We start from the raw sequence: 104612 nt of genomic DNA, 5'->3' as shown, positions 1-104612 counted from the left end.
GTTGAGCGCAGATAACAATAATTCTCACATACCTCGACAGTGCGCCGCTATATTCTACGTATACACCCTTCTACTCTCGTTTTAATTAGAATTTCAAGAACCCTAAACATTCATTTTAAAGTTTATTTACAAACAAACTGGTATGGGCCAACGCCTTTACAATATACTCTACAATATTTTTTTAAAACTGGTTCACAATCTGTCGTCGACTCCATTTAAATACCAACTCTTTTTTCTCGTGATTTTTAATCCGTTTATTGTTAAAGGTTTTCTAACACTGACAAAACTCGTTGCTACATAATCTCCACTGCTGTCTGTACACCATGGCTTTAAACCATAGCAGCCGGAACCTGTGACTTAATACATATAAATATCCACGTAATCTTTCCGGTCAAAATAAACTAAGTTATGTCATAATCTGATTATGTTGTAAACTCTGGTCCTCACGGTAAACCTGCAAGTGTGTAATGATCTATTCCGCTGCACTTTCTTTGCTTTTATTACGCTGGCAAACACCGAGGTCCAGTCTGCCTACAAAAACACCTGCCGAATAGCACACACATAAACGGCAGACGACTCAGCGCGATTAAAACAAGAGCTGTCGCTCTCCGTTACCGACATACGAAGCGAACTACAAGCCTCTGAGAGAAGAAGGCGGCTAACTTAAGAAAAGAGAGAAATTAGCGACAGTTGGGCAATGGGTTGCGTATATCCAATACAAACCTAGCATATTTATTTAAAACAAACAGAAAAATTGGAAAAAAGGCGCGCTGGTTCTGCTATACGCGACAGAAGGTTTTACGAGTTATCGCATTTTAACGGCAATTAGTTAATACGACATCAGGGCACGCGACTGCTCAGCACCCGTTCTTTATTACCTAACCTTCAGTCTAACATCAAACTTTTGGCAAAATTTGTCGCGCCACAGACGCTAAGTACTACACAATGCATGCACGCAATGTCACTGTCTTTCAAGGTATCAGACTTTAAGGTTAAACTGTCTGAGACGACCTAGTCTTGTTATGCATCTAATTTTACAAGAGCTTAAGTCTCTTGTTAAGTTACTGGATTAGAGTTTTATTTTCGTTGTTTCGATGTCGCTATAATGGATTAGGCGATATACAAATTAAAGGATTAATAAATGTTTACACAAACAAACTGTAATAACAACAACACATGGCTAACAATGTTTAGTTTATTTTAGAAAAAAATTAGTTACTTATTAAATAAATTCGATATTACTATAACAAACACCTATATTTAAAAATTGTATTTAATAACAAATATTTTTTGGTATTTAATTTTCAGCTGTCTCTGTTGACGATAAAATCAACGTCAAAACACCACTTGCTACTTGAAAACTAATAAACTATAAACACACTGCTCTAGCAGTGCACTGCTGCTATAAAATCATAATTGGTACTCGTTAAATTAACTGATTACTACAATTAGACCAAATAAAACGATCCCCAGAATATTCTGATTTGAAACGGGCTCGTAAACTCAAATCGTAAAAACTCGTTCGATTTAAGTCGTAGTCTCTGTTTTTCAACATCGGGAAGTGACCTTTATAATTGGCACGCTTATACAGCAAAGATTGTCCTTTAATTAAACCGAATCTAATGCCGGGTGCTATATTTGTGTTGACAGATTTTTCCTATACAAGAAAAATTGGCGGATATATTTTAAACTATGTTTTTTTTTTCCAAAACTAAATGGTTGTATTTATTAAGTATTTGGTGGACTGCCGCGATTACTAAAAATAAATTTATTTTTTTATAATTATACGTGTTTAAAAGTTGAATTTTTTAAGATTTTTTTTGGGCCTAGGTCTCTTAATTATTAAATTTAATTTATTAACATCACAGCTTCAAAAATTAAATTGATCAAATATATGTGATATATTTGCATACACTGCAATGTCAGATCAATGTCATAGATGATTATTAAGGCATTAGTAGTTAACTTGAACATGGAAAATATAATATTACTGGCTAATAAGCGTAAATCTATATCGTTACACGATCAATTTATAGAACAAGCGCTCCATAACTGTCCTTTACAATTGCAATACTATAAGTAATTTATCATTTTCTCCGTGAATTTCTCAGGTTTTTATTTATTTGCGGTATTTTTAATATTTGTACCCGACTTATTTGAATAACATTGGTATGTTAAATAATACATATTCTGATATTTGCTTAAGAATGTAATATAAAATATTTGAACACCCATTCATGTAAACACTTCGACAAATATAAAGAGTTCATATCTTCAACATATCTTGAAAATTTAATGAATGCGCGTGTCTTTTAGTATTTAAGATATAAATTATTTATTACAAATATCTCCTTTCTTATGAAATAGCTTGTTCTATAATTTATAAGCATTTATCTTTCTGGCATTTATATTACAGCCTCGCGCACTTTAATTTATTGTTAGTATAATACTTGTGTTTAATAATTCATATCTCTCCGGGTTAATTTACTTTTATATTGAGCGTAATTTATCATTTAAATTAAATTCGTTCTTCTGCAAAATATCAGCGCGGCAATTCTTATATTGTATGCAAATCGGTTATATAAATCTAACACTCTTTAGCCTATGTTTTATCCCAGCTCTAAGTTGGGCCTAGCGTTAACAGATAGCTTAAACAAATCACATTAGCACACCCCTTACTATAAAATAAAATATAAAAACTCTCAGTATCTTAAGGTAATATAAGAAAATCCATCGTCCTGCCTAAATAGATGTTCACTTTATTCTAATATTTCTCTAACCAATACCAAGCTTTTAACACATTTATACGTTTATTACACACAACAATCCATATATTAATACAACCAGCTTAATAATAATCGGGTATATAAAATAAGCTGTTATAATCTTTGTTGTACAGCGGTTTACTTTAAAAAGAAGTTTAATAAAAATAAATAATTGCATAGTTGGTTTGATGTTGAATAAAAAATGATTAAAATTTTCACTACAAAAAGTTGCGAAATTCTAAAATTTATTTCGGTTTAAATTGTTTTCTTAAGTCAGGGTGCAAATTCTTGAATACTGCGCATAAGTGGTTGACTGATGACGTCAGATTTCTTCGCACAAAAAGTCCCTGCTGCCTTGTTTGTGACGTCATTGATAAATTGTTGTAACAAATGTTCTTCTATTTCTTCTTCAAAGTCGAACTAAAATGTATTTTTTATGTGGTTAAAAAAGTGAGAATTTAAGAATAAAATGTGAGAATAAATATTAAAAATGTCGGTCTCAGGAAATGTGAAAATTAAACGTCATTCTTAAGCGTGGGAACCTATTTGCGCCCGGAAATACAATCATATCCATTATTAGGCGTCGTAAGATCTAAAAACCCGCACTTGAAAACAATATCGAAACTCTGGTGTCTTACTGGTAAGCGAAAGTGTTAGATCCCACTATTTCAAGTGGATATACAAACGTATAAGGGTGCTCGAAGTTGTTAAACAAACTTTTAGTGGCGCCAACATCGAGGATAAATCATATTTTAATCCGTAAAGGGCGTGGGGAATAAGAAATTTATAATGACGAGAGATTTTTTACCAGTTGATTTTAAATATAAATACTTTTATAGTGTTTAAAGCATATGTGTGTTTTATTTGGCAATATTTAACAATTGTTTAAATGTTGATTGGCACTATTGTCTTACCTTTAAAAAGGCTTCATATAATGCTTTAAATGTTGGGTTGACGTCGCCAAAAAATGCGGAAGTTATTCCGTGAACGGCACCGGCTCCGCCATATTTTTCCGCATCCGTGCAAACGTTTTCCTCGTCCTGGCAAAAATTGTTTTTAAAATTCCAAGAACACGAAAGTTTTTGAAGCATTCCTGAAAAAAAATTAAAAAAATATTTTAGGTGATTTTAAAATAACATTTTCATTGGTTTTTCGACTAAGCTATTTTAAATTTTACGTTGCTATACCTTCTCTAAGTTTAGTAAATAAATATGTTGTTGTTTCGGTATAACAATAACATTTTAAATTCGGAAATTCAATTTTTAATAATCTTTAAATTCCCATTCATCGAAATTCGCGCGTTTTTGTCAATCCGAAATCGATCGAAAAGGGAAGAATTTGCGGGAATTAAACCCCCATAACCCCGCGAATCGCCACGTGGTAGGACCGAGATGAATTATAAATGAGAAAGGCGTATTAATCGCTGGCAAATGTCGACAAATGGACGATATCGCTATCTGTTAAGACAAAAGACACAACAGGGAATAGGTCGTTGCGGGAGGGCCGGCTTCCATATGTTGAGTAACACGTGCTCAATTTCCGTGGCACACTTTCAATATGGTGGCATAAATAATCATATCAAACATTTCACTGATAACAATACGAGATATAAATTAATTTGGGCAGGTTATAATATCAGGTTTCGGTAACAAATAAAAAAAAAACTAAATGTAAAAAACAATTTTAGTATTCTTTCATTTAAAATTTTTTATAGTAATAATATTTTATATAAGATTAATTTGGACATATTAAGATATTAAGTTTAAAAGCAAAAAAAAATCCCTTTTTTCGCGCCCAAAAAAACAGTTTTTATTAATTTTAAATTAATTTTTGCTAACTTGTTATAATATTAAATTTCATTTATACTTGTCTGGTCCTATTACTTTGTTTGTTTTTGTAGAGTACGAGCACTTAACTGTTATAATTTTCCCACTTTAGTTTCAATTAATAAAATAAATATTATACTCAAGGGGGGTAGATTTGAATTGTAATTTATATGATAATTTAACAGCATTTATTTACATCGGACTTCTCAACACAGACAGTTATGATATTTATAAACAGCGCGCGTTTTTAATATCGTTTTTAATAACGCATTATAACATTATTTGTATTATTAAGTTTATAAGTGTATACGCTTATGTTTTAGAGTTTTTGTATTCTTAATTGTGTTAGGTTTTAAGCACCTTGACTTTAATAAAATAATATTTACCTGGGTTAAAGTGGAATATTATGTTCAGAAGTTTTTGATCATGTTCAGCCACATCTTTGTACTTCTCATAATAAGCCAACAACAGATCGACTCCATATTTCAGATGATCGAGATTACTTTTATCAGCTGATGTTTCGTCATACGACAACAACCAATCAGAATTTAGCATACGTGTAAAGTTCATTAAGATCACCTTAAAGTGTGAATTTAAGTTTTAATTAACAGTTTTTATCATTTTTTTAGTATAAGCTTAATAGTTTTTTGTACTGTTATTAAAAAAAGTGTGCAGTTAGGACGTGTTTTAAGCTATCTGTAATCGCCGTACTCATGCGCATAAGCAGTGGCATTGGTGCGGCTTGAACACGAAACCATTCGGCCCGTAGTACATTGTCATGGCCGGTATACCATACGGCAGGCTAACTGTTTATTAATACTGTATTAGGTATTGCGAGATTTATATCAAATTATAAGTTATTCATATTCTTACCCCGCTATTTATTTGAAATAAACCGGTCGAATGCGAAATGAAGTTTACGTTGAGCTCGCTACCACCTAGTGGATGACCTGCCGTGGGAGATATGGCCGCTACATGGCGGGCTTCCATAGCATGCATTTCCTTCCATAATTGGTCAATCGGTTTAACAAATATGACGTCACTGTCACTGTATATTGCAGCAGTCGTGACATCTTTTAATATCATCTGAATCGATCAAAAGTAGTTAGAAGTTATTTTTCAATATTAAGGTTCAATATGAAACCTTGGAATTTACGGATTAGAGCTGTAGTTGTTACAATAGTTTCCTCAGATTTGGTCGTAATAAATGACATTTAAGTCGGGTCTAACTTTCTAGTTTTGAAAAGCTTTTTGAAGTCTAGTTGAACTTACCGGTACCAACAGCCGAAACGACCCACATGGCTTATACCATTTCTTCCACACCTCAATCAAGTTTCTTGGTAAATACAGCTCATAGTTGGCTTCGTACAAAGAATACGTCATTCGTTTGCGGATCCACGAAGGCCAAGATTGAAACTAAAACGTAAATAATTTTAACATATATGTCTTTAGTAATGCTCTTGCGTTTATTCAATTTAAACTTAGTTTGTACACCTATAGAGGTACTTAGAGTTTATGTTCAATTTGCTTTCTTTTAGCATTTTGATGTTTTAAGTACAGCCCTTTTGTAAGCTGTATTAAGATTGTTATATTAATTACTAAAGTCAAAACTCTTTACCTCAGCATTAAACATAGGAAACATATCTTCTTCAGTGAAGATGTGAACATAGAGAGGTGAACGAGCGAATAAGGCTGCAGATTTGATCATTGTTATGGTTAGGTCCAGTGGTTTACTTATATCCTACAACAAAAAGAATGGTTGGCGTAACATTAATTATAAAAATATGGACGAGTTGTAGAGTAGTTTCGATTAATTAAGTTACCCTGAATCCTTGATAGTTTGGTCTTCCACACGACACAGCAACAAGATGAATAGTTTCTGGCTCTTTAGGTTTTTTATTGAACCTTGCAGCCAACCTATAAAAATAGATATTTTAGTTACAACTATATATACAAGTTAAAGATAAGTCCTGTTAATAAGATATGATATAAGTATTTGTAGTCAAATTTTTACTTACTTTAGGTCTTCTAAGTAATAAATAACTCCACATAACAGAATAATAATCAGAATAAGAACAGTTAGATTCCGTTTTAAAGACCGAGACCGGGGAAACATAATTATATAACTTAGACGCTAAAAGAAATGTAATTTTAATTTTCTAATAACATAACGTTAGTTAGATGCTATATATAAGTCTTAAGTTTGGCTTTACTAATTTGTACGTAAACTTAATCAAGGTACTTTTTGTTTCAACTTTTGTACTGTCTTGCTATACGCTCGTAGGCTATCTGTACAAATACATTAATAAATACCGAAAGTTAGAGTCTAATTTCTATTACCTGTACTTAAAATACAAATAGTAATCGCGTGGTTGCACATAGAACATATCATAATGACGTTTTTACTAAATTGCCACCTATATAAGACCCTAGGGCTATTTCCCTTTTTAAGTGTTTGTTTCGATATTAATTTAATTATAAACGTAATTTTAAATAAAAAATATTGTCCAGTAAATTACATTTAATTAATGATATTACATTAAGCAAGAATACTCTAAGTAAAATAAAAATTGGGGGATATATGAGGATAAACAATTTTGCACCGTATGTAGAAAGTAAATCTTAAGAAAGTATCTACCGCTATGCAGTAAAAGTTTCTACTTTCTTGTGTTGTCATCTTAAAACAAAGGTTCTCGTAAACTTGACAGTAAACTTCAATGTTTAACTTAGTTTATCAGTTTAAATAACTTTAATTACGCGAAATTTACAGGATTCTAATACCACATAAACCCTTAACTAATTAGCTTAATTTATGTCATTTGTAAACGTGAAAGTATCGATTTAAACCATCAATTTACAGATTTAAAGTTCCGTTTTCATTTTTTTAATTTTAGTTCTGTTCTGTTAATATATTTTGCTTTAGGTGTTGTATATTTTAAATAAATATGGCTTTGACAGGTGTAAGAGTGTTAGAAATGGCTGGGTTAGCCCCAACTTCTCTCACTGGACTTATTTTAGCTGATTTCGGAGCCAAAGTTATACGAGTGGACAGATGTAACGCTCCTAAAGTTGATACGATGAGCCGCGGTAAACGATCAATTGCTGTTAATTTAAAAAATCCAGATGGGGTTAATATAGTAAAGAGTTTATCCAAACGTTCTGATGTTATTATTGAGCCATTTCGCCCTGGGGTAATGGAAAAACTAGGGCTAGGACCAGATGTATTATTAAATGAAAATTCTGGGCTTGTTTATGTTCGTTTAAGTGGTTATGGCCAAACTGGGCCTTATAAAATGAAAGCTGGGCATGATAACAACTACATTTCCACCTCTGGTGTATTGTCAATGTCATCACAGAAAGGTAAAATACCATCACCGCCAATGAATATACTCGCTGACTTTGCTGGTGGTGGATTACTTGCTGCGTTTGGAATAATGACAGCTTTACATGAGCGCCAAACTTCTGGAAAAGGTCAAGTTCTTGATCTAAGCATGGTAGAAGGCTCAGCCTATGTAGGATCATTTTTGTACACAGCTCGTCAGTATGCTTTTCCACAAGGTCATATGTTGGATGGCAGTGCTCATTTCTATTCAATTTATGAAACCAAAGATGGGAAATATGTTTCTGTAGGTGCTATTGAGCCACAATTTTACAGCCGCCTGTTAGAAGGATTAAAATTAGATCTTGACTCCTTACCTCAAATGGACATGGATAATTGGCCTAGAATGAAAGAAGTGGTTGGAAATGAAATCATAAAGTATACCAGAGATGAAATCTGTGAGATTTTTAGTGGTGACAACTGCTGTGTTATGCCAGTTTTAACATATGCAGAAGCACCTTTAGACTCTCATAATGTAGCAAATGGATCATTTTTTAAGGATTCTGAGGCTAAAAATATTCCAATTCCAGCACCAAGAATGTCACGCACCCCTGGTGTACCTTGTACCAAGCCACAAACTGATATAGGGCAGCATACAAACGAAATTTTAACTGAGCTAGGGGTCGAAAATAATGAAATCTCTAATTTAATTCAGTCTGGTGCAGTTCAGGATAGCTTTATGAACAGCAAACTTTAGAAGTTTATTATAATTAACTTTCTTAATTTATTTTTAATTTAACTTTTTCCATCTATGCTAATTGTTATAGTGTTATTGTTGCTAATTTATTATATAAGATGTAGTTTGTGATTCTTGTTTATTGATTTTATAAACTGTTTAAGATAAATCAATACTTATACTTTGCCATAGAGCAAGGTATTCTTATAATACCAATAGTTCAAACGTTAAAAAATTAAAATAATGCACTAGAAAATAGGTGCTACATTTTAAAACTATATGCAATTAGTACAGATTATGGTTGCTAAAAATATAAGCTGTGATTTGTATACCTACCTACCTTTTATGGTTCAGTGATTAATTAATTTTTATTTAATTTGTCTTCAGGCTATTTTATAATATGAATTTAAAAACTAAGTTGTTAATATTATGGATTATTTTTGGAAGTTATATATCTATAGTGTTTTCAATTAATGGTAAGTTTATCAATATTTAAAATAATTAAAATTTTCTAATTTCACCAAAAAATATTTTTGTTGTTAAAGGTTGTTCTGAAACAGGGTATACCCCTAAAAATGGGTATCGAAAGCCCCCTGTTGGTGACTCAAGTATAATATATTATGAGGGTTCAAAGTTGAGATATTATTGCAATGATGGATATATTATTTCCACCACAACATCGATTCAAATCTGCACTTTAAATAATATTGATGATGAAAAAGTATCATGGGTTCCACATGAACAACCAAAATGTATTTTAAGTAAGTAATTTCTTATTTATATTCTATCTTGCTTTCATTATTATAGTATTGCAACTTAAGTAAACATTAGTTTTTATTGGTTTAATGATCAACTAGTTTGTAAATGTGCTATGCATTGCTTAGCAGTATTTGTTGGTGTATTGTCATAAAATCTGCAATCGATATTGTTTTCTGTAATAAAATGGGTTATTAAATTTTATTTTATTAAACAAAGTATTGTGCACGCTGTTTTAGAGAGTGTATTCTTGTCTTAAAAATTTGGATTTAAATTTCTATATTATACATCTTTTATAAGTTATTCTAATTTAAATATTGGAGTTTACTTGCTTCTTTTCAATCTGCTTTATCATAAGCCATTTTTTATTAAATTATTTATATTATTTTTGTTGTTATAGAAGCACAGTGTTCCAACATAGAGGTAGCAAATGGAAGTTCAATAAAAGGTCCATTTTGGACAGGGGATATTGTAACCATTGATGAAGTTAATTGTAATGAAGGTTTTGTGGTCAAGTCACCGGGTTATATTAAATGCACTGAGAATGGGACATGGTCTGGTGAATTTAAATGTTTAGGTAAACTAAAGTTATACTTAAGACCAATTAAAGTTTTTTCTATAGTATAACAACTGCATGTTCAACAGCTTAACTAAAGGTCTTTAAATTTATTAACTAAAGGTTTTAAATTTATTAACTAAAAGCTAACTAAAGGTCTTTAAATTTTAAATTTAATCTACACTGTTTTTACTTTAGTTAATCAATTTTAATTCGCTTTTTTTTGTTCCAATTAACAATCAAAGTATATAATTAAAAAATCTACTAAAAAAATAATTTGTTGTATATATATATATACTTAATTTAACATTTTAATATTTTTTTACCAGAAAAAAATTGTTCTGATCTTAGCCAACCAAAGCACGGAAAAGTTTTTATTAACGACCATTCACATTTCGACAAAGTACAAAAAAAAGAGAAAACCTGGCCTCCAGGTAGCACAGCCTATTATTTTTGTGATAATCCTTATATTTTAATCAACAATCGAAGGAGGGATTGTCAACTGGGTGAATGGAGTGGTACTGCTGCAGAATGTGGTGAGTAAAAGAGATTTTATCTTTTATTTTTTAGGTTTTATTTATCACATGTATGTGTGAAGAAAATTAAAAAAACTTTGGCTGTAGTTAGATTGTACAAATACTCTAAAAGTTCTCTTTTACTGTAGGTATTTGAATACAATTTATTCTGCTACTACTTTAGGAATTATAAACAATTCTATTTACTTTCAAAATGGGAACATTTTTTGTAGAATTCTTCTTAAATGGAGCTATTTAAAATGAGTTTTTTAACCATTATCTTTTTGTTAGTGTTTTTACAATTTATTGTAAATTACATTAAGGGTGTAATAATGTTAGTCTTTAAATTTATACTATTTACAATCTATAATGTTTTAGTTACAACTATACCCCTCTCATGTTTATCACCACCTTCTATTAAACATGGGAAATATTCACCAATACAACAAACTTACAAGATTGGAACAAATGTAACTTATACCTGTAACGATAACACACAACCGCACGGTGGTGATATCACCAAAACTTGTCTACCGAATCTAACCTGGTCTGGGGTCACACCACACTGCTCTAATGGTAAGTTTAATTTTGTTGTAAGGTTTGTAATTTCTAACCCAAAAAAGAGCTATTTGTATTAAGTGGTTTTGTTCAAAAAAAAGGGAAAATTTATATTTCTAAAAAATTTAAAAGGGAACTTAAATTCCCCTTGGCAAAAGTCTAGTCTGCTATTTGCTTTATAAATTTAACATAGTGTCATAAAATTATCTAAGACTTTCTCTTTACAAATATGGCAACCTATTAGTAAAATTGTCATTTGCGTTTAAATCTATATACACTGACTGAGTCACTGTTTAAGTGTTTTTTTATGACTAACTTGTGCGTTTATATCAATACCAACATTTGGGTTAGATTTATAATGGTGGTGTTTTGGGTAGGGCCATTAACTTGAGTTGTTGCTATTTTTAGATGGTAATAAATATTTTAGTGTTATCTAATTTCAAGGGTTTTTTGTTGGCAAAAGACATTATACAGACTGGTGAACTCGTGTCAATAGACCGTGAATTTTATTTGTTTAAAATGTTGTGAGGCTCTATGGAAAAACAATCAATAGTTTTAGATTTTAAAACCATAGTGACTTATATTTTTGTAAGGGAAATTTTACTATTGACTATACGGCTTAGTTAGTATTGTTTGTTATTAACTTATTTAGGAAATTTTTAGTTTATAAGTATATACAAATTTTGTAATGTTTATGTTTAGTGTATTAAGTATAGAAAAATTTCTAACTTTTATAATGGTGATAAAAGCTAAGAACCATCCTTTAAAATAGAATTAGACAAAGTTAAACCTAATAAAACCGGTCGTGTTAATACCCTTGAGCTAGGCTTAGAGTAGGTTAGGTTTTTTTATATCAAAATTTTAATATTGAAGTTTGTAAGAGTCCCTAAAAGTTAATATTAATATTTTGGCACTTAATCACCACTGCGATGTTTTATGATTTATTATTAGCATGATAAACGTCATGATGTCACAATTCGTGTGCTGTTATGTTTTGTCATTAATCACTGTTTTTGTTAATGTCTTAGTTGCATATTTTATAGTTTATATGTAAATGTCACAGCAGTTTAAATTTAGTTTGGTTGTACTTTTGTCATTTTTATCGGTTTAGCTCTTTTATTTATTCTCTTGTAATTGCCCTAATTAAATATTTATATGTTGTTATGACAGAAAAAACATAATGGTCTTATAGTAAGGTAGAAACTGTGTAAAAAACTAGACTAGAGTATAATTTTAATATAAGGCTGGTGCAATTTAAAAAAAATTATTAGACAGAGAAAAGGCAGTTAAGGTCATTATTAGTAGATAGATGTATATTTAATACTAATTAGTGAAAATAGCTTAATGTGCTTAATTGAATTCTAAAACTATTACTGTATTATACTTATAACAGTATATAATTTTAAAGGTACATTTATATTACTGTTAAAATAATGTAATATTTGTAATAAAGGTCCAACTACACCACCTTCTATAATGTATTGCCCACAACCTTCACCCTTTAACCATGGAGTTATTCTATGCTGTCCACAAGAAGCTAGTAAGTTTAGTTATTTCTGTTTTGCTTATTTTATAGTTTTGTTAATAAAATACTTTCTGTAGCATAAAAAACGGTGTAAAATTTGGTATAACCTAACTTTTAAATCAAATTCACAAGTCATTAATTTGTGGCTTTCCACAGCTAATATCACCTACCAAAATTTCAAGTTTAACTATCATTTTGCAATATAAATTACACATTTAAAAAGAAATTTTATTAATTTAAATAAAATACAATCAACTAAACATTTTTTCACCATGTTTTTACCAGATTTCCCACCATATACTTGCTGTTCAACATCAGGTAAGGTCCAGTTCGCATGTGAGCCTGGTTATAAGTTATATCATGATACTGAGTGGACTTGTAGTAGTCAGGGTGATTGGTTAAAGTTAGATGACACTCCTGTTTTAAATTCTTCATCTCCTTCTTGTGTGTTAGGTAAGTTGTCTAATTGTAGTTACATATAAAGCATATAAAAACAGTTAAAAAGAGCTATGTGAATAAGGTGAATAAATAGTGCTTTACTGTTTATATTTTAAAATGTCATACATAGTCTTCTTGTATATTTTAGTCTTAATTTTGAAAGAGGGTTAGTATTTGATAAATGGTTTAAATTTTAATGTGAATTTACTTTTACTAGCACAATCTTTAGTGCCTTATGATAAGATTTAAAAAGTTTAAATAATGCTAATTTAAATTGACAATTTTGTATAAAAAATAAGGCTAAAAAATACCTTTATTTTTAATTTTCCCATACAGAAACCACTACTAACCCGACCAAAGTAACAAACAAGAATCAACTCTCAAGTGAGATGATTAAGACGGTGTTAGGGGTTTCTATTGGGGTTTTGGGTCTTCTTACTATTGTGGTTATCCTTTCTTTCTGTCGACCCAAACTGCGGGAGATTAAGCAAAGATGGAGAGATTTTAGAGAAGATGAGGTAACAATTTTAACATATGACTTTGATCTTGTTGACAGGAAAATTTTCAGATAGTATTTAATGTTTAAAAGCGGATTTTTTTGAATATTTTTATGATTTTGTGCCAGAATTTATATAGTTTTTCTTTGTACAAAACTACATTAAGGAGTTTCCCTAGATATATTGTATTTAAAGTCAGTTTTTTAAGTTTTGTTTAGAGCCTAAATTCTTAAGCTAAATTACCTTTAGGCCTATAATGATTATATATCAAAGTGAAACAGATTCAATTTCTTTTGTTGTTATCATGCCCCAATGCTTTCTTATATGTAACTACCCTTTTGTACCTAACTAAAATGTATTTTGACCTTACCTAATTTAGTTGTTATTCAGTTAAAATTGAAATGTAAAAATCAGCATTTTAAGATAAAATATACTTGTTAAAACACTACCAATAAATGAAGAAGTGGTTAAGCAATTCCATATTAGCATTGTTTTATTTAAAAATATATTCTATTTAATATTTAATACATTTTTTGCTGTTTTAGAATGGGTTGTTAGTTAATGGCCAACGTGTGAATTTACCTTCCTATGATGAAGCCATTACTTCTAATGATATTTACCAACAAGTCTGCCAACCTCCTGTATTAAACAATTTCTCTAACATTAACACTTCACTACAGGATGAAACTATTACTAGACCACCTGAGAGTAATCTAACCTCAGTACAAATAGACCATGAACATCAAAATCATGAAATTATGAATCCAGACATTCCTTCAACTTCAAATTTTGATCGATTTTTTACTCACTTTACACCAACAAATGACAATGCTGGCCTTATTTCTAACCAAGTAGAAATTAACACAGACCGGTCAGATTCGCCTATTAGTGTTACTGAATTTTTATTAAGTACTGAAAATTTAGAATCAGAAATTAGTCCAGAAATTGAAGAAAGTCTGGATATTGAGAATTATGATGATGATGTATCATTAATAAGCTTGAGTATGCCAACTTCAAGTAGTAATAATGATAGTGCTGTAGCATATAAGGATGAAAGATATTTAAATCAAGATAACTTGGTGAACAACCAACAAGATGCAATATCTAACCAAGGTATGAGATTATAGTTTCTGTTTTTATTTTTAGACACACTTTATTGTCAATTAAATCTCTGTAAAGATTATTTTTTTCATTAATTGACATTTTTAAAATTTAGCAAGCTTAAAAAACAATCAGTAAATTAATTATCAGGCAATCATAATTAAAAATATTACAAACTACCGAAGTTAACTTGAGACTAGAGAATGGTAACAAATGTTACTCTATGTTTTGACTGTAAAGTCAGCCTTACCACATTAGGATAAATAAATAGCCTATGAGATATGAATAATAAATTGTGTTTTCTGATTGCTAAATTCATTTTTATTTAGAAAAGTTCCAAGTGACCAATAACATTAATGACTCGACATCAACATTGGTGGAAATAACTGAAGACATAAAACATACAGATTCAACCTCTTTATAGTTTATTTATTTCATAAGTTTTGCAAACTTATTTTTATTATTGTGTTGTATTAGTGTATTTTCTAATAAGGTTATACTTCTGAGTTATTGAGTTTAACTGTTTTGAAATATGATTATCTTAAAGGTTAAATTATTCAATTTTTTTTAACTTTTATTTAAGATAGAATATGCAAAACATACTGTCTGTAAATTTTAGGAAAAACAATTTAAATTTTACAAGTCTTTTTCCTATAATATCCTCTTAATATTCACAATTTATAGATTTTATATTGCAATCGTTTAAGTTATTCTAGCCCTAAAATACAAAATTTTAAATGAAAAATATTTATGAATTAAATTCGAATCAGGTGAACTATTCAGCGCTGAGTTATCAAAAAATTATAAATTGCATTCTCATTATGTTACTTTTCTGATATTTTACCATAAACTAATAGGTCTTATTTATTATTTTAAATCTAAAAATTGCCACTGTGTAGAAAAAAAGTTATCATAAAAGTATTCGTTCAATATTTTATCACAATATATTTCTGTAGCAGTCATTTTGTTTTTTAATTATTTGTTGATCAAAATATTCTACTAAAAATGTTTTCTGTTTTTCGTGTTATCATATGTTTATTAAAATTTATACATTTACTATTTTGCTATTAGAAAAAGTCAGGTCTAAAATCCTTAAAAAAGGTCTTATGAAAAAATGTTTTCTTTTGAATTCTTGTTAGTCTATTTACAATTTTAGTTGTTGCTGGGTTTCTAAGTTCAAGGCGCTATATTAAGTTGTGATGTTACTTGTTTTTCAATAACAGAAATAACCAAAGTGACTAAAATACTTTAATTACAGATAGACTCGAGACAGGATAGGAAATTGCATTGCGTTTCTCAAGGGAATTCGTACGAATATTCTTTACTCTTCTCTGTCAAAATTGGAAATGATTTCACAATACAGCATATATAATAGTAAGATCGTTATTTATACTATGATAAATAGATATAAAAGTAACTATAATAGTAAGATTGTTATTTATACTATGATAAATTGGCATAGAAGTAACTAAGAAAAGTAGTATGTGTAATATATTGAGAACAGCGCGTTAAATTGGTTAGCCCATTGTGGAAACTATTATACAAAATAAAAGTACTTGTCATAAGGTAAAATTGATGGACAAGGCGTTATAACTTTGACTGAATACTCTTTGTTTCTTTAGTTGTACTGTTGTATAGTAAACATATCTGTGATAGTGTTAAATATTAAAAGTTATCAAAATAATGTCAAGTTCGAAAGATGTTAATAATTGGAGGTCGCGCAACCCAAACTACGGCGATTTAGACTATGATGATAACTCTAGGTTAAACGAAATGACAACATCCCGAAGAGTTGCCACTCAAAATGTAGTCACCAAAACGACTAAAAGGTCGCTTAGTAACGCTTCAAGTACAAGTACAAGTAACGAAACTGACCGAACAGAGCAAGTTTTTGACACGTTTCCAAGGCGAAGTAGGCTCCGAAATAACGACACATTTTTCGAGGAATTTGAAGAAAAAATGGACGAAATGGTGACCGGGATGCGGTCCGGAATATCATTAAGAGACGATGACGATTTTTTTACAAGACCAAGGTTAATGGCGCGAAAAAGCAGAGAGGATTTTTTTAGTCGACCCAGACTAATGGACGACGACTTTTTCAGCCCAGCTTTTGATATGTTTGATCGCGAACCCAGGCATGTAAGGCCAATAAAACACGACACTGAATATGCAGATAGCGGGGTATTCAGTGTAGGCAGAGACTCGGGAAGCAGAAGGAATACAACTGGATCTGTTAACACTATTCAAGATGAAGTCGTTATTCCCGAAAAATTTGAAGTTGACGTCGACGTGAAGGGCTTTAAGTAAGACGTCTAAAACAACTACATTCAATTTGCATCTAACTTAATTCTAAAGTTAGATAAAATTGTCATATATATATTTCCTTTTAGACCTGAAGAGCTACTGGTTAAAACTAAAGGGAGAACACTTGTAATCTCTGCTGCTAAAGAAGATCCCGACGATTTAAACCCGGGCTATAGGTGATAAACCATAACGTTAACTTAGTAACACCTAATAAACTTTCACTTTAAAGTATTTGTGTTTGTTTTAGTGAATTTATCAGAGAAGTGGAAATACCTGAGTGGGTAAACCCATACGACGTTGTATCTAATCTGATGCCAAACGGAGTGTTAAGAGTGGAGGCCCCAACCAGGACGAACTTGTGTTCTGATCTTCCTCCAAGCTAATACACAATTCAATCTGACAATTTACTTTGTTTTTATACGCTATATATTTGTGAAAATTTATTCATATTCAGACAACAGTTTGTGAACTAAAAGTTGTACAAAGATATTTTAATAACAGAGCACGTATTTTTAGGCGGTGTTTTGTAAAACATTTTTTAAAACTTCTTTTTGTTGATTTTAGTATGTTTTCTAATATTACAACTTATTTTGTGCAACGTATTGTATATTACTTTGCACATTTTAGATATTGTTTTAAGGATTATAGGTATCAATGTTAAAAGATCAAAGTCTCAAATACCTTTGCTTGATCACTCTTAGCTTATTGGTTATTTGCGCGTCGCTATTTCTAGATTGGCACAGACAGCTGATATAGTTAACCTAAGAGACTATTCTTATTATGTCACAAAGCGACTGTTGTCTACGTCACAAGGCTGTTACTTGTCAACTTATCGATTCAGCACCTATCACTTTTCGAGACCGTTGTTTTTAGGTTCTGTAATTTATTGGATTAGATTCGTAGTTAACTAATTCAAATGCATTGGACTAACGCCTAACCGAGATAACAATATTGGTTTAGCAATTGATTGGCGATTTTAAAATCTAAAATTCGTTACCAGAAGTAGACGTTTAATGCTATAAAAGTGACATTTATTTGCTAGGACCTTTAAATAGATATTTAGTTTAATATAGGTTTAGTTTTGAGTACAAAAATTTACCTAAAAAAGTAAGATTTTGTGAGTTATATTTGATACTTGAAGGTATATTGAAGTTTGTTGTGACTAGATGGCAGAATCAAACGATACGGAAGAAGATGTTCATTTCTTAAGAACGGTAATTTGCAAGTATACAGTTTAATATAATTAAAAACCAATTTAATAGAACCTATGTTTTACTTTACCTTTATATAATTGCAGCTACTTTGGTGCAATTTTTAAAGCGTTAGTTAAGTAAATGCAGTACGTATTACATTACTAAAAGCATTGAGAAACCGGCCTAAGTAAAAATAAGGTTTATATAAATAAATTACCATTTTTGTTTGTCTAAAAACATTACAACACAATGCAAAATATTTAAAAAAAATAATATTTATTTACAATAAAAAATAGCACAATAGAAATATCCTAAAACAATCGTCATTGTCTTTTTCGGACGACAATTTCGGTGCAAAGACGTTCTGCGCAACTCCTTTTCCGAAGTTTTAGCATAGGTTTCGGTAGTTAGAAGAAATGTAAGTTAGGCTACTTTTAAATTACTTTATTTGTAGGATGACCATATATTTTTTCAATGCACAACTGCGAAAGATTTGGAGAAGGTTTGCTTAGCTGCAGAGGGGTTCGGCAATCGACTTTGTTACGTAGAAAATACCTCGGAAAATCGGGTAAGAATTTTGTTATTTTTAAACATTTCAAATAAACAAAAGTAAACTGTAAAACTGTCGTAAATATGTGAGTTATTGTTTTTGTAATAATCTAGTTAATAATAGACTATTGTACTTGTATTTATTCACGATAAAAACGCGTTTTTAAATGTGTGTTTGAAGCTTTTTTATTGCGAAATCAAGTTTCTTCGACTTTGTTTCTAACCTAGTTTCGTAGTTTTTAGCCTTTAACCAAGATAACTAGGGCTAGCGTGTTTTTCGTTTTAAACGCACATTTTTTCTAGGCACTTGTGTTCTTTTTCTTTTGTTTCAGTTGTTTTTTATTTATTTCAACCAAGCTAACTTAGGCTAGCGCGTTTTTTCGTAAGCACATGAGGGTATTGTAACGAATCTGGCATTAATTTCTAGTCACGTGCTTACACCTATTGCCGGTTTAGTTATTTAATTGTCTTTGTTTAAAGGACGTTTTAACTGATACTCCCCGCTGCGTTTTTGTTCTGTCGCAAGCTTTATCGGTTCGTGCTTTGCAAGAATTATTAACTACAGAAGAGGTAAGAAAATTGATTTAATATTTTCAAGTTTATAAATTCTTATGTAACGTAATTGGAAGATTTTTGAAACTTTTGAATTTAAAGTATACTTACTTGATTTTATATTTTTTACGCGTTTGTATGCGTTTTAGCGTTAATTAAATTCAGAGTTTAAACTAAAAATTTAATCATGTTGGATTAAAGGCTTAGTAGGCAAGCTTGTTTTCAATTATCACTGTTGCATTGATTGACATTTTATATTAATTATAAGATACAAAAATGTTTATTTAAAAATTAATAAACTTTATTGTCAATACACTTAATATATATTGTTATGCATCTATTTTTTAGTTTTAATATATATATTATATATAACTATTTTGTATATGTATTTATTTTTTTAAATTTAAATCTTTTACCCACTATGCATGTACATTACCACTAATCATATGCACTTCACTTTATTACTATGACATCATAATAGGAGGTGGAAGATAGCTTAGATGACCTTGAAGCTAAAAATGTTAACCTTGCCAATGAAGAACAGGCAAGATAAATTATACCCAATAGAAATTTGTAAAACATTTTTTTCTTAAAAATTTCTATTATTTACCATCACATGAATGCTTTCAAATTATAACTGCTTGCTTATCACTTTATAATTTAATTTTTATTGCAATATATATATATACTTGTTTTTAAGTGGTAATTAAGATATGTTAATATATTTAGGTTGATTCTGGCTCAGTTCATAGCAGAACTCTACTTTATGGAAATGCAATCCAACTCAAACATGAGCTAAGTGGAATGGTAAAATATTAATAGTACTGTTATATCTTAACAAAATATTATAAATTATTGTATTATATTCATTGCATAGCATAAAAAGTGCTATACCATTTAAACTGAAGGTTAAAGTTATTGTTTAAATATAGAAGTTAAGTTATATATATATTATTTTTAGCACCTTACTTGCCTTAAAACCTCAAGTTCATTATCTGACAAGTTAGCCTTTGATGTCGGCCTTTGTAATGATAGTAATGGTAAGTACTTAATACATCAAAATATAAATTTAAATTTTGATTAAATTACATGCATAAACATTTATTTTTTTTGCAGGTGAGTCAACTTGGTGGACAGTCCATCCAACCTCTAAACAGAGGTCAGAGGGTGAAAAGGTCAGAGTTGGAGATGACCTTATTCTTATCAGCATCGCTTCAGAAAGATATTTGGTAATTAACTTTGAGATTTGAAAATTATATACAAATTAATAATTTGGAAAATGGTACTTCGATTTAAAGTGTTTAAAATAAAAAACTAGATATATATATTGTAATAAATATATAAATGCACATTTACTTTTAGATTTTAATACTCTGTTAAATTTTTGTCTTCATTGTGTAGCATTTATCTGTTGGGAAAAATGATGAGCTCAGTGTGCAGGCTTCATTTCAGCAAACAATGTGGACGGTTGGGCCTGTAGCCTGTGGTGTAGGCAGAGAACAAGGTTATTTAAATGGAGGAGATGTACTTAGGATGTTTCATGGCCATATGGATGACTGTCTTTCAATCTATGCTCAAGATGATAAGCAAGCTCAAATGAGGTATTTAATTTTTCATTAAACTATGTGTTTAATATTTTATAAAATTATGTACCAGTATTTTTCTTTATAAATCTTACCTTACATTTATGTACTAACCTGCTGTTTACATACAGAAGTGTAATCTATGAGTCAGGTCCTGCAGCATTTCATGCCAGGTCTTTATGGAGATTAGAGCTGCTGCATGTTAAATGGTATGGTGCCTTTGTAGCATGGGGTTACCCATTTAGACTTCAGCATATCACAACAGGTAATGTCATGTAGTGAAAATTGTTTTTAAATTAAACTTATCAAGGCGATATTTTGCTATAACTGTTTTTTGTTAGGTAAAACAACTCAATGCTTGAGTTAAGTGCCTATATTTTGATATATTATAATATCATGTATAAAAAGTTTTATAATTACATATATATATATATATATATATATAATATGCATATGCATTTTTTAATTAAATGTATTTCAGGCTTATACTTGTGCTTGGGTTCTGATAGAAGTTTAACTCTTATGGGCGCTGATTCCGCTACGTATAACAATGCTGCTTTCTGCTGGCAACCTTCGAAGGTATGTAAAACGAAAACTATATGTAAAAACAATTTATTGGTTCTATTTTTGTAGTTAGAAATAATGTTTTAATTCTTACTAACTCATTTTTGGTGTAAAATGTAAGGGGTTTCAATGTAAGAATGTAAATTTTTAATGACAGTGAAGTTTTAATTTAAACCTTTTTCTATTATTGTTTATTTTTGAAAATTATTTTATATTCCAGGACAAGGTGGAGAGTAATGTGGAACAAGATGTTGATGGAATGGGGAATCCTGAGATCAAATACGGAGATTCAACTTCATATCTTCAGCATGCTCATACTGGGTTGTGGATTACTTACCAGGTAAGAATAGATATAAGTTAACATTTAACAGTTTGTAGGATCTAGCGGGAGTATTTAAAAAAAGGCACTTAATCTTTATTTAATCAGCTCTTAACAGGTAATTTTAAAGTGTTTTATTAAAATGTTTATTTAATTATTTTAGACAACAGAAAATTTACCTGGACGAATAGGGCCCAAGGAGAAAAAGGTAATTAAAACTTTAATAATAAACTTTGCTTAAAGCTTCTAAATTAAAAAAGATGCAAATGTTTTAGATTTAAGGTAAATATATAAACATTTATAGTCTTTATATGTCAAGCCTCAGAAAATTAAACAGTTACTATTGTTATTTTTTTTAGGCTATAGCCCACCATGAAGGTCACATGGATGATGGGTTAACTCTGTCCCGATCACAAACAAGTGAATCTAGAACGGCGACCATTATAAGAAGAACAAGCTATATCTTCATCACTTTTATATCGTAAGTTACAATTTTTAGAGCAAATCTTATTTAATTAATATTGCTATCACATATTTAGTCTACTAAAAGTAGTATGAATTTAGGTCTATGAATTTAAAGTCTATGAATTTAACCTACAATCAGTTAAAACACTTAAACGTTTCTCTTAATCTAAAAGGCTATAAAAAATTAACTTATATGGTAATAAGTTTTGGAAAGTTTTTGATGCTCAAAACTAAACACAAAATTATTCAAACAGGGCTTTAGAATCTCACCAAAGTAAGAAAGTGCAACGACGACCAACTGAGCCCAACATAGATGAAATAGAACAAACCATCGAAGATTTAATCGAATATTTTCACAATGATTCAACCGATCATTTAGCAGATGAAGATGAAGATGTGGAGATTAATCATGAAGAGCGACAAAAAGAAGTCCAAGATCTCAAGAACAGGTTTGTTAAAGTGTTATTGGAAATATGTTAGAAATTTAAGTAAACTCACATTTGTCAAGCTTATAAAAACATTCGGCAAGTTAAAAATTTGGAAAATGTTTTTATGTTATTAATCTTTTAAACTGACCACAGGCTACTTATGACTAAGTCAGAGGCACAAATGTTAATTTTTGTTTAAGCTGTGACGTTGATTTTTGTTTACAGGTTAAATTTCATGAATAATTTCTGTTAAAAAACAGGATTTAATATCTTAAAATAAATCGATTTTTTTATATTTATTTCATTGTATGACATAGTTAAAAATATTGTTATATCTTTTAAGGCAAGATCTATTCCAAGAAGAGGGAGCTATAGCACTCGTGCTACAATGTATTGACAAACTAAGTGCTTATGGAGATATCAGTAGTTTTACTGTGGTGTATGGGGCAGAGATAGGCTCTCGCTGGGAACCTCTCCTTAATTCACTTTATGTGTTGCTGGCTGCAACAGTGAAAGGAAATAGAGCTAACTGTGCAAGGTTTGCAAAACATTTAGACTGGCTTGTGAGTCAATTAGATGGACAGCATGCTTCAATGGGTAATATACTTTACTATTTAAGATATTTTAACAAATGATTACTGGGCCTAAATATGGTTTTAGATTCAGAATTAGGACATTAGGTATAGTCTGTAGGCGATAAGGTTTAATTTTAATACTGGTTAATAAATACAATTCTAAAATTTGCAGCATAAATTATACTTTAACCCCTGGCCTTCATAACTTGTGTAATTTCACTAAAAAATTTTACCTACAAAATTTTAGTAACCAACATTACTAGCTTTGTTTTTTTTCAGGTATCCTTGAAGTATTAGGAGCAGTATTGGTTGATAGTCCTGAAGCTTTAAATATGATGAAGGAAGAACATATTAGATCAATTATTTCACTACTTGAAAAACATGGCAGAAATTCAAAAGTAAATACAAGTTACATTGATTTAAATAAAAATAATTATTTTATATGGAATAAGTGGTTATTTTTTCTGATACCATTTTAAATAAATATTTTTCAGGTTTTAGAAGTGTTGTGTTCGTTATGTGTATGTAATGGAGTGGCAGTTCGTAACAATCAAAATCTGATTTGTGATACCTTGTTACCTGGTAGAGATATTCTACTTCAAACTGCTGTGGTGTCTCATGTTTCTAAGTAAGTAATCTAATTTTAATTAAAATTTGTTTTAATTTAGTTGAAAAAGTCAGAATTTTGCGATTTAAAAATGAACAATAGTTGATATTTTAAATCTAGTTCTTGTTTAAAATATTTAAAGAGTACTTTGTTTGTGTTGACTAAAAAAATATTATTTAAAATAAATACTGTGTATATATGTTAGATATATTATGCCTATTATACTAATGAAGCTTTAAAGTATTAAGAGCATTTTTACTAATTTAAAAATCAATTTTTTAAACAGTATCCAGCCTAACATTTACATTGGTGTGAGTGAGGCTTGTGCTCAATATAGGAGATGGTATTACGAGCTACTTCTCGAGAAAGTGGAGGTTGACCAAAACTGTCACAAACCCTATTTAAGGGTGGGTTGGGCTAACACAGCAGGGTTTTCCCCTTACCCAAGTGGGGGTAATTACTTTGGGGAGAGTGGGGTAGGGGATGATATGTACTCATTTGGGTATGATGGTCTTAACTTGTGGACAAGTGAGTATTACCTTGTATAAATATAAATTTAAAAACTTCAATATTTAAAAAAAAGATTGGTTTGTATGAAGTGTGATATTTTTAAGAAAAAGATAATTTTTGGGGTTTAATAGAATATAACATAGTGTTTGTGTTTCGTGACAGCGTGCTTGTATAAGTACTTCTGACATAATCAACAAAAAGCAAACCTGACGATTGTAACGAAATCATTTTTGCTGTGTAACAATTTAAAGCTAAATGAATTTTGTATAAACACTCATTTAAGATGCTACAGTTTTATTGCACTATTTTTTATTACTTAATAGGAATATTAGTATGTCTGTTATTAAACAGTATATGTATTTAAATATACCTAACTTATATTTTTTTTACAGGCCATAGATCATGTCCAGTAGGTTCCCACAGTAGACATGCACTGAAAAGTGGAGATATTGTAAGTTGTTGCATGGACCTGAGTGCACCAAGTATCTCATTCAGAATTAATGGGCAACCCGTGCAAGGAATGTTTGAAAACTTTAACCTGAATGGATTGTTTTTCCCAATTGTCAGCTTTTCTGAAGGAGTGAGGTAGAAAGTCTTTTTATTATTTTAACATTACATAACCCTTACCTTTCTGGGTTCGACTCCCACTGCTTCCATGTTATATTTTCTTATTCAGATGTGTTACATAGTCCTTATCATTCTGGGTTCGATCTGCACTGCTTTTATAACATACTCTTGAAATGTATTTTTAAAACATATATTTTTAATTATTTTAGAGTTCGCTTTCTTTTTGGAGGTCCTCATGGTCAATTTCGGTTTCTACCACCTGTCGGTTATGCCCCAACATATGAGGCATTATTACCAGGTCGTGAGTTGTATTTGTCTCCATGTAAATCTTATGGAAGGCTAGAATCAGGCAAACTTTTGGGTCCAGGGTCGTCATGGGAACAAACTATATTTGTGCCAAGTGCGGTGAACACACAGAATGTAAGAGAATGATATATTTTAAATGTTGTTATATTAAATAATAATAAAGCTTTAAAAGGCTTTAAAACACTGCGAAAATTTAACTTTTTATTTACAATATTTCTGTACTAACTTTTTAATTTTCTACAGGTTATATTGTCACATTACCTGCAAACAGTGGTTCCCAAGTTAGCTGAGAGCATTCATGAACTTTGGTCAATGACTAGAATACAAGGTGGATGGAGTTATGGCATTGTAAGTACATGTAATTATTTAGCTATATAATTGCATACTTATTAATAAAAAACATTGATCAGTTAATTAATTAGAAAAATAGCTAGGTTGTCGTTAGACTTAGCCATGGTCATCAAGTTGTTAAGATGCCAGTGCCAATTATGTATAAATAAACTTACAACATTTCTCTATTTAAATGACATGTTATATTCTGGGTGGGATTTAATATTGTCAGTATTACACATATAACAACCAATATAAAATATGCACAAGTGTTAATAATCCCTCTAATTTTAAGGTAAGAGATGATAATAAGAAGCAGAATCCTTGCTTAGTTGAATTTGCTCGCTTGCCTGACCAAGAAAGAAGTTTTAACCTAACAATGTCATATGAAACATTAAGAACCATTATTGCACTTGGTTACCATGTTGGAATATCTGATGAGGATGCAGAATATAAATTAAAGAAACTTAAACTGCCAAGAAGGTAACATTTATTTCATCATATATTCTTATCCAACAAAAATATGTTTTCAAGTTGCCTTTTTTAGTTAATTTTTACTTGTAAATTTAAAATGAATTGATATCATTGGTAATTAATTTTTTTTGCTACCTAAATTTAGAATGAATTCGTATTAATTTCTATGTAAAATTAATTCCATTTTGTTGTATATTTTGCACCTTAAATTTAAATTTTTTTAGTTATATGATGGCAAATGGCTACAAGCCTTCACCCTTGGATTTATCACATGTAAAACTCACCCAACAGATGGGAGATTTGGTTGAGAAGTTAGCTGATAACGCTCACAATGTTTGGGCAAGAGAAAGGGTAAAGCAAGGATGGACTTATGGAGTTAACCTGGTAAGTTTAAAACTGTTCATCTGTATATGTATGTCCAATTTATAGGTGTACAAAATAAATAAAACTGCTGTTAAGGTGCTTTAGTAAATTATCGCAGGCAAGAATTAGTTGCAAGTTGCAAACATATTATGCCAATTAAAATACTGACTGTAAAGTGGTTTATCAACTAGTTGTAAATAATGTAGCTTGCTATTCACTGGGCTATTTTAATTTAAAAACAAAAAGATATATATTAATGTATGGTTTGAGTTCTACTGTTTATATGAAATCGTTAAACTTAGTTTTAGTTGAATTGAATATTTAGTAAATTCTTGTTTATTTAAGGATATGTCGAAGAAACGAAATCCAAGATTAGTTCCTTTTCAATTGCTTGATGAGATGGCAAAACTTAGCAACAGGTAACCCCTATATTAAGACAATTAAATCAACTAATTTAAATAATGCTATGGTACATATTGTAAGAGTAAAAAGCTTTATTTTTTAACTTTTTTCATAGGAATTCAATCCGCGAGCTTATTCGCACACTGATTGGACACGGTTATATCATTGAACCTCCAGATGACAGACTACATGAGGATAAAAGTAAATTAATTTTAATATAACATGTTATTTTAAGCATCCAATATAAGTAACTAAGTCTTAAACATAAAACAAAATAAAGTAATTTAAAAGACAAGAAACAAGACTAGTTTTATGGTAATTTATAGCATGATCATCTACTCAGTTTATACTTTAATATTTTGCTTTATATTTTTGTAGCCATAAAACATCAGATCCAGTTCAACAGAATGAGAGTTTACAGAATTGAGAAAACTCATGCAGTCAAATCTGACAAGTGGTATTTTGAATTAACGGTAAGAATTAAGTCTGTAATTTAAATTGTATATTCACAATATTGTCAAAAATGGTTACAGGTAATCTATAACAATTTTACACATATTCTTACATCTATATTTATTTTAAGGTTGAAACTAGTGAGAATATAAGAGTGGGTTGGGTTCAACCAGATTGTTCAGCTTGCGTGGACTTGGGTGTGGACAACAAAGCTTATGTGTTTGATGGAGTTAACGTAAGTTGAACAATAATATAACTAGTTTTATATATATTGGACGAAATATATGTATGTCAAATTTATAAGCCAGGAAAGTAAATAAAAAAAGTTTGTGATACTTCGGTAAATTATCGCAGACAATATTAGTTAAGAACTGAGCCCATAACATGACAATTATGGTATCAATTGTGAGGCTAGCTATTGACTTAAATATATGAATATTATTTAAACCGATTTAATAACAATGTATACATAGATATTTTGTTAAATAGGTAAGACTTTTATTATTTTGTTAAATAGGTAACATAAGACTGTAGATTTCTTTTTTATCTTAAGGCCATGAAATGGAATAATGGATCTGAAAGTTTTGGACAACGATGGAATGTTGGAGATGTAGTAGGATGTCTTCTTGATTTTCATGAAAGAACTATTTGTAAGTTCTATAATATTTAACTCTTACTTAGGATTATTTGTATGTTGTAAAAATCTTGTATGAGATACCATTAATATAACTCTTGAAATATTTTTTACCTTGTTAATATTGTTAGTATTTTAAAAGAAATGTTATATTGTTTCAGCTTTTACCTTAAATGGGGAGTTGTTATTGGATAGATCTGGACAAGAAACAGCTTTCAACAATTTTCCTGCTGATATTTCCCTGGTTCCTGCAGTTAGTTTGACTGTGGACCAACGCTCATCTCTTAACCTTGGAAGGGTAACTACAACCTCTAACCACTTTTTAAAGACATTTTTAATTAAATAATAAACAATATAATGGTGCAATGTGTAAATTGACCAATCAAGTTTAATATTTCAATAAAGTTATTTAGGTCAGTACATTTGGTAAAATTCCTAATTTTTCTTTTAGGACCCATCTACTTATAAGTTTTATTCAACTTATGGTTTGCAAGAAGGTTACCAACCATTTTCAATGTAAGTTTTTACTCTTTTATACTACTTTGATTTAAGAACAATCATCCTAAATTCAACTTCATATTTAACCTACTTATAAGTGGATAGGCATAACTTAACAAACAGTCAATGTATTGGCAATATTAATGTTTGAACATATTAAGTTAAGTTAATGTTCTTTCTGTTATATTAAACAGTGGAATGAGGGAGCCAGCTGCTATGTGGTTTACCAAAAACCTTCCAAGTTTTGTGAATATCAACTTAGAAGATGAAGATGTAGAAATACATAGAATTCCTGCAAGGTTTTTATATTTATTTTATTTTTGTTTGAACTTCTATCTGCTAGCTAATTACCAAACCTATTTGCTGCTTTTTAAATAATTTGGCCCGAATGATTTGATAGTCTAAAACATTGCAAGAACTCTTTAGGTTTGACTAACTTTATAATCAAAGGTAAAAATCTATATACAATAAGGCTGAGTTATATGTATGTATGTATGTATGTCCAATTTATAGCCCGTTTTGACTAGTGTCAATAAAATTTTTTATTTTTTATTTTCAGTAACCACAAACCACCTCGACTTCGTGTCAACCACAAATGGATTGGAACCACTCGCGCACGAGATCATGTGACCGATGGGATTTACACTCGACTTAATATGCCTGTCAAGACTAATGAAATATTCACTAAAAGGTAACTTTTAAGTTAATTAAGCTTTAATAATATTTAAGCCGTCAGCATGATATAGTGGTCAGAACACTTGGCTTCACTACACAAGGTCTTTAAAATTCTTTTTTTAACATTGTTTCACTACAAATTTTTTTTTTCAATTACTTTTTATTCAATTACTTCAACATAATACATTTAAACTTCAAATTTAAATTTATTTTTTTCAGTGTTGGCAGCCATGTTATTAACTTATTTCCAGAAAGTGAATCAGTTATGGAGCAAGGTAAAAGTCTTGATAATTCACTTTTTGTTGCTATTGAGAATAAAAAAAGTTTTAAGCTTATTTAAAATTTGCTTTCACATTATAGACATTGACAGTGATTTTGAAGTTTTAAAGAAAACTGCTCATGGAGGTCGAAGTTCAACTCTTGAGCGACATCATGTGCCAACCAATCTTCCTATTCCAGGTAAGCTATCTGTCTAATTTTAATATTTTAAGTTTAAATCTATATATAACGGAGCTTACTGGTTGATATAGTCCAACTTCTAAACCTACACAATATATAAAACTTTCAATTGTGGTACGTAGGTAAATCATTGCAGGTAAATATTAATTAAGAGTTGCGACCATTTTAGGACACTTTTTGCTTGTAAAATAGGGTATTGACTAGTTATTAACATGTAGTTTATTTGTGGTATTTTTTAATTTTTAGGAATTAAAGTTTCCAAATTTCATTTCAACAAATCAAAATCGACCGCAAACCAAGTGTTGGCAAATAAATCACGAAGAACAGAAGAAGTGTTGCCAGATCAGTATTCTGATGTTCTTTACAAAAATGACATTGACCAGGTATTTTAATGTTAACTGTAACAAAAACAGTTCAGGAAATGTCATATTCTTATGCTTTTTTATGCAGTTATTTTTCCAACAATAAATTGTTTTTTTTAATTATCAAGTGACTTACGCTTTTACAACACTAAAAAGTGTTTTGACAGGCATGTTAAGTTGAGTGTAAATCCATGTAATTTGCAAATAATAAATTAAAATTTTTTTAATAACAAAGTTAATTACTTAGAATATAATGTTAAAAAATTGTATTTAAAATTTAACTTTTATATTTAGCTTCTGCAGTCAACACAATATTCATTTTCTGTAAGAGTTTTCCCAGAGCAAGAACCAGGTTGGCCCTTTTACTAAGACCACATTATACACTTGTGATTTTCTGTTATTTAATAATGTTTTGTATTTCATTGACAGGTGGTTGTTATGTGGGTTGGGTGAAAGAGGATTTTTATTGGGCGAAAGATAAATTTAAATCAGAATTCATTCCCACGGTTACCATCACCTTGGGTGACGAAAAAGGAAAAGTTAGTGACAGGTAAACAATGTTTAAACATCTTTAAAGCATTAAGTTTTGTCACTTGCAAGTTAACCATAAACATAAATTAGGGAAGAGTTGAAAGTTGGTTTTGCTCTGTATTCATAGGGTAATTTTTCACTATTTTGGCTTAGTTTTAAATTGTCATCTTTAATTTAGTATTTTGTTAATTTTTTTACATTCCCTTAAAGACATTCTTAAAAAGCAGTAGTAAGAATGAAACCCAGGTTAAGCCACCGCTAAGCTCATCTTTTACAATTTCAAATTAATTTTTTAGTGTAAAGAGGTCAAATTGTTTTGTTCTATGGTGTGGTGACCTTCACCAACAAATAGGGGTTCCCCCTTCACCCCCAGGTCAAAGTTCACCTGGAATATTGGTGACTTGTGTGGTTGACATAGCAACTGGTTTGCTAACATTCAGTGCCAATGGAAAAGATCTTCACACATTTTATCAAGTTAGTAAACATTATTTTTTGCTTTTACGTAGTAATTATTTTACCATAACTATAATATTATGTCTATTGATATAGCTATTAGGTTAAAAAGGTGGTTTTATGTTAATATGACTGGCAGCAAGGTGTAGTGGTAAAAACATTTGGCTTCCTTACATAAAGTCCTGAGTTCGATCTCAAGTGCTTTCATGGTGTAGCATCCTTAAGTAAGGAGGTATAAGCTGTATGAACTTTTGCTCAGCCAATACTTACTCAGCAGCTAAATTATTGATCATTTATATAATTAAGTTGTAAACAGTTTGATCTTTTTTTGCACAGTTTTGTTTTTAGTTTTATCTGATATGTTATTGTATATGCATATAATTAAATTTGTTGATTTTTTTGAAAGGTTGAGCCAGGCGTAATGTTGTACCCAGCTGTTTTTTGTCTCCCATCAACCCAAGCTATGTTTCAATATGAACTTGGAAGATCCAAGGTAATATTTAATTTTTTTTCATATTTATTTAATGTATAGGGGAGCACTCTAATTTAAAATCTATATTTAAATAAAATTGCTTTAAAAATTGAAAAAAATGCATAATTTAACAAGATTAATTTATAACTATATTACTTAATGTTTTTCAAATAAGATACTTTAACATATATGTGAGTCAATTTTAACTAAAACTGTACATTTAGAATTGTATGCCACTTTCTGCTGCTGTATTTGAATGTGAAAGAAAGAATGTGATCCCACAATGTCCACCCAGATTAGTTGTTCAGTTGTTAACTCGAGTTACATGGGCTAGGATGCCAAGTTGTTTGCAAGAACCTGAACTGAGAAGGGAAATGGATAAAAATATGGGGTGGAGTGCAGGGCTGCTGAAACAGGACAAGTCAAGATTAAGTAAGTTTTACATAAGACTGTTTATATGTTTGCTGTTATTTTAACCAGAACTAATAATTCCATAAAAGGTGTAGCTTTTCATGCAGTATTACTAATAATAGCAATATTACTTTTGGCAGAAGTCGACAGGTTTACTGTTATTGTAACCAGACATAATGTTGTTATTTATATATATATATATAATATATTTACTGTAAGTTTTGTGACTAAAATCGTTACCAATATAGACTTACTTGTTTTAATACTAAGCTTTATAATATTATAAGTTTAAAGTACTGGCTGGTCATAGCAATATCTATTTATAAAAGTTTAAAATAAATACTTGTGTTCATTTTAATATTGTGGTGTTGTAGGTAAATTAGCTGTTCTTCACATACCGGAGGAGAATCGTTGTATTGATTTACTTGAACTAAGTGAGAACCAGGAATTACTTGAATTCCATGAAAAAACTATCAGACTTTATTGCTCTATGTGTGCTTTGGGTAATTTTAGAGTTGCCCATCTGTTATGCAGGTAAACAAAAAATTAATTAAAATATTATTTATACATTATTCTAGAAAATAAATTTTTGATATATGTTTAAAATCTTAAATTATTGGTAACAAATTAATTAAAATAAGCCTTTAACCATGATGTTATTTTAATTCAGAGTATACTTGATTTTGGTTTACCTTATTATTTATAATTTCTTTCTATAACTCTTTATCACGTTATAGTTATGTGGACCAAACCCAAATGATGTATGTTGTAAGGAATACAGGATTGGCTGGATCTTTAAGAGCAGCTTTTCATGACCTTTTAATTGAGGTTCATCTTGCACCCCATACCCATGCCAGGTAAACTGCTTGTATGTAATGCTTTTTACGTTTGGTTAATATAAATATAGTTAGTTTTATTGTTAATAATTTTGTAAAATTTATTACAGGAAAAACACTGAGAATGAATACATCTTTCCATTAACCGATCAAACAAGAAAGATCGGGTTGTTTTCCAAACCTGTTGAGAAAATTCCAGGTCTTCCAGGTGTGGGAAGAACCTCATCATTAAGACCTTGTATGAGGTGGTCCAAGGTTGGATTTGTTTCCTCGTAAGTTTACTTTTTTTTAGATATAATGTTTGTTATTTTTTTGATAAACTTGCTTTGTCAGATCATTCTTTTCTAGGTTTTAAAAGTTTAGCTACTTATTTTTGGTCATTTAAAGTATATTTACGAAAAACTTTATATTAAAAAAATTTAAAGTTTATTAGACTATACATTAAAGAATCTATAATATATATTATGTAAATTTTGTAATACTCAGACCGTGTGTGTTTTGCAATTTACATAGCCCTTATTTAGGGCAAAAAATCATTTTTCAAACTTGTTTTTTTTTAGTCCAAATTTGATCATGAATTTTGACTTGGAAGTGCCAGAATTTCCACTAGAGGTGCTATGTGGTCATGTGATCTCACAATTGGAAGATGCTATCAAGTGTTGTAACCTAAATTATAAACATGTAATCGGAAAACAGCAACAATATATATTCGTGTAAGTAAAAAATGGTTAAGGATACTTATGTACTACATGAAGTTAAAAAACTATTTAAAGTTAACTCTTTAAATTGTGTGCATCTTAACCCCTTTTCAAAACTTTTTTTTTATTTGAGCTTATTTACAATGCTTTATTAACATAGAAAACTAGTTAAATTTTTAAACTTTTTTTTGTATTAAAGTCCATTACTTCGCTTGACTGTCACACTACTTACTATGGGAGTATTATTAGACAATGATGTTAAGAAAATATTGGTTATGTTGGACCCTGTGTACTTTGGTTCTTTAGTAGAAAATTTGGATGAATTGGAAGGTAAGTTTAATAATGTTAATCAAGCAGTTACAGCCTTGCAAGGTGCCAGACTTAAACATTTTGTAAAATTAGGTGCTAGACTTAACTAAGATTAGGTACTTTGTTGTTTTGATGCCGTTAGGCTTAAATGTTATAATATTACTTTAAATTTCATTGTATGAAGACTGACAGCATAAACCTGGAGCAAATATTGTCACCCTAATATAGTTTTAAATTATTTTTTGTTATCAAGGGCAGGCTGAAAAAATATGTTACTCTAATGGTTAAGCATGCCTTAATTCTTTATTATCTTATTATGTAGATTTACAAAGAGATGTAGGCCCAGGTTTCCTGAGAATGAAATTAGTTGAACCAGTCAAACTTGAAACTTGTCGCTTGCTTCAACATTTTGTCAACCTGGAATGCCGACATCGTGTGGAAGCTTTAGTCTCTTTTTCAACTTTATTAGTGGAGAAAATGCAACTGGTTGGTTTTAATAGTATTTAAATTGCGTAATTCTATTTAGAAAGAAGACAAAATGCACAAATTTAACTTTAAATGTATATTGAAATAAATTATTTGTTAGCCATGCTTTTTTATATATAACACACACTTTTTTATGCAAAAATCTATTTTTAGGACCAAAATTTTTAATAAAACTTACTTTACAGGACCAGAAAAATCGCTACAAAGCAGTGATGGAGGCCTTAAATATGAGTGCTGCCATGACAGCAAAGATGACCAAAGAATTTAGATCACCACCTAGAGATCAAATGGCTTTGTTACTATCGTAAGTTTACACTTGTATAAATACTTGCATTTTAATTTGTTGTAATCTTTAAGTGATTAGGTATAAATTTGTAAATTGGTGTTAAGATGACTTTTAATATATTTTGTGCAATATTTTTTATTTGTGTTTTGGTTAATTTTGATATTTATAAAAAACACACAAAGGAATATTGAAGTCAAATTTTATGACCTGTACACAAAGGAATATTGAAGTCAAATTTTATGACCTGTGCCTAATCAAAGCATGTTCAAACCATGATCAAAGCATCTCCTCTTTTACTAGTTTCAAATCAGAAGAAAAAGAGCAAGATTGTCCGCTACCAGAAGACATTCGCAACCTCCTGTGGAACTTCCACATGGATATGTTGAGACATTGTAACGAAAGTGTGGATGAGGAGGAAGGAAATGGAGCAGAGGAAGATACAGAAGTAAAATTAATGAATTGTTTAATTGGTTAAAACATTTTAAAAGTTAATCTAGGCACTAGGCAAACACAAAACTGGGTAAAAATGTTGATAAAATGGTTGTATTAAGATTTAATATATTATCTTTTTTCTATTTTAACCCACCAGGATTAAGTATAAAACTTCAAGTTTTCATCATGTTTTGTAGTAAGTTTAAAAAGGTTTTTAAAATATATATATCTATTTTTTACATCGGGACTTTTATATTACAGGACTCTATGCTTAAAAAGTTATCTAGTCTTGTTACCCGAGTAATAAAAATGGGTTCATGCAATAATAATGAAGACTTAAACTCAAATGGAAATGAAATCACTTCATTTAAGAATGTAATACAAAGCACAATGGTAATGTGGGCTAAGGAAAATGTATGCAGGGACCCAAACCTAGTTAAAGAAATATTTAGTTTACTGTACAGGCAATATAATGGAGTTGGGGAGGTAATGTAATTTAATTTTTTGGTAAAATTAACAGTAAAGTAATATTGATACTACTTTTAATATAAATTCTTTTTTTATATGTTAAAATACCTAAATTTACATAAATTTAGATGTAAGTTTGTTATGTTAATTACTTGTTAATTATATAGCTTGGCTATGTTGATATTATTTTTAATTTTGTAAATCTTGTGCTAATATCTTTCAATTAACTCTTTTAAATCAATAACTTATTTATAATGTTTTAGCATTAGTTTTCTAATAACCTTTTTTAACTCAGTTTTATATATTATTAGTTACATGATGCACTGCAGAAAAGTTATTGTATAAGTGAAGTCTCAGAACAAGATACATCCAGATTACTTGATGCTATATCAAGACTACGGTCATTGTTGTTTGTTAAATTGGGCAACGAAGAAGAAGGAATGATTGTCACCTTACTAAAGTTAGTATAATATATAAATTTAATTCCTTTTTAATATCTTAAAGTCAGGCATACATTTTTTTTATATTTACTTATTTATTTTCGATGTGGAAAGGTCGACTTCACAATCTAAACATAAAGTAACATCAGTAACCCAGTCCCAGTCTTAAGTTGCCTTTGCCAGTTTGGGTCATTTAAGCTGCTTATAAAGTGTTGGCTCAGCAGAAGTTTATATCATTTATAGTGCCCTACCCAAGGGGGACAGCATAAGTGCAGTGGGAATCGAATCCAGGACCTCATGTGGTGATGCCAAGTGTTGTGACTACTATACTACACTGCCAGTTAATTTATACTATGGATAATTTAAATTAAAAATGCTAAAAAATCTTGAGTTAATTTTATTTTTTAAATTTTTAGTAAATTAATGAACAACAAGGTGTTTTACCAACATCCAAATTTAATGAGGATTTTATACATGCACGAAACTGTCATGGAAATTATGGTCAGTGTGTTAGGAGATGAAGATGAAGAAGGTAAACACTATTTATTAAAGAGTAAATACTTTTTTACAGATAGAAAGACATATTCTTGTCTCACTTTTTTATTGGTTGGATATTTAAGCCTATATCATATATGCCTTAAGTTTATACTATATATAATAGTTAAGCCTATACTATTAGTATATACATATACATTTACTTTTTACTGCTAAAAAGACAAATCTTTTTTTGACCTTTTTATGGAAAGATATTTATGACAAATATTATTTATGTAATACCGTAAAGTACCCTAATACTTTTAGCTAAACAGTTTGGGGTTTAGTATTTACAACTTTTGTTTGGAGGAGTTTTTGTTATAGTTCATTCCTATACATTTTTACACTTATAAATTTGTGATAATTTTTAAATATTTTAACCTTACAATAACAATCTCATTTTATATTAAGGTCAAGAAGTTCAGTTTCCAAGGATGGTGGCTGCTTGTTGCAGATTTCTTTGTTATTTTTGTCGAATCAGTCGATTGAATCAAGGAGCTATGTTTGAACATTTGGGATTTTTATTGGAGCATGCTTCAGTTGGACTTGGTAATATTTTTAATTATTTTTTATTTCTTGTAAATGTTACTTTAAATATTGCATTTATATGTTGTTTTATGTAAAGTACTACTTATAAGCTAAACTTGCCTTTGTTAAATTTAATATAATTATAATCAGTAATAGCAAATTGTTATATAAACTATGCAATAGCCACAGTCTGAATTTTAACTGTTGTAATATAGTCCCAACTTTCAACTAATATTTGCTGAGGATAAGTTATTTGAGCGCCACAAACAGCAGTTTTATTTATTTTGTAGACCTATAGATTGGACATACATGGTCCACTGCTCCATTATATTTAGATGTAATATTCATTAGTTAACTTGTAATAATTAGTTGTTTTTAGCTTCACCCTCAATGAGAGGATCCACCCCACTAGATGTTGCTGCAGCTTCAGTGATGGACAACAACGAGCTTGTACTTGCTTTAGAGGAATCTAACCTAGAAAAGGTTTACTTCATATATTTGTGTCTAAAATTCATGGAAATCAATTTAACAAATATTTAAAGATAGGATTAAAACTGTTTATATATCAGTTAAAGTTTTGAGATGCTTTTTAGAGTATTTTTGTAATATTGTTTTACTTAATTAAGGAAAATTATAACTAGCAATATAAAATTTATAACCTCTCAACCCAGAAGATATCATTTTTATTCATTCTACAATGTGACTTATATACATTTTTTTAATTTAGTTGGTTGAAAACCTAGGTACTTGTGGTCTACAAAGTTGTAATATTTTACTGAGGAAAGGTTATCCTGATATTGGTTGGAATCCAGTGGAAGGAGAAAGATATTTGGATTTTCTTAAACATACAGTTTTTGTCACTGGTAAGACTGCTTTGCAAACATTTGTTAAAAACTTAAGGCAAAATTTGCAGCTTATTAAAAAGCTAATTATTGAATAGTTAGGGCAAAAGTTACAAATTAACTTCAAATTACAGATTTCACTAAGTAAGAGGCTTTTTTATGTCCAAGTTACAAAATAAGCGTTAGTGAAAAAAAATAGTTTTGTTATTTACAATAGTGAATTTAATTAAAAATGTTTCTTCAGGTGAAAGTGTTGAAGAAAATGCCAATCTTGTTGTCCGACTTCTCATCAGAAGACCAGAGTGTTTGGGTCCAAGTTTAAGGGGTGAGGGAGGTCAGGGGTTGTTGTCAGCAGTTACGGAGGCTCTTCTTATTTGTCGTGACCCTGCGAGAGATGGACCAGACGTCAACGTTTTCAGAAGACAGTAAGATTATGATAACCAAAAAAAAATTTTACTCAAAATCCTATTATCATAAATATACAGCTTTGCTTGTATTGTGCTTAGATACTGTAGTAATGTAATAGTAGTTAAATGCCCTTAGTTTATGATACTTACATATATTTTTAACAAAAATTTTTATGATTTAAGTTCTAATATATAAGTTTTGCGATTTTTGATTTTTAAAAGTTTTTAATACATCTAAAAGTATGTATTGTAGTGAGGTTTCCTAACACAAGTAAAAAAATGACAATGACAAGGCTATATATAACATCAAGTTGACATTAAGTTTATGTTGAACAAATTTTTTAAATTAAATTTAGATATGGTTGTGATGACACAGACGGAGATGAAGTTCATATGGGATTTAGTATACTAGCTTTCTACTCTGCACTTATTGGGTTGTTGGGTAGATGTGCCCCAGAACAAAATCTCATACTACAGGTTAATAATATAACCGTAATATTAAGACCCTGTTAGATGTAAATATAAAGCTAAATATGATCTAATGTTCTACGAACATAAGGAAAAAAAGGCATTGGGCATATATAGCATAAATATCGAAAGCTTGCTGCAAATTTTATATTGGATTTAACATGTTAACTATTTCTTTTAAGATAAATTGCTTTATTACAACAGGGTAAGAGTGAAGCGGTTAGAATTCGAAGTATTCTGAAGAGCTTAGTGCCATTGGAAGACCTCATTGGAGTGATTAGTTTACCCTTTGAACTACCCAGACTGGAGAGAGGTAAAATTCATTATTTTTTGTATTTAAACCAATATTATATAGTTATGTACAACTTACTATAAGAATTTAAAACTTAGCAGTAAAATAATTTCTCCAACAATCATTTAACAAACAGGCAAGTTTTATTACTATTAATGAATTAAAAATTTTGGATGTTTTTATTTTTGTAAAAAACAATTTGTTTTAATATTTTAGAGGGTTCAAGTCATATTCGCGAGCCTGATCTTTCAGCCTCATTCACCCCAGATCATAAATCTTCAATGATTTTGTTTCTTGAGAGAGTTTATGGGATTGAAGAACCACAATTACTTGTTAGAATATTGGAATCAAGTATTCTAACAGATATGAAAGCTGCAGCGCAACTGGACACAGTAAATCTTTTTTTTAGAAGTTTTATAATTAAGAATTTACATATAAAGCCTAATAAGGGGTCAATTTTGCCCTGTATTTTTGCCTTACCTAAATAGACAATAGTTTATTAATTACCTAGTATACTGGACCCATGGTATTAAAAACCATTTAAAAAAGACAGTTCAAGTCTGGACTTAGGTTTTGTTTAGACTGCAAGGCCAATTTTTGACATCAAGAATAAAAAGGACAAAAAATACTTTATACTTATTTTGTTATTTTTTTTATTTTTCAGCCTGCTTTGAACTCTACTGATATGGCGCTAGCATTGAACAGATATATGTGCTACAGTGCTCTACCACTGATAGTTAAACATGTGGATTTATTGGAACATTGTCAGCATAGAGTTGTGCTACTTGATCAAATATTGCACACAATTTATAGGATGTCTCGTGCTAGAGCATTAACCAAAGCACAAAAAGAAATGATCAGTGACTGCTTAGATGCTGTGGCAGGGTAAGCTTAATCTTTTAATAACATATACATTAAGAGTTTATCATATGATAATTTAAAAAATGGTTATATAGGTAGGTTAAGTATATTTTTACATATATTAATTTGGTATCTATTTTTTAGTGTATTGAGGCCATCTTTGCTGCAAAGTTTGTTAAGAAAATTGACTTTTGATGTTCCAGCACTTACTGAAGAAACACTTGTACCAATAAGGGTAAATACTTTTAAAATAAAGACGATGTTTCTTAAACTGATTTTAGCTAAAAGTGTCTTTCCGTTATCATATTTCTTTTTTAAAACAATTGTTTAGTAAACAGTATCATCATGCCAACTATCTATCTAACTAAAAAAGTAATCTTAAGACTTGTAAATAGTAACTTTGGAACAAGGCCTGAGTTCTGGTTACTAAACTTTGCTAAATGTTATTTATTTTCATATTTTATTTTAGCTATTGACCAAACATTACACAAGATGTTGGAAATATTATTACCTACACGATGGTAGCTTTGAGTTTGGTATAGCTACTGATGAAGAGAAGCATCTAACAATGGTTTTATATTGGGGAATATTTGAGTCACTAGCCAAACAGGTTTAACGTTAACACTTAAAAAAACTTATTTTATCAATAAATTTGGGCAGGTTATATTAATATAGATTTTTTTTAGACCTACAGTCAAGACCTTTTTTCAAAAGTTTTACCATGTTTATGCTCCATTGCAAATGCATTACCTGCTGATTATGCTTTGTCCCCTGCATTAGATAAACTACATCAACAACCTTCATTGGACAGTGATGGTAATTTTGTGCCGAATCCTGTTAATACCAAAGGGTAAGTGTGTCTAAAATGTACTGATTTGTTTTTGAAAATGTTAACATGAAACTAAAGTAAACAAGTTATTGAAAGATGCTTTTTAAAGTTTTGGTGCAGAATGCTTAAAATACCTGGGCATCACCACATAAGGTTCTAGGTTAGTTCTCTATAGCAATTGTATTGTAAAGCCTAAAGTAAGGAGATAGATGACTTTACTAACACTTAGTTGGGTTGAGGACAGTTACTATATGTTAATGTTGTAAAGGCAGCCTTTTAATATTCTAAAAGTTGATAAAATAATTAAAAACAAATTGAAACATGCTTTTAAAATAATCTTTTTTAGGATAATAATTCCTGACAAGCTGGAGACATTTGTGAATAAATACTCGGAGCAATGGCATGATACTTGGGCCCTTGAAAGATTTAATTCTGGGTGGACTTTTGGTTCTCAATATGTTGATCAAACTAAACAACATCCTATGCTTAAACCTTACAGACTTCTAACTGATAGGGTCAGTAAAATAAAATTTGTTTTTCTTAGTGATTTTTTTGCTCTACAATTGATAGTCCATACTTTTGAAATTTTAATTGTCATAATATAGTCGCAACTCTTAACTTATAATAACCAATTTTACTTATTTACCACAAATACCATATTTTTTATTTTGTGGGTCAATAAATTAAACATGGTTTTACAAGACTGGAAATTGTAAATATGTTGACTTTGCTTAAACCTTTGGTTAAAAAATGTGATTAAAAAAAAAAAAGCATAAAACCCATATTCAAAAATTTGTAATGCCCATTTGGAGCCTTTAAACCAATACAGTTTTTTTTTTGCAACAGGAAAAAGATGTGTACAGACCTACAGTAAGGGAAGGGTTAAAAGCAATGTTTGCTTGGGGTTGGAATATAAAGAAGGCCAAGGAAACTACTGAGACATTCAACCAACAAACTACTAAAGTTAGGTGTAATTCACAAAATACCATGGTAAGTTAACCACATAAGCACACACATTAAAGATTGTGTGATCTATTGTAATAGGGTTTGTATTGCAATATATTTATTTTACATCTTACTTTAACTTGATACAACATTCTAAATTTTGCCTTTACAAATGTTTAAAAATGATAATAAATTTAAATTATTTCTTTTTTGTTGTAATTTAAAAATATTGGTTTTGTACTAAATAAGCAAAATACTGTAAAATTAATAATTTTTTTTTGTTCTAGAATGGAATTGCTTCTGAATCACCCCACGGTTACTCCCCCAGACCCTACGACCTTTCTGGAGTTTCCTTAAGCAGAGAGATGACCACAACAGCTGAAATGTTGGCGGAAAATTTCCACCTGGTTTGGGCACGTAAAAAAATTCTTGAGAATGAAACAAAAGTAGCTGCAGCCTTAGCTGCTGGTAATCCGGTACCCCAACCCAACGCTGCACAGAATGCAATGCTAGTTCCATATGATAGATTGACAGCTAAGGAAAAGGAGAAGGATAGAAATAAAGCTTATGACCTGCTAAAATTTTTCCAGGTACCATGAAATATTGATATATTTTTTAATTTTTAGTAGTACGAGTTGCCGTATGGTCAAGATTTTAATTGTCAATATAACTGATATTTGCCAGCAATAATTTATTCACTTAAAACAATGGACTGTTTGGGGGGCCCTATAAATTGGTTTAGACCTATAAATTGGTCATAAATATTGTCCACTAAACTTTATTTTAAATTAACATCATTTAATTTTAAATGATTTTTTAATATGAAAACTTTGTTAGTATAACACGAATAGTGTTTAAAAAAATCTAAATTTAGTTGAAAACTTAGTTCCAATACTGGTATTTATTTTAGTTTAACAATTATGTTCTGGAGAAAGAGGAAAAAGACGAATCAGAAATAAAATCCTCAGTCGAGAAAAGATTTTCCTCAATTTTAATAACAAGACTTCTTCATTATGTAGACAAGGTGAATTAAAAGTTACTTCAAAATAAAATAGAAATAATACGGACAAAAAATCACATTTTGTACTTTTTAAAATAAAAAAGTACAAATAACATTTTTAATATTTGCCTGGAAAACTTAACCTAGCACCACAAAGGGCAGATATTCTTCTTTTTATTTTATATATTGTATGTTATATACAGTACAGTTAAACTATTTTCTTTAACATTGCATTATATTCAAGGCAATGATATATGTAAACTCAATGTCCCAAGCTGTGGAAGGAATGAGAACACGAAGGCACGAACGAATGTTGTTAGGAGCTCATATGAGACAACATTCTAACAATAATTCAACATCAATGCCTTGTGATGACATGAAGTTCTTTGCAAAGGTAAATATTTGGGTTGACTTTTAAGACAACTGATTCAATTTAAACCAACAAGTTTAATAGTAAATCTACATTTAAATACTGCATATGCATTTTGACTTAACTTAATTAAATTCCAAGAATTTTTAAAAGGTAAGCTTAAAAAGTAAGTAATTACATGTTAAGCTATGTTAATATTAAAATTACTTTGCTATTTTTAGGTGGCAATGCCGTTTATAGAATCCTACTTTAAAACCCAGGAAATATATTATGTTCCAATGAGTGGGAATGTTAATGAAGGGATGGCAACTGCATCCAACAAGGAAAGAGAAGCTGTGGCAATGTGAGTTAATTTTATAATAATGCTCTGACATTTAAAAACTAAAATTAAAGCACTTTTGCTATTTTGTCTTTGAAAATAAAACTGTAGCAGTTGGTGTTATAGTCAAAGCGTCTTTGGGCTTTTGTCTAAATTTGATGACTTTGAATAAATACTTTGAATAGTATTAAATTAACATTATTTAAAATATTCATATTTTTATTTGTGTAGGTTGTTTTGCAAGATGGCACTGCTAGTAAGACAACGAATTTCATTATTTGGTAAGATCAATTTTACCTTATAAAATCTATATTTTCAAACTTGCAACAAACTAAAGTTATGTTTATATTAAAGGGGTCGATGCTAGATCAGCAATTTCCAGCCTTGAAGTTCTGGCAAGATGCTTAGATGCCTCGTAAGTTTAATCTATAATATAAAAGTTAACCAATGTTTAGGCTAAGAATTAAGAGTTTGTTAATGGGTAAACAAATTAAAATTATGCTGTGTTATGATATATTCAATTTATTTTCTTTAGAACTTTGATGAAATCAAGTCACAATGAGGATGTTAAGCAAGCTTTAATGACCTTTTTTAGTAATTCTGCTGAGGACTTAAATACAATGTTGGATCATATCCAAAGGTATTTATACATTTAAACTCTTTTTATATGTGGTGAACTGAGGTAAATGTGATTTTAAAACTTTTTATTATTTTCTATTCTGTTATACATTTGTTGATGGCCTGCCCTATGGTTTTAAATTGTTGTATTATGGTCGCAACTGTTAATCAATATTTGCCAACGCTAATTTTCTTGTGCACCGCCAATGGCAGTTTTATTTATTTTGTAGGCTTATAAATCGGACATATATAAATACATGTTGTTAATATTGCCATTAAATTTAACCAAAAATTTATTGTTTTTTTTTATTCAGTGGCAAAATCAAGCAGTTAAGTAAGATGATAATTGGATCAAATGAATCAAGTTACGTCACTAATTGTTTGTTACCAGTTCTTACAACTATTTTCTCACATTTGGGTTCTCATCATTTTGGAAAAGATTTATTAGGTTGGTTTTAAACTTCTTTCAATAACCTAGGTAACAGAAAGGTTAAATGTGAACCCTTTGACTATGGGCCTTTGGTATTTTAATTTTGCTGGTGTCCATATTGGTGTAGTCAAAAACATAGTATATATATTAATTAAAAACAATTACATGTGAATGCTATAAAACTAGATCTATAGTAAGATAAAATACCTTGGTTGTTAACTTGGCTTTATCAAGGATAATCTGATAACATTCTATTTTTTTAGTTGATGAAATTCAGGTTTCTTGTTACAAGATTTTAAATGGACTTTATAGACTTGGTACAGGGAAAGAAGATCTTATTATGAGGTATTTTAAACTAAACAACTAATTATTTAAACTCTGTAAATAGGTTAGTAATAAACCTTCATATTTTTGAATATATTTGTACATAATACATACACTTAATGTTCAATTCTCTAAATATTAAATTAGCTTAGTATAAAGCGTACTTTCTTAAATATATCAAAATATTGTTTTTTATTAATCTTATAAGCCTTGTGCCAGCTATAGAAGCATAGAAATATTTATAGTTATAGTGTTTAAATCAGCTCATCATGCTTTTGCATGATAGCTTATTGCATGTTGTTTATTAATCCATGAAATTAACAGTTTAAGAAAGGATGGAGTTGCTGATCTTTCTGTTCAAATTACTGCCAAAATATTTGATGAGTAAGTTGCATGTAGGCTTAACTAACTTAAACTAAGTAATTTTATAAGAACATAATTCTGTAAGAGTAAGTAGGCAAATGTATATACTCCTGATTTATATTGTATTCTTTATGTAGTAATAAACAAATTCTAATATGAGGTAAGTCAGGTTAATAACACTAAAAATTAATAAAGGTGACATGGTACTGTAATGACTTAACGAATGTTACTTTATGATAACCTTGTAAAATAGGGTGATTTTGTAATCGTTGAAAATTGGTTGCTCTTTTAAAAAACTGTAAAATGGTTTAAACATACCTTTACTTATTAACTTAACACATTGCATGGCCAACTATTAAAATTTTATTGACACTACTACTTAAAGATTTAATTAATAAACTGATAACTTTTTAAAATATTTAATTTTAGGCACAGATCAGTTGTAGGAGAATGCTTGGCTGCTTTTTCAAGCGCTTTTCCAGTTTCTTTTTTGGAACCAGAATTAAATAAATTCAACCAATATTCTATCTACAACATATTAAGCATTAAGGACAGAAAATGTAAGTTTGAAAATAATATTATTTGGTAACAAAAGGTTTTCTAAAAACCATACTAAAAAGTCTTTGCACAAATGTCTTTAATTCACTAAGGATAAATAGTGTTACAAGTAATGAAATATGTTTGTATTTATAAATTTAAGTTTTTGTTAAATTATACAAATTTTTTTCTTTTATAAATTTTTTAAATAACTTCTTATATTAATGTTTAAAGTACTTGGTTTGCCTTCCAACCTGGACAATCTGACTCCCTTGTTACCCACTTTAAATACTTTGTTGGAGGATATCGGCAACCTTGCTGACTCTGGAGCTAAATATGAAGATGCTCCTGAGATGATAGACATCATATTACCTATGATTTGCAGGTAAACAATGTAGTAAAAGAAGTCTAATTTGGGGTTAGTTTGTAATGCAATAAGCTTGCTAAAACTTGGATTTTTAGTTTACATTTACCAATTTAAATGTGATAAAAAGTCATTTTTGAATGCTATAATAACCTATAAAACATTCTGTTTAAAACTTGTATTGCTTATAATAGATGATTAGGCTGTTATGTTGATCTACACTTAAATAAGGTGTTTGCAACACATATATATTACTTAGTACTTTAATTTTTTGTTTTAATTCACAGTTACCTACCAAGCTGGCTTGAAGATGGACCTGATTATTTCAACAAAAACAAACAAATTTCCACCCAAAATTTATCCATTCTACCTGATCACGAACTAGCTACTGGATGTTGTACAATTGTTTCAAATGAAACTCTCACAAATGTTCTTTCTAATGTTTTGAGGCTAATTCATAATAATCTGGGAACAGATGAAGCTGATTGGATGAAAAGGGTTGCTGGTAATAATATGTTTTTACTATTTTTTTATATAAATTTACAATACTACTAGTTTATAGCCTGCCATACAGTCAGAATTTTAATTGCCATAATATAGCCACAATTCTTATCTTTTATTTGCCCAATTTACCAACACACCACAAATGGTAATTTTTTAAAAGCTTTAAATAGGTTACATTATACATGGATTAAAATCACTAAATTTGCTTTAAATAGTGTAAGTCAATAGGTAAATTACTATTTTTCTTATAAAATTAAAATTGTACAACTCTTATTTTTTTTAAATAAAGTATTTAAATGTTTAATCTAGTTTCAGTTCAACCCATTATGGTGAAAAGTGATTTAGGAATTCTAAGATCTCATTTTCTTCCAATTCTTCGTAAAACTTTAAAGAAAATAAATCAAACCAGGAACTTAGAAGAACAGGTAATAAACTAAATCTAATCTGCTTGCCTTTATCATATCTACATATAACATCACTTAGGTATTTCAAATTTAAATAATTGGTATGGGGCTGCAGTGCTGGTTAAGTAGTTAATGTGAAGTTCATTAGGCACAAATTTTTTTGATAAAAAACCACCAAAGAGCTATATTAATAAAATATTATGGTAATATTGGGAAGTTAGAAAGAGTATTGAAAATATAGGGTAACATTCTTACTAACAAGTTCTTTATTTCACCTTAATCTTTTCACTTTCTTGCATTTTGTTTCACTTTGTCATTAACCTTTCATTACAGCTTGCTGGTCACCTAGGCACTTACAATGATTTGCTTGAAATTGTAAGTCTCACTTTTTATCTCTTTTTTCACTTTATTATCATTTTAATTTCTTTCTACATCATATATTTATCATACTTTCTTGTATTAAAATTATTTTGTTGTCTTTAATGTGGTGGTATAATCTAATTGACTTAAGACCCTTGTATATTACTTTGTAAATGGACCAAAACAGTGGCCTTCTACAACAAGATAAATTTATAAAATTTACTAACTTTGATTAAATTATCACAGGTCAAATATGACAATAGAGTGACCGATGTATCAGATCTAGAGCTAATGATGTTGGAGGATTATGACATCATAACCAGGGACTTGTATGCTTATTATCCTCTACTTGTGCGATATATTGACCTCAGCAAGTAAGAATTAAACAAACATTGTCAATAAATGTTTTATATGTTAAATGGAAATAAATACAAATATAACTGTTTAAAGGTCTCATTGGATAAAGAATAATGATGAAGATGCTGTTGAATTATTTCAACTTGTGTCAAAAATTTTTATAACTTGGTCTAAATCAGTGGTAAGTATAACTTGTTAAAATTTAACTAAAGTATATTAAATTTAATTTATATATTTTAGCTTTAAGCACACTTTTCTATAAGAACATTAAAATTTTGGTAGAAATCTATTAAATACACTTTTTGTTATAATTTTGCCTTCATTAAAAATTGCTTTTTTTTTACTTGTAGTTATTTTAATTTAGAATTTTACTATTTTTAATCAAATGTATGCCTTTTTTACTGATTTCATATTAGAACTTCCGCCGTGAGGAGCAGAATTTTGTGGTCCAGAACCAAATTGACAACATGGGAATATTAACTGCTGATAAAAGTGCAACTCCAAATGCTGCAGCTTTGTTGGTTAGTTTTGTTAAACTTTTTTCAACCTGATAAATTTTAAAATTTGGAAAAGTATTTTTGGTTACATTTCAAGATTAACCCTTTTTTTGTGGGCAGAAAACTGTTCTCTATGAGTGTTTTAATGTCTATATTTTATAAAAATTAAAATTACCGATATTAATTTACTTTTTTAAACCTTCTACCATAAAATAAATGACAGTCAAAAGCTTCTAATTATTGTGTGTAATTTTAGTCAAATCAACGGTTAGTAAGGCGCAGAGGGGATCGTTATTCTCCGTCCACATCCTTGATAGTAGCTTGCTTGAAACGACTTCTACCAGTAGGTTTAAGTTATGGGAAGGAAGGTGATCACAAGTTGTTACAGGAGGCTAAGAATATGTTTTATAAGAGGGAGACTGAGGTGGATATAAAGGAATATATTGCATCAACAATGCAATCTGTGGTAAGATTTTGTAGTTACTTATAAAATAATTAACCATAACTATATCAATATTTATTTTTTAATTTGTGTTGAAAAATTTAAAAAAGGCTTTTTATGCATATAAGGTATGTTTATATGGTGTTACATATTACTAACGAATGGGTTTTATTTGTTGATGAATTCTGGTAATATACTTTGTTTAAAATCAGTATTTAAAAAGTTTGAGACAATGTGTAAATTGGTTTTATTTTTTGTAGAAGGAAAGTGATGTAGAAGAAGATATAACAAAAAAGGTGGACTGGTTTTTGGAAATATCCAGAGTTCAATATTATCTCTACTTGGTAAGTAAAATTACTTTTAAAATATAATACTCAAGTAGTTAAAAAAATAAACTCAAAAAGAATTTTATAGCTAATCCAAAGTCAGCAAAATTTTAAAATTAAATAATTTATTGTGACTACAAAACGTCGTCTTTTACAGGATATAACCAGATTATATATTCATTATTTAGGTTGATCATCCTATAGCATCTCGCAAAGCAATTTGGAAAAAATTGATGACTAAACAGAGAAAACAAGCAGTAGTCTCATGCTTTAGAATGGTCCCACTATACAACCTACCCATGTAAGTTTCATAATAATTATTTAATTTTATGAGGAATTATTTAATTTTATGAGGAATATTAGGTAACATCAGTAAATTTAATGTACATTTAATTTTTATTTAAAATACTTCGCTAAAATTGATTTTTAAGAATGCTTTGGACAATTACAGTTTAGTACTAAGCATATTTTCTTTGCCATTATTAAATTGGTTTGTTTTTTAATTTTCTATTCCCATAAACCAGGCATAGAGTAGCTAATTGTTTCTTATACAACTACATGATCAAATGGTTACAAACTGAGGATCAGGATAAATGTGCTCTTATTGAGATATTAGCGGTAACTTGGTGTACAGTGTTGTATAGGCATGATATTGGGTTTTGTTGTTGGTCTTAAGTGTTTGTAAATTGGATATGTTCATTTTTCCAAGTTGTCCAAATTTTTGTGTATATCTTAAGTTTGAGTTTTGAAGTTAAGATTTTCTTTGTTACCAGTTTTCTTATTGGTAAAAATATTGTGTTGATAGACCTTTTAGAAGTGTTATATAAGATTTGAACAGCAGGTCTTGAATAATTTAACAGTTTAAATCTGTTTAATTATTTTAATCATGTTTCATTTAAGGCACAAAGCACTTTCAATGTTTTATGAACTTTATGCTGATATTTGGGTGAAAAATGAGATAACAAGGTTTGCCCATTCCTTGTTAAACTCCCTCTATGTAAAGGTATATAATACATGCCACAAGGTCACCTACATTACATTATCACTTAGCTTTAGGGATGTGACAAATCGTAAAAAGCTCGGCTCGTACAAGCATCTTAATTTTAAAAAAGCTCGGCCGAGCAATACGAGCTTTTGAATAGCGAAAATAAATACCCAAGTGACCTTTCGGTACGTAACGTAAAATGTATGCCCGAAAAAATACATAAATTTTTTGTTGTGGACATGATTTTTTACAAGTTTTTTTTTAAATTATTTGAATTAAATGTTATATCGCTGCAAGCTTGCTATAGATAAATAATTTAAGATTATATTGCTTTATTTAAAGAAGCGATTTAAAATCGTTAAAACGTGCAGTGAAACGCCGAACAAATTTTACCGGTTTTAAGAAAATTGAACTAATAAAAAGTCTTTCAATAAAAACACTAGTTGGCGGCGTGACAATAATTGAATAACAACGTCATATCTCGCGTGATATAATAAAACCATAGAGATACTAATATGTGTATATATTAGTATATTTATCGGTGAACCGACGAATTTTTCGCAGTGAATTATAAAACTATTGCATTTAAAAAGTTATAACACTGGACGGCGTTCGATTTGCATTATAATGTAGCGAGAAGAAAAAAATTAATTTAGTTGATAATACTCGGATAATTTAACGTGAAAGCTCGGCAAAAACCGAGCCTTTAAAAATGCCTAGGCTCGTACACGAGTACGAGCCCGAGCACTCGGCTCGACACATCCCTACTATTAAGCTATGAATGTATATACCTCTTATAAACACGCTAGTAAATTACATCTCATCAATTTTTATATCACTTTAAAATCACAAATATGGCCTTTATGACTGTATTCATAGACACTAACTAGTATGCCTCATCCAAATATAACCACACTTTCATTTATGAAAAAATTAAATATCTTATTTTGTAATGATTCGGGCAAATTAAGAGCTTGCATTTTATACTCAAATTAAAGATATAGTTAAGCATGAAAAAGGTTTGCGAGCAGTTTTATAAAGCATGGTGTTATTGTATTGTATAAGCTGTATATTAATTAGTTATTGTAAAATTTATTTAAAAATATTATTTATTAACTTTAGCTATAAATTATTTATTAAATTGTTTTTATATATTCATAAGTGAGTTTTGTATTTGGACTTTTCCGTGTTTTAAATTTTGGTTTAAAACTAACATGATATACAATCTAATAAAATATTTCATTTCAGCCAAGCACTGAGGAAAGTGGGGAAGTTGTTCAGTTCGATCCTCTGCGACAAATTATTCAAGTTTTCTGCATGGATGCTGTTACCGCTGACAAGTAAATTTATTGTTTTGTTTATTAAAAAAAAGACTACCTTAAATTTAAAAGCTAGCTAAAACATCTTACATCAAAATAAAAGAATAGCGTAATTTTATATTTTATTTTTTTGTTGTATTTTTACGAAACTCTAACCTTGGATAATCTGTATTTTTAGCACCCAAGTTGTGAACCAATTATATTTGTCCTACTCGGACTTAATGGCACAAAGTTGCCACATGGGAGATGATGAAGATGACTCAGCAGAAGAAGGTGCTGACACAGCAGAATCTTTTGAGGTAAATTAAAATTAAAATGTTTTAAAGTATTAAGTTCAAAACTTGATAAAGCTTTAAAAAATTAAATTTTTTTTAATATTTTTAGGAAAAAGAGAAGGAAAAACAACGTCTTTTGTACGAGCAAAAAAGATTGGCCACCAGGGGAGCTGCAGAGATGGTGTTGTACACAATCAGTGCAAGTGGGGGAGAGGTCAACGATGGGGTCATGGCCTCACTGGAACTCGGGATTGCTTTGTTAACTGGAGGAAATCAACTTGTACAGAAAGTGAGTTTGAATTTTTAGTTGTTAAATAGTTGATATCTTGCCCTTTAGTCAAGATTTCAATTGTGTTAATATGGTCGCAACATTCACCTAATATTTGCCTGCAATAATTTACCTATGTACCACAAATGGCAGTTTTACCGAATTCTGTAGGCCTAAAAATTGGGCATGCACTTATAAATATGGCAATACTATTTATTATAATGGTTTACTCTTATTTGTTACCATGGTGGTGCTTAATACTTACTGCCACAAACTCGGGGTGTTTTTTAAAGCCAATAAATAACTTTTTTATCACACTTGTTTACAGACAATGCTTGAACATTTACAAAACAAGAAAGATGTTCGATTTTTCACTAGTGTTGCTGGGTTAATGAATCAGTGCAGGTAAATGTAATATAGCATAAAATTCTCTAAATCAAATGTGACAACAATTTTGTTCAAGATGTATTTATTTGGTATAGAAAGTTTTAATGATTTTTGCTCATTCTTTTTCTTATTTATACTTTGTTATATTATAGTGTGTTGGATTTAAATGCTTATGAACGTTGTATAAAAGCTGAGAGTCTTGGAAATGCTGCTGAAGGTTCTGCAGCTGGTAAGCGTATTATAACTTTATTAAATCTTTGCAATGATTCATTAAAATACTTATATTTTTGGTCTGTGTATTTGCTAATTTAAAAACTACTTGTATATTGTAAATAAAGGTAATAGTGTATAAGTAGCCTGATATGTAACTGTTTAATTGTTACATATTTAAATACAACTTTAGGTACTTCCTAATATCATTCTTTTTTGCTTATTTCAGGTGAAAAAACTATGAATGATGCCGAATTTATTTGTGCCTTGTTTAGATTTCTACAACTTTTATGTGAAGGCCATAATGCTGGTAAGAATATAATTTAACTTAAATATCTAAAAATTCAGGGTTAAAGTTAAATTTATGAAAAACTTAGAACTTAAAATTTGCCTTTATCACCTTTTCTTATCAATTTTTTTCTTCAAGTCTCACTTTTTCTTATCAGGTCTTACTTTTTTTAATGAAGCCTCTACAAGCCTTTTTTTAAAAAGACTTTTTTTAATCAACCTTCACATTTTATATGATTTTTTTTGCATTTTTTAACAGATTTTCAGGATTATTTACGCACCCAAGCAGGCAACAACACTACAGTGAACATAGTAATTTGTACAGTGGATTATCTGTTAAGATTACAAGAATCTATCAGTGATTTTTATTGGTATTACTCAGGGAAAGAAACAATTGATACTCCAGTAAGTATTTGGTATACTTTAAGTACTTCAACTATGAAATCTATTTAGAATATTGTTATAGGGGGCGACAGAGTTCTGTATCTTAAATTTTTTTTTCAATTAAATTAACATGGCAATTATTTTTTTAATTTTGTTTTAAGGGTCAAGAAAATTTTTCCAAAGCAATTGGAGTTGCAAAACAAGTGTTTAATTCCTTAACTGAATATATACAGGTAGGCTATTTACTGTTATGCTTTAATACAATTTTTTATAAAAAAACTGTATTTTTACAGATTTTTATTTTATAGATTTAATGTCTTATTTGCACTGTTACCATATTAATAAGTGTAATTTAAACTATTTTCTTGTGCCAATATTCAATATATCACTTAGTTTATTTAACTTATATTTAATTTGTTTTAACTTATTCAGGGCCCTTGCCAAGGTAATCAGCAAGCATTAGCTCGTAGTAGATTATGGGATGCAGTGGTTGGATTCTTACATGTGTTTGCTAACATGCAGATGAAATTATCACAAGACTCAGGAAGGCAAATGTCTTTGTTGGAGGAGTTATTGGATTTACAACAAGATATGATTGTCATGCTGTTGTCTATGTTAGAAGGTATGAAATATTTTTAAATATTCTAAACTAGTCGATAGTCGTCCTATGTTTGGCATTTTAATCACTGTAATATGTCACAACTCTGCTCTAACGCCAGTTTTATTTGCACCAACACCAGTTTTGTTTATTATGTTGGCCTATAAATTAGACATACATACATATTTAAGTAAATTTGCAAAATACAAAGTTATTTTTTCTTCCCAAGCCCAGTCTAAAATTGCCTTTCTCAGTTTTGTATACATTAATGTAGGGGCACTTTCTTGTTAGTAACCTGCTTTAATTATAAGAAAATTTAACAAAATTAATCCATGTTTTGTGTTTTTGATTAGGCAATATTGTTGATGGAACAATCGGCCGACAACTTGTTGATACTTTGATTGAGTCATCACACAATGTTGGACTTATCCTCCGCTTCTTTAACATGTTTCTACGACTTGATAACATTACTTCCCCTGAGCAGTTTAAGGAATATGATCCAGAGAATAAGGGAGTTGTGTCAAGAAGAAATTTTCAAAAGGCAATGGAGGCTTCTAAGGTTTATACCAGGTAAGGTTAGGGATTACATATTAAGTGTTAGGCATGGTTAAAGTATTGGAATCTAGGTTAAGTAAGCAAAGGGATTTTATTAAACCTACATGTGTGTTGAATATTAAGTTGAATTGGTATAACCCTGAGGCTAAGTAATGTGAATTACCTAATATTGAATGAAAAATTTTAATTTTTGCAAACCTATGTGGCAAATAATATTAATTTTTTTATTGTACCAAATTTTGACATTATTTTTTAACCCTAGAATGTATCTTAATCAACTTTTTCTCCTATAAAATAAAAAGAAATTGCAGTGTATTCAATAATCTTTTTATATTACTTACAGTGAGGAGATCGAGTTTCTGTTAAGTTGTGCTCATTCAAGTGATGATATGAATTTAAATTACAAGGAATTTACCGAACAATTTCATGGTCCAGCTGCTGATATTGGTTTCAATGTTGCAGTCTTGTTGACAAACTTGGCTGAACATATGCCTAATGATACCAGGTAATTATTATTCCATTTACTATAATTCAATCTTGTTTACGTTTAAAACTTACTAAAAAAAGGGTTAATATTAAGTAGATCTGCTTAGTTTGAGGCAACTATGTAGATATTATCCATTTTTTTTAATAATTTGGTTCATATTTACACAAAAATTAATCTTAACAAATGTATAAGATTTATTTTTTAATTTCTGGTTTAATAATACATTTGGCTGCAATCATGAAATAAATTATTAATATTTTTAGGTTGAAAAAGTTTCTGGAGATGGCTGAAGCTATGTTGGAATATTTCCAACCTAATTTAGGAAGAATTGAAATTCTGGGAGGTGCTAAGAGGATAGAACGAGTTTACTTTAATATTAGACCATCAAGGTAAAACTGTTAACATTAGCAGGCAATTAATTTTAATGTTAATAATTTTAAAACGGTTATTCATACTATAGTTAAATATGAATTGATATTCTGTTGTCTGTTGTTATTGCATTTTTGATAAGGGGATAGCTATATTGGAATTTATTAAACTAAAATTTCTCCAAGATACTTAATTTTTAATTATCTAAATTTAGCTTAGAACAATGGTCCAAACCCCAAGTCCAGGAATCCAAGCGTCAATTCTTCTTTGATGTAATTAATGATGAGGGTGATAAAGGAAGGATGGAGGAATTTGTAAACTTTTGTGAAGATACCATTTTTGAGGTAACTAATTTCCAACATTATAACAGACTGGTCGATTTTTTACCTTACAGTCTGTATTTTCATTGTTGATATATTGTCGCAACTCTCAACTTATACTTGCCTGCAGTAATTTGCCCTAAGCATTACAAAAACTGTTTTTTTTTTTAAATACTTTGCTTTAAAAAGGCCTGAATAATATTATCATTAACAAAGCTTTATTATATATATTTGTTTTTTGTTAATAATAAATTTTAACATAAGTTAAATGGTGCCTATGTTGTTTCGCATATATTAATACTGTATAAATTATTATGCAATGTTTGCATATGGACAATTTCTTTACCTAACTGAGTTTTCAGCCAAGACTTTGTAACAAAATATAACCCTGCCTAATCTTCTTCTTTAGATGCAGCTTGCTGCAGAGATCAGTGTTGCAGGGTTCGGAGGAGAGGATGGTGGAGGATCAGAAGAAGATGAAAAAGCTAAGTTGGAGATCGATGAAGATGAGTAAGTCATTAAGCATGAAACTTTTCAAAATAAAATTTTTCAAAAGTTGACATGTAAAATATAAACTTAAAAATGTTTATTTATTACAATTGAATTAATTTTTCAAAAGTTGACAAGTAAAATTTTGACAGTTTTTTATATTTTTCAGATCTTTGAATGTTTTTGAATCATTCATGGCATCTCTAAATACAGCAACTATCAAAAAACAGGTATGAAAATATATTGTGGTATTTATTATTTAAATTACTAAAACTGAAAATTTTTTTGGATTAAAATTAAAATTTTAATTGTTTTTAATTCAGAGTAAAATTTTAAGAGGAATGTCGTGGATTGAGATGTTCACAGCTTTCTTTTGGTTGTTGTTCTCCATCAATGTTAACATTTACAAGCTTATAATCATGTTTATTAAGTAAGTACATCTATTATTCCTGCCAAACTGTTAATCTATATATAATCTATATGTAATGTAGCTTACTAAATAATATATATATATATATATCCAATTTATAAGCACAAAATAAATAAAACTGCCAATTATAGTGCATAGGTGTATTATGATGGGAAAAAATTAGTTGAGACTATATTATCACAATTAAAATTCTGATCATAAGGCAGACTATTGACTATTAAATTATTACTATGTAATTTTGTATAATATAATATAATGTTAACCATTTACATTTAGATATCTGGCAAAATTTCTAAGAGTTACATTCTTTTCAAACCGATTAATACTAGCTGCTAAAAATACAACAATTCATCAAGTTTTATCACAAATGCCTGATCCTACATTAGAAGATATCACCATGCCAACAGGGGTAAATTATTTTGTGTGTTTTAGACATTTTATATTCCACTAACTTACTGTTTATTAAATTAGTAGTATCATGAATGAAGAAGCCCACTTTTTTATATAAGTTTGAAATTGTTTTTAAAGGATAACTTCTCACCCGATGATGAAGAAATTCAAAATCAAATTGTTGATATAAAAGATTCTGATGAGAGTTTTCTGGGTGACATTTTTGGAATTGATATCTCGTAAGCACAACTTTATTTAAATTATCATAGACTTTTTCAAATTATGTGTTGTTCATAAAAGGAAAAGTTATCCCTTTACATAGCTTTGTTACATCATAGCCAATTTATAGCAAATACTTTGATGGCCAATTTATAAAAATTACTTCAAAGCCATTTTGCTACTGATATTTGTGTTGTTAGTATTTTAAAGTTTCATTTAAAACTTTTACATTTAAGATTATGACTTTATATTTATAACTTCTTTTTATGTATATTTCATATTTAACATTTTCTTAATTCAAATTTCAAAGAAAATTTTTTTTAAAGTTTTTATTTTTTTCTTCCAGGAGTGGAAAGTTAATACAAAAACCTGCTGTAAAGAAAGATGTTGGATTTGGAGATTTAAGTATGGAGGAAGCTGCTGAAACTTTAAGCATCTTCAACCAGGACTTTGAGAGTGAAAAATCAACTCCTCTTGGATCCACTCCTGGAAGTTTAAGGAGGAAAAAGAGAGTCTTGAGGGAAAAAACTTTGGATCAAAGTAGAGCTGGATCAGTGGTAAAATAATTTTTTGTATTTATTTTACTGGCTATTGTAACGTATTGAGTTTCAGGTTTAATCTTTATTTATACAATAACAATCTTATTTAAGCTTATTCAAAAAGAAACGAAATAAATACACAAAATATAAGAATATGCATTCAACACTAACAAAGAACTAGTCTATAATGGCTTACATACAAAAAACACAACTGGCAAATAATAAAGATAACAGTAGGCGTAAACACGTGACTAGAAGAAATAAAAGGTGTAAGCACGTGACTAAAAAAGGTAGATAACGGCAGTTCAATATTGTTACAGTATCAGTAGCTTACTGGTCAATTTACTAAGCAAAACAACTTAGTAAATTGACTTAGTAAAAACAACTCAAATTCTTTATTAATGTATTTAAAATTTATAGACGTCAGTTCAGTCTGGCGCCACTTCTCGTCAGATGACCATCCCACAAAAAGGTCAAAGGTTACATAAGATGCCAAGTCTCGAGTCGACGGGCTCAACAGGGTCAACTAAATGGTTACATTGTGAAGAAAACATTGGTCGACCGCAGCGTTATACAACAAAACAAATTATCGAGGACAAATCTGCTGAGTTTTGGAATCGGGTTGATGGATTTAAACAAGGAATTATGGTTGGTGATTAGTATACTAATTATTTTTATACCCTTTTTTGTCTTTAATGTTAAAAGACCGACTTAACAGTTATTAGTGTAACATTAGGAAAATCATTTCTTCTGATGAAATCAGTAAAAATCGAGCCTAGGACCTCATGTAGTAAACCCATACACTGGGGATTTTCTTGGCTTTGTTTTTAATCCTGTTTTATTTTAATTTTCCTTTTTATTATAGGGAATGTTTGCCCGGAACTTCTACAACTTTAAGATTCTTGCTCTGTGCGTAACTTTTGGAATCAACGTCTTTCTACTATTTTTCAAGGTAGGATATTAACGTTGTGCAAATAGGCTTTTACTACTTAAACGATTAAAATTTTTACCATAGCTAAGTGTCTAATATATGATAGTATGCTAAATTTTTCCTAAAATATATTTTTTGTTATTGTACATAACGTCAGACATCGGTATATAATGTATTGTAACGAATCCGCCATTTTTTGTTTACGTCAAGCGTTATCTGTTCCTAGCCACGTGTTTACACCGTATCTCTATTACGTGTTCTGAAACAAGTGATTTATAAGTTTAACTGTATTTGATTGTATATACAATACAATCAAATAGGTATTTTGTGATACGAGTTAGTGGGCAATTGTACGTAACTTTCCGCAATAAAATAAAATACTATAAAATATACAACACTTTATCATACAAAAGATATTAGTCAATTTACGTTACCGTATATTTATTTTAACTTTTTAATTCGTTTTTTTAGTGGAACAGCATAACTAATGATCTTGACATGGACTCTGAATCAAATGAAGAAGATGAAGTGAATTATGAGATTGTTCTGGAATCAGATATTGATTATATGGAGACTGGGTTGATGGTTTTGTCGATTCTTCATATTTTTCTCAGTATTTCTATGCTGGTGTCTTACTATGGGCTAAAGGTCAGTTTTAAGCGTATATACAAAAATAAGTGTAAATAAACAAGTGTACAATAAAATAGTTTATATTAGAATGGCCTTAGTGTTAAATTTGACAATTCAAATCGTTACACAAGCATTGTCACCAGCGCTCTAGAGTGCACATGTTTAATGTAAATTCCCTTTTTCATTAAAAAACCGTTGTACGTTAATTTTGACCTATACTAACAATTGAATATATAAAATTTTCATTTGAAATTTTTTCTCAAATTTTTTTCTAAAAATTTTAGGTTCCACTTGTAATATTTAAACGGGAGAAAGAAATAGCTCGAAAACTAGAGTTTGATGGATTATATATAACTGAGGAACCCTCTGAGAACGACTTTGCTGGAAAATGGGACAAGCTGGCCATTTCCTGTCCTTCTTTCCCTTCTAATTACTGGGACAAGTTCATCAAAAAGAAGGTAAAAATTTAATTTACTTTTTTAACTATTTTTTAACTATATATTTAATTTACTTTTTTAACTATAAAAATTTAATTTACTTTTTTAACTAAGTGACTTGGCCTGACTAAGCATTAAAACGCTTAACGTTAGGTATTGTTATATGGTTTATGTATTCACATGCCGATTTTACGGAAAAGAAGGGTTATAAAAAAATAAAAGTTCCGATATAAAGGTCAAACTTTCTTTCTTTTTTTTGATAACAAATCTTCTGTACCAAAATGCCTTTTGTAAGGCACTGTGGTGTTCATTAAATTAATCTTAATAATTTGTATTTATTTATGTTTTTCTACATACACTAAAAAGTTGAATTAAAATTCCTTAAATGCACGTTTCTAATTTCCCAATTAGTGACGTCAAACGCACCACAATTTGTAAACCAAACACGTTTCTTTCATTCCTTAGCTGTAAAAAACACGTGCTCTCATTCACTGTTGTAGAACTTGCAGTAAAGTTAATAATGTTTTCTTTATTTAACGTTTTAACTAACTACGCATTATTTAACAATTCTATTTAAATAAGCATAAGGCAATAAATTTAACAAACAAATTGTGTGTAATTATTGGCATCCTTAGCACTATATAATATACGAACTCCTGCCGTGCGAAAAAATAAATCGGCAGGTAAACTATTAAGAAATTTAGTTAATATTATTCAAAACTGTCATAGTCAACTTGAACTGTCGTCCAGGCAACAAATATAAAGAAAACTTACAGTTGTAAAACTAACATCATGTTAGTTCAATTGGAACTATTTTTGCTGTTAAACAATTTGTGATCAAAATTTTAAAGTTATGTTGCTTATATTTAAGGTAATGGACAAATTTGGGGCTCAATGTGGGCAGGAATATATAAGAGAATTATTGGGAATGGATAAATCGAATACAAGTTTCTTGGACGAAGAGAAAAAGACTGATGAAAATTTTATCACACAAACGTAAGTACCTTGTTTAAGGTAAATGTTTACGCCTATATAAAGTTATATTTAAAACTATATATTCATATGGTACTTAATGGTATAAGATATTAAATATTGTTTAAATGCTTGTTTTTTTACATGAACGTAAAAAAATATTTACTTCAATTTTTTTTAGATTGAGTAACTTTGATTTAAAATATACCTTCTGGAAGATTGGGGTAATGTTCAGTGACCAGTCTTTCTTATACCTTCTCTGGTACTTTGTTATGTCAGTATTAGGCCAATACAATCGTTTTTTCTTCTCACTTCATTTACTTGATATTGCTATGTGCTCAAAAGGACTTCGAACTATTTTAACCTCTGTCACTCATAATGGAAAACAGGTTTGAAAAATGTTTGGAGTTTTATAACATAGTTATTAATCAGCAGATAAGAGTGTAGTGGTTCGGACCCTAGACTTTTCATACGGCTATATTACTACATTTGACTTTACCAAATCAGGGAACGAAATAACAGATCGCTGTTCGCTAACATTGATTCGTTTTTTAAATATATTAGAAATATCGAATCAACCAAAAAAGATTTAGGCAATAATAAAATCTTTGTGTATACTTATGTATTTTTACGAGCTATTTTAAACCGGTTTCGAACTAATTTAATTACATAAACATAATCCTGCCTGAATGTAGGTTACTATAGGGCATTTAATAACAATAACTTTTAAGGATCTTACAATGCGTTTATTTTACTCCCTTAGTTATTTAGTTGTTGTGCAATGTAGTTAAACTTCAGTAAGAAGCATAGTAGTAGTACATTTTAAAAATGCAACTCAAGGCGTTGAGTGTTATAAAAAAAACTAAAATCACTAATTGGGCCTAATCATTGCTCTAAAAATTGCGACCTTATTTTAAGCGAATCTATTTTTAAAGGTTAATTCGTACCGTACACATAAGGCTTCACCACTTTACAATATAAAGTTTAATTCCAATTGCTTTCGTGGTATAGTTAGTACACTTAATCCTATTCAGAAGTTAGTCGACATTGAATTATATTACTTTTGTAGCGGTCTCCGTCGACCCAATCGGAAGGTTTTATTTTTAAGTTAAAGACAGTTATTTGTTTTTCTTAACTAGCTAATTGCTCGTCTGCTGGTTAGGAATTCTTAAATTAACCACGCAGGTGAATTCACTGTATAATCATATTATACGGCAATTTCTTATTCTAATAGAATTCCAATTTCATTAACGATAAACAAAAAATTAAATTCCAAAATCCAAAAATACAACTACTTTGTAGAAAGGCATAAGATAACTGTTTTTAAAAGAAGAACAAAGAATAGAATCACATGTCAAAGGCAAACCACAGATTTTAAAAACAAATTTAAGATTAAAAGACATATCAAAATAGGAGTTGATATAAGGTTTTGATGAAATCAAGAAACGATAACAAAAATAATTCCCACCAAATGTGAAATAAATAAATTTAATTGTTTTTAATGTGAATGAAAGGTTAGCTTATGCACAATAAGCTACACTTTATATGTTATTGTTTACAATTTATAAATTTTATTATAGCTTTGTCTTACTATCGGACTGTTGACAGTTGTTGTATATCTCTACACTGTTATTGCTTTCAACTTTTTCAAGAAGTTTTATAATAAGGGAGAGGGCGAGGAAGACGATTATAAATGTCACAGCATGTTTACCGTAAGTACAATATGAATTGCCCTAAGTGTAATTTGGTATACTGGTTGTCTACTTAACCTATGGCTGCATTTTAAACTGTTTTAATGATGGTTACAACATATATTGTCAAGTTATTAGAGTAGTTGTAAGATGGGTGTGTAAAATTACATAGTTATGGTTAGTTGAACCTTTCCAACAAATTTTAAAAAAGCTCTTATTTTTTTAAAAATTAAAAATAAATTACCAAATGACCCTCACAAATAATGTCCACTAAAACTGTTGTGAAAAAGGTCATAGAGGAACTGATTTGCCCTTTTTTATTAAATAAACGTTAAAATATATATTTTTTTCTTGTTAACTTCAAATTTTCCCATAGTGCTTTCAATTTCACTTATATGCTGGCGTGAGGGCTGGTGGTGGTATAGGAGACGAGTTGGACGACCCATCAGGCGATGCTTACGAGTTTTACCGAATCGCTTTTGATATTTCCTTTTTCTTCTTCGTGGTTGTCATTCTACTTGCTATTATTCAAGGTAAATAATAGATGTATAAACCGATTTACCAATTTTAAGGGCCATTAATAACTAAGTGTACATTACTTAAAAATTCGCGCTGACAAATTGCATTGAAAACAACATTACGTCTAAACTAGTAGCTTGGAATCGTGGAACCGTAATTTTTTTTCATTTATTTATCTTCAATGTGGAAAGATTGACTTACGACCTAAACATGGAGTAACATTTGTTACCCCGACCCAGTCTTAAGTAGTTTTAGGACCTTATAAGCAGTTTAGGATCTTATAAGTTATAATTGCCCGATAAAGATCTTTTGTAGTAAACACAAGTGTTCTGACCGTCGCACGATGCTACTGGTTTTATATTATTGTAGTGCAATTGTTGAAGATTCAGCGTTCTAGGAACTGTTTATCACCATTTTGGTTTCTGTTATAGGTTTGATTATCGATGCTTTCGGTGAACTTCGTGACCAGCAGGAACAAGTTAAAGAAGATATGGAAACCAAGTGTTTCATTTGCAGTATTGGAAACGAATATTTTGACCAAGTTCCGCATGGATTTGAAACGCATACCATGCAGGAACACAACCTCGCTAATTTCATGTTAGTTTTAAGCTATTTTATCGTAGACTTATAGCGTTGAGTCACTGTTATTGCTTTGACCCAGCTTTAAATTAGTTTTTCAAGTTGTGGATAATATTAACATGCTATTTTTGACTAGTGGTAAATTATATTGGAGTCTTTTTTTCAAGGATTCTACAAATTAATACAGTCAATAATGTGACAACTGCGTCCCCTAGTATAAATAATTTTTGTTTTTACATTATTTAACTTCGATGTGGGTAGGTTGACTTAACGACCTAAACATAGAGTAATATATGTTACCCTGACCCAGTCTCGAGTCAGTTTAAAATATTAAACTTTGGCAGTTTGAAATATTAATAATTTAATTGCCCAATATTTACAAGCTGCTAATTAACTCAATATTTACAAGCTGCTAATTAACTGTCAGCACAGGTTTATACCGTTTATAGCGCCTTTGTTGAAGGCGCTACATCATAAGAGCAGTAGGGTTCGAACCTAGGACCTCATGTAGTAAAGCCAAGTGTTTTAACCACACCACAATGTCGGTGGTTTAAAACCGAAGGTCTAAACTTTCATGCAAATGTATTGTACTGTGATTGACTTGTTCTGTATATTGTAGGTTTTTTCTCATGCATTTGATTAACAAAGATGAAACGGAATACACTGGCCAGGAAACGTACGTCTGGCAACAATATCAAGAACGGTGCTGGGAGTTCTTCCCCGCAGGAGATTGCTTTAGAAAGCAATATGAAAACGAACTTGCTGGCTGAAACAAAAACATGTTGCTCCTTTATTAAGTTTTATGATTTGAAGACAGCGATTGTACAACAATATGCTATGAACACATTTGTATGCAAATTGAATCGGTTGGTTTGACTTTTTTTTATGTTGTGAATATTAATTTTATAAATTTGTTTCGACGGATTGTTTTTTTAAATAAATTTTAAAGCTTAAATTGCCATTTAGTTTACATTTCATTTTTTGAACGAGCAAGATGGACAGCGATTGATATTTTAACGTTTAAGATTTTATTGTCATTTGCTTTTGGGTCCCCTTTCTTATAACCCCGGTCCCCCACCCCCATTCCCGGGTATCCTTATAACGTTGGTCCCCTTTCCTCAACCCACATACCTTTTTTCTTTTACCATGAAAGTACAAAAGACATAATTTGCTAGTAGTGAGTTTTTTCCACTTGTCCATGATCAAAAAAAAGGAATTGTGTATTAAACTATGGCTATTATTGGTAACATAAATTAAATTTTGTTAATTTGCTTAACAGAAATTTTGTTAATTTGCTTAAGTGTTATTAAAAAAGATACAAATCACAGAACATGAACATACCTAGAAAGCAAGAGCTCAGCAATACAAGGCCCATTGAAGCTGTTTATAAACGAAAAAATAGATCTGTTGTAAAAGGAATAGCCTTGAGAAGTTGAAAGTGTGGCACCAAGTTACTTGGTTTCCTCCTAGTGTTCCCCAGGTATTTTAGGTTATAACAGTTACGTATTCTTAAAGACAAGTTAAAATGTGTAAGGTTAGAACAAAAATTAACAAAAATCTTGGCTTTTTACACAAAATAAGTTAAAACAAGGGCTTTGCCCTCATATGGTCTTGACGAAATAATTTTGCTGGCGTGTAACCAGAACTCTTATGTACCGCCGTTCTGTATGCCATCAAAATATACGGCAAATGAAAATCCCAATCGCGTTGATGCAACTCCACGAACATTGCCAATTTGGCTACTAAGGTGCGATTAAAACGTTCTACCAAGCCATCAACCTGTGGGCAATAATGTTGTCCGCGTTTAAATAATGTTAAACGACTTGAGCATTTCTTTGAATAAATTTAATTTTCATTGGCCCCTTACGTGACAGGCATTTGTCGCAAGTCCTACAATAATTCGCAACATCCGTAGGACAACTAAACCAATAAAATTTTCTTCTTAACCGTTCATAAGTTTTTTTTATTTTGAAGTGGCCAGAAGTGGGATAACCATGCATAGATGCTAAAACAAGTTGGTGATAAGATTTTGGGATTAACAGTTGTAATATTTGCGTTTTACCGTCGTTACTTTCCCATTTTCGGTACATTATTCCGTCCTTTAATATCATTGAATCCCACTGTAAAAAATATGATTTTGCAGCAGGGCTTAATGGTGAAATATCTTGCTACTTTGGGCGCAGGACGTTTTTCTCTTTGCAAGTTAATATTTGTCTTATATTGGGATCTTTAAGTTGGGCATCTCTCATGTCAATTTCGTCGACTTGTTCCACAAAATTCGACAATTTTGCATTTATTACGTTGACCGATTCCTGGTGTTTTTAAACTCGACTACAGTGGTGACATTTTAAATTACACGGGCGACGAAATAGCGCATCGGCATTATTATGCTTAAGACCTGGCCGGTAGCAGATCTCTACTTAATATTGTTCGATCTTAACCACCGTGCAAGCTGGCTTTCTAAATTTTTGAAGTTCGTCAACCAACGTAAAGACAGTGATCGGTTTAAACCTTGACCTTCCTTCCACAAACATAAACATAAAAATGTTCTAATGTTCTTACAATAGCGAGAAGTTCCTTGCGAGTTGTGCAACATTTTAATTCAGCTTTGGTAAATGTTTTGGCAAAGTCCTCGATTACTGCTTCTGTCCCGTCTTCCTTGACTTGGCTTAGAACAGCTCCTTTGCCATTGTCACTCGCATCAGCATCGATGATAAAATCGTCATTTTCTACGGCAAATTGCAATATAGCTGGAGAAATCAATTTTGACTTTAGGCATTTAAATACCATCTCGCAATTATCACACCATTTAGAATTTTCGATATTAGGAACATAATCCTGGAAAACTTTGAATATTTATAACACTTTTTGAAGTTGAACAACTTTCCACTGCTTGTGACTTATACGGTGAAGCCGAGATTCGTTCTTCTGAATTAACATGCCCCAAGTACTCCACCTCGGGGCATAACAATTTGCATTTCTTTAGGTTTAATGTTAAATTTGCCGCCAGAAGACGATCAAAAACTTGTATAAGGTTTTTACACAACTGTTGAAATGATGAGGCATGGACCATAATATCATCCAAGTAAACCAAACATGTAGAAGTTGGCAGACCACCTAGAACATAGCCCATAAGTCGTTCAAGCGTGCTGGGGCTACCACATAGTCCAAACGGCATTAAACTCAAATAAACGTTTGCCGGTTGAAAACGCAGTTTTAAGAACGCACAACAAATCCATAGCGGCCTAAAAAATCTAAACCAAATATACAATCTTCTGTTATTTTAGACACTAGCATTTCATGGGTATAGTTAGCTGTTGAAAACACTAAATGTGCTTAAAAACTTCCAGCTACTGGGACAATATTTTCTCCAATTCCAGTTAAAATATAGTTTAAAGGCCTTCGTTGTGTAGATGTTTTACCCAGTTCTGACTAATAATTGAAACATCAGCATCTGTATGATCAGCATACAACAAGGTTGGGTATTAACTGTTAAATGACAATAAAGTCCGTTTTGTCTTTTTGTAGTTGACACACTTAAATTGGCAATATAGGCTTTGTAGTCGTCAGTCAAGTTACGCCCCAATAACCCGACCTTTTCTGAGAACGGCCATTTTCGTTGTTTCTATATTTTCCATAATTTCTTCGGTTGTAGTAATTCGATTTCCAAGAGTTGTCGGGACAAGCTAGCACTGCGTTTGTCAGATCTTCGATGGCCTTATACATATTTCGTATTTCAGCACTTGTGCCCGTGTCATTTTCTATAGCTTCAAATAATTTTTTTGGCGGTTTATCGTCGAAAACATATCCCAGTTAGGCTTAAGCGAGTTAACGAAAAAAATGGTTTTTATTTCTTCCAATTTTTCAGTGTCAGTGTTATCTCTTCATTTTCGCACTATGTTTTCGATATCTTGATTTAACTTCGGCCTCTAGCTTGTTATATTTGTCGTTCATATCCGTAACAACGTCACTGATGGTTTTATTTACTTCGATGTGCAAATCAAAAATCTTTTGCTGCATGACTTAAACCATTTCAATTTTTATTAAAACCAAACCATCAGCTAAACGTGTGTTAAAAAAACGCTTCAAATTCCATGGACTCAGATAGCTTGTTCGATGTTTCTTCCAAAATATTTTCATTAAGCAATTCCACAATATCTTGACAGGACCTTCAGTTGTAACATATTGAGTTTCAGGTTCAATCTTTATTTATACAGATTAAACAATCTTATTTAAGCTTATTCAAATAAAACCGAAATAAAAAACAAAATATTAAAATATGCATCTAACACTAACAAAGAACTAGTCCATAATGGCTTACATACAAAAAACACAACTCGCTAACAATAAAGATAACAGTAGGCGTAAACACGTGACTAGAAGAAATAAAAGGTGTAAGCACGTGACTAAAAAGTAGATAACGACAGTCCAATTTTGTTACAGTATGTAAACATCAAAAAATATTCAGAAATGGTAAAATTATCTTAAAAATAAATAAACTGCTTTTAAAAAGTATAATTTTAATATATTTATATATTTTTTTTAGGGAAATCATATATTAACCTATGTGAACATTAAAAAGGGAATTTAGAATCTGTGTAAAATTATTTAAGAACTATATAAACATTTTTAAAAAGTCTAATTTTAATATTTTATGTACTTTATTGTACATATTACCATGGATTAGACCTTTTAATCAACACTGGAAATATGTGGACATCGAAGAAATTATATTAAGCGGAACAAGTCAAAAATATAGAAATACGTCTAAGGTAAATTAAATAATGTGTTTTGACTCTAATAATTTAGAGCATAATTATTGGGGTAATATTACTGTAAAATTTATATATATAGATTGAGCTATTTTATATGTGATTATACCTATTCACTAGCATATAATTGCCCTAGTTTTTGGTCCAATAAAGTTTTTTTTTAATGACTGAAAAATATTAACATAGATTTTACATTGTAGCATTTATCGATTATTTGTCGCAGAAGCAACCACCTAAAAACCAACGATGTCAACATACAAAGACTGGCAGGAAAAAGACAAATTTCTATCTTGGGCCAGTTGTTGAAAATCCCTAGAATAAACTATACTGGATAAAGCAAAGTAAGTTATAATTTGTTAGGTCAAAAACTTATATTAAAATATGTAAAAAGGTCCCTATTAATTAGTTTAATTAAAATTACGAAAATATATTAAACAATTAAGTTATGACACATTTATTTAATTTTTGGTATTGAAACCCGATTTTATTTGTTATTATTAGATTCGCATTGACCTAATTAACATACTTGATAAAAAAATTAAAAAAGGATATTAAATAGAACAGGATTTGGAGCTATATTTTTAGGCCCATGTAAAGCCAATCGACTTTATAAGGGTAGTGGGTACCATATAACACTGGCCAAAACTTTAAATTGAATTTTAACCATGCTAATACAACTAACAAGTGTATTATTAATAAAATATTAATTAATTAGGATGGTTAAGACACATTTACTTAGTTGAAACATTTTATTAGATTCGCGTTGACCTAACTAACATAATGATAAATTTCTAGCAATATTAAGTCAAACTACTGAAGTTTGAGCTAATTTTCATTAGCTCATGCTATATATATATGTATATATGGTAATACCTATTTTAACTGTGATAATTCTTACTTGTCTAGCTTATAATTGCATTAGTTTTTTCATTAAAATTGTTTTTAAATTTCTAAGAAATAGTAACATAGATTTTACATTGCAGCTTTTACCACATTTTCTGTTACAAACGAACCACAACCAACATATAACAAAAATCAAATTTAAACTAAATCAATAGGACCGCATCTTTTGACGTTAACGTTAACAGTTTGTTTGCCGGGAACGAAATAACGGGTCGCTATTCGCTAAAAGCGAATCGTTTTTTAAAATTAGCGAATCATTTTTCACAAATATATAAGAATTAGCGAATCAACCAAAAGAGGTTCAGGCAAGATTAAAACTTTCGTATATACTTGTGTATTTTTTCAATTTATTTTTACCGGTTCCATTTATAATTAGATCAATATAATTCTGCGTAAATGTAGGTTACTACAGGGCATTTAAGAACAAAAACTTTTGATGATCTCACAATGCGTATTTTTCACTTTCGCATTTTGTTTAGTTGAGTAGTTGCGCAATTTTTTATATACATAACAGTCTTGATGTCTTGTTTTTTGTTCAAAAAATAATTAACGATTGTTTAACAAAACGTTACATTTTAAAAATGCCACGCAACGCGTCAAGTGTTACAAAAAAACGAAGATTATGACTTGGACCTAATAATTGCTCTAGAAATGCGACCTTCTTTTTAGCGAATCGTTTTTTAACCGTTAAATCGTAACCTGGTTTGGTCGTAGCTTTTTCTATTAATAATAATTTTATTGTTTCTTTATAATTTTGTAGCTGAGCTTACATCAGGTAAATATTAAAACAATATTTTCGCAAAAAGTTTAGTCTAATAACTCCGTCGTCTTCTACATCAGCAACTAATGCAACGTGTTTGTAACATACAGATTAAATCTCAAGTTCAAGTCGCAACATCCGCGCACGTGCATTTTCTCGCTTCCAATTCCATTTAAAACCACATTAGATGGTTAAAGCATTATATTAAGTTTTTCAACAAGTTGATAATTTATAACTGTGGCATCTGCACCCGTGGATACCAACATAATACATTGGCAGTTTTTTATGTAGACCTTGCAATAGATTCCGTTTTGTCGTTTGGTCGTGGCAGCACTAACTTTTACTCTTTTGGTATCTTTTTTAATAGTCGAACCACTACCCAAAAGTTCGACTATTGGTCGTTTTCCGATATGTTAAAACTTTTTCGCTCTTGGCGATAATTTCTGAATTTCTGGGTCGATCGTAATATGTTTGTCTTTGTTTTCCTATGGTCTCAGCAAGTTGCTGAATTGAATGACGAATTGACTTTGTTTTTTTCGCCTGTCATTAACAGTAATCGTCCGCATAGGTCTATTTTGAGTATGTCGTGTGTTACCTTCCAGTTCTAACTTTAACGCTACCTTTAAAGCTTCTTCCAACGATCGAGGTTCGTACAATTTTAATGAAGAGTAAAGATCCCAGTCAAACTGTAAAGCGTTTTTAAAGCAGTTAGCTTTTAATAACTTCCGTTGTTTGCTGTCTATTTTGTCATATACTAAGCCTTGTTTAGTTATAGTATTAATTTCTTGTGCCAAACCCACGAGTATTTCATTTTTCCCCTCACTTTTGTATGTAGCATTTATACTGGGTCAATATATTTCTTTTCAAATTTTTGTTCCAGTTTGGCCCGCACGATTTTAAAGTTCTTTCGTTCCTCTGGAAGTAAGCTAGTGACAACGCTCGAGGCCGAGTTTCTTAAGTGCCAAGGCTATCGAATGCCTTTAGACTGCTCAGACCAACCATTAAATTCTGCGGCTAGATCAAATCGTGCTATAAAGTCTTTCTATGGTGACAAACCATCAAATGAATCGAGTACAAGCGTTTCGTGTTTTGGCATAATATCGTGGTTGCCACACACTGGGTTGTTTCCTGCGACGGATATGTTTTCGTCATTTTTCCTGCTACGTAACTTTTTCTTTTTGTGTCTTTTAAGACATCGTCTGCTGCGGATTTTACTTGAATCGTTGCTTCATTTAAAAGTGTTTGAATGTCCAGTTGCTCGTTTTTTATGTTACTGGGGCCAGGTGGCTTCATTACCGCTTCTTGAAGCAAAGCTATAGTTTTTTTTGTTTTTTAGTGAACGTTCTAACTTCTATTTGAATTTCCGTATAGCCTTTTACGGTCTGTAGAAACTTCGTCAACACGGTTGTACATTTTTGTATAAAAATTGCCCATTTGATTTTTCAATTGTTCGTTTATTTGCATTATCAAACTTTTCTTCATTTCGTCAACCTTTTTCTGTATTAAAACTTCTATTTCAAAAGGTATACAAAAAGATAATTCTGAATGGTCAGGGCCTCGATTAGCGCATTAATATCATATTCAAATAGAATTTCACACTAAAAATAGAATTTTACACTTCACAATAAAAATTTTTTTGAAAAAAAAATACATAAAACAAATTGTTTCAATAATATAATTATCAGGCTTAGAAACGGCGGCAAAATTAAAGGTGGTAGTGACGTAGACGAAAAGGCGTTAAACCGGAAAGATAAGGGTGGTAAAACAAAACACTGTACATAAACAAGAAAGCTAACAACGACGCACGTTACATCTATATGAGCAAATTTTAAAAAGACAAGTTTTATTATCTATATACTTCTTTCAGTGAAATCATAGATTAACCTATGTGAACATCAAAAGGGAAATTTAGAAGGTGTGAAGGTGTGTAACATAATTTTAAAAGTATCTAAACTGCTTTTAAAAAGTCTAATTTTATGTGAACATTAAAAAGGGAATTTAGAATCTGTGTAAAATTATTTAAGAACTATATAAACATTTTTAAAAAGTCTAATTTTAATATTTTATGTACTTTATTTTACATAGAATCAACTTTTTTATTTTTGAATTTTTTAGCAAATTTCTTTATCTCTTATGTTAGTTAGGGCAATGCGCATCAAATAAGATGTTTAATTTCGAGGTTTGAAATTTTACGAAAATTTAGTAAATATGTCATAACTTTATTAATATTAAATATTTTTTCATAATTTTTTTGAAATAGGATATTCAGACCAGTGCGGTTCTATTGGTTTGGTTTGAATTCGATTTAAATTTTTCAATTTTTTTGAAATTTTATTGGCCCACTTTATATAGTACCAATTTATGGGGCGGGGGGGGGGGGCAAACATTTATTGCAATAACTTTTTTATTTTTGGATTTTTTCGCAAATTTTTTTATCTCTTATGTTAGTTAGGGCAATGCGCATAAAATAAGATATTTAATTTCGGGATTTGAAATTTTACGAAAATTTAGTAAATATGTCATAACTTTATTAATATTAAATATTTTTTCATAATTTTTTTGAAATAGGATATTCAGACCAGTGCGGTTCTATTGGTTTGGTTTGAATTCGATTTAAATTTTTCAATTTTTTTGAAATTTTATTGGCCCACTTTATATAGTACCAATTTATGGGGGGGGGGGGGGGGCAAACATTTATTGCAATAACTTTTTTATTTTTGGATTTTTTCGCAAATTTTTTTATCTCTTATGTTAGTTAGGGCAATGCGCATAAAATAAGATATTTAATTTCGGGATTTGAAATTTTACGAAAATTTAGTAAATATGTCATAACTTTATTAATATTAAATATTTTTTCATAATTTTTTTGAAATAGGATATTTAGACCATTGCGGTTCTATTGGTTTTGTTTAAATTCGATTTAAATTTTTCAATTTTTTTGAAAATTTTATTGGCCCACTTTCTATAGTACCAATATATGGGGGGGGGGGGGCAATAATCTTTTGCCCTAACTTTTTTATTTTTGGATTTTTTCGCAAATTTATTTATCTCTTATGTTAGTTAGGGCAATGCGCATCAAATAAGATATTTAATTTCGGGATTTGAAATTTTACGAAAATTTAGTAAATATGTCATAACTTTATTAATATTAAATATTTTTTCATAATTTTTTTGAAATAGGATATTTAGACCAGTGCGGTTCTATTGGTTTGTTTAAATTCGATTTAAATTTTTCAATTTTTTTGAAATTTTTATTGGCCCACTTTATATAGTACCAATTTATGGGGGGGGGGGGGGCAAAAATTTTTTACTCTAACTTTTTTATTTTTGAATTTTTTTGCAAATTTCTTTATCTCTTATGTTAGTTAGGGCAATGCGCATCAAATAAGATATTTAATTTCGGGATTTGAAATTTTACGAAAATTTAGTAAATATGTCATAACTTTATTAATATTAAATATTTTTTCATAATTTTTTTGAAATAGGATATTTAGATCAGTGCGGTTCTATTGGTTTGTTTAAATTCGATTTAAATTTTTCAATTTTTTTGAAATTTTTATTGGCCCACTTTATATAGTACCAATTTATGGGGGGGGGGGGGGGGGGGCAAAAATTTTTTACTCTAACTTTTTTATTTTTGAATTTTTTTGCAAATTTCTTTATCTCTTATGTTAGTTAGGGTAATGCGCATCAAATAAGATATTTAATTTCGGGATTTGAAATTTTACGAAAATTTAGTAAATATGTCATAACTTTATTAATATTAAATATTTTTTCATAATTTTTTTGAAATAGGATATTTAGACCAGTGCGGTTCTATTGGTTTGTTTAAATTCGATTTAAATTTTTCAATTTTTTTGAAATTTTTATTGGCCCACTTTATATAGTACCAATTTATGGGGGGGGGGGGGGGCAAAAATTTTTTGCTCTAACTTTTTTATTTTTGGATTTTTTTGCAAATTTCTTTATCTCTTATGTTAGTTAGGGCAATGCGCATCAAATAAGATATTTAATTTCGGGATTTGAAATTTTACGAAAATTTAGTAAATATGTCATAACTTTATTAATATTAAATATTTTTTCATAATTTTTTTGAAATAGGATATTCAGACCAGTGCGGTTCTATTGGTTTGGTTTGAATTCGATTTAAATTTTTCAATTTTTTTGAAATTTTATTGGCCCACTTTAAATAGTACCAATTTATGGGGGGGGGGGGCAAACATTTATTGCAATAACTTTTTTATTTTTGGATTTTTTTGCAAATTTTTTTATCTCTTATGTTAGTTAGGGCAATGCGCATAAAATAAGATATTTAATTTCGGGATTTGAAATTTTACGAAAATTTAGTAAATATGTCATAACTTTATTAATATTAAATATTTTTTCATAATTTTTTTGAAATAGGATATTTAGACCAGTGCAGTTCTATTGGTTTTGTTTAAATTCGATTTAAATTTTTCCATTTTTTTGAAATTTTTATTGGCTCACTTTATATAGTACCAATTTATGGGGGGGGGGGCAAAAATTTTTTACTCTAACTTTTTTATTTTTGAATTTTTTTGCAAATTTCTTTATCTCTTATGTTAGTTAGGGCAATGCGCATCAAATAAGATATTTAATTTCGGGATTTGAAATTTTACGAAAATTTAGTAAATATGTCATAACTTTATTAATATTAAATATTTTTTCATAATTTTTTTTTCATAATTTTGAAATTTTTATTGGCCCACTTTATATAGTACCAATTTATGGGGGGGGGGGGGGGGCAAAAATTTTTTGCTCTAACTTTTTTATTTTTGGATTTTTTTGCAAATTTCTTTATCTCTTATGTTAGTTAGGGCAATGCGCATCAAATAAGATATTTAATTTCGGGATTTGAAATTTTACGAAAATTTAGTAAATATGTCATAACTTTATTAATATTAAATATTTTTTCATAATTTTTTTGAAATAGGATATTCAGACCAGTGCGGTTCTATTGGTTTGGTTTGAATTCGATTTAAATTTTTCAATTTTTTGAAATTTTATTGGCCCACTTTATATAGTACCAATTTATGGGGGGGGGGGCAAACATTTATTGCAATAACTTTTTTATTTTTGGATTTTTTCGCAAATTTTTTTATCTCTTATGTTAGTTAGGGCAATGCGCATAAAATAAGATATTTAATTTCGGGATTTGAAATTTTACGAAAATTTAGTAAATATGTCATAACTTTATTAATATTAAATATTTTTTCATAATTTTTTTGAAATAGGATATTTAGACCAGTGCGGTTCTATTGGTTTTGTTTAAATTCGATTTAAATTTTTCCATTTTTTTGAAATTTTTATTGGCCCACTTTATATAGTACCAATTTATGGGGGGGGGGGGCAAAAATTTTTTACTCTAACTTTTTTATTTTTGAATTTTTTTGCAAATTTCTTTATCTCTTATGTTAGTTAGGGCAATGCGCATCAAATAAGATATTTAATTTCGGGATTTGAAATTTTACGAAAATTTAGTAAATATGTCATAACTTTATTAATATTAAATATTTTTTCATAATTTTTTTTTTCATAATTTTGAAATTTTTATTGGCCCACTTTATATAGTACCAATTTATGGGGGGGGGGGGGCAAAAATTTTTTGCTCTAACTTTTTTATTTTTGGATTTTTTTGCAAATTTCTTTATCTTTTATGTTAGTTAGGGCAATGCGCATCAAATAAGATATTTAATTTCGGGATTTGAAATTTTACGAAAATTTAGTAAATATGTCATAACTTTATTAATATTAAATATTTTTTCATAATTTTTTTGAAATAGGATATTTAGACCAGTGCGGTTCTATTGGTTTTGTTTAAATTCGATTTAAATTTTTCAATTTTTTTGAAATTTTTATTGGCCCATTTTATATAGTACCAATTTATGGGGGGGGGAGGCAAAAATTTTTTGGCCTAACTTTTTTATTTTTGGATTTTTTTGCAAATTTCTTTATCTCTTATGTTAGTTAGGGCAATGCGCATCAAATAAGATATTTAATTTCGGGATTTGAAATTTTACGAAAATTTAGTAAATATGTCATAACTTTATTAATATTAAATATTTTATCATAATTTTTGTGAAATAGGATATTTAGACCAGTGCGGTTCTATTGGTTTGTTTAAATTCGATTTAAATTTTTCAATTTTTTTGAAATTTTTATTGGCCCACTTTATATATTACCAATTTATGGGGGGGGGGGGGGGGGGGGCAAAAATTTTTTGCTCTAACTTTTTTATTTTTGGATTTTTTTGCAAATTTCTTTATCTCTTATGTTAGTTAGGGCAATGCGCATCAAATAAGATATATAATTTCGGGATTTGAAATTTTACGAAAATTTAGTAAATATGTCATAACTTTATTAATATTAAATATTTTTTCATAATTTTTTTGAAATAGGATATTTAGACCAGTGTGGTTCTATTGGTTTTGTTTAAATTCGATTTAAATTTTTCAATTTTTTTGAAATTTTTATTGGCCCACTTTATATAGTACCAATTTATGGGGGGGGGGGGGGGGCAAAAATTTTTTGCCCTAACTTTTTTATTTTTGGATTATTTTGCAAATTTCTTTATCTCTTATGTTAGTTAGGGCAATGCGCATCAAATAAGATATTTAATTTCGGGATTTGAAATTTTACGAAAATTTAGTAAATATGTCATAACTTTATTAATATTAAATATTTTTTCATAATTTTTTTGAAATAGGATATTTAGACCAGTGCGGTTCTATTGGTTTTGTTTAAATTCGATTTAAATTTTTCAATTTTTTTGAAATTTTTATTGGCCCACTTTATATATTACCAATTTATGGGGGGGGGGGGGCAAAAATTTTTTGCTCTAACTTTTTTATTTTTGGATTTTTTTGCAAATTTCTTTATCTCTTATGTTAGTTAGGGCAATGCGCATCAAATAAGATATTTAATTTCGGGATTTGAAATTTTACGAAAATTTAGTAAATATGTCATAACTTTATTAATATTAAATATTTTTTCATAATTTTTTTGAAATAGGATATTTAGACCAGTGCGGTTCTATTGGTTTTGTTTAAATTCGATTTAAATTTTTCAATTTTTTTGAAATTTTTATTGGCCCATTTTATATAGTACCAATTTATGGGGGGGGGGCAAAAATTTTTTGGCCTAACTTTTTTATTTTTGGATTTTTTGCAAATTTCTTTATCTCTTATGTTAGTTAGGGCAATGCGCATCAAATAAGATATTTAATTTCGGGATTTGAAATTTTACGAAAATTTAGTAAATATGTCATAACTTTATTAATATTAAATATTTTTTCATAATTTTTTTGAAATAGGATATTTAGACCAGTGCGGTTCTATTGGTTTTGTTTAAATTCGATTTAAATTTTTCAATTTTTTTGAAATTTTTATTGGCCCACTTTATATAGTACCAATTTATGGGGGGGGGGCAAACATTTATTGCAATAACTTTTTTATTTTTGGATTTTTTCGCAAATTTTTTTATCTCTTATGTTAGTTAGGGCAATGCGCATAAAATAAGATATTTAATTTCGGGATTTGAAATTTTACGAAAATTTAGTAAATATGTCATAACTTTATTAATATTAAATATTTTTTCATAATTTTTTTGAAATAGGATATTTAGACCAGTGCGGTTTTATTGGTTTTGTTTAAATTCGATTTAAATTTTTCCATTTTTTTGAAATTTTTATTGGCCCACTTTATATAGTACCAATTTATGGGGGGGGGGGGCAAAAATTTTTTACTCTAACTTTTTTATTTTTGAATTTTTTTGCAAATTTCTTTATCTCTTATGTTAGTTAGGGCAATGCGCATCAAATAAGATATTTAATTTCGGGATTTGAAATTTTACGAAAATTTAGTAAATATGTCATAACTTTATTAATATTAAATATTTTTTCATAATTTTTTTTTTCATAATTTTGAAATTTTTATTGGCCCACTTTATATAGTACCAATTTATGGGGGGGGGGGCAAAAATTTTTTGCTCTAACTTTTTTATTTTTGGATTTTTTTGCAAATTTCTTTATCTCTTATGTTAGTTAGGGCAATGCGCATCAAATAAGATATTTAATTTAGGGATTTGAAATTTTATGAAAATTTAGTAAATATGTCATAACTTTATTAATATTAAATATTTTTTCATAATTTTTTTGAAATAGGATATTTAGACCAGTGCGGTTCTATTGGTTTTGTTTAAATTCGATTTAAATTTTTCAATTTTTTTGAAATTTTTATTGGCCCATTTTATATAGTACCAATTTATGGGGGGGGGCAAAAATTTTTTGGCCTAACTTTTTTATTTTTGGATTTTTTGCAAATTTCTTTATCTCTTATGTTAGTTAGGGCAATGCGCATCAAATAAGATATTTAATTTCGGGATTTGAAATTTTACGAAAATTTAGTAAATATGTCATAACTTTATTAATATTAAATATTTTTTCATAATTTTTTTGAAATAGGATATTTAGACCAGTGCGGTTCTATTGGTTTTGTTTAAATTCGATTTAAATTTTTCAATTTTTTTGAAATTTTTATTGGCCCACTTTATATAGTACCAATTTATGGGGGGGCAAAAATTTTTTGCCCTAACTTTTTTATTTTTGGATTTTTTTGCAAATTTCTTTATCTCTTATGTTAGTTAGGGCAATGCGCACCAAATAAGATGTTCAATTTCGGGATTTGAAATTTTACGAAAATTTAGTAAATATGTTATAACTTTATTAATATTACATATTTTTTCATAATTTTTTTGAAATAGGATATTTAGACCAGTGCGGTTCTATTGGTTTTGTTTAAATTCGATTTAAATTTATCAATTTTTTTTTAATTTTTATTTGCCCACTTTATATAGTACCAATTTATGGGGGGGGGGGGGGCAAAAATTTTTTGCTCTAACTTTTTTATTTTTGGATTTTTTCGCAAATTTCTTTATCTCTTATGTTAGTTAGGGCAATGCGCATCAAATAAGATATTTAATTTCGGGATTTGAAATTTTACGAAAATTTAGTAAATATGTCATAACTTTATTAATATTAAATATTTTTTCATAATTTTTTTGAAATAGGATATTCAGACCAGTGCGGTTCTATTGGCTTGGTTTAAATTCGATTTAAATTTTTCAATTTTTTTGAAATTTTTATTGGCCCACTTTATATAGTACCAATTTATGGGGGGGGGGGGCAAAAATATTTTTGCCCTAACTTTTTTATTTTTGGATTTTTTCGCAAATTTCTTTATCTCTTATGTTAATTAGGGCAATGCGCATCAAATAAGATGTTCAATTTCGGGATTTGAAATTTTACGAAAATTTAGTAAATATGTCATAACTTTATTAATATTAAATATTTTTTCATAATTTTTTTGAAATAGGATATTTAGACCATTGCGGTTCTATTGGTTTTGTTTAAATTCGATTTAAATTTTTCAATTTTTTGAAATTTTTATTGGCCCACTTTATATAGTACCAATTTATGGGGGGGTGGGCAAAAATTTTTTTGCCCTAACTTTTTTATTTTTGGATTTTTTCGCAAATTTCTTTATATCGTATGTTAATTAGGGCAATGCACACCAAATAAGATGTTCAATTTCGGGATTTGAAATTTTACAAAAATTTAGTGAATATGTCATAACTTTATTAATATTAAATATTTTTTCGTAATTTTTTTGAAATAGGATATTTAGACCAGTGCGATTCTATTAATTTTGTTTAAATTCGATTTAAAATTTTTAATTTTTTTGGTAGGTTAGTACACGTCGAAAATTTTCGGCCCAAATTTCCAAAATTTATTTACCCAAAATTGGCCCAAACATTGGCAGAATGTGAAATAGGGTGCGCTGAATTGAATAAACATAGTCACGTCGCTCTTTCTTATGTAGTTTTTAAGTAATTCAACAATTTGTGCAAAAAAATCGAAAAAATTGCCAAATTTGCCGATTTTTAGCGATTTCTGGCCATTTTTTCGAAATTTTCATAAAAATCGCGATTTTTGAAAATCGATTTTTAAAAAAGATTTTTTTTTGTATTTCTGATTTAATTTTTATATCTTTAGTGTTTCTGATGCATCTGACTAGGTAACTAATTTTACTTCTGCCTAGATTCGAACCTGACAATTACAAGACTACAACTACCGCAACATAACCACTGGGCCACTAGAGATCTTGGAAATATGCTGCGAAAACTTCAATGTAAGTGCGCAACTCGAAATACTTATAAAAAAAATTAAATTTTTTATTTTTTTAAAATTTTTTTGCAAATTTCTTTATCTCTTATGTTAGTTAGGGCAATGCGCATCAAATAAGATATTTAATTTCGAGATTTGAAATTTTACGAAAATTTAGTAAATATGTCATAACTTTATTAATATTAAACATTTTTTCATAATTTTTTTGAAATAGGATATTCAGACCAGTGCGGTTCTATTGGCTTGGTTTAAATTCGATTTAAATTTTTCAATTTTTTTGAAATTTTTATTGGCCCACTTTATTTGGTACCAATTTATGGGGGGGGGGGGGGCAAAAATGTTTTTGCCCTAACTTTTTTATTTTTGAATTTTTTCGCAAATTTTTTTATCTCTTATGTTAGTTAGGGCAATGCGCATCAAATAAGATATTTAATTTCGGGATTTGAAATTTTACGAAAATTTAGTAAATATGTCATAACTTTATTAATATTAAATATTTTTTCATAATTTTTTTGAAATAGGATATTTAGACCAGTGCGGTTCTATTGGTTTGGTTTAAATTCGATTTAAATTTTTGAATTTTTTTGAAATTTTTATTGGCCCACTTTATATAGTACCTATTTATGGGGGGGGGCAAAAATTTTTTGCTCTAACTTTTTTATTTTTGGATTTTTTCGCAAATTTCTTTATCTCTTATGTTAGTTAGGGCAATGCGCATCAAATAAGATATTTAATTTCGAGATTTGAAATTTTACGAAAATTTAGTAAATATGTCATAACTTTATTAATATTACATATTTTTTCATAATTTTTTTGAAATAGGATATTCAGACCAGTGCGGTTCTATTGGCTTGGTTTAAATTCGATTTAAATTTTTCAATTTTTTTGAAATTTTTATTGGCCCACTTTATATAGTACCAATTTATGGGGGGGGGGGGGCAAAAATTTTTTGCTCTAACTTTTTTATTTTTGGATTTTTTTGCAAATTTCTTTATCTCTTATGTTAGTTAGGGCAATGCGCATCAAATAAGATATTTAATTTCGGGATTTGAAATTTTACGAAAATTTAGTAAATATGTCATAACTTTATTAATATTAAATATTTTTTCATAATTTTTTTGAAATAGGATATTTAGACCAGTGCGGTTCTATTGGTTTTGTTTAAATTCGATTTAAATTTTTCAATTTTTTTGAAATTTTTATTGGCCCACTTTATATAGTACCAATTTATGGGGGGTGGGGGCAAAAATTTTTTGGCCTAACTTTTTTATTTTTGGATTTTTTTGCAAATTTCTTTATCTCTTATGTTAGTTAGGGCAATGCGCACCAAATAAGATGTTCAATTTCGGGATTTGAAATTTTACGAAAATTTAGTAAATATGTCATAACTTTATTAATATTACATATTTTTTCATAGTTTTTTTGAAATAGGATATTTAGACCAGTGCGGTTCTATTGGTTTTGTTTAAATTTGATTTAAATTTATTAATTTTTTTAAAATTTTTATTGGCCCACTTTATATAGTACCAATTTATTGGGGGGCGGCAAAAATTTTTTGCTCTAATTTTTTTATTTTTGGATTTTTTCGCAAATTTCTTCATCTCTTATGTTAGTTAGGGCAATGCGCATCAAATAAGATATTTAATTTCGGGATTTGAAATTTTACGAAAATTTAGTAAATATGTCATAACTTTATTAATATTAAATATTTTTTCATAATTTTTTTGAAATAGGATATTCAGACCAGTGCGGTTCTATTGGCTTGGTTTAAATTCGATTTAAATTTTTCAAATTTTTTGAAATTTTTATTGGCCCACTTTATATAGTACCAATTTATGGGGGGGGGGGGGCAAAAATTTTTTGCCCTAACTTTTTTATTTTTGAATTTTTTCGCAAATTTCTTTATCTCTTATGTTAGTTAGGGCAATGCGCATCAAATAAGATATTTAATTTCGGGATTTGAAATTTTACGAAAATTTAGTAAATATGTCATAACTTTATTAATATTAAATATTTTTTCATAATTTTTTTGAAATAGGATATTTAGACCAGTGCAGTTCTATTGGTTTTGTTTAAATTCGATTTAAATTTTTCAATTTTTTGAAATTTTTATTGGCCCACTTTATATAGTACTAATTTATGGGGGGGTGGGCAAAAATTTTTTTGCCCTAACTTTTTTATTTTTGGATTTTTTCGCAAATTTCTTTATATCGTATGTTAATTAGGGCAATGCGCACCAAATAAGATGTTCAATTTCGGGATTTGAAATTTTACGAAAATTGAGTAAATATGTCATAACTTTATTAATATTAAATATTTTTTCATAATTTTTTTGAAATAGGATATTTAGACCAGTGCGATTCTATTAATTTTGTTTAAATTCGATTTAAAATTTTTAATTTTTTTGGTAGGTTAGTACACGTCGAAAATTTTCGGCCCAAATTTCCAAAATTTATTTACCCAAAATTGGCCCAAACATTGGCAGAATGTGAAATAGGGTGCGCTGAATTGAATAAACATAGTCACATCGTTCTTTCTTATGTAGTTTTTAAGTAATTCAACAATTTGTGCAAAAAAATCGAAAAAATTGCCAAATTTGCCGATTTTTAGCGATTTCTGGCCATTTTTTCGAAATTTTTATAAAAATCGCGATTTTTGAAAATCGATTTTTAAAAAAGATTTTTTTTTGTATTTCTGATTTAATTTTTATATCTTTAGTGTTTCTGATATATCTGTCTAACTAACTAAATTTACTTCTGCCTAGTTTCGAACCTGACAATTACAAGACTACAACTACCGCAACATAACCACTCGCCCATTAGAGATCTTGGAAATATGCTGCGAAAACTTCAATGTAAGTGCGCGACTCGAAATACTTATAAAAAAAATTAAATTTTTTATTTTTTAAAAATTTTTTTGCAAATTTCTTTATCTCTTATGTTAGTTAAGGCAATGCGCACCAAATAAGGTGTTCAATTTCGGGATTTGAAATTTTACGAAAATTTAGTAAATATGTCATAACTTTATTAATATTAAATATTTTTTCATAATTTTTTTGAAATAGGATATTTAGACCAGTGCGGTTCTATTGGTTTTGTTTAAATTCGATTTAAATTTATCAATTTTTTTAAAATTTTTATTGGCCCACTTTATATAGTACCAATTTATGGGGGGGGGCAAAAATTTTTTGCTCTAATTTTTTTATTTTTGGATTTTTTCGCAAATTTCTTTATCTCTTATGTTAGTTAGGGCAATGCGCATCAAATAAGATGTTTAATTTCGGGATTTGAAATTTTACGAAAATTTAGTAAATATGTCATAACTTTATTAATATTAAATATTTTTTCATAATTTTTTTGAAATAGGATATTCAGACCAGTGCGGTTCTATTGGCTTGGTTTAAATTCGATTTAAATTTTTCAATTTTTTTGAAATTTTTATTGGCCCACTTTATATAGTACCAATTTATGGGGGGGGAGGGGGCAAAATTTTTTTGCTCTAACTTTTTTATTTTTGAATTTTTTCGCAAATTTCTTTATCTCTTATGTTAGTTAGGGCAATGCGCATCAAATAAGATGTTCAATTTCGGGATTTGAAATTTTACGAAAATTTAGTAAATATGTCATAACTTTATTAATATTAAATATTTTTTCATAATTTTTTTGAAATAGGATATTTAGACCAGTGCGGTTCTATTGGTTTTGTTTAAATTCGATTTAAATTTTTCAATTTTTTGAAATTTTTATTGGCCCACTTTATATAGTACCAATTTATGGGGGGGTGGGCAAAAATTTTTTTGCCCTAACTTTTTTATTTTTGGATTTTTTTGCAAATTTCTTTATATCTTATGTTAGTTAGGGCAATGCGCACCAAATAAGATGTTCAATTTCGGGATTTGAAATTTTATGAAAATTTAGTAAATATGTCATAACTTTATTAATATTACATATTTTTTTATAGTTTTTTTGAAATAGAATATTTAGACCAGTGCGGTTCTATTGGTTTTGTTTAAATTCGATTTAAATTTATCAATTTTTTTAAAATTTTTATTGGCCCACTTTATATAGTACCAATTTATGGGGGGGGTCAAAAATGTTTTACTCTAATTTTTTTATTTTTGGATTTTTTCGCAAATTTCTTTATCTCTTATGTTAGTTAGGGCAATGCGCATCAAATAAGATGTTTAATTTCGGGATTTGAAATTTTACGAAAATTTAGTAAATATGTCATAACTTTATTAATATTAAATATTTTTTCATAATTTTTTTGAAATAGGATATTCAGACCAGTGCGGTTCTATTGGCTTGGTTTAAATTCGATTTAAATTTTTCAATTTTTTTGAAATTTTTATTGGCCCACTTTATATAGTACCAATTTATGGAGGGGGGGGGGGCAAAAATTTTTTGCCCTAACTTTTTTATTTTTGGATTTTTTCGCAAATTTCTTTATCTCTTATGTTAGTTAGGGCAATGCGCATCAAATAAGATATTTAATTTCGAGATTTAAAATTTTACAAAAATTTAGTAAATATGTCATAACTTTATTAATATTACATATTTTTTCATAATTTTTTTGAAATAGGATATTCAGACCAGTGCGGTTCTATTGGCTTGGTTTAAATTCGATTTAAATTTTTCAATTTTTTTGAAATTTTTATTGGCCCACTTTATATAGTACCAATTTATGGGGGGGGGGGGGGGGCAAAAATTTTTTGCTCTAACTTTTTTATTTTTGGATTTTTTTGCAAATTTCTTTATCTCTTATGTTAGTTAGGGCAATGCGCATCAAATAAGATATTTAATTTCGGGATTTGAAATTTTACGAAAATTTAGTAAATATGTCATAACTTTATTAATATTAAATATTTTTTCATAATTTTTTTGAAATAGGATATTTAGACCAGTGCGGTTCTATTGGTTTTGTTTAAATTCGATTTAAATTTTTCAATTTTTTTGAAATTTTTATTGGCCCACTTTATATAGTACCAATTTATGGGGGGTGGGGGCAAAAATTTTTTGGCCTAACTTTTTTATTTTTGGATTTTTTTGCAAATTTCTTTATCTCTTATGTTAGTTAGGGCAATGCGCACCAAATAAGATGTTCAATTTCGGGATTTGAAATTTTACGAAAATTTAGTAAATATGTCATAACTTTATTAATATTACATATTTTTTCATAGTTTTTTTGAAATAGGATATTTAGACCAGTGCGGTTCTATTGGTTTTGTTTAAATTCGATTTAAATTTATTAATTTTTTTAAAATTTTTATTGGCCCACCTTATATAGTACCAATTTATTGGGGGGGGGCAAAAATTTTTTGCTCTAATTTTTTTATTTTTGGATTTTTTCGCAAATTTCTTCATCTCTTATGTTAGTTAGGGCAATGCGCATCAAATAAGATATTTAATTTCGGGATTTGAAATTTTACGAAAATTTAGTAAATATGTCATAACTTTATTAATATTAAATATTTTTTCATAATTTTTTTGAAATAGGATATTTAGACCAGTGCGGTTCTATTGGTTTTGTTTAAATTCGATTTAAATTTTTCAATTTTTTGAAATTTTTATTGGCCCACTTTATATAGTACCAATTTATGGGGGGGTGGGCAAAAATTTTTTTGCCCTAACTTTTTTATTTTTGGATTTTTTTGCAAATTTCTTTATATCTTATGTTAGTTAGGGCAATGCGCACCAAATAAGATGTTCAATTTCGGGATTTGAAATTTTATGAAAATTTAGTAAATATGTCATAACTTTATTAATATTACATATTTTTTTATAGTTTTTTTGAAATAGGATATTTAGACCAGTGCGGTTCTATTGGTTTTGTTTAAATTCGATTTAAATTTATTAATTTTTTTAAAATTTTTATTGGCCCACCTTATATAGTACCAATTTATTGGGGGGGGGCAAAAATTTTTTGCTCTAATTTTTTTATTTTTGGATTTTTTCGCAAATTTCTTCATCTCTTATGTTAGTTAGGGCAATGCGCATCAAATAAGATATTTAATTTCGGGATTTGAAATTTTACGAAAATTTAGTAAATATGTCATAACTTTATTAATATTAAATATTTTTTCATAATTTTTTTGAAATAGGATATTTAGACCAGTGCGGTTCTATTGGTTTTGTTTAAATTCGATTTAAATTTTTCAATTTTTTGAAATTTTTATTGGCCCACTTTATATAGTACCAATTTATGGGGGGGTGGGCAAAAATTTTTTTGCCCTAACTTTTTTATTTTTGGATTTTTTTGCAAATTTCTTTATATCTTATGTTAGTTAGGGCAATGCGCACCAAATAAGATGTTCAATTTCGGGATTTGAAATTTTATGAAAATTTAGTAAATATGTCATAACTTTATTAATATTACATATTTTTTTATAGTTTTTTTGAAATAGGATATTTAGACCAGTGCGGTTCTATTGGTTTTGTTTAAATTCGATTTAAATTTATCAATTTTTTTAAAATTTTTATTGGCCCACTTTATATAGTACCAATTTATGGGGGGGGTCAAAAATTTTTTACTCTAATTTTTTTATTTTTGGATTTTTTCGCAAATTTCTTTATATCTTATGTTAGTTAGGGCAATGCGCATCAAATAAGATGTTTAATTTCGGGATTTGAAATTTTACGAAAATTTAGTAAATATGTCATAACTTTATTAATATTAAATATTTTTTCATAATTTTTTTGAAATAGGATATTCAGACCAGTGTGGTTCTATTGGTTTTGTTTAAATTCGATTTAAATTTTTCAATTTTTTTGAAATTTTTATTGGCCCACTTTATATAGTACCAATTTATGGAGGGGGGGGGGGGGCAAAAATTTTTTGCCCTAACTTTTTTATTTTTGAATTTTTTCGCAAATTTCTTTATCTCTTATGTTAGTTAGGGCAATGCGCATCAAATAAGATATTTAATTTCGGGATTTGAAATTTTACGAAAATTTAGTAAATATGTCATAACTTTATTAATATTAAATATTTTTTTATAATTTTTTTGAAAAAGAATATTTAAATCAGTGCGGTTCTATTGGTTTTGTTTAAATTTGATTTAAATTTTTCAATTTTTTTGAAATTTTTATTGCCTCACTTTATATAGTACCAATTTATGGGGGGGGGAGGGCAAAAATAGTTTTGCCCTAACTTTTTTATTTTTGGATTTTTTCGCAAATTTCTTTATCTCTTATGTTAATTAGTGCAATGCGCATCAAATAAGATGTTCAATTTCGGGATTTGAAATTTTACGAAAATTTAGTAAATATGTCATAACTTTATTAATATTAAATATTTTTTCATAATTTTTTTGAAATAGGATATTTAGACCAGTGCGGTTCTATTGGTTTTGTTTAAATTCGATTTAAATTTTTCAATTTTTTGAAATTTTTATTGGCCCACTTTATGTAGTACCAATTTATGGGGGGGTGGGCAAAAATTTGTTTGCCCTAACTTTTTTATTTTTGGATTTTTTTGCAAATTTCTTTATATCGTATGTTAATTAGGGCAATGCGCACCAAATAAGATGTTCAATTTCGGGATTTGGAATTTTACGAAAATTTAGTAAATATGTCATAACTTTATTAATATTAAATATTTTTTCATAATTTTTTTGAAATAGGATATTTAGACCAGTGCGATTCTATTAATTTTGTTTAAATTCGATTTAAAATTTTTAATTTTTTTGGTAGGTTAGTTAGTACACGTCGAAAATTTTCGGCCCAAATTTCCAAAATTTATTTACCCAAAATTGGCCCAAACATTGGCAGAATGTGAAATAGGGTGCGCTGAATTGTATAAACATAGTCACATCGCTCTTTCTTATGTAGTTTTTAAGTAATTCAACAATTTGTGCAAAAAAATCGAAAAAATTTCCAAATTTGCCGATTTTTAGCGATTTCTGGCCATTTTTTCGAAATTTTCATAAAAATCGCGATTTTTGAAAATCGATTTTTAAAAAAGATTTTTTTTTGTATTTCTGATTTAATTTTTATATCTTTAGTGTTTCTGATATATCTGACTAACTAACTAATTTTACTTCGGCCCAGATTCGAACCTGACAATCACAAGACTACAACTACCGCAACATAACCACTCGGCCACTAGAGATCTTGGAAATATTCTGCGAAAACTTCAATGTAAGTGCGCAACTCGAAATACTTACAAAAAAAATTAAATTTTTTATTTTTTTAAATTTTTTTGCAAATTTCTTTATCTCTTATGTTAGTTAAGGCAATGCGCACCAAATAAGATGTTCAATTTCGGGATTTGAAATTTTACGAAAATTTAGTAAATATGTCATAACTTTATTAATATTACATATTTTTTCATAATTTTTTTGAAATAGGATATTTAGACCAGTGCGGTTCTATTGGTTTTGTTTAAATTCGATTTAAATTTATCAATTTTTTTAAAATTTTTATTGGCCCACTTTATATAGTACCAATTTATGGGGGGGGGGGGCAAAAATGTTTTTGCCCTAACTTTTTTATTTTTGAATTTTTTCGCAAATTTTTTTATCTCTTATGTTAGTTAGGGCAATGCGCATCAAATAAGATATTTAATTTCGGGATTTGAAATTTTACGAAAATTTAGTAAATATGTCATAACTTTATTAATATTAAATATTTTTTCATAATTTTTTTGAAATAGGATATTTAGACCAGTGCGGTTCTATTGGTTTGGTTTAAATTCGATTTAAATTTTTGAATTTTTTTGAAATTTTTATTGGCCCATTTTATATAGTACCTATTTATGGGGGGGGGCAAAAATTTTTTGCTCTAACTTTTTTATTTTTGGATTTTTTCGCAAATTTCTTTATCTCTTATGTTAGTTAGGGCAATGCGCATCAAATAAGATATTTAATTTCGAGATTTGAAATTTTACGAAAATTTAGTAAATATGTCATAACTTTATTAATATTACATATTTTTTCATAATTTTTTTGAAATAGGATATTCAGACCAGTGCGGTTCTATTGGCTTGGTTTAAATTCGATTTAAATTTTTCAATTTTTTTGAAATTTTTATTGGCCCACTTTATATAGTACCAATTTATGGGGGGGGGGGGGGCAAAAATTTTTTGCTCTAACTTTTTTATTTTTGGATTTTTTTGCAAATTTCTTTATCTCTTATGTTAGTTAGGGCAATGCGCATCAAATAAGATATTTAATTTCGGGATTTGAAATTTTACGAAAATTTTGTAAATATGTCATAACTTTATTAATATTAAATATTTTTTCATAATTTTTTTGAAATAGGATATTCAGACCAGTGCGGTTCTATTGGCTTGGTTTAAATTCGATTTAAATTTTTCAAATTTTTTGAAATTTTTATTGGCCCACTTTATATAGTACCAATTTATGGGGGGGGGGGGCAAAAATTTTTTGCCCTAACTTTTTTATTTTTGAATTTTTTCGCAAATTTCTTTATCTCTTATGTTAGTTAGGGCAATGCGCATCAAATAAGATATTTAATTTCGGGATTTGAAATTTTACGAAAATTTAGTAAATATGTCATAACTTTATTAATATTAAATATTTTTTCATAATTTTTTTGAAATAGGATATTTAGACCAGTGCAGTTCTATTGGTTTTGTTTAAATTCGATTTAAATTTTTCAATTTTTTGAAATTTTTATTGGCCCACTTTATGTAGTACCAATTTATGGGGGGGTGGGCAAAAATTTGTTTGCCCTAACTTTTTTATTTTTGGATTTTTTTGCAAATTTCTTTATATCGTATGTTAATTAGGGCAATGCGCACCAAATAAGATGTTCAATTTCGGGATTTGGAATTTTACGAAAATTTAGTAAATATGTCATAACTTTATTAATATTAAATATTTTTTCATAATTTTTTTGAAATAGGATATTTAGACCAGTGCGATTCTATTAATTTTGTTTAAATTCGATTTAAAATTTTTAATTTTTTTGGTAGGTTAGTTAGTACACGTCGAAAATTTTCGGCCCAAATTTCCAAAATTTATTTACCCAAAATTGGCCCAAACATTGGCAGAATGTGAAATAGGGTGCGCTGAATTGTATAAACATAGTCACATCGCTCTTTCTTATGTAGTTTTTAAGTAATTCAACAATTTGTGCAAAAAAATCGAAAAAATTTCCAAATTTGCCGATTTTTAGCGATTTCTGGCCATTTTTTCGAAATTTTCATAAAAGTCGCGGTTTTTGAAAATCGATTTTTAAAAAAGATTTTTTTTTGTATTTCTGATTTAATTTTTATATCTTTAGTGTTTCTGATATATCTGACTAACTAACTAATTTTACTTCGGCCCAGATTCGAACCTGACAATCACAAGACTACAACTACCGCAACATAACCACTCGGCCACTAGAGATCTTGGAAATATGCTGCGAAAACTTCAATGTAAGTGCGCAACTCGAAATACTTACAAAAAAAATTAAATTTTTTATTTTTTTAAAATTTTTTTGCAAATTTCTTTATCTCTTATGTTAGTTAGGGCAATGCGCATCAAATAAGATATTTAATTTCGAGATTTGAAATTTTACGAAAATTTAGTAAATATGTCATAACTTTATTAATATTAAACATTTTTTCATAATTTTTTTGAAATAGGATATTCAGACCAGTGCGGTTCTATTGGCTTGGTTTAAATTCGATTTAAATTTTTCAATTTTTTTGAAATTTTTATTGGCCCACTTTATTTGGTACCAATTTATGGGGGGGGGGGGCAAAAATGTTTTTGCCCTAACTTTTTTATTTTTGAATTTTTTCGCAAATTTTTTTATCTCTTATGTTAGTTAGGGCAATGCGCATCAAATAAGATATTTAATTTCGGGATTTGAAATTTTACGAAAATTTAGTAAATATGTCATAACTTTATTAATATTAAATATTTTTTCATAATTTTTTTGAAATAGGATATTTAGACCAGTGCGGTTCTATTGGTTTGGTTTAAATTCGATTTAAATTTTTGAATTTTTTTGAAATTTTTATTGGCCCATTTTATATAGTACCTATTTATGGGGGGGGGCAAAAATTTTTTGCTCTAACTTTTTTATTTTTGGATTTTTTCGCAAATTTCTTTATCTCTTATGTTAGTTAGGGCAATGCGCATCAAATAAGATATTTAATTTTGAGATTTGAAATTTTACGAAAATTTAGTAAATATGTCATAACTTTATTAATATTACATATTTTTTCATAATTTTTTTGAAATAGGATATTCAGACCAGTGCGGTTCTATTGGCTTGGTTTAAATTCGATTTAAATTTTTCAATTTTTTTGAAATTTTTATTGGCCCACTTTATATAGTACCAATTTATGGGGGGGGGGGGGCAAAAATTTTTTGCTCTAACTTTTTTATTTTTGGATTTTTTTGCAAATTTCTTTATCTCTTATGTTAGTTAGGGCAATGCGCATCAAATAAGATATTTAATTTCGGGATTTGAAATTTTACGAAAATTTAGTAAATATGTCATAACTTTATTAATATTAAATATTTTTTCATAATTTTTTGAAATAGGATATTTAGACCAGTGCGGTTCTATTGGTTTTGTTTAAATTCGATTTAAATTTTTCAATTTTTTTGAAATTTTTATTGGCCCACTTTATATAGTACCAATTTATGGGGGGTGGGGGCAAAAATTTTTTGGCCTAACTTTTTTATTTTTGGATTTTTTTGCAAATTTCTTTATATCTTATGTTAGTTAGGGCAATGCGCACCAAATAAGATGTTCAATTTCGGGATTTGAAATTTTACGAAAATTTAGTAAATATGTCATAACTTTATTAATATTACATATTTTTTCATAGTTTTTTTGAAATAGGATATTTAGACCAGTGCGGTTCTATTGGTTTTGTTTAAATTCGATTTAAATTTATTAATTTTTTTAAAATTTTTATTGGCCCACTTTATATAGTACCAATTTATTGGGGGGGGGCAAAAATTTTTTGCTCTAATTTTTTTATTTTTGGATTTTTTCGCAAATTTCTTCATCTCTTATGTTAGTTAGGGCAATGCGCATCAAATAAGATATTTAATTTCGGGATTTGAAATTTTACGAAAATTTAGTAAATATGTCATAACTTTATTAATATTAAATATTTTTTCATAATTTTTTTGAAATAGGATATTCAGACCAGTGCGGTTCTATTGGCTTGGTTTAAATTCGATTTAAATTTTTCAAATTTTTTGAAATTTTTATTGGCCCACTTTATATAGTACCAATTTATGGGGGGGGGTGCAAAAATTTTTTGCCCTAACTTTTTTATTTTTGAATTTTTTCGCAAATTTCTTTATCTCTTATGTTAGTTAGGGCAATGCGCATCAAATAAGATATTTAATTTCGGGATTTGAAATTTTACGAAAATTTAGTAAATATGTCATAACTTTATTAATATTAAATATTTTTTCATAATTTTTTTGAAATAGGATATTTAGACCAGTGCAGTTCTATTGGTTTTGTTTAAATTCGATTTAAATTTTTCAATTTTTTGAAATTTTTATTGGCCCACTTTATATAGTACTAATTTATGGGGGGGTGGGCAAAAATTTTTTTGCCCTAACTTTTTTATTTTTGGATTTTTTCGCAAATTTCTTTATATCGTATGTTAATTAGGGCAATGCACACCAAATAAGATGTTCAATTTCGGGATTTGAAATTTTACGAAAATTTAGTAAATATGTCATAACTTTATTAATATTAAATATTTTTTCATAATTTTTTTGAAATAGGATATTTAGACCAGTGCGATTCTATTAATTTTGTTTAAATTCGATTTAAAATTTTTAATTTTTTTGGTAGGTTAGTACACGTCGAAAATTTTCGGCCCAAATTTCCAAAATTTATTTACCCAAAATTGGCCCAAACATTGGCAGAATGTGAAATAGGGTGCGCTGAATTGAATAAACATAGTCACATCGCTCTTTCTTATGTAGTTTTTAAGTAATTCAACAATTTGTGCAAAAAAATCGAAAAAATTGCCAAATTTGCCGATTTTTAGCGATTTCTGGCCATTTTTTCGAAATTTTTATAAAAATCGCGATTTTTGAAAATCGATTTTTAAAAAAGATTTTTTTTTGTATTTCTGATTTAATTTTTATATCTTTAGTGTTTCTGATATATCTGTCTAACTAACTAAATTTACTTCTGCCTAGATTCGAACCTGACAATTACAAGACTACAACTACCGCAACATAACCACTCGCCCATTAGAGATCTTGGAAATATGCTGCGAAAACTTCAATGTAAGTGCGCAACTCGAAATACTTATAAAAAAAATTAAATTTTTTATTTTTTAAAAATTTTTTTGCAAATTTCTTTATCTCTTATGTTAGTTAAGGCAATGCGCACCAAATAAGGTGTTCAATTTCGGGATTTGAAATTTTACGAAAATTTAGTAAATATGTCATAACTTTATTAATATTAAATATTTTTTCATAATTTTTTTGAAATAGGATATTTAGACCAGTGCGGTTCTATTGGTTTTGTTTAAATTCGATTTAAATTTTTCAATTTTTTTGAAATTTTTATTGGCCCACTTTATATAGTACCAATTTATGGGGGGGGGCATAAATTTTTTGGCCTAACTTTTTTATTTTTGGATTTTTTTGCAAATTTCTTTATCTCTTATGTTAGTTAGGGCAATGCGCACCAAATAAGATGTTCAATTTCGGGATTTGAAATTTTACGAAAATTTAGTAAATATGTCATAACTTTATTAATATTACATATTTTTTTATAGTTTTTTTGAAATAGGATATTTAGACCAGTGCGGTTCTATTGGTTTTGTTTAAATTCGATTTAAATTTATCAATTTTTTTAAAATTTTTATTGGCCCACTTTATATAGTACCAATTTATGGGGGGGGGGCAAAAATTTTTTGCTCTAATTTTTTTATTTTTGGATTTTTTCGCAAGTTTCTTTATCTCTTATGTTAGTTAGGGCAATGCGCATCAAATAAGATGTTTAATTTCGGGATTTGAAATTTTACGAAAATTTAGTAAATATGTCATAACTTTATTAATATTAAATATTTTTTCATAATTTTTTTGAAATAGGATATTCAGACCAGTGCGGTTCTATTGGCTTGGTTTAAATTCGATTTAAATTTTTCAATTTTTTTGAAATTTTTATTGGCCCACTTTATATAGTACCAATTTATGGGGGGGGGGGGGGCAAAATTTTTTTGCTCTAACTTTTTTATTTTTGAATTTTTTCGCAAATTTCTTTATCTCTTATGTTAGTTAGGGCAATGCGCATCAAATAAGATATTTAATTTCGGGATTTGAAATTTTACGAAAATTTAGTAAATATGTCATAACTTTATTAATATTAAATATTTTTTTATAATTTTTTTGAAAAAGAATATTTAAATCAGTGCGGTTCTATTGGTTTTGTTTAAATTTGATTTAAATTTTTCAATTTTTTTGAAATTTTTATTGCCTCACTTTATATAGTACCAATTTATGGGGGGGGGAGGGCAAAAATATTTTTGCCCTAACTTTTTTATTTTTGGATTTTTTCGCAAATTTCTTTATCTCTTATGTTAATTAGGGCAATGCGCATCAAATAAGATGTTCAATTTCGGGATTTGAAATTTTACGAAAATTTAGTAAATATGTCATAACTTTATTAATATTAAATATTTTTTCATAATTTTTTTGAAATAAGATATTTAGACCAGTGCGGTTCTATTGGTTTTGTTTAAATTCGATTTAAATTTTTCAATTTTTTGAAATTTTTATTGGCCCACTTTATGTAGTACCAATTTATGGGTGGGTGGGCAAAAATTTGTTTGCCCTAACTTTTTTATTTTTGGATTTTTTCGCAAATTTCTTTATATCGTATGTTAATTAGGGCAATGCGCACCAAATAAGATGTTCAATTTCGGGATTTGGAATTTTACGAAAATTTAGTAAATATGTCATAACTTTATTAATATTAAATATTTTTTCATAATTTTTTTGAAATAGGATATTTAGACCAGTGCGATTCTATTAATTTTGTTTAAATTCGATTTAAAATTTTTAATTTTTTTTGTAGGTTAGTACACGTCGAAAATTTTCGGCCCAAATTTCCAAAATTTATTTACCCAAAATTGGCCCAAACATTGGCAGAATGTGAAATAGGGTGCGCTGAATTGTATAAACATAGTCACATCGCTCTTTCTTATGTAGTTTTTAAGTAATTCAACAATTTGTGCAAAAAAATCGAAAAAATTTCCAAATTTGCCGATTTTTAGCGATTTCTGGCCATTTTTTCGAAATTTTCATAAAAATCGCGATTTTTGAAAATCGATTTTTAAAAAAGATTTTTTTTTGTATTTCTGATTTAATTTTTATATCTTTAGTGTTTCTGATATATCTGACTAACTAACTAATTTTACTTCGGCCCAGATTCGAACCTGACAATCACAAGACTACAACTACCGCAACATAACCACTCGGCCACTAGAGATCTTGGAAATATGCTGCGAAAACTTCAATGTAAGTGCGCAACTCGAAATACTTACAAAAAAAATTAAATTTTTTATTTTTTTAAAATTTTTTTGCAAATTTCTTTATCTCTTATGTTAGTTAGGGCAATGCGCATCAAATAAGATATTTAATTTCGAGATTTGAAATTTTACGAAAATTTAGTAAATATGTCATAACTTTATTAATATTAAACCTTTTTTCATAATTTTTTTGAAATAGGATATTCAGACCAGTGCGGTTCTATTGGCTTGGTTTAAATTCGATTTAAATTTTTCAATTTTTTGGAAATTTTTATTGGCCCACTTTATTTGGTACCAATTTATGGGGGGGGGGGGCAAAAATGTTTTTGCCCTAACTTTTTTATTTTTGAATTTTTTCGCAAATTTTTTTATCTCTTATGTTAGTTAGGGCAATGCGCATCAAATAAGATATTTAATTTCGAGATTTGAAATTTTACGAAAATTTAGTAAATATGTCATAACTTTATTAATATTACATATTTTTTCATAATTTTTTTGAAATAGGATATTCAGACCAGTGCGGTTCTATTGGCTTGGTTTAAATTCGATTTAAATTTTTCAATTTTTTTGAAATTTTTATTGGCCCACTTTATATAGTACCAATTTATGGGGGGGGGGGGGGGGAAATTTTTTGCTCTAACTTTTTTATTTTTGGATTTTTTTGCAAATTTCTTTATCTCTTATGTTAGTTAGGGCAATGCGCATCAAATAAGATATTTAATTTCGGGATTTGAAATTTTACGAAAATTTAGTAAATATGTCATAACTTTATTAATATTAAATATTTTTTCATAATTTTTTTGAAATAAGATATTTAGACCAGTGCGGTTCTATTGGTTTTGTTTAAATTCGATTTAAATTTTTCAATTTTTTTGAAATTTTTATTGGCCCACTTTATATAGTACCAATTTATGGGGGGTGGGGGCAAAAATTTTTTGGCCTAACTTTTTTATTTTTGGATTTTTTTGCAAATTTCTTTATCTCTTATGTTAGTTAGGGCAATGCGCACCAAATAAGATGTTCAATTTCGGGATTTGAAATTTTACGAAAATTTAGTAAATATGTCATAACTTTATTAATATTACATATTTTTTCATAGTTTTTTTGAAATAGGATATTTAGACCAGTGCGGTTCTATTGGTTTTGTTTAAATTCGATTTAAATTTATTAATTTTTTTAAAATTTTTATTGGCCCACTTTATATAGTACCAATTTATTGGGGGGGGGCAAAAATTTTTTGCTCTAATTTTTTTATTTTTGGATTTTTTCGCAAATTTCTTCATCTCTTATGTTAGTTAGGGCAATGCGCATCAAATAAGATATTTAATTTCGGGATTTGAAATTTTACGAAAATTTAGTAAATATGTCATAACTTTATTAATATTAAATATTTTTTCATAATTTTTTTGAAATAGGATATTCAGACCAGTGCGGTTCTATTGGCTTGGTTTAAATTCGATTTAAATTTTTCAAATTTTTTGAAATTTTTATTGGCCCACTTTATATAGTACCAATTTATGGGGGGGGGGGGGCAAAAATTTTTTGCCCTAACTTTTTTATTTTTGAATTTTTTCGCAAATTTCTTTATCTCTTATGTTAGTTAGGGCAATGCGCATCAAATAAGATATTTAATTTCGGGATTTGAAATTTTACGAAAATTTAGTAAATATGTCATAACTTTATTAATATTAAATATTTTTTCATAATTTTTTTGAAATAGGATATTTAGACCAGTGCAGTTCTATTGGTTTTGTTTAAATTCGATTTAAATTTTTCAATTTTTTGAAATTTTTATTGGCCCACTTTATATAGTACTAATTTATGGGGGGGTGGGCAAAAATTTTTTTGCCCTAACTTTTTTATTTTTGGATTTTTTCGCAAATTTCTTTATATCGTATGTTAATTAGGGCAATGCGCACCAAATAAGATGTTCAATTTCGGGATTTGAAATTTTACGAAAATTTAGTAAATATGTCATAACTTTATTAATATTAAATATTTTTTCATAATTTTTTTGAAATAGGATATTTAGACCAGTGCGATTCTATTAATTTTGTTTAAATTCGATTTGAAATTTTTAATTTTTTTGGTAGGTTAGTACACGTCGAAAATTTTCGGCCCAAATTTCCAAAATTTATTTACCCAAAATTGGCCCAAACATTGGCAGAATGTGAAATAGGGTGCGCTGAATTGAATAAACATAGTCACATCGCTCTTTCTTATGTAGTTTTTAAGTAATTCAACAATTTGTGCAAAAAAATCGAAAAAATTGCCAAATTTGCCGATTTTTAGCGATTTCTGGCCATTTTTTCGAAATTTTTATAAAAATCGCGATTTTTGAAAATCGATTTTTAAAAAAGATTTTTTTTTGTATTTCTGATTTAATTTTTATATCTTTAGTGTTTCTGATATATCTGTCTAACTAACTAAATTTACTTCTGCCTAGATTCGAACCTGACAATTACAAGACTACAACTACCGCAACATAACCACTCGCCCATTAGAGATCTTGGAAATATGCTGCGAAAACTTCAATGTAAGTGCGCAACTCGAAATACTTATAAAAAAAATTAAATTTTTTATTTTTTAAAAATTTTTTTGCAAATTTCTTTATCTCTTATGTTAGTTAAGGCAATGCGCACCAAATAAGGTGTTCAATTTCGGGATTTGAAATTTTACGAAAATTTAGTAAATATGTCATAACTTTATTAATATTAAATATTTTTTCATAATTTTTTTGAAATAGGATATTTAGACCAGTGCGGTTCTATTGGTTTTGTTTAAATTCGATTTAAATTTTTCAATTTTTTTGAAATTTTTATTGGCCCACTTTATATAGTACCAATTTATGGGGGGGGGGCAAAAATTTTTTGGCCTAACTTTTTTATTTTTGGATTTTTTTGCAAATTTCTTTATCTCTTATGTTAGTTAGGGCAATGCGCACCAAATAAGATGTTCAATTTCGGGATTTGAAATTTTACGAAAATTTAGTAAATATGTCATAACTTTATTAATATTACATATTTTTTTATAGTTTTTTGAAATAGGATATTTAGACCAGTGCGGTTCTATTGGTTTTGTTTAAATTCGATTTAAATTTTTCAAATTTTTTGAAATTTTTATTGGCCCACTTTATATAGTACCAATTTATGGGGGGGGGGGGGCAAAAATTTTTTGCCCTAACTTTTTTATTTTTGAATTTTTTCGCAAATTTCTTTATCTCTTATGTTAGTTAGGGCAATGCGCATCAAATAAGATATTTAATTTCGGGATTTGAAATTTTACGAAAATTTAGTAAATATGTCATAACTTTATTAATATTAAATATTTTTTCATAATTTTTTTGAAATAGGATATTTAGACCAGTGCAGTTCTATTGGTTTTGTTTAAATTCGATTTAAATTTTTCAATTTTTTGAAATTTTTATTGGCCCACTTTATATAGTACTAATTTATGGGGGGGTGGGCAAAAATTTTTTTGCCCTAACTTTTTTATTTTTGGATTTTTTCGCAAATTTCTTTATATCGTATGTTAATTAGGGCAATGCGCACCAAATAAGATGTTCAATTTCGGGATTTGAAATTTTACGAAAATTTAGTAAATATGTCATAACTTTATTAATATTAAATATTTTTTCATAATTTTTTTGAAATAGGATATTTAGACCAGTGCGATTCTATTAATTTTGTTTAAATTCGATTTAAAATTTTTAATTTTTTTGGTAGGTTAGTACACGTCGAAAATTTTCGGCCCAAATTTCCAAAATTTATTTACCCAAAATTGGCCCAAACATTGGCAGAATGTGAAATAGGGTGCGCTGAATTGAATAAACATAGTCACATCGCTCTTTCTTATGTAGTTTTTAAGTAATTCAACAATTTGTGCAAAAAAATCGAAAAAATTGCCAAATTTGCCGATTTTTAGCGATTTCTGGCCATTTTTTCGAAATTTTTATAAAAATCGCGATTTTTGAAAATCGATTTTTAAAAAAGATTTTTTTTTGTATTTCTGATTTAATTTTTATATCTTTAGTGTTTCTGATATATCTGTCTAACTAACTAAATTTACTTCTGCCTAGATTCGAACCTGACAATTACAAGACTACAACTACCGCAACATAACCACTCGCCCATTAGAGATCTTGGAACTATTCTGCGAAAATTTCAATGTAAGTGCGCAACTCGAAATACTTATAAAAAAAATTAAATTTTTTATTTTTTAAAAATTTTTTTGCAAATTTCTTTATCTCTTATGTTAGTTAAGGCAATGCGCACCAAATAAGGTGTTCAATTTCGGGATTTGAAATTTTACGAAAATTTAGTAAATATGTCATAACTTTATTAATATTAAATATTTTTTCATAATTTTTTTGAAATAGGATATTTAGACCAGTGCGGTTCTATTGGTTTTGTTTAAATTCGATTTAAATTTTTCAATTTTTTTGAAATTTTTATTGGCCCACTTTATATAGTACCAATTTATGGGGGGGGGCAAAAATTTTTTGGCCTAACTTTTTTATTTTTGGATTTTTTTGCAAATTTTTTTATCTCTTATGTTAGTTAGGGCAATGCGCACCAAATAAGATGTTCAATTTCGGGATTTGAAATTTTACGAAAATTTAGTAAATATGTCATAACTTTATTAATATTACATATTTTTTTATAGTTTTTTTGAAATAGGATATTTAGACCAGTGCGGTTCTATTGGTTTTGTTTAAATTCGATTTAAATTTATCAATTTTTTTAAAATTTTTATTGGCCCACTTTATATAGTACCAATTTATGGGGGGGGGGGGGCAAAAATTTTTTGCTCTAATTTTTTTATTTTTGGATTTTTTCGCAAATTTCTTTATCTCTTATGTTAGTTAGGGCAATGCGCATCAAATAAGATGTTTAATTTCGGGATTTGAAATTTTACGAAAATTTAGTAAATATGTCATAACTTTATTAATATTAAATATTTTTTCATAATTTTTTTGAAATAGGATATTCAGACCAGTGCGGTTCTATTGGCTTGGTTTAAATTCGATTTAAATTTTTCAATTTTTTTGAAATTTTTATTGGCCCACTTTATATAGTACCAATTTATGGGGGGGGGGGGGGGGGGGCAAAATTTTTTTGCTCTAACTTTTTTATTTTTGGATTTTTTCGCAAATTTTTTTATCTCTTATGTTAGTTAGGGCAATGCGCATAAAATAAGATATTTAATTTCGGGATTTGAAATTTTACGAAAATTTAGTAAATATGTCATAACTTTATTAATATTAAATATTTTTTCATAATTTTTTTGAAATAGGATATTTAGACCAGTGCGGTTCTATTGGTTTTGTTTAAATTCGATTTAAATTTTTCCATTTTTTTGAAATTTTTATTGGCCCACTTTATATAGTACCAATTTATGGGGGGGGGGGGCAAAAATTTTTTACTCTAACTTTTTTATTTTTGAATTTTTTTGCAAATTTCTTTATCTCTTATGTTAGTTAGGGCAATGCGCATCAAATAAGATATTTAATTTCGGGATTTGAAATTTTACGAAAATTTAGTAAATATGTCATAACTTTATTAATATTAAATATTTTTTCATAATTTTTTTTTTCATAATTTTGAAATTTTTATTGGCCCACTTTATATAGTACCAATTTATGGGGGGGGGGGGGGGCAAAAATTTTTTGCTCTAACTTTTTTATTTTTGGATTTTTTTGCAAATTTCTTTATCTCTTATGTTAGTTAGGGCAATGCGCATCAAATAAGATATTTAATTTCGGGATTTGAAATTTTACGAAAATTTAGTAAATATGTCATAACTTTATTAATATTAAATATTTTTTTATAATTTTTTTGAAAAAGAATATTTAAACCAGTGCGGTTCTATTGGTTTTGTTTAAATTTGATTTAAATTTTTCAATTTTTTTGAAATTTTTATTGCCTCACTTTATATAGTACCAATTTATGGGGGGGGGGCAAAAATATTTTTGCCCTAACTTTTTTATTTTTGGATTTTTTCGCAAATTTCTTTATCTCTTATGTTAATTAGGGCAATGCGCATCAAATAAGATGTTCAATTTCGGGATTTGAAATTTTACGAAAATTTAGTAAATATGTCATAACTTTATTAATATTAAATATTTTTTCATAATTTTTTTGAAATAGGATATTTAGACCAGTGCGGTTCTATTGGTTTTGTTTAAATTCGATTTAAATTTTTCAATGAAATTTTTATTGGCCCACTTTATATAGTACCAATTTATGGGGGGGTGGGCAAAAATTTTTTTGCCCTAACTTTTTTATTTTTGGATTTTTTTGCAAATTTCTTTATATCTTATGTTAGTTAGGGCAATGCGCACCAAATAAGATGTTCAATTTCGGGATTTGAAATTTTATGAAAATTTAGTAAATATGTCATAACTTTATTAATATTACATATTTTTTTATAGTTTTTTTGAAATAGGATATTTAGACCAGTGCGGTTCTATTGGTTTTGTTTAAATTCGATTTAAATTTATCAATTTTTTTGAAATTTTTATTGCCTCACTTTATATAGTACCAATTTATGGGGGGGGGGGCAAAAATATTTTTGCCCTAACTTTTTTATTTTTGGATTTTTTCGCAAATTTCTTTATCTCTTATGTTAATTAGGGCAATGCGCATCAAATAAGATGTTCAATTTCGGGATTTGAAATTTTACGAAAATTCAGTAAATATGTCATAACTTTATTAATATTAAATATTTTTTCATAATTTTTTTGAAATAGGATATTTAGACCAGTGCGGTTCTATTGGTTTTGTTTAAATTCGATTTAAATTTTTCAATTTTTTGAAATTTTTATTGGCCCACTTTATATAGTACCAATTTATGGGGGGGTGGGCAAAAATTTTTTTGCCCTAACTTTTTTATTTTTGGATTTTTTTGCAAATTTATTTATATCTTATGTTAGTTAGGGCAATGCGCACCAAATAAGATGTTCAATTTCGGGATTTGAAATTTTATGAAAATTTAGTAAATATGTCATAACTTTATTAATATTACATATTTTTTTATAGTTTTTTTGAAATAGGATATTTAGACCAGTGCGGTTCTATTGGTTTTGTTTAAATTCGATTTAAATTGATCAATTTTTTTGAAATTTTTATTGCCTCACTTTATATAGTACCAATTTATGGGGGGGGGGGCAAAAATATTTTTGCCCTAACTTTTTTATTTTTGGATTTTTTCGCAAATTTCTTTATCTCTTATGTTAATTAGGGCAATGCGCATCAAATAAGATGTTCAATTTCGGGATTTGAAATTTTACGAAAATTTAGTAAATATGTCATAACTTTATTAATATTAAATATTTTTTCATAATTTTTTTGAAATAGGATATTTAGACCAGTGCGGTTCTATTGGTTTTGTTTAAATTCGATTTAAATTTTTCAATTTTTTGAAATTTTTATTGGCCCACTTTATATAGTACCAATTTATGGGGGGGGGCAAAAATTTTTTGGCCTAACTTTTTTATTTTTGGATTTTTTTGCAAATTTCTTTATCTCTTATGTTAGTTAGGGCAATGCGCACCAAATAAGATGTTCAATTTCGGGATTTGAAATTTTACGAAAATTTAGTAAATATGTCATAACTTTATTAATATTACATATTTTTTTATAGTTTTTTTGAAATAGGATATTTAGACCAGTGCGGTTCTATTGGTTTTGTTTAAATTCGATTTAAATTTATCAATTTTTTTAAAATTTTTATTGGCCCACTTTATATAGTACCAATTTATGGGGGGGGGGGGCAAAAATTTTTTGCTCTAATTTTTTTATTTTTGGATTTTTTCGCAAATTTCTTTATCTCTTATGTTAGTTAGGGCAATGCGCATCAAATAAGATGTTTAATTTCGGGATTTGAAATTTTACGAAAATTTAGTAAATATGTCATAACTTTATTAATATTAAATATTTTTTCATAATTTTTTTGAAATAGGATATTCAGACCAGTGCGGTTCTATTGGCTTGGTTTAAATTCGATTTAAATTTTTCAATTTTTTTGAAATTTTTATTGGCCCACTTTATATAGTACCAATTTATGGGGGGGGGAGGGCAAAAATATTTTTGCCCTAACTTTTTTATTTTTGGATTTTTTCGCAAATTTCTTTATCTCTTATGTTAATTAGGGCAATGCGCATCAAATAAGATGTTCAAATTCGGGATTTGAAATTTTACGAAAATTTAGTAAATATGTCATAACTTTATTAATATTAAATATTTTTTCATAATTTTTTTGAAATAGGATATTTAGACCAGTGCGGTTCTATTGGTTTGGTTTAAATTCGATTTAAATTTTTGAATTTTTTTGAAATTTTTATTGGCCCACTTTATATAGTACCTATTTATGGGGGGGGGGCAAAAATTTTTTGCTCTAACTTTTTTATTTTTGGATTTTTTCGCAAATTTCTTTATCTCTTATGTTAGTTAGGGCAATGCGCATCAAATAAGATATTTAATTTCGAGATTTGAAATTTTACGAAAATTTAGTAAATATGTCATAACTTTATTAATATTACATATTTTTTCATAATTTTTTTGAAATAGGATATTCAGACCAGTGCGGTTCTATTGGCTTGGTTTAAATTCGATTTAAATTTTTCAATTTTTTTGAAATTTTTATTGGCCCACTTTATATAGTACCAATTTATGGGGGGGGGGGGGCAAAAATTTTTTGCTCTAACTTTTTTATTTTTGGATTTTTTTGCAAATTTCTTTATCTCTTATGTTAGTTAGGGCAATGCGCATCAAATAAGATATTTAATTTCGGGATTTGAAATTTTACGAAAATTTAGTAAATATGTCATAACTTTATTAATATTAAATATTTTTTTATAATTTTTTTGAAAAAGAATATTTAAACCAGTGCGGTTCTATTGGTTTTGTTTAAATTTGATTTAAATTTTTCAATTTTTTTGAAATTTTTATTGCCTCACTTTATATAGTACCAATTTATGGGGGGGGGGGGCAAAAATATTTTTGCCCTAACTTTTTTATTTTTGGATTTTTTCGCAAATTTCTTTATCTCTTATGTTAATTAGGGCAATGCGCATCAAATAAGATGTTCAATTTCGGGATTTGAAATTTTACGAAAATTTAGTAAATATGTCATAACTTTATTAATATTAAATATTTTTTCATAATTTTTTTGAAATAGGATATTTAGACCAGTGCGGTTCTATTGGTTTTGTTTAAATTCGATTTAAATTTTTCAATTTTTTGAAATTTTTATTGGCCCACTTTATATAGTACCAATTTATGGGGGGGTGGGCAAAAATTTTTTTGCCCTAACTTTTTTATTTTTGGATTTTTTTGCAAATTTCTTTATATCTTATGTTAGTTAGGGCAATGCGCACCAAATAAGATGTTCAATTTCGGGATTTGAAATTTTATGAAAATTTAGTAAATATGTCATAACTTTATTAATATTACATATTTTTTTATAGTTTTTTTGAAATAGGATATTTAGACCAGTGCGGTTCTATTGGTTTTGTTTAAATTCGATTTAAATTTATCAATTTTTTTGAAATTTTTATTGCCTCACTTTATATAGTACCAATTTATGGGGGGGGGGGCAAAAATATTTTTGCCCTAACTTTTTTATTTTTGGATTTTTTCGCAAATTTCTTTATCTCTTATGTTAATTAGGGCAATGCGCATCAAATAAGATGTTCAATTTCGGGATTTGAAAT

General features: G+C 28.7%; 5 protein-coding genes across 5 annotated transcripts; 4 read left to right on the top strand and 1 right to left on the bottom strand.

Annotated features, from left to right (window-relative positions):
- Positions 1 to 2898: 2898 nt before the first annotated feature.
- LOC145755265 (glucoside xylosyltransferase 1-like) lies at positions 2899 to 6721 on the bottom strand. The gene is made up of 8 exons (XM_082571488.1): positions 6610 to 6721; positions 6415 to 6508; positions 6210 to 6332; positions 5864 to 6007; positions 5465 to 5677; positions 4978 to 5170; positions 3680 to 3858; positions 2899 to 3185 (listed from the first exon to the last, which is right to left on the bottom strand). Exons 1-8 carry the CDS (start codon positions 6705 to 6707, stop codon positions 3039 to 3041), a joined length of 1191 nt encoding a protein of 396 aa, XP_082427614.1. The 5' UTR covers positions 6708 to 6721; the 3' UTR covers positions 2899 to 3038.
- A 711-nt stretch (positions 6722 to 7432) lies between these two features.
- On the top strand, positions 7433 to 9033 carry LOC145754781 (alpha-methylacyl-CoA racemase-like). The gene has a single exon (XM_082570895.1). It carries the CDS (start codon positions 7537 to 7539, stop codon positions 8665 to 8667), a length of 1131 nt encoding a protein of 376 aa, XP_082427021.1. The 5' UTR covers positions 7433 to 7536; the 3' UTR covers positions 8668 to 9033.
- Positions 8921 to 15476, top strand: LOC145754780 (sushi domain-containing protein 4-like). Its single transcript, XM_082570894.1, has 10 exons — positions 8921 to 9122; positions 9192 to 9407; positions 9803 to 9979; positions 10288 to 10494; positions 10852 to 11049; positions 12485 to 12571; positions 12842 to 13009; positions 13331 to 13512; positions 14037 to 14604; positions 14922 to 15476. Exons 1-10 carry the CDS (start codon positions 9047 to 9049, stop codon positions 15014 to 15016), a joined length of 1974 nt encoding a protein of 657 aa, XP_082427020.1. The 5' UTR covers positions 8921 to 9046; the 3' UTR covers positions 15017 to 15476.
- A 642-nt stretch (positions 15477 to 16118) lies between these two features.
- LOC145755114 (uncharacterized) lies at positions 16119 to 17494 on the top strand. The gene is made up of 3 exons (XM_082571325.1): positions 16119 to 16895; positions 16983 to 17072; positions 17144 to 17494. The coding sequence occupies exons 1-3, from the start codon at positions 16276 to 16278 to the stop codon at positions 17277 to 17279; spliced, it is 846 nt and encodes a 281-aa protein (XP_082427451.1). The 5' UTR covers positions 16119 to 16275; the 3' UTR covers positions 17280 to 17494.
- A 476-nt stretch (positions 17495 to 17970) lies between these two features.
- LOC145755645 (ryanodine receptor 2-like) lies at positions 17971 to 63739 on the top strand. Its single transcript, XM_082571894.1, has 114 exons — positions 17971 to 18110; positions 18544 to 18657; positions 19119 to 19208; positions 19920 to 19997; positions 20152 to 20230; positions 20307 to 20419; positions 20592 to 20791; positions 20905 to 21038; positions 21255 to 21352; positions 21558 to 21677; positions 21820 to 21864; positions 22016 to 22137; positions 22376 to 22570; positions 22893 to 23146; positions 23404 to 23522; positions 23619 to 23752; positions 24018 to 24259; positions 24634 to 24826; positions 25018 to 25228; positions 25358 to 25462; positions 25740 to 25927; positions 26143 to 26302; positions 26627 to 26700; positions 26799 to 26884; positions 27062 to 27156; positions 27267 to 27371; positions 27690 to 27786; positions 27932 to 28068; positions 28222 to 28286; positions 28463 to 28567; positions 28828 to 28959; positions 29163 to 29218; positions 29304 to 29402; positions 29649 to 29785; positions 30059 to 30116; positions 30194 to 30314; positions 30592 to 30769; positions 31155 to 31241; positions 31445 to 31652; positions 32006 to 32165; positions 32369 to 32488; positions 32578 to 32739; positions 33028 to 33180; positions 33365 to 33495; positions 33797 to 33960; positions 34146 to 34264; positions 34547 to 34691; positions 34958 to 35164; positions 35458 to 35606; positions 36003 to 36118; positions 36532 to 36669; positions 37028 to 37131; positions 37376 to 37511; positions 37735 to 37915; positions 38254 to 38374; positions 38570 to 38678; positions 38874 to 39049; positions 39322 to 39542; positions 39663 to 39753; positions 39988 to 40128; positions 40205 to 40368; positions 40694 to 40862; positions 41194 to 41337; positions 41580 to 41882; positions 42203 to 42316; positions 42537 to 42686; positions 42884 to 43005; positions 43213 to 43262; positions 43336 to 43396; positions 43517 to 43621; positions 43914 to 44047; positions 44293 to 44374; positions 44678 to 44737; positions 45146 to 45276; positions 45488 to 45638; positions 45905 to 46122; positions 46431 to 46546; positions 46859 to 46900; positions 47132 to 47259; positions 47336 to 47423; positions 47659 to 47763; positions 47996 to 48205; positions 48442 to 48525; positions 48696 to 48808; positions 49408 to 49510; positions 50741 to 50832; positions 50990 to 51110; positions 51196 to 51375; positions 51683 to 51759; positions 51894 to 51970; positions 52181 to 52261; positions 52499 to 52644; positions 52785 to 52856; positions 53056 to 53245; positions 53575 to 53791; positions 54120 to 54281; positions 54527 to 54652; positions 54847 to 54976; positions 55362 to 55462; positions 55611 to 55671; positions 55765 to 55871; positions 56148 to 56280; positions 56400 to 56500; positions 56827 to 57037; positions 57440 to 57667; positions 57885 to 57971; positions 58422 to 58598; positions 58865 to 59038; positions 59889 to 60013; positions 60171 to 60378; positions 61570 to 61701; positions 62057 to 62213; positions 62631 to 62796; positions 63398 to 63739. The coding sequence occupies exons 1-114, from the start codon at positions 18063 to 18065 to the stop codon at positions 63546 to 63548; spliced, it is 15063 nt and encodes a 5020-aa protein (XP_082428020.1). The 5' UTR covers positions 17971 to 18062; the 3' UTR covers positions 63549 to 63739.
- Positions 63740 to 104612: the final 40873 nt, after the last annotated feature.

Source organism: Corella eumyota, chromosome 6, assembly GCF_963082875.1.
Source record: "Corella eumyota chromosome 6, kaCorEumy4.1, whole genome shotgun sequence".
Taxonomy (NCBI): Eukaryota; Metazoa; Chordata; class Ascidiacea; order Phlebobranchia; family Corellidae; genus Corella; species Corella eumyota.
Note: the sequence above shows the minus strand (reverse complement) of the source record. Positions and strands in the feature narration are given on the sequence as shown.

What these genes read in the sequence shown, in the direction of transcription:
- LOC145755265 (XM_082571488.1), bottom strand. Translation starts at nt 6,707, where the DNA reads ATGTTTCCCCGGTCTCGGTCTTTAAAACGGAATCTAACTGTTCTTATT. An exon ending in TATTACTTAGAAGACCTAAA is followed by an intron (nt 6,509 to 6,609) that starts GTAAGTAAAAAT and finishes CTATTTTTATAG; the next exon opens with GTTGGCTGCAAGGTTCAATA. An exon ending in TTCCTATGTTTAATGCTGAG is followed by an intron (nt 6,008 to 6,209) that starts GTAAAGAGTTTT and finishes TTTACGTTTTAG; the next exon opens with TTTCAATCTTGGCCTTCGTG.
- LOC145754781 (XM_082570895.1), top strand. Translation starts at nt 7,537, where the DNA reads ATGGCTTTGACAGGTGTAAGAGTGTTAGAAATGGCTGGGTTAGCCCCA.
- LOC145754780 (XM_082570894.1), top strand. Translation starts at nt 9,047, where the DNA reads ATGAATTTAAAAACTAAGTTGTTAATATTATGGATTATTTTTGGAAGT. An exon ending in TGGTGAATTTAAATGTTTAG is followed by an intron (nt 9,980 to 10,287) that starts GTAAACTAAAGT and finishes TTTTTTTACCAG; the next exon opens with AAAAAAATTGTTCTGATCTT. An exon ending in TGGTACTGCTGCAGAATGTG is followed by an intron (nt 10,495 to 10,851) that starts GTGAGTAAAAGA and finishes ATAATGTTTTAG; the next exon opens with TTACAACTATACCCCTCTCA.
- LOC145755114 (XM_082571325.1), top strand. Translation starts at nt 16,276, where the DNA reads ATGTCAAGTTCGAAAGATGTTAATAATTGGAGGTCGCGCAACCCAAAC. An exon ending in GTCGACGTGAAGGGCTTTAA is followed by an intron (nt 16,896 to 16,982) that starts GTAAGACGTCTA and finishes ATTTCCTTTTAG; the next exon opens with ACCTGAAGAGCTACTGGTTA. An exon ending in GATTTAAACCCGGGCTATAG is followed by an intron (nt 17,073 to 17,143) that starts GTGATAAACCAT and finishes TGTTTGTTTTAG; the next exon opens with TGAATTTATCAGAGAAGTGG.
- LOC145755645 (XM_082571894.1), top strand. Translation starts at nt 18,063, where the DNA reads ATGGCAGAATCAAACGATACGGAAGAAGATGTTCATTTCTTAAGAACG. An exon ending in AAGCATTAAGGACAGAAAAT is followed by an intron (nt 45,277 to 45,487) that starts GTAAGTTTGAAA and finishes TAATGTTTAAAG; the next exon opens with TACTTGGTTTGCCTTCCAAC. An exon ending in GATTTAAACAAGGAATTATG is followed by an intron (nt 57,668 to 57,884) that starts GTTGGTGATTAG and finishes TTTTTATTATAG; the next exon opens with GGAATGTTTGCCCGGAACTT.